At 33.0% G+C, this 139,815-nt stretch overlaps 10 protein-coding genes, 1 non-coding gene and 1 pseudogene across 21 annotated transcripts; 7 read left to right on the plus strand and 5 right to left on the minus strand.

Moving 5' to 3' along the window:
* Positions 1-4,022: 4,022 nt before the first annotated feature.
* LOC130804583 (GATA transcription factor 12-like) lies at positions 4,023-7,059 on the plus strand. Of its 4 annotated transcripts, none has more exons than XM_057669063.1 (3): positions 4,034-4,601; positions 4,990-5,097; positions 5,888-7,059. In XM_057669063.1, exons 1-3 carry the CDS (start codon positions 4,284-4,286, stop codon positions 6,656-6,658), a joined length of 1,197 nt encoding a protein of 398 aa, XP_057525046.1. In that variant the 5' UTR covers positions 4,034-4,283; the 3' UTR covers positions 6,659-7,059. The 4 variants fall into 4 exon arrangements, with proteins under 4 accessions (XP_057525048.1, XP_057525050.1, XP_057525046.1 ...); XM_057669064.1 differs by having other exon boundaries at positions 5,020-5,097; XM_057669065.1 differs by lacking the exon at positions 4,990-5,097 and having other exon boundaries at positions 4,023-4,601.
* A 20,794-nt stretch (positions 7,060-27,853) lies between these two features.
* On the plus strand, positions 27,854-36,430 carry LOC130804584 (probable phosphoribosylformylglycinamidine synthase, chloroplastic/mitochondrial). Its single transcript, XM_057669068.1, has 4 exons — positions 27,854-28,057; positions 29,781-29,835; positions 30,104-32,905; positions 34,221-36,430. The coding sequence occupies exons 2-4, from the start codon at positions 29,782-29,784 to the stop codon at positions 35,598-35,600; spliced, it is 4,236 nt and encodes a 1,411-aa protein (XP_057525051.1). The 5' UTR covers positions 27,854-28,057; position 29,781; the 3' UTR covers positions 35,601-36,430.
* A 2,237-nt stretch (positions 36,431-38,667) lies between these two features.
* LOC130804585 (3-dehydrosphinganine reductase TSC10A-like) lies at positions 38,668-42,676 on the minus strand. 2 transcript variants are annotated; one of them, XM_057669069.1, is made up of 4 exons: positions 42,426-42,676; positions 41,488-42,017; positions 40,407-40,554; positions 38,668-39,416 (listed from the first exon to the last, which is right to left on the minus strand). In XM_057669069.1, exons 2-4 carry the CDS (start codon positions 42,007-42,009, stop codon positions 39,124-39,126), a joined length of 963 nt encoding a protein of 320 aa, XP_057525052.1. In that variant the 5' UTR covers positions 42,010-42,017; positions 42,426-42,676; the 3' UTR covers positions 38,668-39,123. The 2 variants fall into 2 exon arrangements, with proteins under 2 accessions (XP_057525052.1, XP_057525053.1); XM_057669070.1 differs by having other exon boundaries at positions 41,488-42,055.
* Positions 42,677-43,344: 668 nt separating this feature from the next.
* TRNAE-CUC (transfer RNA glutamic acid (anticodon CUC)) lies at positions 43,345-43,417 on the plus strand. Its single transcript has one exon. It is a non-coding gene; the product is annotated as a tRNA-Glu (tRNA).
* Positions 43,418-43,747: 330 nt separating this feature from the next.
* LOC130804588 (uncharacterized) lies at positions 43,748-44,497 on the plus strand. Its single transcript, XM_057669077.1, has one exon. It carries the CDS (start codon positions 43,748-43,750, stop codon positions 44,495-44,497), a length of 750 nt encoding a protein of 249 aa, XP_057525060.1.
* Positions 44,498-44,543: 46 nt separating this feature from the next.
* On the minus strand, positions 44,544-50,686 carry LOC130804586 (pentatricopeptide repeat-containing protein At3g03580-like). 6 transcript variants are annotated; one of them, XM_057669075.1, is made up of 4 exons: positions 48,304-50,660; positions 48,104-48,212; positions 46,553-46,766; positions 44,544-45,255 (listed from the first exon to the last, which is right to left on the minus strand). In XM_057669075.1, the coding sequence occupies exon 1, from the start codon at positions 50,520-50,522 to the stop codon at positions 48,435-48,437; it is 2,088 nt and encodes a 695-aa protein (XP_057525058.1). In that variant the 5' UTR covers positions 50,523-50,660; the 3' UTR covers positions 44,544-45,255; positions 46,553-46,766; positions 48,104-48,212; positions 48,304-48,434. The 6 variants fall into 6 exon arrangements, with proteins under 6 accessions (XP_057525058.1, XP_057525057.1, XP_057525055.1 ...); XM_057669074.1 differs by having other exon boundaries at positions 48,280-50,660; XM_057669076.1 differs by having other exon boundaries at positions 44,676-45,255; positions 48,104-48,171; positions 48,280-50,686.
* Positions 50,687-57,805: 7,119 nt separating this feature from the next.
* On the plus strand, positions 57,806-67,637 carry LOC130804589 (nuclear pore complex protein NUP85). Its single transcript, XM_057669078.1, has 18 exons — positions 57,806-58,308; positions 59,662-59,764; positions 60,574-60,684; positions 60,804-60,887; positions 61,092-61,163; positions 61,242-61,298; positions 62,388-62,507; positions 62,614-62,814; positions 62,910-63,020; positions 63,426-63,463; positions 64,071-64,227; positions 64,973-65,071; positions 65,151-65,207; positions 65,372-65,518; positions 65,887-65,957; positions 66,071-66,158; positions 66,410-66,466; positions 66,882-67,637. Exons 1-18 carry the CDS (start codon positions 57,920-57,922, stop codon positions 67,077-67,079), a joined length of 2,160 nt encoding a protein of 719 aa, XP_057525061.1. The 5' UTR covers positions 57,806-57,919; the 3' UTR covers positions 67,080-67,637.
* A 753-nt stretch (positions 67,638-68,390) lies between these two features.
* LOC130804590 (protein unc-13 homolog) lies at positions 68,391-76,471 on the minus strand. The gene is made up of 5 exons (XM_057669080.1): positions 75,818-76,471; positions 72,538-73,404; positions 71,394-71,849; positions 69,914-70,103; positions 68,391-69,822 (listed from the first exon to the last, which is right to left on the minus strand). The coding sequence occupies exons 1-5, from the start codon at positions 76,337-76,339 to the stop codon at positions 68,894-68,896; spliced, it is 2,964 nt and encodes a 987-aa protein (XP_057525063.1). The 5' UTR covers positions 76,340-76,471; the 3' UTR covers positions 68,391-68,893.
* A 3,679-nt stretch (positions 76,472-80,150) lies between these two features.
* On the plus strand, positions 80,151-87,091 carry LOC130804591 (probable transcriptional regulatory protein At2g25830). Its single transcript, XM_057669081.1, has 7 exons — positions 80,151-80,652; positions 80,755-80,927; positions 82,841-82,902; positions 83,800-83,956; positions 84,103-84,377; positions 84,466-84,586; positions 86,678-87,091. The coding sequence occupies exons 1-7, from the start codon at positions 80,544-80,546 to the stop codon at positions 86,768-86,770; spliced, it is 990 nt and encodes a 329-aa protein (XP_057525064.1). The 5' UTR covers positions 80,151-80,543; the 3' UTR covers positions 86,771-87,091.
* A 1,020-nt stretch (positions 87,092-88,111) lies between these two features.
* On the plus strand, positions 88,112-95,899 carry LOC130804592 (uncharacterized). 2 transcript variants are annotated; one of them, XM_057669082.1, is made up of 4 exons: positions 88,112-88,767; positions 89,911-90,012; positions 90,109-90,179; positions 95,441-95,899. In XM_057669082.1, exons 1-4 carry the CDS (start codon positions 88,612-88,614, stop codon positions 95,679-95,681), a joined length of 570 nt encoding a protein of 189 aa, XP_057525065.1. In that variant the 5' UTR covers positions 88,112-88,611; the 3' UTR covers positions 95,682-95,899. The 2 variants fall into 2 exon arrangements, with proteins under 2 accessions (XP_057525065.1, XP_057525066.1); XM_057669083.1 differs by having other exon boundaries at positions 88,286-88,767; positions 89,914-90,012.
* An 18,238-nt stretch (positions 95,900-114,137) lies between these two features.
* On the minus strand, positions 114,138-115,311 carry LOC130804594 (ethylene-responsive transcription factor TINY-like). The gene has a single exon (XM_057669084.1). The coding sequence runs from the start codon at positions 115,069-115,071 to the stop codon at positions 114,334-114,336; it is 738 nt and encodes a 245-aa protein (XP_057525067.1). The 5' UTR covers positions 115,072-115,311; the 3' UTR covers positions 114,138-114,333.
* A 13,836-nt stretch (positions 115,312-129,147) lies between these two features.
* Positions 129,148-137,420, minus strand: LOC130803788 (protein JINGUBANG-like; annotated as a pseudogene).
* Between the last annotated feature and the right edge of the window lie 2,395 nt (positions 137,421-139,815).

The following is a 139,815-nucleotide window of genomic DNA, read 5'->3' on the forward strand; positions in this document are numbered from 1 at the left end:
ATATATTATTTTTGAGAAATTATATTTTAATTCATATTTTTACTTTTACAACATTTCTATTTTGGTAAATGTTTTCAATATCTTTTATTATTATTCACATATTTTCTTTAGTACTCTATCCACAATATTAAATTGTCTCCAACATCTTTCTAATAACGGTTCAGCAATATAGTGTTGCAAACTCTTGAGGACTGAAGGAGTATTGATAGGAGCAATAAATAATCACTTTATTAAATTTTAATACCTACCACCTCACCTATTTATGACGATTAAAATTTTTATATCCATGTCTCCCACTTAGGTTTGTGTTCAAGTTCATCTTCTTTTACTATGGCCAATTGGATATACCTATTATGAATATTCCCACCTTATACTCGTCTATCATTCACTCCATGTCTAAGTTATATGCGCTACATGGTCCATACAGTTGCAATTTCTAACAATTTTAATTGCATATCTAATTTTATTTATACCATACAATATAATAAAATAAAATTAATACCCTTTATTTTTTAATAATAATTTTAATAAAAATATACAAAATTGATTTAAAGTAACATCCCAAAACCCAGACCATAATCTTAAGTTATTTTCTGCGTTTATTATTTTCATACAAGCGCAAATTTATTAACATTTCATTCACTAACTAACCCACGATTTTTGTTTTTTTTTTCATTCTCATTTCTTCTCTCCCATTTGTACTCAATTCAATTTATGGCTGTTTACTTACTTTTTGTTTATGAAAATTAACTCCTTCAACTAATGATGATATTCAAAATTCATATTCAATTAATTAAAAAATTAAGTAATTATATTTAGTTGATTAATTACTCTAAAATAATACTTTTTTGATATAAAAAGGATTAAGTATTATTTTAATATGTTCGGTTTAAAATATTTAACTTAAATTGAAATTAGTATTTTAATCATATGCTTTTACATGTTAAATAAAATGAACTAATCACTAATTATATTATGACTACACGTTTATATTATTGTAGTAATTAAATTACATGTTAATTTAATTAATAAGAAAAATTGTGTTTGATGTAAGTCATTCCTAAATGTATAAAAATAGTTCTTCTGATTTTATGGATGTGTTATCGACTATTCCTACATTGTAGCTAGGGATAATAATTAGAAGATTTCAAAGTCTTGGTAATTAGAATAAATTGTTTTATAAAAACCGAAAAATAGGATGAATAGTGATTCATGATTTAAATCGCTTTTAATAAAATCAATAAACTTTGAAAGATAAATTAAATATATTTAGTTATTGCTATTTTTAGTACTACTGAATTCAAATATTGTACAAGGCCTTGAACCAGAAATACAACATATAACTAAGTCGAGAAAAATAAGGAGATGAAACTAATATTATGCAACGACCAGTAAGAGGCACTCTATATTAGGTGTTCATGGACGGGATTGGATGGGTTGTGGACCAGGCTTACCCCTAAAATCCTACCCGTGGGCCTAAAATTTCAAAAGTTCGCCCGCTTTACGGGGCTTACTATATTTGTCGCTACACGCCTTCTTTCTTAGAGGATGAGACCTGCGGGCAAATAAATTTTTGATTTTATGATTAAGTAAATAACTATAATTTTATATTCTTATTGCTATTTCATAACTTATGGCAAAAAATAAAATTGTCGTGTGATTTCACCACAAACATTACCATTATAAAAACTAAAAAAACATTAATCAACAATTATCATAATAATCAACATATAAACTTGACATAATAATCAACATATAAACTTGACATAGGATATGAGATGACATTGATACTTCCAAATTCACATCTCAAGTGACTTTACACTTGTTACATCATATTATGAAAAGATTTCATATTCATAACATCAGCAAATAAAAACAATCAAAACACAAAGGATGACAATCAAAACATGTAAACCTGATGAATAGAACATGGTTTGCAACAACATGAACAAGATTTTTGAAACAGATCAAATCATGCAATGAAGATGCAAAAGATCAAAAAAAAAAAAAAAAAATTTCAAAATTGATACTCCTTCATATTCTACCCATTAGTCTTATTTATTTTTTATCACTATTGTGATATCTCAGATTTAGCTTGAAAAAAAAGGATTGATAGACTACTCATCAACAACATGCATTTCCTTTTCATGGGAGCCCATTCGCTAAAAACTCCACAGTTAAGCGTGATTGATGGGGAGTAATCTTAAGATGGGTGATCTCTTGGAAAGTTTTCCCTGGTGCGCACAAGTGAGACCAAAGTGCGACTGAAAAAACTTGTGTTAGTCTATGGGGCCAGGCTACAATTTCTTTGAGTAATCACCAACGACTCGAGGGGCGGGGTGTTACAAATGGTATTAGAGCTACCTTGCGACGTGGCTGAATGTGTATTCAGTGCACCTAGCGAGGGAAAAGATCTTGAAACAACGGTCCTACGAGGACATTGTATTCCTAAGTGGGGGTGATCGTGATACCCCAGATTTAGCTTGAAAAAGAGGATTGATAGACTATTCATATCAACAAGATGCATCTTATTTTCATGGGAGCCCATTCGCTAAGAACTCCACAGTTAAGTGTGCTTAGTGGGGGAATAATCTTAAGATGTATGACCTCTTAGGAAGTTTTTTCGGGTGCACACGAGTGAGGCCAAAGGGCGCTGAAAACTGAAAAGACTTGTGTTGGTCTGTGGAGCCAGTCTACAGTTTCTATGAGTAGTCACTAGCGATCCGAGGAGCGGGTTGTTACAACTATTCACATAACACTCTTAATTTGTATTTTATTTTTAATCTATAAGTTAATACATAGTCAAGTCATGTGGGATCTTGTTTTATTTTTATTGATATCAAGTTTTTATAAATTTTAATTAAGAACAATTAAAGATATTAAAGGTTAAAATGTTGCCTCGACAAGTATTTAAAGTTTTAAAATAATAGAAAAATAAGCGGACGGACGGGTATATTCGCGGGTATTAATTTTGGTGTCGTTACCCACCCATTTATCTTAGCGGGGTGGTATTACCCGTCCAAATTTTAAACTTTTTTGAAAAAATTGTACAAGCCTGTCTGTTTTTCTTGTTGGATGGATCAAGCCTAGCGGATAGTCCACCTATAAACAACTCTACTCTATATATTTGAAGCTTCATTATCATTTGAAAAATAACATATTCCTATCTATTATTTCTCTTCTAAGCTTTAATATCAAGAATTAAATCAAAAGTTAGATTAGAATTTTAAATACACCTCAAACATAAAATACTTTTGAATGTATTCTATTAAATTAAGAGTTGTAATTTCATGAAAGTTTTTAATGAGAGTATTCTATTTGAAGCTTCATCAACATTTGAAGAATAATATTTTCTAGTCTATTATTTCTTTTCTAAGCTTTAACATCAAGAATTGAATTAAATCAAGAGTTGTATTTTGTTCTTTTTTTGTTTCTAACTCTCATTAATTGTAATAGGTCTTAAAGTCTCTGAAAGTTAGATTAGACTTTTAATTGCGCCTCAAACTTAGAATACTTTTAAAAGTATTCGATTGTTTTCTCTTTTTTGTGAGGGTAGGTTTTATCTTTTGCCGAGAGGAAGCTTGTAGATCATTCTTCAAGGAAAACAACGTGGTGATAGATGATAGAAAGATCTTTTTAGTGGTTTAGGTTCCAATTAGTCAAAGAGGTTTGAATCTTAAGGGCTGACAAACAACCCATAGGCGGAGGTAGGCTATTGATAATAACAAATAATGTGTTTTATCCTCAAATTTTAACCGCTCATCCTTTCTATTTATCTACCACTCTAAAAAATTACCAACCTTCTATCAACCTTTATTATATTTTCCTATTTCAATAATGTGTTCAAAATTCACTTCCATTCTTATCGGTATATTCATTTTGAAAAGTTTATTTTTCACCACCACTTAATTATTTTAAAGCTACTTTTTAGTCCCTTATTAGTAAAATTTTATAAAGTTTTTATTTTAAACAAAGTATATAATACAAGGAAATGTTGCATATGAAGAGTTGTCTTAAAGCCCCTTAGAATCTCCTTGTTTGTTTCTTCACTTCTCACACACACTACTCTCCTCTTGATTTTTATACCCAAAACTCTCTCTTTACCATTCTCTTATTCTTCCTTCTCTCTCTTTTCCCCTTTTTTCTCTCTCTAAATTCCATTCAACCACAACATCACTCCCTCTCCTCTTCCACTTATATTCCTTCACTTCTCACACATTATTTTTTCATACTCACTCAAAATCTTTCAAACACAAACCTTAAAGAGATTCCCGAGAAAAGAAATGGATGCTAAATTTGGAAATTTACAATTACAATGTCAACAACAATTTGATCATGAAACAAAACCTACTTTTGATCCTTTCACTGTTGAAGACCTTCTCAACTTACCACATGATGATGATATTATCATCAATCAAGATGTTGAGCCTCACTTTGATCATTTTGATGATCATCATAATCAGACAGCTGTAATTCAATCTAACTCTAATTCTGATTCATCCACTGTTAATCATATTGATAACTCTAATTCATTTGACTCTCTTTTTCCTCTTCCCGGTGGGTCCCACTTATTAGATGAACTTATTCATGCACCACTTCCGGTACGATAGTTTTTTAATGTCTAATTTTTAATTCAAAGTTTTAATTAATTATGTGTCGGAGTATATAATATAAGGAATTATAATCCTCAATTAAAATGTTTTAGGAATTGTCAACTCAGTATTCCACACAAAATTAATTAATTCGTACTAAAATTAAAATGTAAAAAAAAGTACTAAATAGCATTGTTTCAATTTTTATAATTATAACAATGGACAACCAATGCAATATTAATCACAATTTTTTTTATTTTAGTTTTACTTTTAATGATGATAATTTGATAAGAAAAGTTTTTCTTCAATATTTTTTGTTTTTTTAGTCCATCCCTTCAACTTTATAACATTTCTATTTTAATTTAAATAGTATTTTAATCATCATCGTCATACCCAGTGTATCCCGCTCATAGAAAATTATGGTCAGGGTCTGGGGAGGGAAGAACGACAGCAGCTCATACCCATAGAGGAGAGTGCGGTCAAAAAGTCCCTCGACTCGAGAAAGGTTTAGACAGTATTTTAACACTTTAATTCTTATTCATATACATTTTTTATTTTTAATCCTACCGCATAATTTAACTAATAATTAATAATTGTATTGATTGTTAATGTTGCAATCTTTTTTATACGAGATTAAAAAGATATTTTGTTTTTTTGTGCCTTTTTATTTTGAAATTTTGCATAGTGGTTGTGAGCTTTGATCTTCATTACGTCCCTATCTAGGAAAAGAGGTGGGGAAGAGAGTCACAGAATGCATTATGAAGGAAGTAATCGTAGTGGGCCCATCGGTTTTGTAACTCCATAAAGAAAGGGAGAAAAAAACAATTGATAATTAAATAATCACCCCAATATAATTTGCTTTTAGTGGAATATATTTAGCAATATTTATTTTAAATATCGCTATTTTTAATTTCTAATAGTATATGTAGAGAATTTAGTGACATTTATTAAACTCGTTAGCAGAATAATAAAAAAGCACACTAAAGCTTTTTGCGACATAAAATCTGGTGACATTTCTCACAAATATCACTATAGATTATAGTAGCATTATATATATCACTAAAGAACAAATAAAGTGTCGCTAAATCATTTTATAATGAAACTTAAAATAAAAATCAATAATTATTGTACTGAAAATATGAATCAATGGCAAAAAGTTAAATTTTAAATTTATGAAACCAAAATTTTTATTATTATGATGATCAATTATTTTTCTGTATTGTGGAATATTAATTTAACTTTTAATTAATTTAACTGTTTATTTACTCTTTGTTTTTTTTTGTTTGTTTGGACAGTATGCTGAATTAGCTCAACTACAATGGATTTCAGATTTTGTGGGAGAAGATTCCTGCTCAAGTGAAAATTTGAACAAACTTCTTGATACTACGATGTCGGCAATGAAGGCCCGACCCGATGAGTGTTCTGAGACCCAGTACTACCCACTTGAACCTGCTCGAGATGAGTCGGTTTCAACTAGTCCGATCTTTGACACGGAAAAATCTGCGCCTACAAAGAAGGCAGCCCGAAGCAAGCGCTCTCGGACTCCCTCGGACAATTGGGCGTCACGCCCGCTTGCCCTTGCTCACGGTGATAGTGAGCCTATTCAGGTTACAACGTCGACAAAGCCTGTCGGCTTAAAAAAAAAGGGCTCGGGTATGGGTAGGCATAGGTCGACAATTGACTCGACCCAAGGGGGCGAGGCGAGAAAGTGCCTGCATTGTGCAACGGACAAGACACCACAATGGCGGTCCGGGCCCATGGGCCCAAAGACGCTTTGTAATGCTTGTGGAGTTCGATACAAGTCGGGTCGATTAGTCCCCGAGTATCGACCTGCTGCAAGCCCGACTTTTGTAATAGCACAGCATTCGAACTCGCATCGAAAAGTTTTGGAGCTCCAAAGACAAAAAAATGCCATGAGATTGCAACAAATGCAACAACAACAACAATTTCAACATGATCATTACAATCATCATATTCCAAATAATAGTATGATGTTCCACCCATCTAACAATGATGATTATTTGATCCATCAACATTTTGGTTCAGATTTTAGGAACCTTATTTAGTTCATAACTAAGGTAATTGTGTTAGTTAGGAAGGTAAAAGTTACAAGTAACATCAAAGAACTTAAAATTTTGATCTTATTAGAAGTGTTTTGGTACTAGTAGTCACAATTTGTTAAGGCTTTTCTTTTTTTTTTTCCTAAATTTGATCTTTTGTTCATTTCAAAAATTTTGTTAGCATCATTTGGTCAAGGGATTAAAACCCTAGCATAAAACTTTAAGAATACAAAGCACATTGCATTTTGTAGATTAATTGTTCATGTAGTATTCTTTTGATTTTATTTCTAATTTTTAACTTAGTTTTTTGTTGTAATAGTTCTTTCAAATTATTCTTAGCATTGTATAGCGATTACTCTCATTTTGTATTTTATTTTAAAATTTTATATTCAAGCGAAATCTTATTTGATTTGTCTCAATCTAAATTTTATTAATAACATTTATAAAGATTTAATTTATACATTGAAAAAGTGTGTAGAACTAAATGGAACTCATCTACCGAATCGAAAAGAGTATTAAGTAATTAACTTATTTTTTTTGATGTATGACCCTTAATTTGTTTATTAGGAAAATTCTAAAATTAAAATTCCCAATATCTATTTAGCAATTTTTCCATGTCATTTTTTAATTCATGATTTAGATAGATGATATTGGATGTGGAGCAATGGCAAATGAAGTTTTCTTTTTTTTTTTTTGTTTTTGTTTTTTTTTTAATATTTTGGATTTGTGTCGTATTTTGCTATTAATTAAAAAATATGAGTAGTATGGTTCCACTAAGTATCACATGATCACTATTCCTTATAACTATTTTAAAAACCAATCTTGATGAAAAATATAACTTTATTTAGAAATTAATATCATAAAATTGCAACTAGGAGGCTATTGACCGCCAACTAAGAGACCTTGTGATCTTCTATATCTATATATTGTAAACTTTAACTAATCTTGTTAGTTGTACATTTGACTTATGGAAAAATTAATGTACTTTAGTTTCAATTATTAAAGTTACATATATGACATAAAAAAATTAAAATAATTTTTTAATGAATATGATTTTTAATGTAAATTTTGATGCGATGTTTTATGTCATTTTTTATGATGATAAAAGTTTCATCTGCAATTTAATATTTTCCTTAATAAATTAACTTTTAATATCATATTTTAAATGATAATGAATGAGAATGAATTTTGTCGTGAATAACAGTACTAAAAGAAAGACAAGTACTATCACGAGCCTTGTCAAGTATTTTCCTAGCAAATTTAGCCTTAAGTCTCGTCATTATTCCATTATCACATTTTTATACCATTAAGTGAAAGTGCCGTTTGAATTGTATTAATTGTTAATTGGTGTGCACTTTACTCATACGTCAACATGTAAAATACGTACATTTATTCATGAGGCAGTTTAAATTATTTGACAATTTATCATATGAAATTGTCTTGTGTATATGTGATTTGTGAAACAAATTACTATTGACATTTTCAAATTTCTCCTAATTTTATGATATTATTTTGAATTAATTAATTAATTATATATATATATATATATATATATATATATATATATATATATATATATATATATATATATATATATATATATATATATATATATATATATATATATATATATATATTCAAAACAAAACATCATAAATTAGTTGTTAGGTAATTAATTTGCTTAACACCTTACTTCCATATTGAGAGGTTTACATAACAAAATAATACTTCCTTTGTCTTAATAAAAATGTATTATATTTCTATTTTCGTGGTCAGTAATATTTTTTGGCAATGGTGTCTCATTTTTTTTAATATCATCCAAATTTATTCCGTCTTTATCTAAATAATCCATATCTCACGTTAATTTGTATTTTGTTTGATTTTCCAACTATAAATTAACTAGCATAACTAATATTAAAATACAAAATTATTATGATTTTTAAAAAGTGTTATCGCAATTAAATTGAAATTTTCACATTAAAAATTTTAATGATGTAATTATTATTATTATTATTATTATTATTGTTGTTGTTGTTGTTGTTGTTGTTGTTGTTGTTGTTGTTGTTAAAATTATTAGTTTTATTATTATTATTATTAAGAATGTATACTATCATCTTCTTTGAATTATCCGCAAACAGAAATTGAGTGTTTTTTTGAGTGTTTTGACTTTTTTAATGGAAATATAATAATTAATGTTAATAGAATAAAATCAATTTTATTTATTTTGTTTAATAAATATAACAATTAACCATTTTGATTATTCCATATGACACATCTTTGTAAAGAAATCCTTTTAGTTAATTGTATGATATATAGTTTAATAAATATAGCAATTAAACAATCACTTTGATTATTCCATATGACAAATTTTTGTAAGGATGCCACATTAAGTTTTCAGTTAATTGTATGATATTTACATCTCGAAAGATATACTTTCTTCATTCTAAAAGACTTGCACCAGACACATTTTTGCGCGACTCAATGCTTTTGTCGGAGTGTTTAAATATAGAGTTATACATAACTAAAAACTATAAATAAAATAAGATCCCACATGAATATGTTTTTTTATCGTATAATCATTGAAATATGTAAATTACCATAGAATAATAAATAGAGTAAAAATTGATTTGGTGCATGTAGTAGTATGAACGGAGGAGGTATATAAATTTTGAGAAATAGAATGAGTATTGCCGTCGGCAAACAAATTGATGTAAAAAAGGAAAAGATAAGAAAGGTGATGAATGAAATCCACATTCCGTTATGGTGACTTAAAGGAGGGTAGGCGAAGGTAAGATAGAAGGGAAGGAAAGGGCCCCTTACCCTTATTGCTAAGGGTGCATTGAAGCGACATCATGTGCTTTCTTATTTAATATTCAAGGAAGTGTCCCTAATGGAGTAAGTGCTAAGGGGACCTGCCCCTTGTCCCAATTTAGAATATAATTATTGAAATAAAAATTTAAAAGTTTTATGTTGTAGTATAATATGATATCAACGGTTCAACTTTTAATTGGAACTTTATGAGATTTTGATACTTAAATATATAATTTAAATAATAATTAGCAATAGAGGTAAACTATGTTCAATTATGACTACAACATAATAATGATTTTTTCTGATTATAAATTCGCTTGAACAAGGTTAAGTAATAATCGAATCAAGATTTTAACCGAAAAAAATAATATTTACTCCAATTGAAATAAAAATCGATTTTTAAAATAAATTATTATAAGTGAGTGACAAGCTAATTTTTAGATATGTTAAATTCATATTAATAAAATACAACCTTTATTGAAAAGAAGCTATTTTTATGCTTATATGTTACATCAAACATATATTATAAATGAAGATTTATATTTTTAGCATAAAAAACTAGTATAACATGGAAATGTCACCTCTATTTTACAATAAAAATTCTTCAAATTAGTAATATATGTAAAAATCATAATGAAAAGGTATTTAAATATATGATAAATAACATGAAATTTTGAATACTTCCTTCATTTTAATATTTCACCTTTTATTAATATTTTCGTGACGAAAGAAGTATAAAATTTTCAATATTATTTTTTTTAAGTAAAACTCTAAACTCAATTTTCGAATTTACCTGACTCTATCCTTATTTCAGTCTACACTGTATTAAAATTGAAAAGTTGCACCTAACAAACTAACTGTCATAAGTTGCTGGGGATTAATTAAGAATAAGAAGCAATAAATAGTTGGAAAATGAAAATGGAGAATGTAAAAGAATTAAGGTAAGTAGTTTACTTTCAGGAGGTTTAAGTTAATTAATATGAATGAAAGGAATGCTTAAACTCCTGCAATGATGACGGAAGTTTGTAATTAGAAAGCTATGCAATACCTGCCTTTATCAACCGACTTTATATCGTTTCGGGAATCAACAATATTAATACAATTACATTTTATCTCACCACAATGCAACTCTTTTGCCTTATTGTTTTTTTTTTTTATTGTTTATTACATTTTTCAATAATATTATTCTGATTTAAAATAAAAATAATAATCACAGAATGTAAATATGTAATAATTAATAAGAGATAAGGTTTAATTACAAGTAATTAATATTAATTAAAATTATTATTGCTTGAGAACATGAGATATGTAAAAAGGATTATTTGGGTAGGATAGTGATTTTTGTTCATTTTAAAGGGTGTTTGACAAATTAGCTTATTGGACAATTTTAGCTTATTGGGATATTTGATATAAATAGAGGATTGGATGGTCAAACCAACTAATACTAGTGTTTGGTGAATTAATTGGTTGAAACAACTTATTGATACGAATAAGCTGTTTTTGAACAAGTTGCTTATAGCAGTGGGTTCAAAATCAGTTAGTCAAAACAGTTAATAAAATCAACTGGTCAAATCAGTCACTATAATCAGCTATCAGCCATTTACCAAAAGCCCTCTTAATATGTTATAGATTTTTACAAGTTATTTATTATATAAAAACTAGTTAAACTATGAAAATTAAATCATATAGACTAAAATTAATTTGAATTATAGCAAAAATTATATTTGACAATTAGAGTTGAAGCTTCCCTATAATTACCCCTTTTAAAAAAAACTAAGTGTTTTTCACTTCATATATTTGCTTTCTAAGTCTCTAAAAAAATTACTATTAAAATTAAGTTAGCAAAAATATAAAGACACACTCTAAAAAAGATGAATGTGAATTATGAAAGATAGATAGTAATGACATTATAGTATAAATTAAATTAACCGGTCTTATATGAAATCGTCTCACCATGAAACTAGTTCATACAAGTAAGCCCATTTCTCTAAGTGATCACTTTGAAATTGTAAGTGATCACTTTAAGGTTATAAGTGTAACTTTAAGGCTATAAAAAGTCATCACTTTAAAAATAAATGTACATTGGGCCAAGGCAATTAAAATGGTCTCACCGTGAGCCCGCCTCATATGAGAATTTATGTATATTAAATTTATTAGTCTACTAAAAAATAATAGTCAAATTTGAGTTTGATCCATTATCTTAAATTACAAATATGCTATCTTAACTATTGACCTATAGTAATTTTTGTTATAATTATGTACTATTTTAATTATATAATATGTTAATAAGGGGCCAAAGCCAAAATTACAAAGGATCGCATTTTTGGCCACGGATCGGCCGGCCGGCCTGGTGTGGCTTCGCCCATGTATGTATCTACTATCTACCCACTATGCATACTTTATACTCGTATAGAATTCATAAGAGGATCAAAAGCTGCCTCCTTGAAAAATAAAATGAAATAAATACAAAATGGGTTAATAAATTAAGTACATGATTAACCTGACACATTACGGCATGTAGTACCTCCTTCCTAGAATATCTTCAATTTATGCTACTTAAAATATTTAACATTTCATTAACTATTTTTTTTATCAAAATGATTGATGAAGGAAAAAGAGAGTTAGAATTTAGCTGAATATATAAGTGGTATTTATAATTATTCAACTGAATCATATTATGAATTAAATACAAAATTATGTGAGTTATTTGTGAATATTATCGCACATTAATAAAAATGCTAATATGAATTTAATCGTGTAATAAATGATTTGGTTTGAATTTGTAGTTTTTAACGCATTTATGACGCTATTTTACGCTCTTAATCTTAAATATATAAAAAACTCTAAACATTTATCAAGAGTAATGTTAAATATTAGTCAGTATATCTTTTATGATTTTTGTACATAAAAGACATAATGTAACGTTAAAGCGTTTATTTGCTACTCACATTTAATTTTCTTTGTTATCGAAAAAAAGAGTATATAATACTTTATAAACTACATGAGTAACTAGCTCATACTATCAATTAGTTGTAGTATTCAACTTTTTTTGAGTTTGTATGTAGGGTCATCTATTATATCCAGCTTGTTCGGTTTGTCTAGACTAATTTTCTAAATTCTATTTAGTATCATTTGATAATTTTTGTATGTATACCTTATCATAATTGATTTAAAAAAACAATTTATCACGCACCATATTTACTCGTATAATAGTTTGGGTTGGTACGGTGTCATGTATCATAAAATTATTGTCCATTTAAATTTGCATCATTTTATTTTACCCAAAATTTCCGATCTACCATTTAGTTTTTTAGCCAAAAATTCATCATCATTACGCTAAGCAAACCCTTAAATTTTCCCTTAAGAAAAATTAAATTTTTCTATAATTTTATTTTTCCTATTTATGTTATGTATAAATAAATTTCTTGTTAAGAACATTATTATTATTATAATAAAAAAGATAAGTGTCGGCGATATTGATAAATGAATAATGCATGGGAAAACAAATCCAGTAATTTGTGCAGTAGAAGCAATTTTTAAAGTAACAGGAGTAACCAATAATCACCCTCATAATCAAATTCAGAGTTAACCAAACCCAGTTCAGAGAATGTTAGGAGTCTTTTTGGTTCATGAGTTTACTAAAAAATTTAGCTGGCCCAGTTAATTTCTTAGTAAGCTCATATTTACAGGTATTTCATCGAATCGAGGCGGAGTAAAAATTAATATAAATTTTTTAAAAATTCTGTGCTATTTTAAAAATTATGATATTTTTTTAAAAATTTTAGATCTTTAAGTACTTAACATATACTACGTAATTTAATACTGAAGCCTTTAATTTTTCAGAGTCATGTGTAGTCGAACATGTTAAATATGGTTTAAATGAACCTCTTCTGACACCAAAAATAATTTTAGAAAAGTTAAATTACTAAAGGTTATTAATATTCCTATTCTTATTTTTCACATTTTTCTTCGAATAGAAATTTCACAAAGTTCCTTTCATTGTGAATTTTTTCATTATGAAACACCATTTTGGAAATCATTTTAGTCGATTTGATTATTGACGGTAAATGTTGGCAATAAGAATGAATTGTAATGTAGATTTTCATAGATCATACCATGTCATTCCCACATCACAAAGTAATGAAGCTTTGATTATAGAAAATTTTTTTTTACACAATTTTTCTTTACCACTTAATATCATTTTTCCAAATGATTATGTTTTCATTTGCAAATTCTCTCGAGTTGGAAATCTATTTGGTCACAACTTCCTTATCACCTTCAATAAAGGAATTATTTTGTCATTTTATAAAATCCCTCTCCAAAACCTAATCATAGTTAATTAATGATATATTAGGTATATGATAATAAATTGATGATAATGATAACTCAAAATGATTATATTTTCGAATGAATTGTATGAGTACCAAATCAAATGATAGGGGTGGAACAAACATAAATATTAACCATAACTTGTTAAAATATTGGCCTATCAAAAATTACACTAATTATCCATCATTATTCATACCATGTAAAACTGGCAATCAAACAGTCATAGAATATCTATAAAAAAATAAGTACGTCACTATTTGTAAAATCATAAAGTAATTATACTTTAATTTTTCATTCATAAAATAAATATATAAAAAAATTTAATTTAATACTTATTTACAAAAATTCTTATCATTTTTATTCTTATATAAATAATCAAACTGCAGTTTACTATGATGAATTTCTTATATAAATAAAATGAAAATTGTTAAAAGGGAAATAAAAAAAAATAACGGCCAATGACAGTACAAAGTATATATGATTAATAAGTTAGGAAATGCATGAGAAAATGTGAGAGGGTAATATTATTCCACTCTGCAGGGCCTGTTAATTAATTGATTAATCATTAAAAAAAATTAATTATGCAATCGTTACAGGATCCAAGGCATCAACACTGATCCATATGCCAAATTTTTAATTTAGATCCCCATGATTTTGGACATAGCATTAGTCAAATTAATCATACCTAAGCTTACATTGTGTCGAGTATTTATATCATGACTTAAATATATCAACTATCTTAAACATTATAAGATGTAAATTTAAATAGACGAAGTAAATAATTAGTACATTTTTTAGGGTATAAAATATATTTGGTTTAAGACAAAATTTAAAATTTATGTTGTTGATATATTCCCTTAAATATTAATATAGAAAGCAACTAATGTGTAGTTAAAAAATTAGACAAATAAAATTAGTCAAATAAAGAAATATGCTGTTGATATGGAAAAAGGATAATTAATTTGAAAATGAAAATAAGATTTGTAAATCAATGGTGAACCTAGAAAAAAGACATGGGGTTTTCCATTGCCACAAAAAAATATTGATTTGAGTTTAAATAAATCTATTTATGAAAATAAATATAAGTATTATTTATTTGTTTATTTTTAATTGTTTGACTTATAAAAAAGTTTTAAAATAATTATAAATAATAAACAGATTTATTTTTACCAAATATACCTAATAAAAAAATTTTATCAAAAAATGAAAAAAAATAATAATTTCAACGAATAAAACAAAAGTTATTTACTATTTGATGGTTGTTAATGCGTATAATGTTAATGGGTGTTGCAATATTCGATAGTAATAATCAGTAATAAGTAATACTTTTAAGTAATTTAATTAGGGAAGTGTAGTTTAGGAAAACAATATTATTGGGTACTTAGCAGCAGACTTAGCGGAAGATCACATGGTAATCAGTGCATGATCCCATGTTCCAGTCACTAGTACACTTCTACCATGTCGCTACTCTATATTTTTTTTCCTTTTACCATCCACAACAAGACTCCAACCCAACTAGACCAAAAAAATATTCTATCATCATCCTACTTAATATATTCTGCTTTTAGGAGTTATAATTACAGTCAGAGAAAGAATAGAAAATGAAAATTCATACTTATAATGAGGATGCAGCAAAAAAATTTTTTGACTCAGAGAAATACTTTATGAGAAAAGCAAAGCAAGGCAAGACAAATAAGATAGGTTCATAGCATGTTTAATATCTTCGATAGCATAGCACCCTAAAAAATTGAGGCTACAATATTAAATTACATAGTACATACTAAGTGTATTAAGATATAGAGTTAGAAAAATATCATAACTTTTAAAATTACACGAAATCTTAAAGAATTTGTCAATTTTTACTCCTTTTGAAAACAGAAAACAGAACGAAGCACTGCCAACTAGACCAAAGAATATATCACCATATTTTATAACCACTTTTAAATCTTTTATTACTTTTAATCATATTTATATAATATCTTTGTAGATTTTGTTGGATTGATATGAATTTGGTTATTGCTTGCCTCTTGGGCTCTTACTCTCTCCGTCCAATGTACGTGAGTAGGTCCGTCCTTTGTAGAGTAATTTAAATTAAATTGTACTGCATTTTTTATTTGGATACGTTCTATATATATTAATTTCCACATATTTATTTTTGATTATCATGACTCAATTTTCATTTATATGTATTTTTCACTTTTCCTAGATCACACATTTAAACATTATTATCTCTTTTCACTGTTTGCTCCATTTTTATTCTTATAGAAAATGCTATCGGATAGAGGGAATACATTAATATTATTTCTTGGAATATATTTTAGCTAGGATCGTTTCTGAACCGGCCCAGAGATAGAAAGAGGCTCAATAATCAATTCAACAATATTATATAAGACGTAAAACATTGCTTGTAAAATTGTAATTTTACTTTTGTTAAATTATTAAAACTCAAAATCGACCATCATAAAAAAGGGTCCATAAAATATTGGAAATGTCACATGTTCTAGCTACTTTTATGTTTCTTCCTTCCGTAGGCATTTTGCCCATCCTAGCTAGGGCTAACGCCTTATGTGGTTGGAATTTTGAATAGAGCAATTGGAACTTGTGATAGTATTAGCTACTGGACGACGAAATGGGTTTTGGAATTTATTCACATTCTTTAAAAAAGAAACTGTTAGTAATTCCGCAGGTACTGAAACTATTAAAAAACGCCTAATAATTTATTTGGTACTGTACGAAGTATTTGAAATACAGGATGTTTGGCTACTCAATTAGTCATGCAAAAGCTCGACCGCTATCGTGTACGATTGAGATATTCGTATTATTTCCTTTAAATTTGCTGGACTCTTAGTTTTTATATTTTTTTATAATAGAAAAATTTACAAATATTAAGGAGGGGTGAATATATTGAAAGAGAGAAATAAGAGAGTAATTCATATGATATAATAATGCTTACACGAAAGCGTTGAAAAGGATAATCAATAAAGGAGTATAAATTTTAAGATTATGTTTATTTTCTTTCGTTAAAAAGCCAGTTCAATAAAAATATAGTTAATTAAATTAACTTTAAACCAAAATTAATGTAGTATTTAAGTCTCCTAGTTTTTTTTTTCTATTTGAAAGTCTCCTAGGTTTGAGGGGTATGTGAAACTGTTACAAACACTTTTGTTATCCTAATAATATATATCATCATCATCGTATAGTATTCAATGTATTCCACTTATATAAAACTATAATTTTATACTCCCTCCGATCTTTTATGTTTGTCCATCTTCTCATTTCACCACATTTTCCCATTTTTGAATAGTCTACCAACCTCCTAGTGAAGCATAAAAGCCTTTGAGACCTCAAGTACCGAGATGCGAAACTTTGACATATCTCCATTAGAGGCTCACATCCTTCTTCTTTGAGCCATAGGATGAGAGAATGAGTATAACTCCAGCAAATTATTGAGCGAATTATCTTTTTCATCCTTGGCTACATAACCAACAAAGTGAAGTTCATTTAACGTCCATTGTGATTGGTTTGTGAGTCTTAGACTCAGTATGGTAAGATCATTGCTTGACAACTTGTTTTGGAAATATTGTAGAACGGGAACGCACTTCAAACTTTTTAGAATTGATAATCATAGCTTGCTAATCTATCATACATCTTTTGACAAATTGTGGCTTGTGCGTTCATGAACATAGTTGTTGTTAGATCATTCATGTGCATCTATGTTGGTTCCCGATCTTTTCTCTTTATGATAATACAATGCTTGTTTGAGGACAAGCAAGGGTCTAGCTTGGGGGAGTTTGTTAGCTACATTTTATCTTTATTTTTACCCCTATAAGTGGCTCGTTCAGCGTAAGGAGATTATATGTTATTGCATTGTTTTATTGGATTTTACGCTTGTTTTGTTGCTTTGGTTTTTTATTTCATTTCAGGATTTGACCATCAAAACCAAGCACAAACTAGCCCCTTTTGTTGCATACATTGCTCACCTAAACGTTGAGGGCACAAAGAAGTAAAACATCATGAGTCAAGCCACAAGAACAAGCCAAAAGAAGCCAAAGTAGACCCATTCGACCAAAATTAGTCCGAACCAAGGTAGCTCGAGTAGTCCAGAAGCATGTACCTTAATTCCTGAAGGTCGCTCGACCAGTCCAGTGAGGTGGCTCGGGTCAAGCAAGTTGTAGTCAAACTTCCAGTAGCTTCTAATCATTAGCAGGATGCATTTCAGGGGTACTGGACATCCGCTCGATCAGGTCGAGCGAGATGGCTCGGGTCGAGCAGAGTTAATTTTCACATTTTGTCCAAATTTTGAAGTTTCTAATATTGTACCTGATGGTGGCTCGACTCGCAGAGCGGGCTCCGCTCGGGTCGAGCGAGATAGGCGGCAACAAATTTTGCGATCTTTTTAAATATCATTTGAGGTCCAATCGTATTTATTGCTTCTAATTGTTGTTGCTAAGACTGCTTAGCCACCCTACCCTATCAATTAGGGGTGACACCTCCCTCCTACTTCCTAGGGGTGGTGGAGCAATTATGAAACCACCACCCCCCACTTGTTTTGAAGGCTATAAATAGAGAAGAAGAAGATAGAGCTGGGCAACTCAGAATTCACCCTTCATTTTGAGTAACTCTTATGTATTCTTCATAGCTTAGCTTTCTTTTCAATTAAGAATTAGTGTTTAACATAATTTCTCTTTCAATTCAATTAAGCACTTTCATTTCCAATTACAATCTTAATTTCAAGTCTCTTTTGCAACATTTTACAATTTGGATTCTTCAACCATTGGTGTATTATTATTGAAGCTTTTGGAAGGTATTACTTTGAATCATCAACAATCATCTTGTTCATCCTTAGATTGAACTCAAAAGAGTAAATTCTATCCTTTGCTTATATTATTTTCAATTCATGTCACTTAGTTATCTTTGATTAATTGCTTTTAGTTTCATGTAATCATGCTTGTAGTTCTTCAACTTATATTGCATTCATCTTTTTAGAATCCTCTAGTTTAATTCATTCATCTATGGTTCTTGGCTAGTTTGTAATTTACAATCTCAATATGAGTATGAGTGAGTAGTTTTATTTTTGCTTAGGCTAGGCATTATCACCATGTATGTAGTCTAAATTGCTTTCTTACCTTTGGTTCGGTTGTGTTGTTTATGGTTTAAGATGGATTTTGCTATCATGTTGTAGTGTCGTTGAAATGAGGGCGAGAGTCGAGTTTCAACGATAATCTATGCTTAAAAATTAAGTCATCTCCATGAGAATAAGTAGATGCTTTGATTGGAAATGTTGAATGTGCACTTCATGTCTTAAATTGTGCTTAGCTCCATGAAAATAGGTGGTTGCGTATGTTTTAGGAAGCTTTTTGTTGCTCGAGAGAGAACATTAGTATTTACGATACGTTCTTCCCCAAAACAAGACATCCATGCATGACCTTAGGTTAATGTTTAGTAAATACTACTTTGGTGAGAAAGTCTAGTCTATACCTCTTTAGCTTATTGATCATTTTATCCTTACTTTAGTTCATTGCATTCTTATTTATTTTTATGCTTCATTTTTATTAAGTATTTTTAATTGCTTGCTTTAATTATTTCTACCACCAAACACCATATTATACGCTTTCGAACATACTAATCGATCAAGAAACTATTGATTTAACCCCTACTCCCTGTGGATTCGACCCGTACTTGCCATCGTATTAAGCTACGCCGTGCACTTGCGGTATTACTATTGAAGGACGTAAAGTCCCGATCAAGTTTTTGGCGCACTTAACCCCAATTTTTGAGATTAGTGTATGCAAACTAGGTCTTAAGGACAAGAAAACCTTCTACCTATAAATCCTAAAATTGGGAGAAGAAGAAGAAGGAGAAGAAGACAAAGAAAAATGGCGGAAGAGCACTCAAAATCCCTTCGGGAGTATGCTATGCCCGATGGAAGTCTAGGGTCGAGTATTGTTCAGTCAATCATCACAACCAACTTTCATTCAATTCATTGCTCAGAATCAATTTGCCGGCATTGAGATGGAGAATCCAAACGACCACCTAGATGAGTTCGTGAATAAGTGTGGCATTGTGAAATATCAAGGGATTTCCGATGAACAAATGAAGCTGATTTGTTTCCCCTACTCACTCCGTGGTGAGGCAAGATATTGGTTAAGATCTGAAGGGCCAAACAAGTATCGCACTTGGAAGGCATTATCCAAAGCATTCCTTGCTTGATTCTTTTCAACAGCCAAAACTGCTAAACCACGCAATGACATCACTTCATTCCGTCAAGAAGATTGTTGGATTTGTATTAAGCTACGCCGTGAACTTGCGATATTACTATTAAGGACGTAAAGTCCCGATCAGATTACACTAATTAAATGAAGCCACTAACAAACATGTACATTGACCATTGATTTTAGAATGTTTATGCAAAATTATTGCTCCTAAGATTCTTAAAGAAACATTTTTAATTATGATTAATCATAATACAACTGAGGGGCTTTGTTCACACAATGATTCATCCTTGTGTCTCCTCAATTTCTTGATCATAGGCTTCTTGCATTGCATCTATGCCACATCTTCATTCTCTGCCAATATTTGTGATGTTTGCTGATTTCTTTTTGGATTCTTAAAAGCAATGGCTTCCTTAACTAGTTGTGTCAGAATTCTTACTTGAATTCTGAGCCTCCCATTATCTTCTTTAACCTTTTTACCAAAATGTGGTTGGACGTAGTCATTAAATCCCTTAACCTTCAATATCTCATTCAAATGGTGCTACAATGAAATCCAAACATTTGTTAATGTCTTTGGATGAAGTTCCGCATATACATCTTCAACTGCACTTATCAACTCTATCATATTCTTTGGCATATTCTTATGCATCAATGATTGAATGCTTCTAAAGAATTCCAAGTCCAAGATGTTGCAATCTGGACTATTAGGGGGTTGTTGTGTAAGAATGAAGGTTAGCCCACCTTGCTTGTTGTGTGGTTGCTATATTGGATCATCATTTGTAATGTGCACTCTTGCATTGTCTTGTTGAATGAAAATGATTGAAGGCCCTTCACTTGGCCACTTTCTTAATATTTTTGGAATGAGATTTTGTATGAGCATGTTCTTATAAACATCTTGAGTGACTGATTCTGTTGGCTTAATTTCAATTGACCCCCTAGTTCTATTCTTTAAGTCCTCACGGCTGCCACCCTGTTAATGAAGGAAAAAATACCTATTTTCCCCTCAAAATTGCATGGGCCATGTGGATTCCATCTTGGCCTAGCAACTGCCCCTAGGAACATGGCCTTCGGTATGAACTTAAATGACTTTGCTGCCCTGTACGGGATCTTCTCTTTGTGTGCAAAGTAAACTCGTTGAGTTTTTTTGGTTAGGTAAAACCATTTCTCATCTATGTGAATGAAATCAAATATTTCCTGGTATATTAATGTCTGTGAATGCTATTTTCTTGGATAAGACTCAAAATCCATTCAACCCTTCTCACTTTATTAGCATCAGTTAAAGCCGGGTGAAGTGGATTTGAATGTGCTTTTATTTCTCCTCTTTTGATCAACCTCCAAACTGTCGATGTTGCCCAATCTAAACAACTTGCAACATCTCTTATACATGTACGGTCGCCCATTGGTTTGAACTCTAGAATGTTTGGAGGCACCACTACTCCCTTCCTTCCACAGTTTTTGTATTTTGAATCAACGATGTATGATTTGTTTGTTTCTTTTGATTGCATTGCCCTTTTCCATAAGTTTCTTATGGTCCTATGATGATAACCATATTTTTGAGCAATCCTTTTGAAAGTCCCATGAGGTAGTGAGTCACTTGTTCTCAATGAGAGCATCTCTTGAAAGATTAAATGGCTCATCTCACTGCTGAGCCTTGGCTTATGATGATTGTCTTGTTGTTCTACTTGCTGCTCTGCCATTTTTGCCTGTTCTAGCTCTGATTCTGAGCTTGATTGAGGATCATATTGGCTTGATCCAAAGTACCATGCCCCCTGGATTTCGTCTTCACTTCCTGAAGCCATGAATAAGGCAATGATGCAGTTTTTTTTGAAGCTACTGTGTTGAAACAACAATCCTGTTTTGAAGCTATTCAATGACTGATTTTTGAAGCTACTGTATTCAAGCACTCCTGTTTTTTTGAAGCTCATGAAATGTTGAGTTATGGAGGTACTATGATGAAGTTACTGTGTTTATATACATCATCAGCAGAATTTGTATAGTCTAGTTGGTTTCTGTTTTGGTAATCAATCATTAGCTTCCATTAAATTGTTAATCCATGTTTATTGTAATTACCTAATGAGTTACTAGGTTTTCTTTTTTTCAGATTTTATGTAGTTCCCTCCCTAATTTTGGAATTACCCTCCAAAACTTTTCAAAATAGGAAAGACCCCTTTGAAATCAAAACAGATTGTTGTTTTGTTAATGTTGTACGTTTCTCTCTCCAAATTTATGACAATGATTATTTTCTTTTTTTTTCTTTATTTTATCTTTAATTTAAATATTTTTTACCTTTTATAATACCAATACAATTATTACTACACACTACTATTTGATTAAAATAATACCTACTTACTACAAAGATTCTACTTTTCTTAATATGTGTGAAAAATCCATAGTGGACAATCTTTTAAGTACGGAGGGAATATTAATTATAAATAAATAAATAAATAAATAAATGTGACACCAGTGACTATCTTACTATATTTTTGTGCCTAAAATATAGCTAAATTTTTGTGCCTAAAGTAAAGCTAAATTTTTATGCCTTAAATTAAGCTAAATTGAAAAATTAATATAAGCTAAATTGAATTAATATAAGCCAAATTAATAGAACTAAATTTTTATTATCCTAATTATATATAAATAAATTTTTGTGCCTAAATTTCAGCTAAATTAAAGCAAACTATATTAATTAAAATTTTGAACATATTGAGAATTTTTGTACAATATACAGATTTTTAGCTTTAAAATGCTGAATGCATGCAATAATAGTTTATTTAGACAATAATTTTCTTTTTCTTTTCTCTGTTTATTTTAGGCTCCTTTTTTTCTAGGATGTCTCTGCTCAAAAACATGTCCTCCATCATGTTAAAGATCGCCCTTTAAATTGTCTAGTGAAAATTAATTAATGTTATCCTTATTTCTTAGCCAATAATTAATGTCCTTAAGTCAATTAATTTTTTTCCTATTTTTTTAATTTGTAATGTGCTCATATATGATATATTTTGGATAAATCTTATAGAATTATTTTGCACGTATGCTTGTTTTTAGAGTCAATTAAAAATGAGTTATCGCATAGTAAATTTGCAATAAATTAAAATTTTCACAATACTTTTATCAAAGAACTGTATAATAACATTCTTTTCTGTTTTACATAAAAATCTTACAATTCTTAAAAATATTAGGAAAACATTTAATTTATGGTGTGCTAGTACAATGAAAATAAACATTCTTATATGTGTATGGACCAGGCCATCTAGCATGGCCTAGTCCAATAATAAGTTCCCGAACCGATAAGTCCATGAAGGCATACTACTAGACGATTAGAGATGGGCCTTCGTTGAATCCACTCCGTACATAGGCAAAGATTTGAATAAAAGGTAGGGCAAAGCGACTCAGACGAATAGCAGTTACTACCCTGCAACCTTTCCCCCAGTAATCGTCACTTCTTGAATGTGGCATATGTGGGACAATGTCATAATTAAGAGAGTATAAATACCTTAATACCTTGAGACCTCTGAAAACTTTAAGTATTCATCAAAGCATTTATTATTCTTCATTTATTACGGCCTCAAGCCTTAAACAAACCCTAGCATAGTCGTTTCTCCAAGTTAAAGAACATTGTACACTTGTGATTGGGCAATCTAGGTATATAACCTCTTCGGGAATTCATACTGAAGCGGTTTTCAGAGGCGGTCCTCGGAGTCACACTCATGACCCTTTAACGTTTGTTAACAAGTGTAGACTGCAAATCAATAGAAAAGCACACTAATATTCAATAACAATCAAATTACCAGCATTTCTTAAATTTTTGTTCAGAACAAACTCACACTAATGTTATTTGTATCATGACCCAAATATGAATACTTGAAGGAAGGTCTATTATTCTTTCTAACAAGACCATAAAAAATTATGTTTTGATACCATCATAAGAAATAGTCTACATATATAATAAAAAGAACATTAGTTAGTTTAGCCAAGACTATAAAGCAAGTTTGTATTAGGATAGTGCATACAATGATAGAACTATAGTGTAAACACGTGGGATACGTATTATATCCGTACTAAGAAAGAGTAGATACATCGATCTTTACGTAACGAGTATAGATACAAAGGATATGTCGTACTCACTACTCACTCAATACATGTGGATGGATTGAAAGCAACTAGCAAGAAGAGAGTATAGGTAGGGTCCACATGGTATACAATAAGGAAAATACAAATGAAGGATACATGAAAACGATGTTATATTTATGGTTGGTTTTTGGAAAGATAAGGAGACATTTTCTATCCCTATTTCTAGTTTTACACTATCACACACTCTCACATCCACTTCTCCCTTTCATTACTTCTTGGAAAATATATTTGAAATATATTTTATATGTGATTCAATATCAAAGAATTAGAAAACGATTGATTAATATATATGCTTGATGAAAAACTCATTTTATAATTAATTGATTTTAAGATGAAATCTCATTAAGTTTGCAATCAGTCAATTCTCATGACTAATTTTTTATTATCAGATTTTCATAAAGTTGTACCTATCTAAACAAGATATAAAAAATTAAATATATACAATGTTTTCCTTATTATTGATAACAAAATGACGTTTTTGATTGACCCTTAATAAAAAGTGTTTTTTTACATAAATAGCAAATACGTACACGTGTGATTTTGACGTTTGACAATTATATATACAATTGTGTTTGGCCACATCCTCCTTTACGGGTATGGTTTGATGCCTTCCTTTATTCTCAAATCCTGATCATAATTTTGTATGAGCGGGATACACTAAATATTATGATAAATTAAATATACAATTTTCTTTTTTACCCATCATTTTTATGTATAAATGTTTTTTTTTTTTTTTTACCCATAACATATACTCCATCATTTTTGATGTACAAATTAAATGTCTTTTTTTACCCATCATTTTTTATATACAAACATATCTTTTTTAAAGTTTTAATTATAAAGTACTCCTATTATTTATTCCACCTTTTTGTATTTGTAATATTTTCCTGGTTTCAAAAAAAACAACTTCGAAAGTATAGATAGTAGTGTCTGTTCAAAAAATTGAAAATAATATATTATTTAAAAAAAAAAATCCTAAACTAAGCTTTTAGAAAATTTTAATTCTCAAAATAGCGTCTTCATGTTTGAGCTTAAAGTCAAGTATGTTCGCTGTTACCAACAGTGAACAAAGAAACTAGTAAAAAAAGTCAAAATTCTTTGTTTGTTGTTACTAACAGCGAACAAAAGAAACTAATGTCATAGTGTTGGAAGGGACAAAAAATAAACAAAGTTTGTTCGCTATTATCAAGGGTGGATCCAGCTGGATCCGGAGCCCACCCGTGAGAGCATTGAAATTTTGTAAAAAAAATTGTTAATTATAGGATTTGAACCGAAGACCTTCTATATTGAAGTGTTTATGGGATAGTCATGACCAATTAAGCTACACATTTTCTATGTAATTTTTATCTCTTACTATTCTTATTAATTCATAATTTGAAAAATTATTGTCCCGATATGAAAACTCGTCGAAATAGATTATAAAAAATTATTTTTTGAGTTGAATTCAAAACATTAATTTTTAACACATATATCTATGATTGTTTAAAATTTTTGATTGAATTTTTTATCATGATTGTGCTAGCATTGAGTTTGAGTTCTGGATCCGCCACTGGCTGTTATTAACCTCAGCTTTGGCATAAAGACGCTTATTTAGGAAATTATAATTTTCCGAACCTTGTTTTGAGATTTATTTGATAATAAGCTTATTTTTTCCATCTTTTGTGTTTGTTCACCAAGTTGGTACACTGACTTTATTCTAAAGAAAGTCCGGTATTTTTATCTTCTACTCCAACTCGAATTTTATGTATTATGATATTGATTTTCGAATCTCCTACAAAATTAGACAATGATATTTTTTTCGAGAATTATATTTATTTAACAATACGCAAAGTCATAGTAATATTGTTTTTCGAATTTGCTACAATTAGCCCAAATTCTCGTAAAAAGAAAAATAGTTCACCAAGTACAACTTAACAATGTGATCTAAAACTCCATATATATGTGTAGAATTAGGTAAAAACAGCTAAGGGGTACATATCTGATTTTATTCGTTAATAAACAGATCAAATCGAAGTGGACTGGCTTCTAACGCCATCAAAAACTAATTCTAAGACTATCCATTTTGGTTTCGACTAAGTTGAACTACTCGCTAACTAGCTTTTTCTAGTCCTATAAATAATAGAAAATTTGAAATAGATAAGATTAATTATAAAAAAAAACACAAAATAAGAGCAAAATCAACTTATTTTCAAATGTAAGCCCCTCCAGCTCCAGAACTCAGGTTCGGTATTATTAGCAGTTAGAAATTGCCAACAGAGGCAAACTGGTCAAAAAAGTCAACCAAGCTGTACTCACTTACTAAGTGCAAACAGAGGAAAACTTGGTCAAACAGGGTCAACTCTCTGTTTGCAGTTACTAACTGCGAACAGGAGGTTGACTCTATTTGACCAGCAGTTGTTCGCACTTAGAAAGAAGCTGTTGTATTTAAGGACATACCTGTTTGCATTTACTAACTGCGAACAGGTGATTTGGTAAAAAAAAAGTCAACAATCCTGTTCGCAGTTAGTAAGTGCGAACAACTTCTTTAGCTTTTTTTTAATCAAACCACTTGTTCGCAGTTTGTAAGTGTGAACAGACCCATACCTCAAGTTTGGAATTGTAGGTGCTTAAATTTGAAAATAAATTAATTTTACTCTTATTTAATGCTTTTTTTTATAATTAATCTTATTCCTTTCAAATTTTTTAAATAATACTACATGCCCAGTCCAAAATAAAGTTTCAAGCCCAAACTCAAAACCCCAAATCCATAATTTGTGCAGCCTTTAAAGATTTGAACTATCTTCCTTATCCAGAAAGTTATTAGGATAAAAATAAATTACCAAATAAGCATCGGAAATTTTAATCCACAACATAAGAGTTTTTGTGTCTGAGCATAAAATCATGGCTTATTCGCTAATAGTAACAAAGAACAAGAGAAGAACAAGTTAAAAGTCAAAAAATTTTTTACCACAAATTTGTTTGCTATGAGTCTATGACTAAAAGCGAACAAAAGAAAAACAATGCCATAACTTTTAAAAAGACAAAAATAAATCAATTATTATTTTGTTGTTCGTAACATCGAACTATCATTTGTTTTTTTTTTTTCCTTTTAAAGTTGAAACTCAAAATGAGATTATTAGGGTGAATAATTCTAATCATCATCATCATTATCCTACCCAATATATCCCGCACTTAGAAAAGTTAAGGTCAGAGTCTGGGGAGCAACTCATACCCATAAAAGAGAGCGCGGCCAAAGGAGTCCCCCGGCTCGAGGAAGATAAAGAGACGTGAAAAACACGTGCAAGAGAACTTTAAGGCCTATAGAAAGAGGAACCATTACAAAAGAAAACAAAAAACTAAAAAGAAAGGAAACAATAAGGGCAAGGAGTTAAGGGCACTAAAAGGCCCACTAGTCAGGCATCAATAATTTGAATAATTCTAATCAAATGTCTTATAATAATAATGCATTAATTCAAAAAAAGGTAAGAAAAAATGATAATTTAATAGTATAAATAAATAGTCGGAGTTTATAAAAGCATGCATAAGGAAAAACAAGAAAGTGAGATATTTTTATTAGAATCAGAAATCACAATGGATTCGAATCCGTATTAACGGGTCTGAATACTAATTTTTTTGGATCCATCACATCTGAGTCAAATCTAAATCCATTTAAATTTGAAGGATTCCCGAGTTTCCAAATAAAATCCAGGCCCGAATGCATGGATATTTAGGATCCGTTAAAAAAAAATTTCTAATCGTAATTGAGAACGTCCTAAACCCTCGTTTAAGTCCCCATTCTCTTGTCTCTCATTCAAACCCTAGTCCCTACGCAGGTTCTCCTTCACTTCCTCACTCTCACAGACTGTTCTCACCGTTCGTCTACCGCTGCTCTGTTTTCACCTGCGGCTGCTCCTCCTACTTCCTGCAAGCCTGTCGCCTGCCGGTACTATAGTTGTCTTTATTTTGTTTTCTAGAATGATTTGGGATAATATAGAGATTGATGTATTTTTTTAAAAAAAATTTTTGGAATAACTCATCAGGCCCTGCCGGTTAATTTTACCAATTTCTGTTTTTTTATCTTGATTGATACGATTCTATTTGTTCTTTTATTCTACCAATTTCATCTCTTTCTTAGCATTAGGTTGAAATTGTGGGTTAATTTCTGTTAAAGTTAAGGTTTGTTGGTTTTTTATCATTGTTTTGAATGGTTAGGGTTTAATGTGGACTTGGTTGTTAAAGTATTCAAATAAAATATCAATTATCTTTGTTAACACATGTTTATTGATTTTGTTGGTTGTACTGATAGTTTTATTTTTAATCAAATCACTGTTTAAAAAAAGGAAATTTCTCCCTAAAATTACAAAAAAAGTTGCATAACAACAAAATTGAAAACCCTAAAAACTCATAGGAGAATAAAAATAAAAACACACAAAAAGAATAAATTTGTTGCCTAATAATAAAATTAACACAACCCCAAAATTTTAAACTCTAAAACAAGCAAAATCAATAGTTGCCAAAAACTAGTAGGATCATTAAGACATAGAAAAGAACAAATTAGTTTCGTAGCAACAAAACCTATGTTATTTGGACTTGGGTACGGGTATTTGGATACGGCTGTGGATCCTATTGTTTATCAATACTTGTGTGTTTTGATGATCCTCTGTTTTTGTAAGCAATAGTTTCTCGTGCTTCAATTCAAGTGAATTCGGTTTTCTAATTTTATTTAATTTTAAAAAATACAAGCTTTTAAGTTAATTACCCAGTCCATTCAGGAGGCGCACAAGGCGCATGCCTCTTGTAGTGGGCTTCATGTTGCCTTGTTGAGGCATTTTCAGCCGAGCCTGAGCTCGAGGTGCACAAAGCGCAAAGTGAGGCGCACCTTCTAAAACTAAGATTCTAAGTGTTTTTGGCGGCTATTGATTCGATTTTTCTTATACTTGAGTTTTGTTGTTAGGGAACCAATTTGTTTTTTTTTCTATATTTTAATAGTCCTATGAGTTTTTGACAATTACTGATATGACTTGTTTTTGGGTTTGTAACTATAGGGTTGTGTTTGTCTTGTTGTTAGGAAACTAATTTGTTCTTTTTTTGTGTGCTTTGAACCCTATGAGTTTTTTGGCAGCAATTGATTTTGCTTGTTTTTGGGTTTATAATTTTGGGGTTGTGCGAGTGTTTTTATTAGGAAACAAATTTGGTCTTTTTTGTGTGTTTTGATGATCCTATGTGTTTTTGAAAATGATTGATTTTGGTTGTTTTTTGGGTTTATAATGTTGAGATGCATTAGTTTTGTCATTTGGAAACCAATTTGTTCTTTTCTATGTCTGAATGATCCTATGCGTTTTTTACAGCTATTGATTTTGCTTGTTTTTGGGTTTATGATTATACAGTTGTGTCAATTTTGTTGTTAGGAAACTAATTTGTTCTTTTTTTTTGTGTGTGTTTTGTTGATCCTATGAGTTTTTTGGCAGCTATTGATTTCACTTGTTTTTCGGTTTATGATTTTGGGGTTGTGGTAGTTTTGTTATTAGGAAACTAATTTATTCTTTTTTGTATGCTTTGATGATCCTATTTGTATTTGACAGCTATTGATCTCACTTGTCTTGGTTTATATCTTTGGGGTTGTGTTAGTTTTTTGCTTAGGAAACTAATTTGTTTTTTGTTTATAGGATGGCAACCCGCTCCAATTTTATGGGTTCCAAACTATTGAACCCAGAATTGAAGGTACTTATTCAAATGAATTCCTCATGCTTTTATCTTGATTATTTTTGGAAAAAAGAATGAAAAGTCATAAGTGTTATTAGAAAGTACTGTTTTTGCAATTTTTATGGATTTTTTAAACTTAGAATTGACATTTTGAAATTTTGACTATTAGATAAACTATAATTTGAGCTTAGACATGTTATATTTATGGCGGTTCTCTTCTAGAGTGTTATTGTAAGTTTTATCGGTATTTGATAGGTTTTGATTTGTGTTTTTATTTTCTTAACAGGGTTATGGACAACGTAAATTATTTCTGTCTCGAAATTCTATTAGCACGCGTAAAAATTTAGGCCATGGGCTGGTTCGTTGCTCTGGTCAATTACCAAATTTTCTTAACCATAGTGTTGGTTTGAAGAGTTCAAAGTTAGGGAAGCTGAAGGCTATTGTTTCAGGAGATGTCCCGGTTGCATTAAGTGAAGAATTACCACAGTCGGTGGATGAGGTAACTCATTTTTTCCGTGTTCCGCTGATTCAAGATAATGCTGCTGATGAGTTATTGAGGTCAATTCAGACAAAGATATCGAACGAAATAATTGATTTGAAAACTGAACAGTGTTTTAATGTTGGGTTGGAAACTGATCTTTCAAGTGAAAAACTTTTAGCTGTTAGGTGGCTGTTGGGTGAGACTTATGAACCTGAAAATTTAGGGACAAAGAGCTTTCTTGATAAGGAGACAATGGAAGGTTGCAATTCCATAGTTGTCGAGGTAGGACCTAGATTATCCTTTACAACAGCATGGTCCACTAATGCTGTATCAATTTTCCGATCATGTGGTTTAACTGAGGTAAATCGCCTTGAACGTTCTAGGAGGTACAAGTTGTTTTCTAAGAATTCTTTGTCAGAACAGCAGATACATGAATTCGCTTCCATGGTTCATGATCGAATGACTGAATGTGTGTATACTCAAAGGCTTACAAGCTTTAAGACAAATGTGGTGCCTGAGGAAGTTCAGTATGTGCAAGTGATGGAAAAAGGTAGAAAGGCGCTTGAAGAAATTAACGGAAAAATGGGTTTGGCATTTGATGAGCAAGATCTTCAGTATTATACTTGGCTTTTCAAGGAAGACATTAAGCGGAACCCTACTAATGTTGAATTATTTGATATTGCGCAGTCTAATAGTGAACACAGCAGGCATTGGTTTTTTACCGGTAAATTGGTGATAGATGGTATACCTGTGGAAAGGACCCTTATGCAGATTGTGAAGAGTACGCTGAAGGCAAACCCTAACAATTCAGTGATTGGGTTCAAGGATAATTCTAGTGCAATAAGAGGATTTATTGTGAATCAATTGCGCCCTCTTTTGCCAGGTTTAACCTGTCCTTTGGATGTGCAGAAACGTGATCTTGATATTCTCTTTACTGCTGAGACTCACAATTTCCCGTGTGCTGTTGCTCCTTACCCTGGTGCAGAAACTGGGGCGGGTGGTAGGATTAGGGATACACATGCTACAGGTAGAGGATCATTTGTAGTGGCTGCTACAGCAGGTTATTGTGTTGGAAACTTGAATATGGAAGGTTCTTATGCCCCTTGGGAAGATCCGTCATTTACTTATCCTTCGAACTTAGCTTCACCTTTGCAAATTCTCATTGATGCCAGCAATGGTGCTTCTGATTATGGGAACAAATTTGGGGAACCCTTGATTCAGGGTTACACTAGGACTTTTGGGATGAGGCTTCCAAATGGTGAGAGGCGGGAATGGTTGAAGCCGATAATGTTTAGTGCTGGAATAGGGCAAATTGAGCACGTCCATATAACCAAGGGCGAGCCTGAAATTGGCATGCTAGTTGTAAAGATTGGTGGCCCTGCTTATCGCATTGGGATGGGAGGAGGTGCTGCTTCGAGTATGGTGAGTGGTCAGAATGATGCTGAGCTTGATTTTAATGCTGTACAGCGTGGAGATGCAGAAATGGCACAGAAATTGTATCGTGTTGTTCGTGCATGTGTTGAAATGGGTGATAAAAATCCTATTATAAGCATCCATGATCAAGGTGCGGGTGGTAATTGTAATGTTGTAAAGGAGATAATTTATCCTAAGGGTGCTCAAATTGATATCAGGGCTGTAGTAGTTGGTGATCACACAATGTCAATATTGGAGATATGGGGTGCAGAGTATCAGGAGCAAGATGCCATATTGGTGAAGGCTGAGAGTCGTAGCATGTTACAATCAATTTGTGATAGAGAGAGGTTATCGATGGCTGTGATTGGAACTATCAATGGGGCAGGACGTGTTGTTTTGGTTGATGGTGCTGCTATTGAGAAAAGCCGTCTTGACGGAGTCCCCCCTCCCCCTCCCGCGGTAGATCTTGAGCTTGAAAAGGTGCTTGGTGACATGCCTCAGAAAACTTTTGAGTTCCAGCGTGTTGCCCATCCTCAAGAGCCACTTGATATTGCTCCTGGAACAACAGTGATGGATTCCTTGAAAAGGGTGTTAAGACTCCCATCTGTGTGCTCAAAGCGTTTCTTAACCACAAAGGTGGATAGGTGTGTCACTGGCCTTGTCGCGCAGCAGCAGACTGTGGGCCCCTTACAAATTACTCTTGCTGATGTAGCAGTTATTGCCCAGAGCTACACCAACTTCACTGGAGGTGCTTGTGCTATTGGCGAGCAGCCTATTAAGGGTTTGTTGAATCCTAAAGCAATGGCAAGATTAGCTGTTGGTGAAGCACTCACAAATCTCATATGGGCGAAAATTACATCTCTTTCAGATGTTAAAGCCAGTGGCAACTGGATGTATGCTGCCAAGCTTGATGGGGAAGGTGCAAACATGTATGATGCTGCCACAGCCCTTTCTGAAGCCATGATTGAACTTGGTATTGCTATAGATGGTGGAAAAGATAGTCTTTCCATGGCTGCCAATGCAGGTGGTGAGGTCGTCAAAGCCCCAGGAAATCTTGTAATCAGCGCCTACGTAACTACTCCTGACATAACAAAAACTGTTACTCCAGATCTAAAGCTAGAAGATAATGGAGTTTTGATTTATATTGATCTGGCTAAAGGAAAGCGCCGCCTAGGGGGTTCTGCACTTGCCCAGGTATCTTTCTTGCTTTTGAGAATCATTTTAATGTTTTCTTTAATATGCTAGTTTTAAGACTTGGCATATTGTTTTTCGTAGCCTCTATGAGAGCGGGATATGCTGCCTATGATGATGATGATAATCATGTTTATTGTCTTTCTGCTTGCATGAATATATACACCACTACCAGACTCATAACACAAAATACTTTTTTTTTTCCCCCATTTTTGGCCTTTTTTATATAGTATAATCGATCGATATCTCTCTTTCTTTTTTTTGCCTAGGGTGAGGCTGCTAATTTGTACCAATGTGCTCTTGTTAGATGTTGAACTGTGAAGGCCTTTTTGAATTAAATTTTACCTTGAAAGCATGAACTGAAGCTGTTGGAGCCATATAATGCCAGTGTGTGTACTCTTAAGGCTGCTAATTTGTAGCAATGTCTTTTAAAAATTCGGAAAAAATGGAATTAAATGCAAAAAGGTACAGCTAAGTTGGAGCTATATAATGCGAGGGTGTGTACTCTTAAACTCAGTGAGCGCCTGAGTTTAACATCAAATTAGCTCATTTCTTCTTGAAAAGAGATTTGGATAAGGTAAAATGACTTGGTCTTATTTGCTATAATGACGCTGCTGCTCGTAGTGTGTTTTGCCTCTGGATGGCGCTACATAACGAACTTCCTACTTTTCCCATCTCCTTAAATATGTGGGCTAAACTTCAATCCTCATCGTAAACTGTGCAAAAAAGAGTTGGAAAATTTGCAACATGTGTTCTTTCACTGTCCCTTTGTGAAGGATGTGAAAATGCAAGTGTTTATGGGCATCCACAGTGGCTCTGTTGGTTGCTCTTGGGATGATGAGGTCGATTTTTTCATTAAAATTAGCAAGGTGGGGTCATGGAAAGCTAAACTTAAAGTCATGGTGTGGACTGAAATGTTATGTTATGTTATTTGGTACTATGGAAATAAGGGCATTTTTGGTGATGAGAGGAAAAGTGAGACTTTTGTTTCTAGGGATATTCTTTTCAGAGTGTCGTGTAGAGCTAATGAAGAGTGCTTCAGCTTTTTGGTGAGGTTTGGTCTTGTAATGGTTCAGCTTCCCATAGCATATGAAGAGTGGCTTTTGCGCAACCCTTTGTTGGTACGGATGCTTCTTTTGAGGTGTCTTTTTGTTGGTTTGTCTTGGTACCTTTTTGTCTGTGGGCTCCTTTTGGCATTTTTCTTTGTACTTTGTTGCTATTTGTGTAGTTCAACTTTGTCTTGTTACAAAAAAACTGTTAGGCTGATTCATTTGTTTATTTGACTGATTCTCTTGCTTTTGTCGTTGCTTTCTTTTAGGCCTTTGATCAAATTGGCAGCCAGTCTCCTGATCTTGATGATGTCCCTTACTTTAAGAGATCATTCAATGCAGTTCAGGATCTAATCGCAGATGATCTCATTTCTGCTGGTCATGATGTTAGTGATGGTGGGTTACTTGTCAGCCTCCTGGAGATGGCTTTTGCAGGAAACTGTGGGCTTTCTCTGGAACTAAAATCTGAAGGGCATAGTCTTTTTGAAACTCTCTTTGCTGAGGAGCTAGGTTTGATTCTTGAGGTCGACACAATGTTAGTGGAATCAGTAAAGGGGAAATTAAGTAGTGCTGGCATCTCGTCGGAGATCATTGGCCGAGTCACTTCAGGGAAAACTATTGATTTGGCAGTTGACGGGATCATTCATTTGAACGAAGATGTGGCTTACTTGAGGGATATGTGGGAAGAAACCAGTTTCAATTTAGAAAAATTCCAAAGGTTGGCCTCATGTGTTGAATCAGAGAAAGAAGGTTTAAAGCATCGACAAGAACCTTCTTGGTCTTTGTCCTTCACCCCTGCTGTTACAGATGATAAATACATGCTTGCAACCACCAAACCAAAAGTGGCCATTCTCCGTGAGGAAGGTAGCAATGGTGATAGAGAAATGTCAGCTGCATTCTATGCTGCTGGTTTTGAGCCATGGGATGTTGCGATGTCAGACCTCCTTAGTGGAACTGTTTCTTTGAAAGAATTTCGTGGGATTGCATTTGTTGGAGGCTTTAGTTATGCCGATGTTCTTGATTCAGCTAAGGGTTGGTCAGCTTCGATAAGATTTAATCAACCTCTTCTAGATCAATTTCAAGAATTCTACCATCGACCTGATACTTTCAGTCTCGGGGTCTGCAACGGTTGTCAGCTTATGGCTTTACTTGGATGGATCCCGGGCCCGGAAGTTGGCGGTGTACATGGTAATGGTGGTGATACTGCACAACCTAGGTTCATCCACAACGAATCGGGACGATTTGAATGCCGTTTCACAAGTGTGTCAATTGGAGACTCTCCTGCTATTATGTTAAAAGGAATGAAAGGTAGTACCCTAGGTGTATGGGCTGCTCACGGTGAGGGAAGAGCCTATTTTCCAGATACTGATGTTCTAAACAGTGTTCTTGGTTCTGATTTAGCTCCCTTGAGATACTGTGACGACCTTGGGAAACCAACAGAAACGTACCCATTTAACCTTAATGGATCCCCTCTTGGGATTGCGGCTATCTGCTCTCCAGATGGCAGGCATCTGGCTATGATGCCTCACCCTGAGCGTTGCTTCTTAATGTGGCAATACCCCTGGTATCCAAAGCACTGGAATGTTGATAAGAAGGGGCCAAGTCCATGGTTGCGGTTGTTCCAAAATGCTCGTGAATGGTGTTCGTAATTTCTTTCGGCAGTCATTCTTATTCCTTGCATTTAGCGTAAGGATACTATCATATCTTGAACTACCACCTATATTTTCATCCTTTTGGCCTCTTGGTTCCCCCCTCTCCCTCAAAAAAATAAGTTATTTGTCTTCTAAAACACATTTTTTGCTCAGACCTTCCAAATTTGTTACAACAATTAGATTCACATTTTGTGCTCTTCAACTGCACCTGACAACTGTTAAAGCAAGTTCTTATGGAATAATTAACATTGATGGCATAAAAGAGGTTGTTTCATCATCCATTGCAACCTCGAGGGGCTATTACTGTCTTTAGTTACTACCGGGTCGTCTCCACAAAGATCCCCTCTTTTCTTGCTAAGTTACCTCTTGGTGAGTACCGGGCTTTCATCTTTTTCAAAGGCTCAAGCGCAACTACAACATTTCACTATCCCAATGCCGTTAAATGGCTTCCACCTAGGATGGGGTTTGAGAGAGTCAGATGTTATTATAGATGCTGACACTATTGATAAAGATTTCGAGATTTTAGAAGCAGTAGCAATCAAGTGTAACAATTATTTACATAAATCTGTATAAACTAAATTGCAATGTAAGCAGAAGTTTGCGAACCTTGATAGTAGCACTTGATATTTACTGTGAAATCCGAGTTGACGACATGTCTGCCATTGCTGAGCTTAATGAAGCTGCGGATGCTGCTTCCATTGATGATTGCTTTCTGAAATAATGAAGAGTAATGTACAAGTTGGTAATCCTAGTATAGTGGTCTTCATCTGAAAGTAATTTTAATGGACAAATTAGTTTAGTTGATATGATAAGTTTGTTTTTGATAGTATATTTGGCATACTCCCTTTGAACTAAAATTGTCTCGTAAATGGAGTAATCTCTTTGGAAAATTGAATTTTGTTTTAGTTGAAGCAAGTTTGTTTTTGATAGCATAGTTGACATACTTTTTTTCAGGTAAAGTGCTTTTAATGTAAATTTTATTTAATTTAATGTTTTATAATTTTTAATGAAACATAATTTGAGATATTTACAATTAAATATATGTATTGGCAAACGTGTTAAAATCAAATGAGTCAATAATAGTGAATAGGAGGGAGTATGAGTGAATTTTGAAAACATTAGGGTAAAATTACAAAAACAATTAAAAAAGATTGTGTCATAACTAAAAAGGAAAATTTGAATAAAATAAGATCTTTTAACAACTTAATTCCAAAAATAAGCTTCGTGAAAATTTAATTTCCAAAATAAGCGTCTGTACATCCAAACCTAGCTTTGGAGTAAGTCGCTGTTACTAACAGCGACTTAAAAAAAAATATTATTTTATTTATTAATTTTTTTAAGTCGCTGTTAGTAACAACAACTTAATGCGTATTAGTTTTCAGTTCTCAATTACTTCCTCATTCTAACCTACGAGATTAAGAAGTTGACCAGTTAATCTTAAAGTCGCTGTTACTAACAGCGACTTAAGGAGTTGACTGGTCAACTCCCTAAGTCGCTGTTAGTAACAGCGATTTATTCCAAGGCTAGGTTTGGATGTACGGACGCTTATTTTGGGAATTAAGTTTTCAAGAAGCTTATTTTTGAAATTAAGTTGTTAAATAATCTTATTTTATTCAAATTTCACTAAAAAGGTAAAATGTTGAAGGTAATGATTAGATAGTTTTTAGACATTTAAGAAAATTTGAAATTAAGAATTTTGAGGTGTAAAAATAATATTTCATATTATTTTATTAATCGATATGTTTTTCTTTTAATTTATTTTAAAAGTTAAAATTTATAACTAATAGAATAATAAAAAAATTAATATAAATAATTTAACATTTTATTAATCCGCTATAAATAATTTCAATTTTAAATTTTATTTTAATAATAATTTAATATTTCACTAGCCATTATACTTTTTGTACCTTTTCTTTCTCTATATAAGAGCCTGTCTTCCTCTTTAGAGCTTACCTCTGTGCCTTTCACTCATCCATCTTTATACTTCCACTATCCAATTCAATTTTCATTTTCATATATCCCAACATCATTTTCTTATTTTGAAAATATCTCATCACCTTCTTTTAATCGCATTTCACATTCATACATTTAAACTCTTTTATAGTATCATCTATAAATTTATTGTTTCTCTCTATATAATATCATATTTGCTACACTAAATAACAAAATATAACTTTCCCTACTTCCCTTAAATACCATTCTCTTTTACTTTGATTTCAATCTCACCGGGAAAAGAGAGAAGTTTTTTTAAATCGTCTTTAGCTACTAGTTCACCTCGATAATTAAAAATCATACAACTTTCGTATGCTAACTTGAACAAGTACAAGCTCTAAGTATGGAAAACACTCTTTCAATCCTTTTGAATTTGCACCATATGACTCAAATATATGAGAACTTTTTGAGTCATATGGTACAAACTCAAATGTATGGGGGAGTTTTGATTTAGTCAAATCTCAACTCATCGGCTTCAACACATCTCAAAGCAAATTATTGAAATAGATAAGATAAATTATTAAAAAAAAAGCACAGAATAAGATGAAAATCAACTTATTTCTAAAAGTAAGCGTCTAATTTCCAAACCTGAGGTTTGATTCTGTTCGCAGTTAGTAACTGCGAACAAGTGCTTAATTTTTTAAAAGGCAAAGAAGCTGTTCGCAGTTGGTAACTGCGAACAAGGCTGTTAGACTTTTTTGACCCTGTTCGCAGTTACTAACAAACCCATTATGCTCGATGGTGTTCGCAGTTAGTAACTGCGAACAGGGTCAAAAAAGTCAGCAGCCCTGTTCCCAGTTACTGCAAACAGCTTCTTTGTCTTTTTAAAAAATTAAGTAACTGCGAACAGAACCAAACCTCAGATTTGAAAATTAGACAATTATTTTTAGAAATAAATTGATTTTTCGTCTTATTTCGTGCTTTTTTTTAATAATTTATCTTATCTATTTCATTTTTTCATCTCAAAGCTCCTTACAAGAAACTTGGATCAAATACATCTGCATAAAACCCGCAGGGTGTTCGACGTAAGATTTATGATTAATCGGAGTCTAAAGACATCAGAAATGCAGTATTTAGCAGTTCATAAAACCTGAATGAACCATCCGATATGGAAGCAACAGCGAAATTCTCTGATACACAATGTACACTAAGAAAATACAAAATCAACATCATCTTGAACTTGATTGCATTCAGCTCTAGTGGAATCGCGACTTTTAGCAGCTTTATGTTCCTAAATCATGAATGCGTTGGATCAGAATACAGAATCAAATCAACATGTGGTTACGGTAATCAAATCGCCACATTGGAATATGGACCAACCGAACAATTCGAACAAGACGGTAGAGACATACTATCCCGATTCATTCATCGTTTTGGACAAGTATAAAAATCTAGATAAAACAGAAAATAAAATGTTGGCTTCAAATAATAATTTCTTGCAAGCGATTGGATTCAATAGCATTTCACGAAATGGTGGCTAAGTAATCGAATAGAAGTAGAACCGGCTAAACCAAGCCACCATGACTTACTATTTCTTCTTGGAGTGCCACTTTTCTATGCTTCCATACCAGTTCCACTGGAAAAACAGAGCTACAAGACGTACAATACCAACAAAAACCACTTCTACAAAAGCCATCAGATACGATCTCTGTGGAGACAGACCGGCAGTAACTATAGACAGTAATAGCCCCTCAAGGTTGCAAGGGATGATAAAAGAGCCTCTTTTTATACCATCAATACTTTTCTTTGCAACTTCATCAGCTTTCATCATTCCAGAAGAACCTGCTATAACAGTTGTCATCTCGGGTCGCCTCTTGTTTTCTGCAACAGGATTTAAAGTGCATAAAATATAAGCCCAATCAAAAATGTCTATTGAAGGCTGGGGGCTACAAAAACTGAATCTTGAAAGCACCCTAAAAACTGTACAGTCGAGAAAAGACAAATGAACCACCAAGTCCGACCATAGTTTTTGAAACCATACTCAAATTGATACAACCTTTATATCACAGGAAAAACCGAATCCAAAAATCCTGCTTTGGGTAGGCTATTGTCATATCTCATCTTTCTTTTATTTTTTATAAATCCATATCTAGTCAAATCCTCCCTGAAGTCTAATGACTTACGATCATTGTGCTAAAACCTTCAATTCAACTCAAATTGATCAATACCATGTGTGCTAGCTCTTGATCTTGCTCAAACGCACATTATAACAATTTGGGTCACTATAGCTGAACCTCTTAAACCTTTAAGTGAAGATATGGTCAAACGTGGGATATTCAAAAATTAAAAAATTGGACCACCCGACAATGGTTTTTTTTTTCCTAAATATTTGGGTTTATTCGACATTAAGGACCAAAACTCACCAAGTTTAAACTTTGAAGTTTCAACATTAATTACCAAAATGTGGGTCTAGTTATACTATGACATATAGATGCTGCACAGCTCAAAAGTCGTTATCATGATGTCAGAGCGGAAATAATGACTATATTATACAACGAAGTCAAAATCCAAAACTAGCCTGTTACATAGAAATACGATCACCTTCCAGCATTGACAGACAAAGCTCAAAATACTTGAGAAGATGGAAAGATGCAAAGAAACATGACCATGACACTATTTCTCTTAAAACGATTCTTCAGAAGAAAATTGTTGCATAGGATATTTTGACAGAACACTGTATTTACCATCAAAAAAATTAGTTTTCCAACCAATACTTTCAAGATAAGTTAACCACCCTCAATCCCTTACCAATGTCAAAATAAGTACCATAGCCTTAAGATCATGCACATAACAGAATTCTGGTAAACAAACCTTCTTCTAAACCAGGAGTGTCAGTATCTGGAGGAAATATCAGCGAGACATGGATATCATCTGCAATCACTTCCTGCTGCAGTGCTTCAGCCACACCGCGAAGTGCAAACTTACTAGCTGAGTAGGCTGTATAACCATAAATTCCCACCTATATGGCAACATAACAATAAACCTTAAGAAAGCACATGTACCATTTTGAATTTCATAGTCAAAACCACATTGCCATAAAAAATTTTATTAGATATAAGACAATAGTGACGAGACAACTAAAAGCCATCGAGTTTCAATGATGAAGTATTCCTATGGGTTCATCAACCACTTCTGATTTTTGAAGTAAAAGGAGACTTTAAAATTACTTCAAAGTCTTTGTCAGCTACTTAGGGAAATAGAAAGAACACTAAAAAAACATAAATATCTAGAAAATTATTATCTATTCTTCATATTAGGTAAACAATGAGATGAACAAAAGGCTAAATTTTAAATTGAGCAACAATAGGGGAGAAAATGAAAGAAACAATAAAGAGTCTTACTCCTCTTGCCTTGCAAAACGCTTACAACAATATATGTCAAATTATTAATACCAAAAACTTGAATGAGTAAAACATCGAAAATTGAATACTAAAAAGGATAAAAGCAACCTGTCAAATGTTAATTGTTAATTGGTTATTGAAAAACATTAATTCATTTCCCCAATGCCACAACATTGCATGTCTAAGCGAGTTTTTGGGGCTTCAGACGTATGCAACCTTATACAGTAAAAAGAAGTTTGATTCCAGTTGATCCTTAATTGCATACATCAACTTATTAAAAGTTTTGAATGCAACCACAATGCAACAGGTTATTTCTCATGCAAGACATTTCAAAAGCACAGTTATTCACAAAGTTAATCATTACACTTTCATAATCAATTTACCACAACAAGTTTAGTTCATAATCATCAAAAAAAGGTAGAATTTTAATCTAACTCAACATTAGGAGAACACCTTAAACACACAAAACTATGCCATTATCAATTACCAAACAGTGAATTTCATGTAACTAAATAGAAGGATATGACTAAAAAAACAATAATTTATCTAACCTGACCAGCTTGAGAAGACATGATGGCAATAGAAGCAGGACCACGAGATTTACGATCTTTCTTCATCATCGGCAAAGCAGCTTTAATCAGATGGAAAGTTCCCATCACATTGACATCAATCATGAACTTAATTTCATCCAACGGCTGAATTTCCATCTCTTGAGGAACAAAAACCCCTTGATTACACACCAATATATCAATAGGGCCAGCATCTTCAATTGCCTTCTTCACACTATTGAAATGCCTTACATCAGCACTGAAGATACTGACCTCGGCACCAGAAGCAAGCTGGATTGCTTCCTTCGCGTCTTCAAGTTTACGAAGGTCACGTGCTAATATGGAAACCCTTGCACCCTCTGAGGCGAAGCGGTGAGCCAGGGCTAGACCAATGCCGCTTGATCCGCCAGTAATGAAGACATGGCGATTTTTGATTGGAACTGTGACTGGGCGAGGGCGAACTATGACATAAAGGAGGAGGAGCAAAGAGAGTGGGAGGAGAACAAGGAGAGAAATGAAGACCATGTTTTGGACTGCAAATGTGATAGCTTTCAAAGATTCACTAAAAATGCTGGAAATAATTATTTCACTATTCAGATGTTTTCACAAAGAGGTAAAGTTAAAATCCCCAAAATCAATACTCTACAATACAGCAACAAAAAAAAAATATTTCCTCAAATTCTTCCGTTTCCAGGAAAAATTGGCAAAAATAGAATCAAATTCAACATAATCATGAATCATGATTCATGAAACAAGAAAGAAAGGTTAATGCTTAAAGAAGCTACGATTGAACAAATCTGAATTGCAATTCAAATAAAATGCAATGATAATAATAGATTAGCAAGTCATAAACATCAATAGAAAGAACAGATCTAACATAATTGAAATCGAGAATTAACGAATAAAAAAAAATGAAAAAAGAGTGAGTGTAGCAGTAACACCTGAAAAGCGATGTTGTAGAGCAGCAGCGAGGAAGAGGGAATGAGAAAATCGGAAACTCGAGAAATTAATGTTTTTTCTTTAATTAATTTAATTAATGAAGAAACTGTAATATAATTAAAACATATCATTCACCCATTATAATAATCTCATTTATCGAGTATTTTTCAATAATTTTATTTTTAATAATTATTTGTTTCCAAAATATCCGATGTGGGAGAGGGGTATAGAGATAGACTATAGTGTGGTGGACTAGTGGTTCAAGAGAACAAATACATAGCATAGGTTAGATTATTAAATAATAATCTAAAAAATAGCGGATAATTGAAATGTTAGATTATTTTCGATAATTTTTCATTCACTAATTAATTATCTTTATTGTATTTATGACCCGTTTGGTTTGTGATAATAAACGGTGGTAATGGGAATGAAAAACTTGTGTAATTTTGGTTGAAAAATCTCTTAGCTACTTTGATGGCCAAGCATGTCCAACTTCAATCATCTCTTTTTCTTCATAAAGTTCATTCCAATGCATTACCATTAGGAGAGGTGGCATTAGGTGTTAATGAAAATTTGTAAACAAAAAAACTTTTTTGTGATCAAAGTTTCATTACCATTTGAATAACATAAAACTTTTGATGAAATTTTACACTATAAATTATTTTCATTACCACTATTTAGTATCATTAACCAAACGGACTGTTAGTATATTTTATTCATAAAAAATTTAATTAGATTTTAGGAGGGATGAAGACAACAAATTAAATGGGCCAAAATGTCCTTTTGATTAAAAAGTAAGCAAGATAAGGCGAGACAGGACGAGATAAATATTGATTAATTAATTAATTAATTAATGTTAAATTATAGCTGAAATGTTAGTAGTAACATTTGTTAATAAAATACTACACAAGCTAACAACAATCCGTTGTAGTCTAGTTGGTTAGGATACTCGGCTCTCACCCGAGAGACCCGGGTTCAAGTCCCGGCAACGGAATGTTTTTTAATAAACTTTTGGATTTTGGGTAAAGATAACGTGCCGTATAGTAGTCAACTTAAAAAAACACATACAAGACAAGGTTTAGAATTTTTGAAGCTTGTTACTTATACGTTTGATTATAGTATTTACATTATTATGCACTTTTCCCCTTTTTCCCCTTTTCCTATTCATTACTAAAAGCAATCTCCAACCAAGCACATACCCCCTAAAATCATCCAAAGTATCTCTTCAAAATCTTCTCACAAAACCTCCTCTTAAGTCTCATTTCCATCTCCTCTTGCAATAACAATTAACAAGCCTACCTTGCCCTTACACCATCTACCTTCCATGGAGCCAACTTACGTCGTTGGGCAATCAACATCGGACCACACCCACGAAAGCCAACCCTCCACTCGATTTCATCCCACGCAAGCTTTCACAGATAGAATTATACGAGCTTTAAGCAATCGTTTACTTTTGCTTTATAGGTCAGACCCAAACTTTTATGTATTAGGTGCAACAAGTAATGTGTATGTTGTCAATGTATCAACCAGTCTTGTATGTACGTGCCCTGATCGCACAACCCCATGTAAGCACATTTTGTTTGTGCTTATCAAAGTCCTTGGGGTCCCCTTAGATGACACATGCTTAAGGAGGCGGACGCTAAGGCCTAGTCAAGTGACTCGACTCTTGGCCAATCCTAGCTCTATCGACGCCCTTGCAGGCCCTACGCTTCGTGAAAGGTTCCATCAAGCGTTTTTCCGCCAAAGAGAGCTTCATGGTCGCGAACACGCCCCTTGTAGTAACGTCGAGGAGGGTGCCACTTGCCCGATTTGCCTCGAGGAGATGGGGAAGCAAGGTGAGAAATTGGTTGCTTGTGGAACATGTAGGAATGCACTACATGAAGAATGCTTGATGACTTGGAAAAGGACTCAAAGAAGAAGATCTATTAGGTGTGTGATTTGTAGGTCAAGATGGAGAAATAGGGCAGATCAAGACAAGTATTTGAACTTGGCTGCTTATGTCAATGAAGATGATCATATGGCTATTGAAAGAACAAGTAATAGTAATAGTACTAGTTGTCATGAATTGCAATGAAAAATGAAAATAATTTGGAACATCATCAATTCTTTTCTTTTATTTGTACATAATTCCAAGTGATTGTACAAATTCATGTAATGTTGTCGTCTAATCTAGATCGCTCTTCAAAATAAAAGCAATGAAGCATTTTATACGAATTATTCGTGTTTTTTCGACTTACAACTAGTGTATAGACTCGCAAAAGTATAAATACAATCAGAAGTTGTATAAATACGATCCTTAGTCCTTACTATTCATTTCTCTAGATCGAAAAAAGTATCTACCACCTAATGTTCGAATTCAATATACGCTCACTTTTCGAATCAAGTCGCTGTTTATGCACATTGCGGAAAAAAGCGCAAGCAGACCCATCTGCCAGAAATCTAGACCACCACTGCTGTAGATTCATCAGGTACGGAGTTGAGAGTTCTGCCCTTATTTTGGTGTAATTATCAACTGAATAAACTGCAGATATCATATTCTGTAGTCTATCCAACTAAATGCCTTCGATTATCCACATTGTAGTCTACAAGAAAGCCGTTTTCCAACCACTCGTTGAATTTTTGTTGATCAAGAAGAAACCAGCATCAAGAAGATCATCACAGTATCGTAAACCCTGAACATTAACATGATCATTTGTTGTGGTGAGCAGTGACAGTCGAGGAAACATCGTCAAGTTCTGGTGATTGCCGTGAATCTTGTCTATGCACTACAATTGCTGCTCAACTTCATAGTCTTCCTCCCTTCTCGAGAATAAAGTTCCATTTTTTAACTCACTACAAAAAACAGGGTATAACATATCCTATTAGGGTTTTAAAGTGGTGAATCACTTATAAATCAGAGCTCATAAGAGTGTGAGGCTGATTATTTAGGACCACAAAAGAAAACAAAAAACATTCATAAGCTTATGCAACAGGCTGCGGAAATTGTTGGAAAATAACCCACATGTGATCCTATGTCAAAGAATTAGAGAGAGGTTGACTAACATATATACTTGATGGGCTACTCCTCCTAATACCAATTGGTTTTAGGGTGGAACCTTATCGGGTTTGTGTGCAGTCAACTCTCTTCTTATGTGGGTTTTGTTGTGTATAAGCCCAATAACATATTTATCATGGTATCAAAGCTGATGGTTTCCGATTAAGTGGAAACAAAATTAACGATTTCATGAAACATATTATGTTCAGATTTCAGAGTGAGCCATCTGATGTGAGGAGTTAGAAGACCTACAAAGATAGACAGCCGGGTCAGTGACGGAATTGACCTAATCGACCAAGGGTTATTATTATTATTATCCTTATCGGTTATCACTATAAAATATCTATAAAAAGCCACATTTATTTTTGAAACAAAAATTTAGTTGTAATAATAGTAAGCTAAAAGAGTTTTTCAAGTCTTAATGTGGAACAATAACCCCAAACCTGAAAATTGACAGAACAGAAGGTCCTAAAAAGAAACATGGACGTGAAACTCAAAGAAACAAATCAAAACAGATACGGTCAGGTTTTTGAGAAGAATCAAGAAATGACAGGTCTAAGAGTTAGCTAAAAATTGGAAGATGAATTTAAAAGAGGCATAGTCCTTGTTGTTCACCATACTTTTCTTTGAGCTTTAAGGGAAATTTTAATGGACAGTGCTACTGCTAGGATGAGATAAACGAAAACATTCAATCAACCTTAGCATTACTTCCTAAGAAATGGGGATGTGGCTTGTACAAAAGACCCACACCAGAGGAGAGTTGACTACACACAACCCGATGATGTTCCATTCTAAAACCAATTAACCAATTGGTTTTAGAACGGAACCTCATCTGGTTTGTGTGTAGTCAACTTTCCTCTTATACGGGCCTTGTTGTGTACAAGCTCAATAACAAATTAATCATGATATCAGAGCCGAAGTTTTCCAATCAACTGGAAACAAAAAAAAAAACTCAGTCTTCTATAAAAAAAACTAATGTGGAGTGTTGGAAAATCACCCACATATGATCCCACATCGAAGTGGGTCTTGTGTACAAGCCCAAATTTATCAGTTGGCAGATCAGAACAGAAACTAAGGAAACTGCAAAACATTTACCTGCACCAAGGCCTGTAATCCTTCATGCTCCAAATAGGAATTTAAACATTGACGCATGATCTCAACTATCCAGAATCAGAAGATGACCACCGACCAAAAGAGCAACAGCTGCAGCCCAGATTTCAGAAGGTACAAAGGGAAATTAAGCTGAAACAGCTCCCAGCTCAAGGCAACACTTTGTCAGTTGATAATTGCATAGTGTAAAGGAGATTATCTGTTGGTAAATACACCAGAGACAAAGGCACAAAATGAGCTCATAGATAAGCACATAAAATCGTTGTCACATGAACTAGGAGGTAGAAAGCAAGCTCCACAATCTTTCTTCAAACTCTTCAGTAAGGAAAGGTGATAGGTTAGATTTGATGTAGCAGAGACTAGCTTTGTCTACAAATATAGCATAAGATATGCTAAATTTATTAACAGGCTTGTACACAACAAAACCTGCATAATAAAAGAGTTGACTGCATATAAACCCAATGAGGTTCCATCCTAAAACCAATTGGTATTAGAAAGAGTAGCCCATTAAGTATACATGTTAGTCAACCTCTCTCTAATTCTTCAATGTAGGATCACATGTGGATTATTTTCCAACAAGATAATCTACAATTAAATTTTTGTCTAGGGGGTCATCAAAAGTGCTCTAAAAAATATGAGACTAATGACTATCAAGAAGAGTTTATGATGGCTTCCATGTCTTTTGGAGGTGAAAATGAGAAATTTTACGATAACATGAAAGTGATGGATCCATCACAAAGTAGAAAGGCATGCAACCTCAATCTTGGATTGTCCTTATTCAGGCCTGCTATTCACAAAACAGATCATTATTACTTATTTTCCAACTGAGTCGATGTTTCAAGATGAGACATGGAACAACACTCCGAGAAGTCATTAAATATCATTTGAGAATGTTTGACACGGCTAGTGGACCTAGTTATCAAGTTGTGACAAGTCCATAGGCCACAAAGAAGTTTCAGTAATAATTGCTGGCTCAACAATACAAATAGATCACGAACACACAATTCTAGATCATAATGTTCATGGTACTAGCCTCAGAAATTTGGGAGTCTTCGGGTGGTTCAAATTTTATGGAACTAAAGCAATCAAGGGAGGAATCAATACCGTGATGGTGGTGAAGTTCCAAGTTTGGCTGGCCAAATCAATTAACGGGATCAGGGGATAACTCCAAAGCTGGAAGCCCATTTAGTTACTTGACAAGAGTAATAAGACAATTAGATTGAATCCCCTCTCAGGAGTGTATAATATAATCTTGAAAAAACTCTGATGAAATACGTATGCGACAGTTTGGCATTTTTTTAATCACTCACAGGGGGGTAAGATGCACTAGGCTCTAACTATTCTCATCGTCATCATAATAGCAGTTACTGTTCTGTTTCTACATTTCCATTTTCCAGATTGTTGATTGCATAAAGCATATGCACTATTATGCATGCATCTCTTAGTCTTTCATCACATGTTTCAGCTGATAAGAGGAATTTTCAACAAGAGCAACTAAATCTTGTTACTTAATCACAAGCAAAATTTGAAATTTACCAGTTTCAGATACTGCAGAATTCATCTTGCCTCTCAGACTACATGACTCCAGAAAAATAATCAACCTCCTATGCAGATTCAGATAGCACATTCAATTGTAAACAATACCCTGAAATAAATATAAATTTTTCAACTGAAATGATAGTCTAAATTAAATGTGTAGATATAGTATATACCAGCTGTAGGAGCCATTTCCTCACTTTTTTTTCCAACTTCATAATGCCAGAAAATGCAATCAATTATCATAATTCTTTGATATCTTGAAAGTGGAATGAGACTCCAGAAGACAATAACGAAAGAATCCATTTGACATAACCCACAACATCAATCACTAAGCTTCAATCCAGCTGCACCCAGGTTCCTTCACAGCATCTGCCATCTTCATAGAATCCCTTGTTTTTTCAACTTCTGACCAACACTGTTTGGATGCATATATGTTGGAGAGAATGGTATAAGCGGAGGAATCATCGGGTTTTAGATTCAAACAATACTTTGCTACTCGAGAAGCAACATCAAAAACTCTGTGCGCTTCACAAGAAGTAAGGAGAGATTTCCATAACGCAAGCTCCTCTTTATAGGGTGAATTAAGAAGAAATACTTCTGCCTCGCCAATATAACCAGAATGACCGAGCAGATTCACCATACATGAGTAGTGCTCTGCAGAGGGCGAAATCCTATAGTAGCTTTTCATTAGTTGGTAATAGTGCTTGCCTTCTTGAACCATTCCTGCATGGTAACAAGCAAGGAGAACCCCAACAAAGGTTACTGAAGTAGGCATGACCCCACATAATATCATTTCATGGAATAGATTTAGTGCTTCGTCTGAGAAACCATTTCGAGCATAACCTGTTATCATAGAGTTCCAAGTGACATCATTTTTTTCTGGCATCTCATAAAACACTTTTTTTGCATCTTCTACAATGCCACATTTGGAGTACATGTCAATCAGTGCACTTCCAACAAATATATGGTTGTTCAATCCTACTTTGAACACATGTCCATGCAGGAGTCTGCCTTGAGAAACAGCTGCAAGGCTAGCTGCAGCCTTGATGACACTAGAAGAAGAAAATTCATCTGCTTTTTCTGACAGATTGTGCATTGTGCAGAAGACCTCGAGGGCTTTGGTATGTTCATTGTTTTGAACAAGTCCTGTCATAATCGCCGTCCAGGAGACAATATTACTCCCTTGTGCAGTCTCAAATGCTTTTATCGCTGATTTGGCAAGCCCAAACTTCGAATAGAAATTAACAATTGAGTTTCTCACTAAAACATCTCGATCCCACCCAAGCTTAATTAAAACTGAGTGAACTTGTTCCCCAACAACATAGACAGCAGATGCTACGGAAGATGTGATAAGACCAATAAAAGTGCACGCATCGGGTTTCATTTCTTCAAGACTCTGCAGTATTTTATAACTTCTAAGAGCATTTTCATGATCACCAGCTATACCATAGCCTGTAATTAGCGCATTATATGATATTACATTCTTTTTTCCCATCTCTGAGAAAGCTCTTTCAGCATCAGTCATGATCAGAAACTTGGAGTACATATCAACAACTGCCGTACCCAAATAAACATCTAATAGGAAGCCAAATTTCAAAGCTTTAGCATGAAGTTTTCTACCAAGTGTCTCATCAGGCATCACACATGAAGCATCTATAACAGCCGAAAAGGTGGTATAATTAGGACAAAGTCCTTGCTTTTCCATTTCAAAGAATAATTCAATTGCTTCTTCTTCATAACCATTTTGGGCATATCCAGTAATCATAGTATTCCACACTACAACATCCATAGTGCCCAACTGATCAAACACAGCGCGAGCACTACCCAACTCTTTATATTTCGAATACATACCAACTAGAGAGCTACCCACAAAAGCATCAGAATCGAAACCAAGTTTAATTGCATAACTATGCACAGATTTACCAAATCTAGAACAACCCAAATGAGCACAAGCATTAAGAACACTAACAACACTAAAATCACTAACAAAACCTCTGAAATGAATAAACCCATTTACCATTCCATAAAACAACCTACAAGCTTCCTTACTAAACCCAATTTGTGCATACTTAGCTATCATTAAATTACACACAACCTCATCTCGTTCAGGCATTTCATCAAACAGTTGGCGAGCATCACTAATTCGACAAAAACTAGAGTACATAGAAATTAACCCACCAGACAAAAAGAGCTGATTTAGATACCCTTTTTTGAGTATTAAACTATGCAAGCTTAAACCAACTGATTTGTTGAGTGATTGAGTGCAGACAGTTAAAGTGGTTGAGAAAGTGAATTCATTTGGTTCGATACCTGCGTTTCTCATCTTTAAAAACAAAGACAGTGCTCTTTGAAATGATCCTTTCCTTGAATAAGATTGGATTTTTGATGTCCAGTGTACCACATTTTCACAAAACATCCTTGGATTTTTCAATAGTAGTTACATTCCTTTGTCTTAACTTTTGCCCTGCTGCAAAAGGCTGTTTGTTCTTCGCATAAGGGTGACTCTTGTTCTTGCAGTTGCAGTCGTGCTGGTAGGGAAAATAAAGCAGATTATGACCCGACTCCAGAAATACAAGTCTGGTCTCCCGTGGAAAATTTGAAAAAAAGAATAAGATGTTTAACGACTTAATTCCAAAAATAAGCTTCGTAAAAAATTAATTTCCAAAATAAGCGTTCGTATATTTAAACCAAGGCTTGGTGTAAATCGGTGTTACTAACAGCGAAAGACAAAAAAAAATAAATAAATAAAAGCCATAAGTCGCTATTACTAACAGCGACTTAAGGAATTGACTAACAACGACTTTAAAGTTAACTGATCAACTCCTTAATCTCGTAAGCTGGAATGAAGAAGTAACTGAGAACTAAAAACTTAAAACGCATTAAGTCGCTGTTACTCACAGCGACTTAAAAAAATAAAAAATATTTTTTTTTTTTAAATCGTTGTTAGTAAGAGTGACTTACTCCAAAGCTAGGTTTGGATGTACGGACGCTTATTTTGGGAATTAAGTTTTCACGAAGCTTATTTTTGAAATTAAGTTGTTAAAACATCTTATTTTATTCAAATTTTCGTCTCCGGTGTTTAAGTTTACAATTGTTTTGATCCACCATGAAGAAATTAGGATCCTTTTTTTTTAGTGGAAAGAAATTAGGATCCTAATTGTCTATTAATAATGAGATTGGGTCTTTCAGAATATCCTTAACCACAACCACGATAAAAACTGCATAAAAACCATTGCAGTGCACGGATTTTTAAATACGTTAATATTTTATAAAATTTTATATTGCAAATCACACTTTACATTTTTTCTAATTTAAAATTGTAATTATGATAGTCTAACAATATAAATGACGTGATTTTAATGATCAATTAATTGAATATTATGTCATTTTAGTTTTAAATAACAATTGATGAAAAAAGGGGTTATTATGTACTTCAAGTAATTTATTATTAAACTGCTGTATAATTTTATACATAGTGGTAATTTTGCAGTATAATTTTCAAAATTGTGTAATTCCAATTATACCGGAATAAATATAATTTATTCTGTAGTATAATTTTCTACGCGGTGTAATTCCAGAATTTTATCAGACAATATATACAATGTTCTACAGAGTACATTATATATTTTCCATTATAATTTTTTAAACAGTGCATTTTATATACAACTGTGTAATTGGAATAATTGTGATTTATTTGCATCTATTAATGTAGGAGTTTTTCCGAAAATATAAATTTGTAAATATAGTAAGTGTAAAAAATGCAAATCAGTCAAATTCTATTAATACTAACCAATGAAAAAAGACAAATACCATGCTTACAATTAAATTTCCTTTTCACTATTATATAATAAAATTAATAAAATATATGATGTCTAATTATTTATTTCATTACATATATTTGATATTTATTTTATTTTTTCATAAAATCTTCAAAGAAACAGTCTTTTCGTGAGACCGTTCTTTTGGGTCAGCCAAAATAATTTTTAAAAAGAAAGTGACTGTTTTAAAAACAAACTGCGGAAAAAAAATTGAAAACTTTTGAAAACAAACACGCGCTTTACTACTCCTCTCGTCATTTATCAATATCATTTTTATCATTTGGGTGTGTTTAGATGAAAGAAAATGGAGGAAAATGAAAGGGGAAATCCAAATCATTGAAAATGAAGGAGGGATTATATATATAATTTTGGTTAAGGTCTCAATCTCTCCAAAGTTCGAAAGATTAAAAAAAAAAAAAAAACTCTTATTTTCTTTCCTTTATGTTCTCTTTTTTTCTTAAACAAAGTAGAATTATTTTCCTTTCATTTTTTTAGTCTTTCTTCTCCTTCCTGGCTTCCTCCTTCCCTTACCCTTCTGTTATGGTATTTGCAGTAGGTATTTATATTTATATTACGTTTTGTGTTGCACCGTTGATAAAAGCTATTTTTATAAACTGCAAACCAAGAAGAGGTTTAGTTAACTTCAACGTAAGATATGAGTTGATTAGAAAAGGCCTACGAAAGAGAAGAAAAACGCAACTAAAAAGAGCAATAAAATGTGTTTCAAAGAAGAAAAGTTGTTGCTCTATAAATATTATGATGAACTTTTTTGTTTAGAAAAGACCATAAGCATTAAAAGATATAAAATAAAATTAGTGAAAAAGCAATAAAATGTGTTTTGAAAAAGACAATTGGCGTAAAGTAGGTAAGATTATAAACATTAAAAATATTAAATTTAGTATGATTAAAAGAATCTTTTCCCATATTGCTAAAAAAAAATAATTTCCACTTTGCATTATGTGGGAAAGTATTTCCCACAATACCGTCCACGTGGAATTTTGTTTTTTTTTTATTTTTCAGACAAAACCGCCACTTGAGATGGCGATTTGCCTTATGCATTAAACCGCCACATGAAGTAGCGGTTTGGTCAAGGCAAACTGCCATCTCATGTGGCGCTTTGGTCCCTGGTAAACCGCCACTTCATGTGGCGGTTTGCTTGTGGCCTAAAACTTTTTTTTTCTTTCATTTCCCGTAAATAGTAAACGCAACCTTCATTAAACTATTTCAATACCATCTATTCCATAATAATCAATTACGAACCAGCTTGATTTGAAAAAATTAATTATGCAAATAATGCAAAGATATATTACAATTATGGAAAGTCATACAAGAAGTTCAAATCATATAAGAATATACAAAGTTTGTTAAACTACAACCCCCGACCCCTTCTGTTTTGCGCACCAGTGGATGATGATGGTGTGAACTCGTCAACCTCCACAATGACATTAAGAGCAGGAGCTCGTCGTTGACTAGCACGCTGATATGTGATGATTCTTTGCGGAGGCGATGGATGTGGAGGAGGAGTGGTGATGGAAGCTGGAGGAACGAATGGCGACATAGTAGCAGATGTCGATGGCGATCTGGAAGACCGACCTCGAGTAGATGAACGCTGGCGACCTCTTGTGGACCGAGAATTGGATCCTCCGGAAGAGCTACCTCGGTGGGCTGAACTCCATGTAGAAGGAGTGTGAAATGTGTCATCTACCTCGCCAATGATGGGTGGAGTCGGTATGAGGTACTCATAACCCGCCTGACTCAATGCATCGGTCAACGATGCGTTAATGGAGCCTAGGGTCTGAGAACATAGCCGATACCCCACATCAACTGGCGATGTAGCGGCCCCTTGAATCGTGTCATTGCATTGTATGATCACCGATCGGATGCGCTCAGCCTGTTTGTTATCATTATATTGTTAAAAGAGTCACATAAAACTATTACTATATGTTATGAGTGTTGAAAGAAGAAGTACCAGTGACGTAGATATCGGATGGTAATGTGATACTGGCTGCACAAATGTGGTGTTCGTTAGGCGTAATATGGAGATACGCCTGTACCAACTCATGTACATAGCAAAGCTATGACCTGTAAAGTTATCTCCTCGAACCAATGTAGATGCTCGGTCATTCCACGTATCTACATGCGATCTATGTCGTACGAGGTAGTTCTTGTCCCCAGTCCTCCGATCGATCGCATGTAGTTAAGGTTGGGTGTCATAGGCTTATGGAATAACCTTCTCCAAACTGAATTGACGCATCTACGCTCCTGTGTGTCGCCTGAAGCGTAAGCACTGATGGATCAACTGGGCCCGGCATCGCCATGATCGCTTTTACATACATTAGGGTTATAAAAATTACATAAATATTATCAGACTCAACATGATATTACAAAATATAAAAAAAAACATACTTTGTTGACCTGCGAGGCCATGTTTTCTTATTATGACCACTAAATCCACAAAAGCTACACGTGTTACGAGGACGCGTCAACGGTGCATCCATTTTGTTCCGTATACGAGTTGATTGCGGACGACCCTTTCCACGCTTCGTTGAGGGATCTGGAACAACTGTAAGACCGTTCCAAGGATCGCAGGTGAACATGTCTGGAACAGGCATGAAAGTCTTCTTATAATTCGATACGTATTTTGTAGTGCGAAAAGAAGGGTCCACAAAAGTATCATATGATATGTTACGAGCTCGACATACTGCAAGAACATGTGAGCACGGTAACTTGAAGATGGTTGGTTTCTAACAGGAGCATGATGTTGCTGTGAGGTCAACCATGTAGGATTTTCCACCTTTTCCTGCTATCCTGTTGCCACAACCAGTGGTGACCTCAAATATCCCACGCACTGTGTCATATATCCTAACATCATGAAAGCGTGCTTTTTCAGCATTCTTATCAATCGTATCAGTTGGTTTCTTGGCATACACATGTCCATTGTCTAATCTGTTTCTCCCTAAATCCCTCCTTGTGGCAAAGTATTCGTTAACCCGGAAGAATGTCATCCTAACCAATGAAGTGATTGGGAGTGACTTGGCCCCCTTCATTACGCCATTGAACGCTTCAGACATGTTTGTAGTTCTCACTCCATATCGATGCCTACCGTCTTGAATCAAAGTCCATTGGCGTTCAGGAATAGAACCATCCACTAAGTACTTATACGCGTCCTCATTAAACTCTTTAAGATGATTCATGTAGAAATTATATTTTCGAATCTTTGTCTGTTCAGAAGCTTTTCCAAATAAGTTTTTAACTGCTATGTTTTTAAACTTCTTATGCACATTCGATGCTAGATGATGTTTACAAAACCGATGGAATGCAAATGGCTCTTCCCAACCTTTTCCAACTATATTCATTGCATGCAAAATTCCCTTGTGACGATCAGATATAACACATAAGCCGTCGCTCTTAGTGACATAATGCCTTATACAATCCAAGAACCAACTCCATGTGTCGTTGCTCTCTCCCTCCACAACGGCAAAGGCAAGTGGGAACAACTGAGAATTTGCATCTATCGCCATAGCAATCATAAGTGTGCCTCTGTACTTTCCGTACAAATGTGTACTATCTATAAAAATAAGGAGACGACAGTGGGGAAAACCCTTAATGGATGGTCCGAAAGCCCAGAAAATTCGCTGAAACATCACTCTGGTAGGATGCATTGTCGGTTGGACTTCCCATTGCACCACTGTTCCTGGATTAGATTGCATTAATGCCTACAGGTACCTTGGAAGCTCCTCAAAGGACTTATCCTAATCCCCAAACACTTTTGTTATAGCCTTATTTTTGGCCAACCAAGCTCTCTTATATGTTATAACAAATCCGTATTTATTTTTTACAAAATTAACGATTGACTTCACCTTGAACGCTGGATCAACTCTGATTATATCCACGATAAGATTAGCAACAAATTCAGAAGTAAGGAGGGGATGATCGTCACTGTAATGTGCTGAGCAATCTTGATTATGACCCTTATATCGCACAATCTTAAATGATCCTGTTGCGGTCATAACAGCTCGCATCCTCCATTCACAACCTATATCCTCCGCATTAGTGCATTGGATAACGTACTTTGAAGGCTTCGACTCAATTACACGGAAGTTTCTATTGTTAGAAATCGCCCATGCTTTAACATTCTTCTTAAGGTGGTCTAAGGAGCTAAACTCTTACCCTATCCTAAAGTCTCCATTTTCATTCATGGAGTTGTCATCGTTCCAGGTCATCCATGCATCAATCAATCTTTGATCAATCTCATCAATTCTAAGCCAGTCTTGAGATGGAGCACCATCTCTAATCGCTGCATCTAGAGCTTCTCTTCTTTTATCATCCTCCTCTAAATCAGAATCAATATGCTCATCCTCCTGATCTAAAGAGTCAACCTCGTTCGCATTACGCCTACCCAAGTGACTCGTGGAAAAGGTGTTCATTACACCACCATCAATGCCACAAGAATGAGTTGGAGAGGTAAATTCATCCAAGTGCTCATTAACGTAATTTGGGTTACTTAACATTTCTGTGAATGTATCATGGTGTACACTAGGACCTGATTCTAGATGTTCCATGCTAGTCATGACTTCCCTTGCATTATCCAAATTTGCAACCAATTCAACATAAACCTCCATTGCCTTTCTAGGGGCTTGTGATGCCGCATAAGCAAGAGCATTTATGCTTTCATCATTCTTAATTGGAACTAACACATTTTTCCCAGTCATCGAATATTTCATCTCCTTTTTTAACATAAAACAGTTGCAATCACAACCAATTACATCACAGATTTTGCTATGAAACACCTCAAAATTAGTATTTTGACGATGGATAAACATGACTGTATTTAATCCTCCATGGCTCCATTATAGCCAACATCGGATTCAGTATAACTTACTTCCCCACCCCAATACACTATAACGGGATAATGATCCATATTCTGCAAACACAAACATGTTTTTCACGTGATTTCACATACACTTCATTGTTGATTGTGACTAAGGGAAATATTAATTTAAATACAGGAATTTGTGATATTAAGGTATTAGAACACTTATTAGAAAGGTTCATTTCAAATATAAAGCTAAAAATACCATGAATTTATATCCTAAAACCAATAACCTTACCCTACAAAGTAATAAACTTTCATTGAAGCATTTCATCAAACACTTTATATGCATACAAACCAAATCATAAAATTCAACCACAAACTTCTAAAATGTAAACTTAAATCATGAAATCAAGAGAATGTAACAAACAATCAATGTATTTATCACTTCAAATGACAACAATAATGAACAAAAAAACAATTTGCAAATTGAAAAAAAATTTGGGTTATATTCATACCTTAAATGAGGATTAAAATGAATAAGAAGACAAGGAGAAGATGGGAATGTGGTTGATTAGTTTACTTGAATGAGAGAAATTGTAAATATGAAGTAAATGAGAGTGAAGAAATTTTTTTTAAGAGAGCACGACAGCAAGAAGCAAAGAGGAAAAATGGAATGAAATGAACAACACACGAAAGACCTGCTGTTTTGTACTGCTACAAAACCGCCACTTGAAGTGGCGGTTTACTTACTATTTATTTTTTTTTAAAAAAATTAATATGACCTGCTGTTTTGTACTGCTACAAAACCGCCACTTCAAGTGGCGGTTTGCTTACTTTTTTAAAAAAAATAAAATAAAATTAATATACATAAAACCGCCATTTCATCTAACGGTTCTATTAAAAAAAAATAAAAAAAAAAATTCTCACACCGATCCTATGTGGACGGTAATATGGAAAATAATTTCCCATTTAATTTTTATTTTGCAACATTATGGGAAAACATTATGATCAAAACCAATTATGACAAAAAAAAAATAGTATGATATACAAATAAAACTCTTAACAATGGAAAATGGGAAGATAAAGTACGAGTTATAATGTCACTTTCTCGCCCTTTAAAAAATCACTCAAATTTAAAACCCTAACAAAACCCTAAAACATAAAAAAATTCCGGCGACGATGCTGGCACCGGCATCAAATTCCGACGAAGAATTTTCTGTACTACAACTAATTCCGTCTTCCGAAAAACAGCAGGCAGTGATTCATCCAATTCACCATTCTCTAACTTCCCCAATTTCTCGCATTGCTATTAGCTGGTCTCGTGGTAACTCTATTCGACTCTCTCTCCTACCTCAACCCTCTTCGAATGTCAGAGAATCAGATGATTCCGCTGACGGAACTGTTGTCGAGGTCAAGCTTGATGGCGGAAATGGCGGAATTAAAGATGATGCACAATGGAGGAGAATCGTTTATGGTTCTGTTGCTCCTTTTGCGATGTTTCAAAGTCGGAAGAATTCCGCTTTGGCTTTGTCGAAACTGTCCATTGGTGCTTTGGCTGATTCTGAGTGGTATGTCGGTTGTTGAGTTAGAGAATTGAGTTGATTGTTGTTTTGTGATAATGTTAAAATTGAAGTTGATTTTTTTTTTGTTGTTGATTGCTGTGATTTTCTTTATAGGAGTGTCAATCCTTTTGAGAATGAGTGTCCCAACCTCAGCATATTCTGTACTTCTTGGTTTAAGTTTATAAATTGGAATTCTGTTCTCTGTATGATTGTTTTGAATTTTGATCGTTTAAATGGAATTGGTAATTTAAATTTACACATTAGGAGATTTAAAACACGAGAAAAATCTAAGTTTTAATATTATGCATCAGTTAAAGGAGCTTATTTGTGTCTATTCTTGATGGAGCCACATATTTATAGATTTTTTTTTTCTTTTTTTGTTTTGTTTTGTTTTGTTTTGGAGCATAATGGACTATAGCAACATGGCTTTGAGCACTTCTTATTAAACGGAAATCAATGAATGATGTGGTTTTGTAGACTTGTAGCTGAGGGAAGTCAATGATTATTTATGAATTCAGCACTTAATTTTAAAATTTGAATTGATTCAAATATTTGTTTTTGTTTCCATCCCAAAAATTTATTTGAATTGTATTTCATCAATTAATTTGAAGAACTTGGGAAATGTTTGTATCCGAGGAGTGATATTCAGTGCCACAATGATCTTCTGGTAGAACTTTTGGAAGTATTGTGTCGGTCCTTCTAATCATTATTTACAATTATGGCATTTGCACTTGATGACTGACGAATAGGTGGGAAATGAAGAAAATAGATGGTGAAGTAGGTTAGGCAGTAACTTAGTATTTCTATTTTCTTTTCATTGTAAATGAAAACTAACAGCTGTAAGGCCTCAAAAGTGCTGCTGGATACTTATCAGTAATACTATATTATGTCCATGTCTAAGCACAGTACGAGGGCTGAAGGTTTTTTAAGTTTAATTCAGCTTTCAGAATGTGGACAAGTATTTAGATTTCTAGAGATCTCCACAGCTATTTTGCCTTCACGTGTAGTCACTAGTCATGGCTTAAAGCCTCAAGATTCATAATGATTCATGTCAACTTCTTACCTTGCAAGTTCAATGTATTAATGTTTCTAGACCATGGATCATGACAGCTGGTCCTTGAACAGAACCTTTATATGGCGCACCAATTTGTTTTACTATTTAAAATTTTCTTTTGTTTCAAGATTTAGATTACATGCTTGGTGTAACTGCTTGCTTTGGTTATTTTGGACACTAGTCTTTCCCGTCTTGCTCTTCTTTGATTGGTATTAGCTTTTTATGGACTTTATGAATATTTTATTTTTTCGTTGTTGCATGCAATCTGTTTTTTGAGTGTCATTCACAATGTTATACATGATCAGGTGGGAGTATGCCATGGAGTATAGTAAGGAGATAAATTCACTTCTTGGTACAACAAAGTCGACAGCTGATTTGGTTGTTGATGACCCCGAAAGTATTCTGATGGTAATTATTTATAAAGAAATCTACTTTTTAAGTATAAGATTATGTACCTCCATGTTTAAGAAAGTAACCAACAATAACAATAACAATAACAAGAAAGCATTACTCCCAACATTATAAGGTTTTCAACATGAACCAAAACAACTCAATGTGTGAGATAGTTGCCAACAACGGTAAAACTTTATATGAACCTATCTAATGCCTACTACAAATGCAATATTAATCCCAAAAGATTGGAACCTCTGATTTTTGGTTCATGATCATGGAATGTGACTAAGTTTTATTGAGTTGATTGTGTCCTATCTAATATCGACAAATATAAAACTTAATTTCAATGATCATCCACATATCTCCTTCTCAATTCATTTATTACATTTGTCATATGCTTTTTCGAATTTCAGATCTTCATGTCATTTTCACTCTTGTTATCTAGGTTATCATTGTCCTACTTCTAAATCCTCAAATTTCAACTTTCCATTTTTTATTTGGTGCATTTTTCGGTTTTCTTTGCACATTTATGTTAAAATTTGCCATTTCAAAAACAAATCTTCCATCCATTTTAAAAATTGGATGAAATGTTTGGTTTTGGTATGGCAGATAATGAATACAAATGTGCAAAGAAAACCGAAAAAGTACACCAAGTAAAAAGTGAAAGGTGCATTTTTCGATTTTGTTTACACATTTTTGTTCAATATCTGCCACTCCAAAACCAAATATGAAATATCCATTTAAAAACCTGGACTTTTTTCTATAATATAATACTTTCTTACTCCCGATGACTTTTTGTTTTCTAATGTCGTTGATTTGTTAAGGTTGATGAAGAGAAAAATAGTCTAAAGGCTGCATGGGAGCTACTGGAACTTTTTTATGCAGATAAGCAATCTCAAGCTTGGCTTCCCGAACGTCTGGTTGATTGGCTAGCTGTAAAGATCGTCCCTTACTTTCTGATGTATCATGAATTTTTAAATAATACTAGCATATTCACGTGGTGACAGGATGGTGGTGTGAATCCTGATAAACTATAATTTTTTTATTCTGCTAGGATTATGATAGCTTGCTTTCAGAAACTCAATCTACTGTGCATTCAAAACTTGTAGATTTTCAACATCATCTTTTGAACTTACAGGTAATTTTCATTTGGTGAAATGTTTCTCATCACTCTGACCTCAAATGAAATACGTCAATGAAAAAGTATTGATAAGCTTTCAATTTGGTATTTCCTAAACGTTTCAATTTGTCATGTGTTGTGCTATTTTCTTTTGAAACAATTTTAAACACTAAAACTTTCTTGGAGTTTGTTGTGTATCTAAGATCTAAAACCTCTTTGTAGGTGATTGAGGATGATCCAAAATACTGGGATTGTTTGATGTCTGCACTAGCTCTTGGCTGGCTGGATATTGTGGTATGTATTTGGGGAAGTGCTGTGATAGTGGCTTTGACAGGTGTGGACAGATTGTGAGCTCATATTTTCTGCTGGCAGGTCAAACTATTGCGTCTACATGGGTCTTATCAAATTGAGCAGCTAGGAAGACGTGAGGTAAGTCAGATTTTAGTATTTTACCTATTCTAAAGTTGACCGAGCTTATTAATAATTTCGTGTGCTGCTTCATTTGCGTCTGCACTTAATAGTTTTGTAGCCTTCAGTGTTTCTTTTCTTGGGGTTTTCTTAATTTGATATGAAATGGTTGAAAATAAAAATTACTATATTAACAAGGCCAAACCTGACAATTATTGTTAATTTCCTAGTCTAGTAGTCTTGGAGCTTTGTAATTTTGAGTTTTGACAATCGCGGCTCTCTGTTTGAGATTTCCCACGTGTTCAAGGGCTGTTGTGCAAACTTTTCTTTTTTGGGTGACAATTAAAACTCTAAAAGCCTTTATGAGGCAAATCATTCTCCCTTTTGACACAGTGTGCTACTGGACCCTATAAATAAATATCTCATGGGGTTTGTCGAACCATGAACCTGCCATCATTGTTGGTTATGACTAGTGCCAGAAAACCAGGGTATATGTTCTGTTTGTATCCTTTTTTAGCGGCTCATTTTATCAATTGATAAAAGTTCAAATTGCTTGCAACATCTCTATTTTTGCGTACTATATTTGCTTAAGTTGAGAATATTACTCCAATCTGCACTACCTTTCTCAAAAGAGGGACATTATTTACCTAGTTATCCAAAGGAAAACTTATGTTGAATTTCCTTACTTTCACGGTTTCTCCTTTCCTTATTTTGCACGCCTAAAAGAAATGGTGCATCTATTTAGGGAGTGAGGAATTATATCAGTCATTGAATGGTTGTGTGTCATCCTACCTCGCATTTCTTGACCTTTTGTTTCATTTCACGTGTTTTTGGAGGTGAAATAGGTATTGATGGCCCTTCTTGACAGTATCAGCGATCTCTGTATCCTAGATTGAATATCCATCCCGCTATGTGGTTTCTGTTGGTCTTTCTTTTCGTGATACATTCAAATGTTACTCTTCATAGGATCCTTTGCTAGATTATCGTCTTTTAAAAGGTTACTATTTCTTAAGAGTGTAGAATCACATTATGAATAACTCTGGCCCTCTTTTTTGGTGCTGATCAACAGATGAGCTTACAATTTTATGTCTGTTTTTGTATTCTGAATAGACAGAAAATGGGCTTGTTGAAGCAGTAGTTGTTCTTGTGTCAAAAATGCCGCGTCTACGGCCTGAATTACATGCTGGAAGGTTGGGGGAATGCTATAAAAGCCGGACTGACTTTGCAAAGGTATATTAATCTGAAATCCATGCATCCCTTGCTGCTGCTTGTTAATTAACTATAGAAGTACATTAAATGATTAAAATCTATTTGTTTTGTTCTATCAAACACCTAGGGTTGGGAAATATGGCATGCACGAGTTACTAAACTGGAGTGCAGTGCTTTCTGGGTTGAGTGTGGACACCAGAAAACCAAAGAGGGTTTGAGAAAACTTCTACAGATCATGCTAGGAAACTCAGAGCATATTTCTGCTTCAACATGTCATTGGATTGAACTTTACACTGCCCACTTTCTATACATCAGGCCATTCACAGTGGTGAGTATAAGTCACCTGCAAATACTGTATCTAGGAAAAACAATTCTTGATCCATTGAAATGAAATGCGTGTGGTTGAACTTTGTTTTGAATCAGGGGTTAGAAAGTATGTACAGCCTTGCTCAGAAATGCATTCAGTTGAAGCCTATGTCACGTCATCATAGCTTAATGGGAATTCTAGTTGGAATTCTTGGAGAAAATACTGAGGTAGGCCATGTTATCTTCTCATTTTCTGGTTGTTTTAATGATGTATACTTTATGCTGCTTTTTCTATATCCAAACAGTAAACCCTTTTGGCTACTTTCGTTAACTAAAGTGCAAGAATCCATTTGCATCATTCCACTGTGGGGGCTATCCAATATTTTGTATTCCATTGATTGTACTTAAAGTCCTATTATCCTCTATATATATTACAAATGGATTCTTATGTTTATTGGTATTGCAGATAGGCTTGTGCTTTTTTTTCTTTAGAATATGGTGAAACAAATTGTATTTTGGGCTAGGGGGAATAAGTAATTTACTGTCATGTTGTAAGTGTCTCATTGTATCTGAATAAAAAGGTCTCCTTTTCTGATTCTAACTCTTGATGAATTGTTTCTTCTACTTAATCAGGTTGTGCTAGCAGAATGCTCTAGAGCTTTTGGCCCATGGTGAGTGGTTAAGAACTTTTTTGTTGGTATGTGTTGACTATAAAGCTTCGTCCTATTTGACTTATTTGAATTTACCTGAACTTATATAAACTTGTTAGCCATTGTGTGAACTTATTGGAAATTAGACCTTATCTGAAATTCTGCACTTATCCTTATCTGAATTTATGTCTTGGAATAAGTGTAAGATGTGGCAAACTTTCACCTTATTGAACTTATTGGTCCTTATGCAAACTTATTGAACCTTACCGAAATTATCTGATCATTTTTTTTTTCGTAAAATTAGCCACATATAGAACAGAGTACAGACCCTAAGTGTAGGCAAAGTCTATTATAGAAAAACAAAGTATTGTAAAGTATAAAGGCCGGGTAGTTCCAAATTTGTTTTACAGTTGGATACAATAGGGGGTCACTGTTAAATCGAAGTAGATAAATGAGATATAAATATCGAGTATAAAGGAGGATGATTTATTTTTTGTATAGCCATTCTTTAAGTGACATCATTTTTACTCGTCTATTTTGATTTTGAGAAAGAGCAGCAATGCATTTTGTAAGCACCATTTTTTCTTCCAAATTGTAAGCAGTGACAAACTTATGTCCTTAATTGAAGGATGGTGACCCATGCCATAGAGTTGTTGACTTCTGGAAATGACCAGTCAGAGATTCTTTTGCGTGAAGTGCGCCCGAACTTAGGAGGAGTTAGTATTGAGGAGCTCCATCGACTTGTCTATGCTCAAGTTCTTGCCTCTCATCAATTAACTTGGCAGGTGAGGGGACACCTTTTGATGAATAGTGAGCTTAAATAAATTTTTTATCCATAATGCCTCTTGTTATTATATGTTATGTATTGACAAGAATGCAATTGCCTCACTTATGGGGCCAAAGATTTATAGTTCCTTGATTTTGGACTATTATAAACTATTGTAAAATGACTCATTAAATTACGTGTACTTCTTATTTATGTGCAGTTGTACATAATGTTTGCTATCAAAGGTTACTATTAACTAGGCTGAAGTTCTGTACATTCGAACCCCCCAATCCCCATCCTAGGTGGGAGCCATTTAATGGCATTGAGATGATGGTTTGTTGTTGTATTAACAAGAATGCAATTAAGATTATGTGTTATCTCTTCGATTAGGGAGTGATCAACAGCTTGTTAGTGGAACCAAGCAGCAAAAAGGGCCTTGTCGTTTTCTCATTAAAACCTATTGTTTCAGGAAATAATAGTCAAGGGCTAGGTTCTTTAGATAACTTCATATAAGGTCCATCCGAAGTTATTTCTGATTACCTCTAATTAGGGTTAGCCCTAATTAGCTCAACTGCTCAACATGTTTTAATAAGAAAAATTAGAGCTTTGAATGAAGCCTTAGTCCTTATACACTTGGTCCAAGATAATTAATTAATCACAAGTGCCAAGTGATCCGTTTGAAGATATAATACAAGACGGCTAAGAGTATGTTTCTATTTTTGGAGTTTGTTTAGCCATTCTTATTTTATCTGACTTGCTCCCAGATTGCACCTGTATACTTGACATCATGCAGACCTGGATTGGGCTTGCTGGATATTTTATTGTACAGACAACCTGTTCACTTTAAGCAAGGCTTGCTTAAGGTAAGAATTATGTTGACGATTCAATAAGCCTATGGCTTATATTATTGTTTGCTACTTTTTGATAAATTTATCTGAACAGAACTTGGAGATCTGCCGTTTGTACGAACTCGAGCCTATCAGTTCAAACATCATGAAGGTATGTCTTAGTCATTTTATGATTTGAATAAAGAAAATTTATGTCATCTAAAGTTCTCGAGATTTGCTTGCATAATGTTTCTTTCATTATAATATATTATGAGGCCCAGCTAACCTGTTTTTTTACGTACCCTATGCTAACACATAAGAATTGTCTTGTATCAGATTGCTGGAATACATCATTGGAAGCATGGTCGAAAAGGATCTGGTATTTTCTGGCTTCAACAAGCTCAAGATGAATGTCGTCTCAATAAAATTGCTCAGCAATTGTTTGATTTTGTGGGGAAATCAATATCCGAAGAGAGCTTTAAGGTCATGATGTTTTGATTTGGTTAATTAATTTTCTCAAATTCCATAATGTGTTTGGAACTGTGATTTCATTTGAAAATCTATAATTAGTTTAAATTAAAATTAGTTTAAATTTAGTGTTCGACAAATCAAAAAAAACAAATATAGTCTTGAGCTGATTCCATTCCACCCTTACTTTAAAAGGTAGTCAAAGTTGAGAACTTAAGACTACCCAAACGTCGTCACTTTCAAATTCTTCATTTATGATTTTATAATTGAATTCTATAATTTGAAATGAACTACTTGCTTCTAAACATAAGCTAATAGTATTTCTTCTTCAGTTAAGACCTGAATTATTAAAGGTACTTGTTTCTGTGGTTAATGTTCTGCAGCAATGGGAAGGATTGATTGAATTGTTAGGTTCTGACACAAGAACTGCTGGAGGCCTAGAGTTTCTGCACAAGTACATACCTTTAATAATAACGTTTCATTCTGTATATAAAGTTACAACATGGGAACATTTAAGTGATATGTGTGATCAAACTTTGATCTTATATATGCTCTCAATTTGTTCAGGTACAGAGATTTCAAGAAATCCCTGCAGCAAGTTGATGATTGGAAGACTACTGACGCTGCTAGGCAAGCTGTGGAATCTCTTATCCTGGTATCCCTTACCAAAACGTCTTGAGTGTTTTCATCTGGGAGCTAATTCTTTGTATTTTTTATATATATTCATTTTATTTGCTCCTTGGCTTTTACATGCTTGTCTACTTGTCACTTTGCTTGATTGAAGGCATTGCCTATCTTCTCTCTAAGTTATGTGTCATTTGCTATGTGCTAGTGTAATTATTTATTGATGTATGACCTGTCTTCAAGGATTGGTTTTCTCTTCATGAAAAATCTTCTTTATTGCAGCTCATGAAAAACCCATCTACACCTCAGCGGTTCTGGTTGCCTCTTCTTTATGACTCGGTATGATAGCTTCTAATCTTAATGGTTTTATAGTTTCTTTGCTATTGAACTAGAGTATCGCTATGTTGCCTTCTGCAATTTTGCTTTGGTTTTACTACGTTGCTCTCAAGGTAATCTTACTTATAGATTGGAGTGGCATGCCCTTTTGTTTGTTAGTCTTATTGCTTTAGTTCTACAACATTCCATTACCCTAACGCCATAAATTGAATATTGTCTAGGTGGGGTTTGGGGGGGCGGATGTAGTTAACAATTTTTTGTAATAACATAGGTTGTTTGCAATAGACCTCAATAGTAAACATCGTTTACAAAAGAAGTGCACAAATTAATGAGTCATGTTACTATATTCCATTTAACCTGAAACCAAAGAACTATATATCTGCTTTAGTTCATCAGGCATAATTTTTGTTATTGGCAGTTGAAGCTGCTCACGTGGCGGGAGGGTCCTATTCTTGATGTTCCACAGACCAATCTACTATTGAATAAGCTGCAAGAGCTGTCCATGGCTAAGCTGCGCCCTGATTATGTTGAAGCAGACTTGCCATCTCAAGCCTTGAGTAGTGTTCGGCTGGCTCTTGCTACAAATCTTGGGCGTGCTATTCTTGAAGAGCAATGACTTCTTGTGCAATTTTAAGTTCCATCCGTTCAGCACATACTTACATGAAGCCATTCTTGAAGACAGCCAAAGATCACTTAAAGAAGAGGTACTTCATAAAGTGCTGTTAAAATGTTACGGATACAAGAATGTCGATTTTCCAATGATTTGTCAAATTTTATTATACCCATTAGTCATTTAATGCCGCTACATGATCATAGTTTTGTAATGTGGGTTACATGATCATAGTTTTGTGGTGTGGGTTACATGATCATAGTTTGGTAAGAGATTTACCAATTTTATGTATAACTAATAGTGGCTGTAGTACAAATGTTTATTTTAATCGGTATGAAGTATGTAGATGCTGAAAGACAAAAAGGCTACGGTAACTGACTAACTGGTTAGTGAATTGTTCTGATAGCAAAGAAAAAGTAGCAGGAGCTTTCGAGGGAATGTATGTTTTATTGTTAGTGTAATCCTTTGGTCCTCTGGACTTTGGAGTTGCATCTTGACATCACGTTAATATATTTTTTTGCATATGCATTGTAAGGACTCGTGCTTTGCAGTATTCGTTCAGTATTCATATCTTTTGAAGTTGGAGTTGGTATGCAAATACGATACAGTTATTAGGAAGTCAATAAGCCAATACACGAGAAAAACGTGTATATAAGCTCAGTCTTAAATTTTGTTAAGGCTTTAGTAAACACGCCTTACGAAAACAACTTCGTGTTTGGCTTGTGTATACTTACAATTACGAACAACTTGTTTGTAATTATTTGTGAGCTTAATCTAAATTATTTAAAACCCTGGTAAAAATTCAATTTAATAGTAAATAATTATCTTAAAAATATGTTATTTTTTACATGTAGAATTAAAAAAGCTTATATGTTTATGCTAATGGTTGAAAATAGAAACAAACAATAGATTTTTAAAATCTTGTTTCGATTATAAATTTGAAAAACAGAAAGTTTTTTTTTGTTTGAAATCGACTTAGCTTGGGTTTAAACATGCTATTTAGTTTGGTCTTGACAAAATTACTAATAGATGGATATAATATAATTTAAGCTCTTATAACTTGAAGATCATCAAATTAAATATACAAAATTATCTAAGTTAAATTAGGTTTAAACTTTTATATTAATACAAAAACACCATATTATTGAAAATACTGTTCATTAGCACGAGTGTAACGCTAGTTCAGTAGTTTGTATAATAAATTATTTAAAATTTAAATACCTTTTCAATATATCTAGAACTTGATATCAATTCTTTATTTTGCATAAATGACTTCAAATGTCTCATCGCACCAAAAATCGGTAAACTACTTGGAAATCAATGCCAACAAATAATGTTGAGTATCTTTGATAAAAAGAATTATGATTTCAAATATATTATACAAAATGGGTATAATACATAAAAATAATTAATAGCACTATGAACAATGGTATATGACCATCAAACCTTCTGTGATTGCACTTGGGTACCTGAAGTGACCTAAAATCTCAACAGAGAAAAGCAAGAACACAATGCTACAAAAGCCAGCAAACTGATCAAAAGATGAACCAATAACACCACAAATTACCATATATAATAAGATAATGAATCTAAATATGCAGCTGTCATATACCAATGCTACCGATCTGTAGAAGCTTCAGAGGCTATTTGTCTTGTGCTCCGACTATACGAAGCTTACTGAATGTGCCAGCTTCAAATTGGTGCTCAACCATATTTTAGTAATCTGCAAAATTTGCCAAGTGATTACTGCTTCGCTCGAACAATCCGTGAACCAAAAGGGTAGTCTCATCCTTTAATAGCAGCACCGAAAACATCATAAGTTATAGTTTCTTGGGTAAATTATAAGTCTTTTTAAGGAATTTTGAAGCCGCATCATCATTCCTGTGACACAGGACACGTAGTAATGTGTTTGGTTCGGTGGGGTTCCATTGACCAGAAGTGGGAGGTAGTGGAAACCTAGACTTGGCGGAAGAACCATAAGTTTCCAATGTCACACGTCTAAAACGTTCAATGAGAGATTCTGTATCAGTGCGAAAGAGAGGAAGGACTTCCCTAGCTGTAGATGAATATTTGTTGATTAAATCAGTAGGCAACCCATCACCATTAGCCCAAAAAAGGTCCTTGAGGGCTTTGAAATCGTCCTCTATAATCTGAGAATCTTGGCGCGAAAAGGCACGGTAAGGTCCTCCGGCAAGCAAGACCAACAAGAATCCATCACATGAAGCTCTCATAATGTCGGTGATAATTCGTGTGCGTATTCTTTCACTCACAGAGTCTGATATGATCAATAAGTTCTGTTCTAGCTCCTGCAGGAAAGGCTCAATTCTAGATGATGATGCATCTCCTGCATATAAATTATCCCATAAGACGTGGCTTAAATCCTGGAAGACAAGTTTGTAAGCTAGTGCCTCAGAAAGTTGATGGATTGCCTCTATACATGCCGCTGGTGTCAACTCAAACTTCTTTCCCGTGCTATTGGAAAAGTCTTCTTCACGAGCAGACTCACAATTCCTCAAATGAGTGATTATTCTTTTCTCGACAACTTCCAACTCTAACCGAATCCTATGCAAGGTGTTTATTCGCACGCAAAGTTGCATCACTCCAGAAGCAGTATCCCCATTCACAGCCACTTGAGAACTCTTTCTCTGAGAACTTAAAGGTTTTTCTTTTTTCTTAAATACACCTAATTTTGATCCAATGGAACATCTTGTCAGAGCCGGCATAGTAGGTAGAAATGTATTTCGTGATCCTGCAATGTAGAAAAATTATAGTCTATAAAGACAAAAACAAATAGGAGTAACAGAAATTGAGAGGGTTAAGCACAAATTGCAAGTACATACCACAGCCAGACTTAGCTTTGCTTACATAGTATTGTAAGCATCGGTCAAGACCAACTACTAAGTCGGGAAGCAGTACTGGATGCATCGGAATGGGCAGCTGAAAGAATGCGTCTAAAATATCATCTGTGACCTGTAGAACCTCGACAGCAGAAGGGGCAAGTCCATCTTGAACCGCACGAGAATTCCATACCTAGCATTTTGGAATTTATTATTATATTATGCCAGTTGCCATGGCACAATTTCATGTTGCATTAGAAAAAAATCATTTGGTGCAGCAGGAGCATAATTACAGGAATAACTGCCCAATCACAGAGATGACATGCGTAGTATAGTACTTCCATAAGCAAGTAGTGCATATCTAGGTCCAAATTAGTCCAGATTCCTACCTTGGTAACACATGGCATAACTTTGGCATAAAATACCAGCAGCCAGGAGTTCAGGAAGAGCCTATTTACTGTAATAAATTTCTATTATGGTCTAATAAAGAGAAAACATACTCCCTCAGACAAACAAATATTGGCAAGAATAGTCTAGATCTGTGATTTTGTGACACATATTCGTGGCCAACAATTTGTGGAGCTAGGACGAAGGAAGTAGAAAACATAGCAACATAGCCACTGATGTCAACTCAAGAACATAGAAAATTGTATTCATATCTTCACAAGGATTGACTAAACAAGGATGAATTCTGAAATGCTTTTCAAAAAGGTACTTCAGATCACAGCAGAAGAAAAAGGAACGAAAACAAAAACCAGAACAATTCTATTCAACAGTTGAACACAGTATCCAGTTGGGTTGCTACAAAGAGGTTAGTGCTTTATTGATGCTTTTTGCATGTTATCAAAAATCATAGAACATATTGAGCCTTGCATGATGACATAAATCAATATGCATCAAAGGCCCCCAATAAGCTGTTCTCTACTTGTTGCTTGTGAACCAGAATGTAATTCAAAGACAATCAAAGCTATCAAGGCTCCAAAAGAAACACTCTTTGTGTTGACCTCAACCCACTATAGGTGAAGTCACCGACAACAAGGATTATTGAATGGTAGGCTACCGTGTACCTCAAATCTACAGCTTTCCGCTACTTCACCTTTTCATCACTCTAAATAATCATGTAACTTATAAATACTTGAGGTGATGGGACAAGGGATAAAAGCTGTGATAAAATGTCAGGCTTCAAACTGTAAATGAGCATCATATTCTAACTGAATTGATTTGAAGGGTTATTGCCAAGAGAGAAGAGAGAATGCAAAGCCATTCTGATTTCTAAACTAAACTCCCTTTCTGCTACTAAGCAGATTGCTAAGTCATCTTGAAGGGGTATGAAGCTACAACACACACATACGACAGCAACATCACTGCCAGTGGTTAATATGAACAGAATATTTAAGATAGCAATCCCCAACAGTGTACTATAGTGAGCAAAGATAATTTAAATTGATCAAACTCTAATAACAGAAAATTAGATGGGTCATACCTCTTCTTGAATGTTTCTATCAACTCGTTCTTTCATTCTATCTAGTCTCATTTTCATCCAAACTTTAACCAAATTGGCCATAGCAGCTTGCGCCTCGTATGGTGGCATCTCACGGATAACTGCCTTGCCACCATCTTCACTATCTACTGAATCCTCAACTGCTGTCTGAACAAGATCTTGCTCCAACTTGTCAGCTGCTCTCAATATCTGCACAGCATCGGGTGTCAACTCTGATATACTCGAAATAAACTGCTTCAATTCATTCCCATAGCAAGCATGGAGGGTAGCAACAGCAACACCAGCTGCCAAAGGATGCCACCTCTTCAATATCGGACTGAATACTTTCTTCTCATGTGCAGCAAGCTCACCAACATCCTTAGCAAGGATAGCAAGGACAGGAAGAGGGTTTGGTTGATTCTTTGATGCTCTCCGACTTGAATCTGCCTTCTCCATCCTCTGCAGTTAATAACCAAATATTTCTATTAGTGATAAGCCACATCTGTTCATACAAGCAGTGAAGCATGGAATAGGATAGTCAAGGCCTACTGTATAAATGTAATTTGGCATCTACAACCAGTAAAGGGTTTAAAATATTTTATGAGTGCAAATCACAAGGTCCAGACCTCTACATTTTTCACTATACTGCAAGTGGACTAAAGCAATTTGGCAAATTGCTAACAATTGAACCCAATGCACCCAAGCAGTGAATAAAGCTCCTCGAGGGAATTCTTCTGGTTGCCCCGACCAATCTTTTTCTTCATAGGACAGAAGGACGAATATACACAGCATAAACCAAGATAATTCCTCAGATTGTCTCATCAAAATTAAGCGAAAATCATTGTAGTTTGTTTTTATAAATGTGCACTTATTCATTCACTAACAAGTGTATAACAAGGGTAAAATTTGCGTACATCCGACCTCCAAACCCTACCCTAAGTGGGAGCCACTTAATGACATTGGAGCAATGAAATGTTGATTTTCGTTCTTTTTTCCATGTTACATCACCAGGAACATGTTGCAAACGCCCCAATTAACAAAACAAATTTTGTATATAAATTGGGTAAAACTTCTAGTAGGGTTGTAACTAGAAAATCAAACATCAAGATTATATATACAAACACAATTAAGGCACAGAAAAACTTACCTGTGCAAATGCAGTGCGAAGTGATGACCGGATGTATGTATCAATTCTGCTGCGTGCAACATCAACTTCACCTTTCCTCTTCCTACGATACTCATGAGATATATCTTCAACTAATATCTTTGCAGCAGATATCCCAATGGAAAGAACATTAGGCATGGTGTTGATATTTACATTATCAAACGTGTCATGATATGCAAGCAACCTTCTTTCCACCCAACCCAAAATAGAAGTTAATGTAGCACTGAGAAACTTGGAATACACTGAATCCTTTGTCGTCTTTGCATCCTTTGCTACTTCTTCCAGCTGACCATCAACTGCAGATAGGAGATCATTTTCAACTTGACCAGTAGCAACAAAACGATTGAAGAGAACCCAAGTAAAACAGAGATTATGCAACAACTGGTTAATGCCAAGAATTGGCCAAGTTTTCTTAATAAGCTCCATAAGTTCATCAACTTCTTCGATAATTGTAGATTCATCATTAACATCAAAGCATACTTCTAACAACATCTCATAGAGACAGAGATTGAGAGGGAACCCATCAGCCCAATGACAAGAATCTGACAATCCATCAGCTGCTCTGCAAGCTAAAGCCACTACAGCACTACGAAGAACTTGCATTGATTCATTATTTTTCCCTGTCTCTATTGGCCTATCTAGAGCTCCACGAATTATCTTTTGCAATCGTTGCACACTCGCATCGGCTTTACCAATTGGCTGATAAGGATGTAAGATAAGACCAGCTTCAAGCACTCTCAAATTTCGTTTTTGCCAAGCATCATATTCTTGTTGATCGGTAAAGTCTGACAACTTAAGCTGTTGTAAAAGTTCCAGTGGAAGAACCAGGTTATCAATACGTTTTCCAAGCTGTAACAAGAACAATAAAACTGTCACTGGTTAAATTTCTTAAAGTATTATGAAACAAATCAAATGTATTAATCTTGTGTCAAGCTCCAAACTCGCGTTAAAACCTAATGGATTGATAATAATTTTTAAAAAAGGAAAGGAACAAACTACAAAGACTTCAAATACAAAAATAAATAATTTATATTTCCAAATAGATTTAGTACAATAATAATAGATAAATAAAATTTGATCATTGCTAATACAAACATCATAGTTTATTATAGTTCTAATCTATTCAAGCAATTCAAAAGAACGTATTTGCTATGACTGTTCAAAATCTTGCATGACTCAAAGTCCCATATCCAACCATACAACCTACTATATTTACACCAATTGTAGATCTCAGGAGTATTGTTTCTTAATATTCCTAATTGTTATTGTTGAATCTCCAGTCATTGTTTCCCTAAAAAAACTCTCCAAGGATTAAACATGAGCTCTGATATCAATTATTGTGCGACAACGAAAGCAATAATCGAATAACGATGAAAATAATAAAGAAATTCAATGCAAACAATAAAAAAACACACCAAGAATTTATGTGGTTCACTATCGATGTGATAGCTAAGTCCACGGGCACTGGGATCAACATATTTCACTATAAACCGCAATGATTACAAAAATAATCAAAGATTTCTCACTTGATGGCCCACTTTTCTCTCTTGTGCTTGTTTATATAATAAGCCCGCCCCCTACAAGAAGAGATTAGAGCTAAAAAACAAGAAAGAACTGTCCAGAAATCACGTGAAAACTAACTCCCGGACACCCCGCAAGGCAAGCCGAGTCGGCTTCCATTGGTCCCCACTGAACCGCTGAGTGGCTTCACAATCAGGAACCCCAAACTTGAAAGTAGCAGAATTCGCGAGTAGGCACAAACCTCGCAAGTCAATAGGTTGCGATACGGCAGAGATCTCGCAAGTCGTGAGCTACATTTTCCCCAAATCAGAACCTACAACCGATTCGGCTATCATCTTCATCACCCTCGACGTCGACGTTTCCTCTTTGGAAAAAGTCCAACATTCAGTCAATGGCCTCCTCTCGATTCATCTTCTTCCCATGACCAAGACTCGATCAAGTCACCACCATCAACACTAACATACAATCATACTTACAATCATACTTACAGCCATACAGATACCCTGGAGTTTGTTTAATAGAGTGTTGGTTACTTTAAGGTGAATGCACATCCTTAATAAAGAGATTCCATAAAACCTTCGCATCAGACAAACTTTACAAGCCTTTTCTCTTCATCCGTTCAAGGAACAAAATTTACTATTTTTCACTAATAAGCTGAAATACCGAAGTTCAACACAATTGTGTAACTCAATATGCAACTCTTGTGCCACTATAGGATCAAAAATAATTACAACTCAAATCTACAAAAAAATCCGTTTATTCAAATTATAAGAATCCTATAATGTATTGTATGAACATCTGAGTCAATAAACACTTCAGACCCTTGAGTATATCAAATCGACGGATTATTACCTGAAACGACATTCAGAAAGGAACGTTGAACAGAAATAAGGAACGCAACCTAAATTGATTTGGGAACGATTGGGTACGAGATACATTATGTATAAAAATATTTGATAATAAAATTAAATTTAAATGATTTTTTGCTTTACGAAATTGTTTTTAAATGGATTTTTTTGGTTTTCTAGGTTTCATCTCGTTTTTCCTCCTTTATTCTTTAATTTGTAAATAAGGCCAGAACACCTTTTACACACCACCTCGAGAAATTTGAGCCGCGTTTCATGGTAATTAGGAATAGACATTCCCGGATCGTAGAATGTGATTACGTTCCACGTTCAATGTAACTATTCGACCCCTACCTCCAATTGTCCAGCCATAAAAACAATAAAGACTTTCAGTTCCTCGCATCAACAAACCTAATTGAATTGAATTAAAAACACAGACAAGCAGCTCCTTTTTATAGCTTTCGTGTGAACTGGGATGCAATCCACCGACACATGCCAGTGAGAATCTCAAATTACTTTTTTCTAAAAAATCCTAATCCACCAATACATTAAACCATCAATTAAATTAATCAATAAACTAAGAAAAGATTCACGCACCGAAAATATAAACTTCACACCAACAATAATTGTTTGATTTCCAGCAAATTCTCATAATGTAATTTAATAATTATTCTATATAAGATGGCAAAATTCAAACTTTCAACCTAAATCAACCACATTTTGACCTTCAAACATCCAAAACTCAAAATTAACTTAATTTAATTCAAAGCAAACGAAATTTCAATCCTAAATCATCTACATTTTGATCTTCAAACTACGGAAACACAAAATACACAAAATTCAAACAAACCGAACTAAAATTAACCAAAAAAATCCGACAAGATCTAAAATCTGACCTGAGAAGCAGCGATCCTTAAAAAAGCTCTTCGAATTCTAGAATCAACGGTTTCAGAAACTCTCATTTGAACTCTCATAAGTTCACCAACCGTTAATGGTTTACTTTTAGGGCTATTTTCACCAACTGACACAGGACTACCATTGCTACTTTTCTTCAACCCTAAACTCGCAGAAGCCGATGATCTCAGCCCAAACGCCTTCTTGACTCTACTCGCCGCCGTAGAAGTTAACGAACGTTGCAATCCTCCGGAATTCGAGCTTACATTGGCGATTGTGGCGGAGGTTGGAGAAGAGTTAGCAGCGGAAGAGAGAGTTTTACCCGAAGAAGTTCGACAAGCGGCGACGAAGATTTCGTAGGCAGTGGAGCGAATGTCGAGGGTAGATAGAGTAGGAGTGAGGTCGGTGGAAAATGGTGAAGGGAGAGAAGATGAAGGTGGTTGAGATGGTGAAGAAGATGGTGGAGGTGTGGTTTCTCTTCTTGAATCTCCAATTGAGCTCCTGTCTCTGAAAAGGAGCGCCATTGGAGAGGAGGAGAGAGAAAGTGAGTGGAGAGAGAAGGAATGGGTGTGAAGCGTGAACTGTAAATGAGAAGGAAGAGGAAGTGGAGAAAATGGGAGGATTTTCTGGGAGAGAATTTAATTGAATTCTGAACAGTCAAAGAACTTTTTTGTTTTTATTTTCTTTTTCTGTTTTTTCTGCTTTTTGTCTTTCTTTTGTAATTTAGAATATAATATTTTTTTCAAAATTTTTTTAAAAAAACTATTTTTACACTAGTTGACCAAAGAATTATTTAGCAATTATCAAAGTTTTATAATCAGTAAAAATTATCAAGAATAAACAATTTTTTGCTTATTTTCCTATAATAATACTAATTTTGATTAATTATGAATAATACCAACTTATGAGATGTTTTTCTAGAATATCCTTAACATGTTAAAAATCAAATATAGGAGATTATATGATAAAAAAAATCGGTAAAATTTAGTTAATAAGCTGAAGTTGGTATTATTCTAGGAGAAAAAACTCTCTAAGTGTTATTCGTGATTAATTAAAAGTTATATTATTATAAGAAAGTTAACGAAATGTTGTATTATTCACAGAAAGTTTTCCTTATAAATTATATGATAAATTGTAATTAATAAACCAACATTTATTTGATACGCTGAAAATAAATTCACGCATACTTTATTTTTGAATAAATCCACGTATTAAGTATATTTGCAATAATAAACTCATTATTTATAATCATATTCAAAGCATCACAATAGTTGGGTTTCTTTGAGTAATTATATCGAATATGTGAGTTTATTTAAAAATAGATAATAGTTGGTTTATTTTCAGCGCATTAAGTAAAAATTAATTCATTTTTTACGATTTTTCCCTAAATTATATTCGCGAAGGTCATTATTTATGAGTTATAGCCACTATAAATCAAAAGTAGAAACATTAACCCGTATTGTTGGATTTTCCCAAAATGATCCGTTAGACTTTGACATTATTTTTGATTTACATGTGGTTGTTGGCTGATTTGATAAGATAAAAGTATCAGTTCAACATTGAATACGTGCATACTTTAGGACAAGTGTTTGTATTCACATTTAAAGGTTTTACAATAGTATTCTAGAATTTAGAAATATGAAAGTGTAACGGCCCAGTTTAAGTGACTCGGAAATTCATATGAAAATACGAATTTCGGTCCACTCTTCGGACTCGAGAGAAAAGTCACCTCTAGGATCGTCAACGTTCCGTCGATAAAGAAATATAATTAAAACAGAAAACAGTACCAACGTGAAAGAAATAAGTCAGCGGAAGTTCTTAAGTACAACTCGAGAGCCTACTAGCCTCTAGATCAACTAAAGAAAATTGACGAAAGCGAAAAGAAACCAACACTATCTCTTGTTACATAATTCGGAGTTATATCTAATCATAATCTTATTACAAAAAGGAAACATAGTCTTGATGATTACAGATTCTAAGTCGAGCCCTCACTCCAGTCCCCACCTGCAATCAACCTACTAGTCGTCATGCGACAACACGTAGCAGGTTCCAAATATCAATCCAATACACGTCAGAGACTTCATACAAATGTCAAACAGGTTGAATACAAGCAATGTGTTTATCTAGCATGCATAGGCTCTAATACATTCCAACTTGTAACGTAGCCCGTCCTGTTCGGGTCATTCAAGTATAAATCAAAATCCTTTTTGGAGGAATACGCTTGGGAGAGCTAATCCCAAGGCAACCACCGACCTAAGACGTTGCCCGTCCTGTGCGGGTCGTCAGAGGTAAAGTATGCATACCCCCATGGTGACCGTAATGATCCAAAACTGCCATGGGAACAATAATTGTAATAATTCAAACCAAAACGTTAACCCCTTTGGGTAAAATAATATAAACGAAAACGTTAACCCTTTTGTGATGTCTAATCCTTATGTGATTTACAATGCCTCGATTAGAAATGAATCAACACTACTTGCACAACCACATAAACAGTATGGTCTAAGCGTGTACCTTTAAGCGTTGCAACCAAGCAACCGATGTTTAAGCACGACAGAAATTTCACCCTCTTATGAATCGAGGTCCTAAATAACACACACATAAAACGATCACGTATTAGAACGTGTTTACACATTTAATCCACTCCATATTACTAAGATCTTACTAAGACTTGATAATTCTAAATGTTTTCATCCAATTCCAATTAGTTCCAAACTTTAAATTTTAACCAGAAACTTAAATGGTCAATTCGGACAGTTTTAGGAAATTCAAATGGAAAATCCGACTTCGCCACTGCGTTTGGAACGCGTCAATTACCTTGGGTACCAAATTTCATAATTTCTAATATCCAATTACTATTTTTAATTTATTTTAAACGTTTAACGAGTTTTTAACGCATCGGGTACATAAAACAACAACGGAACATGACTAACGTTTCCGGATCGGCGCCAATACCGAGGCAGAAACTGCTGCTGCCCGAAAAAAAAAATCCTGTTATTTTATTATTAATATTATTATTTTATATATATACATTATTCAAATTATTAACCCTTTTAATCTCATGACTGAAATAAATCTAACAAGACCAATTTCACAACTACTAAGATAAAACAAACAAGACCAATTTTTCTATCACTCAACCACTTGGTATTTCCACACATATATTAATACACAAAACCCCATCAACAAAGCATAAAAGCCATGAAGTAAAAAGAAACATGTCGATCCACAAGATCATTCAAGAAACTTAAAATTTCATAAATTATGATAATTAAATTAAATACTTAATTCTCTTAAGAAATTAAAATTTTGTAGAGAATCATAAAACCAAATCACCCTTTTAAATCAAAACATATATATAAACACAATCCTTCAAGCAAATCAAATTTTGCTAAAGGATTTATAAATTCTTGGATGACTACATTAATTGATTCGTACCATTTAAATTTCTTCTAACAAATTGAAATTTTGTTAGAGAAATGTAAATCATAAAAGAAATTTATTTAAATATCAATATAAACTTAATTCTTATAACAAATTTAAACTTTGTTAAAGGATATAAGTCAAGAAACGGTTTTTTTTTTTTTTTTTTAAAAGAAACATAACTTAATCCTTTTAACAAATTAAAGTTTATTAAAGGATTATTAGAGAAAATTACATATATATAAAAAATACTCAATCCTCCTAAAAGTCATAGGATATCATCATACATAAAATATAATTCATCTTAGAAATCTTGTATATAAAATCTATAATTAACAATTCAACTAAACTTACCCCTTTGATCAAAAGATTGGATGTAACAACAATTTTTTTTTCTTTGAGGTGTGCTGAAACAAGAGAGCAAAAGGGGAGAATTTTCTTAATTTTTTGTTCACTTGAAAGTTTAGAATGGTGAGGAATTCAAATGATGCTTATAGCATTAATAGACAATTAAAATAATGAACTTAATGTGCCATAATACACACTTATGAGAGGAGTTACAAGATTCCTCCCCTACTCCAAGACAACCGGCCAACCCTTTCCCTTGCCCTGATTTTTATTTTTTTAATTAATTAATTAAGTAATTGTCTTTTTTTTTTTGTTAAAACAAAAAAGAAATGCTACGCAATAACAACGTACGCGATAAAACGCGTTACCGTTAAAATTTAACTTACTTTATTTCTTCTAATTATCTATGTAAATAATATAATTTAATAAAACTTAATTATTTTATTTTATTATATTTTCTTTTTAAACCCGATAAATTAGGGGATGTTACAGAAAGAAAATACATAGAAAGAAAAAAAATCCTGTAAGAAAGCAAGCACAAATGAAGAATGGATTAAGTTACATAAACAAAACTATATCCAATATACTTCATGCAAACGAAAAGAGGCAACTCTAAGAAAAAAGGAGCAAAAACTTGAAAGGGAAAATAACATAAACATGTTCATTTGAGTTCTCCTATTGATTGTTCAAGCAGACTCAAGCCAAAAGTGAATTTTTTTGTTTACTTGATCGAGCTGTAGCTTTGTAGGGCTGGTCATTCAACGGATGCAACTTTGTTTTTAGTTAATACCCAACAATAAAGCCTAAGATGAGTAGTTTGTTGTCCCTTTAAAAATGGTATAAAGTCAAATATAATTAGATATTTTTATTTAATTAAGCAAAATCAAATTGAAATAGGACTACCACATTGTATAAGCTGGGAGAAAACGAGTAAAACTGAAGCCATTGAAAATTGAAATGAGTTGTTTATCTTGTTCAGTTCCACCATTGGGTTGCACTGATTTTCAAAGATTCTCATATACAACTCCATTAACATCCCATTCTTCCTCTTCTCCTTCTCTTCGTTGTATGTCGTTTCTTATCTTGAAGAAGAACAAATTCATTTTTATCATTTTATCATTTTATCATTTTTTCTTCTGTTTTGATTTCTGATTTTGTCTCAATTTAGGGAATGGTAAGGTACGGAGAAGGATTTCAAGATCATCATCATATTCATCAAATTTGTGGGGTTCACAATTACCTTCTTTTAATGGAAGTTATGAACCATGTTTTTCCATAGTAAGGATTTGGATTTCTCCTCTTTGTATGGGTAGGCGCTCCAGCAAAATTGCCACCAGAAAGGTGATTTACTTTGCTATACTTTTCAATACTTTTTCAATTACCCATTTCAAACTTTTATGCTTGCTATACTCACTTCTGCATGTGTGCTGAAACAAATGGGCTGCCATTCTTTTGTATTATATGTTCCATAATTCGATGTTGATAGGGTTTAATCAAATTACCAAGGCTATAGCTTATGTACATCTGGGCCTAGATTCCACCCGGTGTAATGCACATCACTTGTTTGATAAAATGCTTGTTAGAGATTGGGGTTTGAGTTTTAACGGTTTTTAGTTGTTGCCTATAGTAGCTAGGAAGTTGAATTAATTTTTGATTGTGATATTCTTCACATAATCTTTCGAAGTGTAATGCATAATGTTTATGTAATAATTGAATAATTGTTGTGTGCAATTGGGTGGATGAGGTGGAAACTTGATTTTCTTTTAATGAGATTCAAAGTGTAGTTAATGAAATGGATGAAATTGCATTGTTTTCTAAATAATAACTTGAGATCTTGTATTGTTGTCTTGTAAATGTGTGAAGCGTGATTGGTATGGCCCATCAAGAGACGACTCATTGTGTTGTGAATAGGAGATATGAGAAGGATATGTGGGCTTATGAAGAGTTAGGATGATGTTGTGAAATTTGTACGATTTCAAGACAAGAACGCAAACTTCAGCTGAATTAGAGCTTATAAAAAAAAGGTATATGGCCCTTGCGGTGTTTGTTTTCTTGGATAACACGTTTTCATACAACTTTTTTCTTTAATGAAAAATGCAATATATTTAGGCTTCTGTTTGGTTTGATGGAAAGTTCAAGGAAAATGGAGATGTCGAGGGAAGAGTAAAGAAATCTACCTTACAATTTTGGAGAAAAATGTTTGCAAAATTACATTTTCCCCCTCCATGTTAAATACCTTGACATATCAATTACCATTCGCAAAAACATAGGGAAAATGCTTTTTAGGAAAATGTTCTCCTCCAACCTGAACAACACCCCTAATTACAAAATAGTGACATAGTAGGATTTGTTTGTCTGGCCACTACTATGTCTCAATTTATTTAAAGATATATGTAGAGTATAGACTGGTAATATTTTCTTTCTTGTCATCCCCTTACAGCCTTACTTATTTTTGGCATCTTTATTTTTGTGTTTAGGAACGATAATGAATCAATGTTATTGTATGTGTCTTTGGAAAGAACATGGCAAGAAAATTGAAGTAGTTGAATTAATTGTGTTGCGATAGATGTGTGGGTAACTGGGTATATATTGAGGGATAGTTCTAAAATTATGATTCACGGTGGAAGCTTGGAAGTGATAGCTATTGAGGATAAAAATGTAGGACAATTGGTAACTCCAATTTAGTGATGTGTGGTGTCGATCCATCGACAATAGAAGTGTTGAGTTGGAACATTTTGAAATAGTCGAGAAAGAAAAAAATGCACATCACTTCATATGCACAACATCTATCTATAATTACAAAAACAAAAATCACTCCCCCGGAACCCAGTTATGTGTAGTCATTGCTGTTTCGTTCCGTGGGTTCACAGAGCAAAATGTTTCCATTTCTGTAATTAGGATATTACATTCTACAGTAAGTATTAATTCATGTTTCATGTTTTCTATCATATTCTTTACTTTACTTCGATATTATTCAGTGTACTTTCTTTAAATGACTACTCTCTTCAGTTCTCAAAAAGAATGATATGCTAAATATCATTTCCAGGTGTTTTTTCATTGTAGCATTTTATTTAGGGGATATTTGATATTTTTGATACATGATGTGCAACCTTTTATCAAACAAATAAAGGTGAATTTATGTTACACTTTGAAGGAAACTCTGTTTCGAGCTGGCCTATAGTGTGCTTGGAGCTTAAAAAATATTTTTCTGTCATCTTCTGTTCTTCTCAAGTGTAGAAGGTGAACTTTTGCAGGGGGCTCAAGATCTAAAGAAGGGAAAGCTGTATTCAAAGATTGGAAAGGAAGTTGTATCTGCGTAAGTGATCCAAAATCCTCACCTATCTTATTTGAGTTTGAAAATATGATGAAATTATGAAGTTATGGTATTAATGGTGTTGAATTGAAATTAGGAAATGGTAAGGTAGTCGATGATTTTAGCAAGGCTAGAATCTCTCTATCTAATGCTTTCTCTAACTTCTCTATGAGTTTATTCCATCTCGCCTTTTATTTATCTTCAAATGTGAGTGTTTCTATAACATTCAATGAATTTCTAAGTCACTGGCTTTGATACCATTTATTATGGATCGATATGGTTAAGAAACAAGAAATGATGGGATTTTGAAGTTATAAATTATGATAATAATGATAACTGACTAGGTTTTAGGGGTCTCAAAAGCTTTACACAAAACTCTTAACTAATATTGTTTCTTTCTAAGTAACTCTTTAGGATCTTCATTCTGATGTAAGCTAATACTCATCCCATAGTGCCCTTCACATTGCTAGTGTATTACATTCATCTTTGTTTTTCTTGGTGTATAGTCACAAAGGGTAGCGATTCTGATGAAATTTGATCTTAGGTCTTGGGTATTATTAATCCCCATAAACTCTACTAAATAAGTTAGCTAACATACATTAGAAGCTTCCCCTTCGTGCTTTTATCATTTGAGGTTCTTTTCTTGCACAAAATTCAGATGGTGTCATGATCACTTGTTGTTAGGCTAAGTAGACATCACCTAGTAGTTGGTAGGAAATAAGGTAGCTAGGTGGGTATGAGAAGCAATTTTTCCGCACTTGATGCATTCTGTTTTAACCCATCCTTTTCCCGGCTTGCTTGTGAAGGTCCTTTAGTCCTTTTTTATTGTACTATTTATTTCTTTAGCATATAGCAGATAGTGAGTGATTGTACATTTGTACTGGTTGGAAAATTTTGTAGTGTGAAGAAAGGAGGTCCAAATCCTTTATCCAATACCGCTTTGGCTGTTCTTATTGAGAAGGCCAAGGAGCTTGATGTCCCAAAGGATATTGTTGAGCGCAATATCAAGAAAGCATCTGAGAAGGGACAAGAGGCTTTCATCGAGAAAGTATATGAGGTGACTGTTCTCACTTCTCACTATATTTCAAAAATGTGATTTTATTATCTAGTTTCCCCTCTGTTTTTTTCAAAAATATTTTCTTTTCTCATATTGGCTAACAGTGAACCTGTACTGTATTTTACTTGTTTGTTACGTTGTATTAGGTATATGGTTTTGGTGGCGTTGGCTTTGTTGTTGAGGTATCAACAGACAATGTAAACAGATCAGTGTCCGCTATTAAGAGGATGGTCAAGGACTGTGGGGGAAAGATGGCAGATTCTGGTTCTGTTATATTTAGGTTTAAACGTGCTCGCATTGTGAATGTGAAAGTCAGCGATGCTGAAAAAGACCAGCTTCTTGAAATTGCCTTGGATGCTGGTGCTGAGGATGTTATTGATCCTCCAGACAATGAAGACGCCTCTGAAGATCAATCAGATAGGTAATGTTATCAATTCATCTTTATCGCTTGTTCCTTATCACGAATTTTCCACTTCACGAATTTCCTGTCCTATTTTCTCTCTGAATAGATACTATAAAATTGTAAGTTCACCAGAAGGTTATTCTGTTATACTATCCAAGCTTCGCGATGAAGGAATCAGTTTTGAGCCCGATAATGGATATGAGCTACTTCCAGTTAACCCTGTCGAGGTTTGATATTTATTTGCGTTAACATGCCGTCATTTTATTAGCAGTAACCTGATATTTGATTCCCAAGTTGCATGATGAACTGTGTTTTACAAATGTCTCTTCTATTTTTTTTTTGGTTTTAATATGGATATTTCATATTTTTAAATCATAAGCGCATAATATATTATTATGATGTTGCTGTGGAAGATGCTTTGTTCATTTTCTATGCATCGCTCTAGTAAATCATTTTTACTAAAATGCCAACTCATGATTTCCAATTTGAAGCTTCAATAATCTGGAATCTGGATCTATATCTATATTGCATGCATTTAGCATGATACAATTTTTTACCCTTCGATCTGTTTGGATATATTGTGGCGTTAATAGGCGTAGAAAGTAAGTTCACAGTCCAATGTTTCGTCGATTTTTTAAAAAGGAGATTGGTTCTTATTGTGTGTCATGCGTGACTTCCGCTCCCTATAGGGGTGCGCATGGTCCGGTTTGCTTTGGTCTGACACTAAAATCAGACCAAACCAAAAATGTCGCTTAAATCACCAGACCGGAGCAGACCAAACTGTTCTACAACAATCTGGTCTCCGTTTTTTTTATATTTTTTTTCAAATTAATATATGTGTTTATGCAAATATTTCGTACCTTCAATCACCAAATATAATAATTTGTATTTAGTTTATTGCATCGACATCATTGAAGTATATATTACTATAAAATAACTACATCTTCAAATATCTAGGTAGCGACCTTTTTTTTATTTCTTAAAGACTACGGTTTTCGGTCATAGTATGGTCTGAAAAATAAAAAACTGGGACCATATCGAAAATCATTTTTTTTTGAAAAAAAATAGACCGGACCGTTAGACTATAGACCAGACTAAATACTAAAAGTACGGATTCGGTTTGATTTGCGGTTTAGATCAAACTTTGTTTATCCCTAGCTCCCTAACATCTCACTTCGTAGGCACAAATTAAGAAATTGAATTGACCTGAATGACAGCAGTTGAAAAATCTTTCGTTTCAGCCGTGCCTTGAGTCTTGACCCATTTCTTTATAATTAATTGCCAATGTTAGATTGATTTACCGCATCAGTGACAACTCATTTTTATAGTGATTATAAACGGAAGGTGTAAATGCTCTCGTGTTTTTAGATTTGCACATACAAGGATTCTAATCTCTTGGAAAAGTGAGCTGCTCAAAGAGAAGGCAAGAATGAAATTCTGTCAGCCAATTGGCATCTGAGTGAAGTTGAGTGTTGTCGGCATATGGTTGGCCATGGTAAACTAAGGTAGCCAAAAGGTAGGTGGGTGGGTGGGTGTTGATATTCTGTTCTGTTAGAAAGGAAGTTTCCTGGTGATTAACAAGATTTAATCCTGGCTTCCATACGGGCATAGAATAGGTTGTTAGAAGCAGACTATCTGATTTTCGTGTTTTGTTTCTTCCAACGCTGAGAACCAAGGGATGAGGCTCCCTATGAGTGTTTAAATATCGTCTTCGTTCTATTTCATCTTTTATGGCGAGCACATATATGTGGTAGGATCCAATTTCTTTTCTCTATTAACTTGAAAATGAAGACTTTTCTTTTCTTAATTGCTTACGAAGTAGAGGATGTCCCATTGTTCTCCTTTATCCTAAATAATTGAAGGGCAACTCTTAAATCGAATAGGGGATCTGCTTGTTTTGTTCATCTTTTATGTCCACCATACCAATGTCAGCTTTCCTGTGTCTGTTGGAATCCTTAAGTGAGAGGCCTACTGGTATCATCATTCGTCATTGATTCCTGATACTCTGTAAAAGTTCCAATTTTAACTTAATCTAAAACGGGGCTCACCTTTTTTTATGGCACAACTAGGATTGTGGGACATAATACAGGAGCCGAGGCAGTAGCACGAAGAAAAGTTCCAATTATTCGTTATATAAATGTACCCCCTTAAATATTTACGCTCAATCTAAGCGGGCCCTAAGCAATTGACTGACTGAGCAAGAGTTTCCCCTTTCGGCTTTCAACATTTCATTTATTATCTAATGGAATGAATTTACAGTGTTAAGCATGGGAGTTCACTAGTTTTTAATGTGATTCATATCTATGTTTGTGTGACAGGTTGATGATGAAGCCATGGAATTAAACAAGGAGTTGTTTTCCGAATTGCTCGAACTTGATGACGTTGATGCTGTTTATACTGATCAGATTTAAGAAACTCAGTTGCATTTTACCATCAATGGACGAGTCCCAAGGATTGGATTGAACTTTGCATTTTTCTTTAGCAATATGTATTTAGATCACATTTTTGTACTTACAGTTACTACAATTCTACAAATGACATTGTATAGCAGGCTAGACACAACACAACAGACAAGTAGTACAATTGTTTGAATTAATCCAAAATTTAATTGGTGTTTTATTATTGCCAATATAGAAAAATGGGAGAGTAATACTTTTGAAGTCTCCAAGAAATTCATACAGTTGTATATTGCACGAAGATTAAGAAATTATAAGATTATTAAATTGTGTGGATGATATTAAAAGAGAGTTTAAATGTGGAAATTAAAAAAAAGTGGTGGAGATATTTTCATAGAAGAAAATTGTAACAAACTAAAAGGGACGGATTAAAAAATTGTCAGTCTCATGGAAACAAAGGGAAGAGATTAGAAGTGTTTAAACCTGATCCGCCTCAATGGACCCACTCAAATCAAACTGTATTCAACCCATATTTGAATCGAGAAAGTATATCTGAAAATTAGATTTGTTTCAAATCGGAGGCTAACTAAAGTTGAAAACAAATCGATTTATTTTCAAAATATCTTAAATTTGACAACCGAAACGTAATTGTCTAAAGTGATTCGTAAGTGAAGTTAATTAGAACCGAATATGGACCCAGCCAATCAATTACCCTAAAATTACCGATTAAGATTCGATATTTGGGTAATCAAACTTGATCATCAACCGTTCGGGATGAAATCAAACATATATGTTGAATTTAGCCTGAAGTCGAGATTTAATTGTATTAAAATTGATCCAAATCAATATTTTTGTCAATTATAATCATTTCATCAAAATTGTAGTTAACCGAAATAAAATTTTATCCGAATTGTAATTAACCTACTATCGAAAATCTATCGAACCGAAACAAATCTAACCCATTATATACCCGGTTCAATCCAACATCAACCTGCTCGTAATCTGTTTTTTAGCCGATGTCTACTTAATCAACCCCTAAACCAATATCAACACAATTTGATTTGTAACTTAATAATATCCGAATCGAACATGACTCAAATTGAATCGAAAGTAAACCGTAAGAATATTTATCGATTTGAAATCAACTCAAATTTCACTTAAACTCATTTCATCTGTTCGAAATCAATCCAAACACCCGCTACAGAGGGAGTAAAAGTAGTCAGTAGTCACTATGTACATAAATCAATTTTAAATGCTTGGGATCAAATCAAAGTAAAAACAAGACCGTCGTAGTAAAAATATGACAAACTTAGGCGTCGATATAAAATAACCCAACGCTTTTATTACCGTTAAAGTAGGTGAAAGGCAGTCTTCATTGGCAAGCGACACCAAATTCTATGAGGGAGTAAGATTTAAGAAAATGGCAGATAATCTGAAAACAGTTAAAACTACAATTTACCAGAAACTTAAAATTTCTTGCACGCTATTTTTTTTTTGTTTTTTTTTTTACCTGGAAAAAAAAAGAAAAATCGACGCTTTTCATTTTCACCTTTCACCCTCTTCTTTTTCTGTTTTATTTTTATACATGATTTTGTGTTTTGATTCTGCACCAATTTCTAGTTATCCATAACCAAACATAGAAGATGAAATAAGAAAGAGGAAGTGAGTAAGGTTTTGGGATTTTGTCATTTTGATTTACTATAAATGAGAGGATTATGAGGATAGATAAATCTCACTTTTTGATCAGATCTATCCATTTCAATTAAATTGTGTATTTTATTGTTGGGATCTAGACAAATTTAAGTTTTGTTTAAGAAAATAATTATATAAAGAATAGTTCTTGGAGAAGAATTTCAATGGCAAGTGCAGCTGTGAAGGTGAAACCAATCAACAAGAATCCAGCTGGGCCTTCTTCAAGTAAACCAACTAAGAAGATTGAAACTTCAACCAAACATTCATCTGTTTCTGATACCAAGAATAAGTCAATTCCAGGAAAAAATGCAAAATCTGAGGTACCCATTTTCAGAATGTATGAATTCTAGCTGATTTTGTCATATTTTTGTTTCATTTTGGATGGTTGATTGAAGGGTTTATATAAAATTGGATTTTTTTTGTGTGGGTATGTTGAATTTAGGTTTATTCATTGATTTTAAGAAAATTTAAGTGAGCTGATTGGTTGCATGTGCTGGGTTTCATTTTTTTGGGGGTTACATTGCTTGTGCTTATTTGTTGTAAATGGTTTGAGATCACTGTCACACGATTCACTGATCTGCAAGCGAATCGCGAATAAAAAAGTGAATTTTGGTCGATTTTTGGCTATTTTTGGGTCATTTTGAGCGAATCGTGAATTCAAAAGGCGAATTACGTAACGAATTATGTTACATTGTTTGAGATGCTTGAGCTATAAAGATGAATTGAATTTTTGAGTTGGTAGGTGTGCAAGTGCCTATTGGTTTCTATTTATTTCATTGTTTGTGAAATTTAATCAATTTTATGGTTCCTAGATTATTACTGTTTGGAAAGTTCAGAAGTTTTACCTGATCATGTCAAAATTTGTTTGTGTACTACTAATGATTTATATGCTCAGGATGGATTTGAACAAAACAAAATTTACAGCCAACAAATGAATTTGTGATTGATGAGAAATTGTAGGTTACTCCTATGCATTTCTTAATTGACTACATAATATAACATATCCTGGGACCTCAACCAAAAGCTTAATCTGATAAGCTTTTGGTTGAGGTCCTAGAATACGTTATATACTCTAACACGCCCCCTCACACGAGAGTCCATTGAGCTAGAAATGTGGGTGCACATAGGCGCTGAATATTCCTCTTTAAATGATGGGTGGTTGAGATTTGAACCCGTGACCACTTTTCACGTTGACTACTGATACTATGTCATTGAGTTGGTTCCCTGACAATCCCACGCCGCCACCAGACTAGTGATAAAGGGGATCAATTGTTGGTTCTTTAAGGAGTAAATCATTATTTAGCTTCGGTGATTTAGATCGATCAAATTTGTGTATGAATTAAATAACAGGTATGCTTGATGAACTAATTTACAAGGTTTCTTTGATTTATTATTTCTGTTAGAACTCATTCGAAGCATGAACATATGCACTAAGTTTAAGATGTCATTGTTTGAATGTGAAGGAGAAAGGGAAACCTATTGCACCGGCAACACCTGTTAAGAAGGCTAAAAGGGAGAAGAAGGTTTACAGTTTACCGGGACAGAAATTTGATCCCCCCGAGGAGGTATGTTTGCCTGATTGACCTTCATTTTATTTTGTTATGTCGATTTATGATAGTTTCAATGATGTTTCTGCATAAATTTGTAATCGTTGTTGGCAGAGAGAACCCTTGAGGATATTCTATGAATCATTGTCTGTACAAATACCAACTAGTGAAATGGCTGAATTCTGGTGAGCACCACAATGCTGTGTTATTTATGTACTTGTATTAATTAAGGCCGTAATTCTTGATAAGCTTGGCTATTGCTAAATCTCCCATGTTAACGTAGAGTATAGTGCATGCTTAGAGAAGAGAAACCGCAACACGCCATCTTTATAATCGATTCAGAATATTTTCAAGAAAAACTAGAATTAGGAATGAATAGAATCATAGTGCATATCCTTTACTCCGTCCAGAAATAAATACAGTTATCGCCAATGATCTTGATCATAAATGACTAAATGTTTTGACTATCCATTGCCCGAATACTTTGGAATTTGTTTTACAAAATTGTTGCAGTTAAATAATTACAAAAGCCAATGAATTTTGTGATGCATATGCCTTATAAGATATTTATGCACTTCATGGTTGAGTAGAGTATACAAGGCCTTATAAGATATTTTTATAGCCTTATAGGAGACGTCCCTAAAGATCACAAAGTTGGGGGGGGGGGGGGGGGGGGGGGAGTAAAGATTTGAAGAGCTCTATTTTGAGTCCCTACTCCGTTCTTGAAGATGAGGTTGTTGATTATGTTTTATTGATGATTTGGATTGGCTCCCTATTTCTGAGGACTTTGACATAGACCTATGTGCTTCTAGATTGTTCGTTATGGTTTCTTGTAACTTAAGTTTGGTTTTACCTTTACAATCTCTCTTAAGATAAGTGCATTAGTGGAGGGTTGGTACTTGGTATAGTTTTAATGCTGTTGTGGTGATCTTTTTAATAGATGCAAATGTTCAGGTCTTAGCTTTAATCTCAATATTAGAGGTGCTTATGATGAGATTTGTAAGAAACTTCATTAAAAACAGATGAAATATGACGTAAGTGTTTTGCTTTTGGTCCTTAGAAGATTATATCTTCCTCTGCATCCTTTCTTTTTCGACAATGGTTAATGGGTTGTGTTATTATAGTGTAAAAATGCGGTGACGGTCGCGATCGCGGTAACGGAACGATGATGCGGTAACGGGAGTCATGCGGTTATCATAAATCGGTTGTATCATAAGATATCCCTTGATACGGCCCAAAACACGGTTGTTTTACACCTTTACAACGGGGAAATATTGGTTCGTTTGTTTTTAAAACCTTTACAATGCGGCCAATGCGATGTGATGCGGCCTTGTTTTTACACTATGGTTGTGTACGAGTTTGTTTGGAGCTTCTTGTGGTTTTCATTTAGGTGACCCGACTTTCATGTTCAAGTTAGTGGTGCCTGTCTTCAATTAAAAGTTATGAACTATTTTTGTTTTGTAGATAATGTCCGTCTCGTCAGTGGTAAAAATCTAGGAGGGTGTTAAATTTTCATTTTCCTTTCATGCTTTCAACTTGATCTGGGGTCTTAGAATCGATCTTTCATGTCCAGTATAATTAGGATTAGTGTCCCACCCTCAATATATAGTTTGAGGTTTGGAATGTGCTTTCCTTGTGTACCCTTGTAAAGTTCGTAATTTTCCGTCCATATTCCTTTGTACTTAAAACCCGTTTGATGCTTCCAATGGATTTAGGTAGGATACAGGATTTTGAGAATTTCTAGATTTTCTAGACAAATGTGTGCATTTGGTCGAGTTCTTAAGCTTTTTTGCTACTCGTTCTTTTTCTAACCCCCATTACAGTATTTTACATCAACAGTTCCTTTTCTTTTTCTACCTTATTTGGAATACTACGGTTTCGAAGCTGGCAAAAATTTTTATGCGGGTTACCAAATTGGGAAAACTGTATGCTTATGAGAATCACAGATTTGGAGACCGAAACCGAACGTAAATTTTCTGTTCATGTTTGTGTTTTTTGACTACCCTGTGAGTAGACAGGGCATAAATCTTTTTGCATTGTTAGGTGAGTTTTCTTTGAAAGATGCTTTTAGTATGGTCAGGATTTAATGGGCGACCCTCGCTATCATGGGTCAGTTACAGATATTGTATATGAGGTCTGGAAGTTGAACGGGACACTAAAATTTTATGGCACACTGCTTTTTCTCCCTCTATTATATGGTTGCTATGGTTTGAGAAGGATGATTCAATTTTTGTGATTGGGAGTCTTAGTTGACTTCAGGACAAGGGTGTATATCTAATGTCAGAATATACGCCCGACTACTGTGAAAGTGATTTTTTTGGGTTCAATATGTGAAACAACACGAATTACATTTCCTTGCAATGATCAGAACCAATTAGGTAGGTTATAAACTGGTATGATTTGGCTGAGTCGTCATGGTCATTAGGTTGTTTGCTTTGGTTGGTTTAAGACGTCATTTGTCATCTGGTGCCTACATCTTCGTAATGTGGTAATTCCCGATGAATTTATGTGTCTTGGTCGTTCTTGTTGGTTGTGTGTGAAGGTGCTTCTTTTTGGTTGGTTACTGATAATATGGATGGACTTATATGGTTAAGAGCTTTCTCCATTTGAAAGGAAATCTATATAATGAAATATCCTTCGCCTTCTATAATGCCGATTGTTTTTTGTCTAGCACCGATTGTTTTGGGATGAAACTGTGTACTTGTAGGTCGTAGTGGTTTAGAACATTGTACAAAAACAAGGCCACACGTCACCGTATGGTGAGTATGCAGTGTCGTGACTATTGAGGATTCAGACTCGAGACAATTGAATCCATTAGTGTAGAGATTGCCTTAGGACTTTGTGCAACTCTACCATCTGGCTATAGTCTTAAGATTCCTTTGCTAGTTTTTGGAACCAAGAGAATTTAACTCCCCGGTCCCATTAGATCGCCAGTGACTACTCATGGAGGCTGTAATATGGCCTTACAAACTAAAAAGTCTTTTCAGCGCACTTTGACCTCATTTGAAAGCACCCGAGAAAACTTCTTAGAAGGTCGTCCATTCTGAGATTGCTCCCTACTAAGCATATTTAACTGGAGAGTTCTTAGCAAATGGGTTCCCTTAAAAACAAGATGAACCTTATTGATATGAGTAGTCTATCAATCCTTTTTAAAGCTCAATCCTGGGTATCACATGGAACACAATATTAAGCTCTCTGCATAAAAACCTATGTTTACGGTTCAATGACTTGATTTTGATTAACTTATCAACTACCACAAGCACTCTCCGCACCCACTTGATTAATGACCCGACCCCTTATGTGAGATTCAATGAGCAACCTCTTAAAACGAATAGGTTTTTGACTGCGCTTGCACAACTGTATTATACGGAGCAGCTCCACATATTAAACTAAGAGGAGCTGTTGTTAGTACCTAACATGTTTACTACTTATTTGTTTGCTCTTTATTTACTTAGCTTGGAATTGAATGACATCTATAAAGTAGTTGGTAATATCCCTTGCCTGAATTATTGACAAGGATATTTCTTTATTCAAATGCACAATCTAATTTGAGGCTTGGAACTTCCACTATCACATCTTCTAGCTTTATTCATAAGTAGTTGAACTTTCTCTGGTGATGATTATTGCTTCTTGATGTTGAAGTTTCAGGGCTATAAGAATCTTAAATTTTTTTAAGTCCTAGGAAATATTGCTATGGTCGAGCCCGATGTTAGATATGTGAGCTGGTCGGGCATATTTGCTAGCATCTCATGGCACATTACACATCATTATGCTTTCATGCGGAGATTTACACTTTATTTGGATAAAGATTAACATTATGTTTAGATTGAGGGAATTGCAGGAAAAAGAAAAAGAGGGATTTGGAGGGACCCATTTTCCTTGGGTTGGATAACGAATTTTAGAGAGAAGAAAGAATTTATAATTTTCCATTAGAATTTATTTCGTGTGTCAACCAAACGAGCTTTAGATCACTATTGAAACATTTTATGCAGTTGAAACTACCCACCTATAGCACATCACATCTTTGAGTTAGTTTGCTACTTGCATTATAGAATGGCTTGTTCTTGTTAGGTTATTAATGAAAAAAACAAAGGCTCCACCACCCTTTTCTTAGTCTTTTCATAAGTAGAAAGTGTCCCTTATCTCGGTGGGGCCAAAGATTTATAGTTATCTGATTTCGGATTATAAAAGAGTATAGTGTAATGACTTATTAAATCATGTGTACTGCTTAGTTAAGTGAAGCTGCAAATGATGTTTACTACTAAGGTTTAATTAGAACAACCTTTTTTCTTTCACTAACAAGATTAAGGCTGCATACGTATGACCCCAAAAAAGTCCACCCTAGTTGAAAGCTACTTAATAACATTGAGATAATGAAATGTCGTTGTTGCTCTCAGAAGTTAATACTAAAACTTCGTAAAACAATAATAATTGAACCATGTATTGATATTCTCTGCATTTATACATATTGATACAATTGAGTATTCAAGTCTACTCTTAGCCTCTTGATTGGATTGACTGTACATTAAATTGTGTTGTTGGATGTCGGATGTATACCATAAAGAGACAAAGGCTACATAAGTACACTCTTTTCTGAAGAATGATTACTCATGCTGAAAATTGGATGGTCTTCTTCATCTATCTTCTTAAAATGTCAAGTCTAGATGTCAATAATCACTCGTATACGTACTCTGGCCCTCTAGAATAGTAGCAAAAAGAAAATCGATTTTTAAAATAGAAAGACGGATATATGGTAATAAATGAACGAAAGCTAATGAACTATGTAGATAAAATTAATTGAGGGTTAAAATTTACCATTGTCTAAAAATAAAAACGACACAAAATGAATAGAATAATCCAAAATGAAAAATGATGCTAAATAAAAGCTATTCATAGTGGGCTTCATCAATTTCTGATATGACTAAAGTGGACCAAGATTTTGAAGTAAACAAACAACAATACTATTTCTTTCTGCTGTATAGAAACAAGTACAAAGCTTCAATAATATTCTCTGACAGCTTTCTCAGGCTCCACTGTTATGATTTTTGGAGCTTTTTTTCTATTACTTTCGTTCTGAAATACTTGTACCTAATTGTGACATATTGTCTGGAAAAATGACACTATCAGTTGCAAGTATAATTGAACGAGTGAACTATTACTGAAGATAGTTGTAGCTTTTCAAGGTTCAACATGTTCTTGTTTTAGTATTACATTTGTGCTAGCCATGTCTTTCTTGAGCCGAGGTTCTCATTGGCTGTTACCTCTTGTCACCTTTGACGAGAGTATAGTTAGTCATCTTCTAACCCTTCCTATACCCTGATTATAGCTTCTATGAGCTTTTCTAGAAGACTTCGAAGAAATGTGTTGTGTTTGATAATGTGATAAGTTATTGCTTCTCTATATACTCAGTTACATGATGAAGGTAAAAACTATAACGGTTTTGTAGGTTGATGGAACACGGCTTGCTATCCCCTGAACGAGCCAAAAAAGCATTTGAAAAGAAGCAACGGAAGCAGAAACAAATCAAGACGGGAACTCCAGTAAAATTGCCCTCATCATCTAGCAGACCGGAGAGTTCAAATAAGGCAAAGTTAGCGACAAAGAATGGCGATATAAAGCCCAAGAAACGGGTTATTGAAGATAGTGATGACGAAGTCATTGGAGCCCCAAAAAGAAGGAAGGCGTAAGACATGGACATAATATAACACCCTGTTTCTCTTCATAACAAAAAGTGTATTTGTACAACAGCCAATAAGGTTAGTTTCTCTCATTTTAAATACCAAAACAGAAAATAGCAAGAGCAAAACTGCACTGTTACAATCTTATAGCAGATAAATTACCTTTTACCTTGTTTTACATTGTTAGATTACAGAATAAATTAAAAGTTACAAAAATTGACTTTAAATAGTTGTGGCTAGTCTTGGTTCCTACTTTCTCGAAATCAGGGGCGAACTCATGATTATAGTATAAGATCGGTCGAATATTGATCTCTGCATGTGTGTTAAACCAGCTCGGCTGCCATTCTTCTATGTTATATATTGTAACATAATTCAATATCTCGGACTATACCTTAGGCTCGAGCCTAGATTCCCAATCTTGATCTTTTGGGGTTTTCGTTTGCTCGATCAAGTTTATTTATCGAAAGTTCTATCCATCAAATCGGTATATGTTTGAGATTTTTACATGTGGTTTGTTATTGAATGGTTATGGGCTATATTACTTGGACTCGGGTAGTGATGTCGGATACCGGTATGTGTTCAAGTGTCGGATACGTTTAAATATTTAATTTTACACCTAAAATGAAGTGTCTAAGTGTCATACTAATGTCTGAGCATCAAGGATCGTACATAGGTACATGACGCAAAATGAAGAATCCAAGTGACATAGGGTATGGGCCATCGGCATTGCATTATTCATTAATTCTCCATACCCAACAAAAGGAGGAAGAAGGAAAAATGTAGCAATATAATTCCATGTGCAAATACATTTATATTAAGGTCAGGAAAATGTTTCTCCGTGATAGTAATGTATCTGTATGGTCCTCTTGTTAGCCTAAAATATACTCTTGTGCCCTACCATGCTCTTATTATGGCCTTATATATATTACTCCTAGGAGGGTAATTCTATGATCAGAATTCAGAATTGCAGAGATCATTTAAAAAATTCAGATATTTTTTTCAATTTATTTTAAATACATGTAATCTGTACTCCCTCTGTAGTCTGTCCCACAAATTCTGCCCTAAAAGGTAATTAGTGGGAAAATTTGGAAAAGTTAGTAAAATGATATTTTTATGGAAAAATAAGTGAAATGCATAGATGAGATAAAAATGTTAGTTAAATCGATGGATGGGAATAAGAGAAAGAATCATGGCCAAAAATTGAAAATTGGGCTAATTTAGTTGGACGAGTCCTGATGGAAAATAATGCAAATTTGGTGGGATCGAGAGGAATTCCTAAATTATTATGTGGTTTCAGGCACGATCTTTTACTAGAGTAGTTAGTGACTAGTTTGCTCTATGAAATGCAATTGAATGCAAGTTAGAATGGCTTAGAAAAGTGTAACACTCCTAAATTTCCGACCCCTAAACCAAAATCGTAAAGGACGGGAGGAAATTGGGGTGTTACATAAAAGAAAAGGAAAAGAATTAGATAAATGTTAAACATTAACTTTAAAAGGGTGAGTGGAAATTTCGGCAGCATCTCTTCTAAAAAATCGCACATGTGGTAGAGCAATCAGCACAATAAAAAACATTAAACTATCTATGGCATCATTGCCTTTAAAATCTCACACCACGGCGGAATGATTCGTCGCCGGCTTCTTAAATCAACATTACAAGCATGGATCGTGGTTCCAGTGTCGACGTTTGCGTTTAAAAAGACTTAACTCCTTAAAACCATACAGAGTTATAAACTACGCAGCGGAAATACAAATATACAAGGGTAGACACCAGGCCTCATAACAAAACACATACTACCAAAGTTTACAAAAGATAACAAGAGCTACAAAATTGAAAGATAGCGGTATGACACAGGTTATGCTTCGCCCTCATCATTCTCCCTCAATGCGATGCAATGCAAAAGAAGCTCCAATACCTGCTACGCCTGTCTATGATCCTCCTGCTGCTCGACATTGGACCAAAGGCTAATGTGTCATAGCAGAACAATCATAGAAAGTCATCAACAATCAAACATAAACACAAACACGTACACGTCAGTAACTAGCATCAAATATAATAAGGTCAACAACTAGATAACATTATATTATAAAACTACATAAGATGATTTCATAAAACGCAAGCACATCTAGTAACCGTTTATCGGCCACTTATACTTCTTAATTTCATTACGTGCTTTCCAACCCGAACCATGTGTTCTTGGGTAGAATGCAGGTCTTCACGCTCCTCTTTTCAAACATAAAATCTTGCAAAACACGTATAGTATCAACTCGACCAAGGCATTAACAGAATACCTAACACATGACCTTATAGAGCTTGTCTATCTTAAGGTAAATGTGATCATCGTCTGTAATACCCTTGAGGTAACTTAACTTAGGCACACTTCTCACTATCATAAACTATTCTATCAATAAGTAGATATTCTATCAATGAGTAAATATTCTATCAAAGAGTAAACGTTCTATCAATGTGTAAGCTTTCTATCAAAGAATGAACCTTCTATCATTAAATAACTTTCGATCAATAAATAAACTTTCTATCCCTGAATAACTTTCTATCAGTGGATCTTTCTCTACTTCCTGGCATAGTGACACGGCCGAGGGCGTTATCGGCCATCCGACGCCTATGGCAAAGTATGAGCTCATGCCCCCTCTAGCTGACCCTCTCGGGTTCTACCTTCGGGAAAAACTAACACACTGGGGTACTAAACCAGTGAAGAGGCCACCATATTGGGGTTTGCAAGGCCCGCATTGTAACACCTCGATCAAGGGGCGGTATCGGCCATTCGGCGCCCAGTAACCCATGCTATACATTATCTAAGTATTTACCAAAGAAATTATTAAAATGTAAAATTATCTAAGTATATACTATACATTAATTATTGCTCATTTTCTTGACTTTATTGTAATTTTTTTGGACAAGATACATTAATAAACATTGTAAAGAGACTTTATTGTAACTAATTAATCATGTAACTAGCTAACATTGTAAACAAAGAAAAAGCAATAATAGGAAATAGGGAGAAATCTTATATCATATCACATTAAAATAAACATTAAATACTTTTGACAATAATCCTATACACTATAATTTTTATATCTAATAGTACAAAAATTTATAATAATTGCTGTATTAGCCTGTACCATTAAGTTAAGTTTAGAAAATAGATGTTTTCAAACTAAAATTTATAATAATTGACCATTTTAATTATCATAAGTGTTGTCTTCTTCAGAAAAAAATTATACATGTTTAAAAGATCACAAATTGTTGCATGAGACGGTCTCACATAGAGATGTGCTTCATATATTGGATAAATAATCCATCGAAAATCTACTATGAGAATATGAAGTCGTTCTTGTATCACCGAGAGACGGTTTCTCCTAAGAGACACTCTTAACTCCTTTTTCAAGTATTTGAACTTGAGATTTGAGGCTATGTTATGTTTGGAATGCTTAATTTATTTGGAATTTTGTATTAGATTTTTCCTCACCTATATAAGTGTAGCTATTGGTATACTTTGCCACATTTATAATTGTGACGATAGTCTAAAATTGGCCACACTTGTTAAGCATAGAAAATAGGAAAAATTACCCTGAATAATACGAACTTTCATTGATTTTCCTACAATAATACGAACTTTCAATTAACCATGAATAATACGAACTTTAATACATATTTCCCGCTAGCATACCTGACCGGTTCTTTACCTGGAGAAACGGTAAATTCCCCATTTCTTCATTATGCTAGCGGGAAATATGTATTGAAGTTCGTATTTTATTTATAGTTAATTGAAAGTTCGTATTATTGTAGGAAAATCATTGAAAGTTCGTATTATTCAGGGTAATTTTTCTTACTTAGTTTTATTAGCCAAAAAAAATTTTTTGAAGGAATGAGTAAGTTTACCGGTAACAGGTAAAATGGTATGCCAGCGGGAAATATGTATCAAAGTTCGTATTATTCATGGTTAATTGAAAGTTCGTATTATTGTAGGAAAATCAGTGAAAGTTCGTATTATTCAGGGTAATTTTTCCTAGAAAATATTACAACACTTAACTATTCTATACTTATGTATGCGTACGAGAATGTTTCAGCCTCATATACAAGCATTTTAAATTGTATGAATATACAATTTGTTTATTGTATATCGTATTGTATAATTTATTTTTTTTATTTAAGTCAAGTTATCAAACATCCAAGAGCACCTAGTTGATGCAAGGAAGAATAACAATTGAGCTATACGTATAATAATATTCTTGGACTTGATATTTACATCATTGTTCACCAAATATGGCTTTAGGCACAAATAAGTTGCCTAACCACGTGAGCAATACGACTAATTATGGTTGGTAGGCTCAACAATTTGTGTCACTAATCAAAGGTTAACCGGAAAATACGTGAGCAATGGAGTAACACCGTGGATGATATATATATTGGATTGCTAGAGCACATGTGTAGGCGGATTTTCAATATCACCTTATGAAGAAGAGAATTTGGTCTTTATGATTTGTATCGAGAGTCTTCTTGACGTGGTGATCAAGGAAATAAATTTCGTGGTGAAGTGGCGGTGCAAGAAGACAGAATGTGTCATTGAAGGAGAGGACACGACCGATATGGTCTTTAGTCCGAGGGAGGGATTTGATAAAATTTAAAACTAGCCTGAACAACTCAAAGAAGGAGGAGAAAAGACAAATCACGTATAAGCCTAAAAAAAGATTCATTACTAAAACTAATCATATTGCTGGTAATAGAAGTTACTCTTCAAGTTTATAAAGTGATATATAATCTTCTTTTTCTCCATAGATCAACTTACATGTAGGTAACAAAAGACATTTTTAACAAAATCGTTAAGTGTATATCTAAAGTCCTACATAAAAAAAGGAAAAAGAGTTAACAACAGTATAAATAATCCAATTTCAAATTAATATATAGGCGTAATATCTCACCCGTCACGTAAGTCTAATGCTATAAAGTATAAACTAATTAAACAAACTAATTGAACCAGCCAACCGTAAACATCCTGAATTCAATATACAATTTTATAATATATATTGTTTTAATTATTAGTATACATACACTAGTCAAGTCATCATAAAATATTTATATTATCGACATTTATTTACAAATCTTGTCATACCAATCATTAATGTCGCTTTCCCTCTTATTTCTTTCTTTACCTACAAGTGAATTGCACTGTGATTCATTGTTTTAAAGATTAATTTTGTTTTTCTCTTGCTTAGTGGCTTTTTAGATGACTAATAATGCAAATTGGCTTCCATCACAAATACATTTGTACGGTAAATAATTATTTCACTTAAACCATAAAAATCAAATTGTAAGTAAAAAAACAAAAAAAAACTCTATCTCAAAAAAAAAAATAAAAAAAATACTCTTCATTCCTATTTGATGTCGCATATTTTCTTAGTTATCCTGATTCAAATATTTTTTAATATTTATGGTCCCTACATATTTTCTACTAATTTTATTTTAATAGTCAAGTTGTATCTTATAAAATTTTTTGAATGCATATTTTCATAATATTAACATTTTAGAAGTTTTGATCATATGTAATCAAAAATATTAAAAATTTAATTTATACATTAAATAGCGTAAAAAACATAAATGTAACAGCTAATAAAAACCCAAAAAAATACATTTTAATCATTTTTACTCAATTTTCTTGATTTTCACGAAGTTTTTGTTTTGAGCCGGGGACTTTTTGACCACATCCTCCTTAATGGGTATGGGCTGCCGTCTTCTTTCCCTACCCAGACCTTGCTCATAAGTTCTTATGAGCGGGATACACTGGGTATGACACTACAAAAAAACACAATTTTTCGACTAAAACCCACCGACTAACCCCAAACAGTCGAAATTTACCGACTGACTTTCCGACTGACAGGCATTAGTCGAAATTTCCGACTAAATTGTTAATGAATCAGTTTTTAGTCGGAATATTAAGTTTTAAAAAAAAAAATTTACCACTCATTATTTTCCAACAGAATTTTAGTCGGAAAAATTACCGACCATTTTCCGACTAAAATTCGATCATAGTTGTTCAACTAATTATAATTTTGTTTAACTTACTTTTAGTACTTTTGTTCAACTAATTGATAATAATAATAATAATAATAATAATAATAATAATAATAATAATAATAATAATAATAATAATAATAATAGAATAATACGAGTAATAATATACTAATATACTATTTATCATATGCTAATACAACTAATAATACACTAATACGAGTAATAATATACAAATGAACTAACAATATACTAATACAACTAATATTATACTAGTGATATACTGATACGATTAATACACTAATTCGACTAATAATAACTAATACGACCAAATAACTATGCTAAAGTACTAATAATGCACTAATACGAGTAGTAATATGCTCATACAACTAATAATATAATAATAATACACTAATACAATTAATACGAGTTATAATATATTAATACAACTAGTAATAATACTAATAATACACTAATACGACTAATACTACACTAATACGATGAATACGACTAAATAATTAATAAAGTACTAATAATGCTCTAATACACTAATACAACTAATACAAGTAATAATATATTAATACAACTAATAATATACTAATACAACTAATAATAATACTAATACTACACTAATACGACTAATAATACACTAATACAACTAATACTACACTAATACGACTAATAGTATACTAATACGACTAATAATATATTTATAGCGTTAATACGACTAATAATACATTAATACGACTAATTATATACTAATAAACTAATAATACACTAATACAACTAGTTATATACTAATACAATTAATAATATATTAATATTATTACGAGTAATATTATTCTAATACAACTAATATTATATTAATGATACACTAAAATGGTTATACTAATGATAGACTAATACAAATAATATTATACAAATAATTATAATTATAATTACAATAATGATAATAATAATAATAATAATAATAATAATAATAATAATAATAATAATAATAATAATAATAATGATGATGATGGACTGATACAAGTAATAATATACTTATACGACTATTAATATACTAATACTACACTAATAATAACACTAATACGAGTAATAATACGCTGATACGACTAATAATACACTAATATAACTAATATTATACTAATGATACACTAATACAACTAATAATAATAACAATAATAATAAATTAGACGACTAATACGAGTATAATAATAAAATATACAATACAACTAATATTATACTAATGATACACTAAAACGAATAATAATAATAATAATAATAATAATAATAATAATAATAATAATAATAATGGTAATAATACTAACATTAATAATAATAATAATAATAATAATAATAAATAATGTTTTCCGACCAACAAGGTGGTCGGAATTTGGTAGGAATTTGGTCGGAAAATTTTTAAAAAACTTTTTCTTGTCATTTTAGGATAAATTCTGAAATACTATTTTCCGACTAATTTCAGACTAAGATGATAGTCGAAAATTCCGACTAGCTTTGTGACTAACCAAAGTTAGTCGGAAATTTCGACAGTTTTCCTACTAAAACGAATTTTCGACCATTTTGAGCCGACTGGATGGAGTTAGTTGGAATTTAGTCGGTATAGCTCTATACCGACTAAATTCCGACCGTTTTGGTTAGTCGGAAGATTGCGTTTTTTTTGTAGTGTGAGAATAAATTTGAAGTTATATTTTCACCATTTTTTTTATTCACACAATTAATTTTTTTTATTTTATGTGATCTACCATTTTATCAAATTTATAGGGACACTAAAAGTAGATAAAAGTAGTCACTTTCATGTAAACTGGATAATTGAGTGATTGTAAGAATTAGAAGGTTTAAATTATTTTTTGTCAATGGTGATATGATGAAGATTCTTGGGCATAATTTGATTAGTGAACAAAATAATGATGTTTGGCCGGATTTGTTAAAGAGATTATCTACTACACGTGATTGCACATTTCACATCAAGTCAGGATGAATAACAGGAGTATTATCCCTTGGACATCACTAATCAAGAAATATTAAACAGAACTCTATTTATGTTTTCTTGTTTAAAAAATTAAGGTTTTTATTAATTGTAAAATAGGAATTAAAATTTAAATATATAGGTAGGTTTTTAATTCCTAATTAACAATATCACAGGAAGACACATTATCAACTGAACTATGCTTGTTAATATATGGTCAGATCTTGAACCGCCCCATCACATAGACTAAGAAATTGATATATATATATATATATATATATATATATATATATATATATATATATATATATATATATATATATATATATATATATATATATATATATATATATATATATATATATATATTATAGTAGTGTATTATAGATGGGGTCATATTGTTCAATGAGATTATTCTAGATTTTAGTGTAAGTAGGAGACATAAATTGTATGTTTTAGGGGTGTATTATAAATGTCGCCATTAAGTTTTTACTAAATGCTAATTTTTTTGCTTTTTGACGATCAAACATATATTAAACAAAAGTCAATCAATAAGTCATTTACAAAACACGCTTTATACAATTAAAACTTTATGTAACACCCCAGAATTTCCAATCCCTTAACGAAATCAAAACCGTAAAGAACGGAAGAAAATTCGGGTGTTACATAAAAGAAAAAGGAAGAGAATTTAGATAAACGTTAAATATTAACTTTAAAAAGGTGAGTGGAAATTTCGGCAGCATCTACCTTAAAATTGTGCGTCTTTGTAGAAAAACAAAAGTTATTTAGAAGCTAATAAAGTAAAGACACCAACGGTCTATCAAAACTATGTCACGGCGGAATGATTCGTCACCGACTTCTCAAATCAACATGCCAAGCATGGATCGTGGTTTCAGTGTCGACGTTTGCGTTTTAAAAAGACTTAACTCCTTAAAACCATACAGAGTTATAAACTACGCAGCGAAAATACAAATATATGAGGGAGGACACAAGCCCTCATAACAAAACATATACAACCAAAGTTTATAAAAGATAACAAAAGCTACAAAATCGAAAGATAGCGGTATGACACAGGTTATGCTTCGCCCCCATCACTCTCCCCAAATGCAATGCAATGCAGAAGAAGCTCCAGTACCTTCTACACCTGTCTATGATCCTGCTGCTGCTCGACATTAGACCAAAGGCCAATGTGTCATAGCAGAACAATCATAGAAAGTCATCAACAATCAAACATAAACACAAATACGTACACGTCAGTAACTAACATCAAATATAATAAGGCCAACTACTAGATAACATTATATCATAAAACAACATAAGATGATTTCATAAAACGCAAGCACAGATACTAACCGTTTATCTGCCACTTATACTTCTTAAATTCGTTACATGCTTTCTAACCCGAACCATGTGTTCTTGGGTAGAATGCAGGTCTTCACGCTCCTCTTTTCAAACATAAACTCTTGCAAAACACGTATAGTATCAACTCGATCAAGGCATTAACAGAATACCTAACACATGACCTTATAAATCTTGTCTATCTTAAGGTAAGGGTGATCATAGTCTTTAATACCCTTGAGGTAACTTACCTTAGGCACACTTCTCACTAACATAAATTATTCTATTAATAAGTAGACGTTCTATCAATGAGTAAATATTCTATAAAAAAGTAAACTTTCTATCAATGTGTAAGCTTTCTATGAAAGAATGAACCTTCTCTTATTAAATAACTTTCGATCAATGAATAAATTTTCTATCACTGAATAACTTTCTATCAGTGAATCTTTCTCTATTTCCTGGCATAGTGACACGGGCAAGGGCGTTATCTGCCATCCGGCGCCCATGGCAAAGTACGAGCTCATGCCCTCTCCAGCTGACCCTCTCGGGTCCTACCTTCGGGAAAAACTAACACACTGGGGTTCTAAACCAGTGAAGAGGCCACCATATTGGGGTTTACAAGGCCCGCATGGTAACACCTCGGTCAAGGGGCGGTATCGGTCATCCTGTGCCCAGTGACCCAAGCATGCTCATACGGTGGTCCCGTCGAACCTCACCTAGGGGAATACTAAATCAACCGGACATAATCCAGTTCAGTCACGCCAGCTAAATATCAGATGGGAATAACTTTCACTTTCGACTATTAATGAGCGCCCTGGGATAGCAGCATGCCAAAACCCACTGAGCCACTCATCAAAATATGAAATTCACCTCTAAAGGAGTCATTCTAACTCCAAGTAAGGCATAATCCAATTCTTAAATAGATAAGGGGGTAGTTCTCATCTTCTATCAACACTCTCATTCTCTAAACTATTCTAAGCGCTAGGATTCCATAGTCGATAGCTCTTCATATAAAGTATATTCACTAGTACCTCATAGTTTTGATACAATGCATACTATCACAATAAACAATAATGTCTTAAAGCAAATTGCATATAAGGGTTAGTTACTGCGTGTACGTACCTGTAAGCGTCACTGCACGATCAAAAGTCACAAAATCACACGACTAAGGCTTTACTTTCCTCTTACAAAATGGGCACTAAGATGAAACAAGAGAAGGGTGAAGAAGGAAGGAGTTGGTATGGTGGTGTTGGGCTGCTGCTGCCGGGAACACCACCACGAAGGTGGCTGTCGCTGCTTGGAGACTCACGTCGTTGCAGGGGGGAGGAAGAGAACAAAGCAGCCACTGCTGCTAGGTGCACGCTGCTGGGTGCCGTGAGGGAGGAAGGCGAGGTTGCTGCTACGGTGGCTGCTCACCGGTGGAGGAAGAATATGTGGCTGGTGGTGGTGGCGTGCCGCAGCTGCTGGTGTGGGGAAGGGAATGGACTGAACCGTGAGTGAGAGGGAAAGGAAGGTGGGCGGCGTGATTCTTTGTGAGTGAGGGAAGGAGTACTTACAACCCTAACCCATCCTTTTATATTATTTATACACTTATTTATTTATTTTTTTACCTAGGTTCATTTTCTTGCGAGGCCAAACTAAAAAACTCACCTTTGTATGCTCACACATTTTAAATAAAATAATTATTTTGATTCGAACCCCTTTATATAGAATCGTAATTGTATTTTTAATATAAATATATGTTAATATTTAAATTCATATATGAAAGAAATTTATTAAAAACTACTTCAAAATTAATTTAATATAATTATAAAATACCTAAAAGTTATTAAAATATTAATTAATGATGTCAAGAAATCCCAGGGTGTTACACTTTATAATTTGTGTATCAAAACTAAAGAATCTACAACTATTTTAATTTTTATAGTTTGAAATAATTCTTTTAAATTTTTATTTGAATAGACTTTTTTCTCCTTGAACATTCACAAAATTCTTATTAACCTTTTTACAGCCTTTTAGAATTGTAACTTTTAAATTAAAAAATTTTAAAAATTAATTAATTTTAATATAATTATTTACTGGTATTTTAATAATTAAATCCTTCTAATATAATAATTTTCGAAACTCGACCTTAATTTTATTCATAGCTTAGCCTACTCTACTTAAGTGATGACGTAGTTAGCAATCTAAGTTCATATATGATCATGTCTTGTGACATCATAAAATCCCTCCAAACTATGCACATCTTTTCTATAATTTGTAATATTTTTTTTTTAACATAATTATTATATTTTATAATATTTCTATTTTAGCTAATATTCTCAACACCTTTATTAATTTGTCTCTATATTCTTTTGTTTTCTTAACTTTTTTTTTCAGGCTTTTTACGCAATTTTATATGCTATTTTGATTATTTATATATTGAATTATACACATCTAAAATTATAAAAAATTAATATTATGAAAATATACGATTAGATGAATAACAGTAATATACCAAATATTTCAGAACAGAGAAAGTATCTACTAAAAAAATTAATATTATGAAAATATACGATTAGATGAATAACCGTAATATACCAAATATTTCAGAACAGAGAAAGTATCTATTTAAAAAATTAAATTTGTTTCTCTAGCTTTGATGATTGAATTATGAATGAATGTGAGTTTGCTATCATATAGTGTAGCCCATTGTTTCCATTATTCCACTACAGAACCAAAAATCTTCTTTCACTGATTGAAGTAATGATTTAATTAATCAAAATCATTATCTGATGTTAGCAAAATAATTGCACGGTTATCATTGTCTCTTTTATCTTTGCACCAACAACATTCTCCATTGTCTTTTTTTCTATCCACCCTTCCTATTTTAGCTTGGCTCCAGGTTATACCTACCGTATAAATTTGAATATAATTTTCACAAATTTTTAAATCCGCTGACTCATGTATGTTTAATATGTTAAAAGGGAATACTTACAATGATAATATTGAGTTGATATCAATTTTCTAACAAATAGGATCACTTTTGTTTTATTTGGTTGATTCATATATTTTTATTTGGCTGACTTAATAGAAAAAATTTGTCCTAAAAATCCCTAAAAATCCAACATACGAAGCGACTGATACCTCTTGATGAAACAAATAAATGGTGAGCACCATTACTAACAAATAGAATTGATTATGTTGAATTAGAAGAACAAATTAGAATAAAAAAACCGAAGGTTACCTGATTCTGTAGAATGAGAGTGATTAGATCTTCAAAATTAATTCATACTGCCCAAAGTAACGACCCTTAATGTTCACACTTTTTATTCTCTTTAATAATGAGATGGCAAGAAAAAAAAGAAATAGGTACTAAGGACCATGACTGATATAGATAATGACTTGTGAGACTATTATTAAATCCATCATCAAATATGGTCATAGAATGAGTCTCTACATATTTAAGGCCCACTACCTATTGATACATTTATTCTAAACCCTTTAATTTTAGTCACATATAAATATTTACGTATAAGCCCAATGTTGGAGTTAGATCCAACATTAGAGAAATAAACTAATTATATGGATCCGTGTCATAGTAAGACGGTCTTATAAAAGATGACTTGTAAAGTTTTTAAAATTCACATGTAATCCTTTAACACAAATTGTTATGAAAGACGGTTTCTCTGAGAGACTCATTAGATATATAGGCAAAATAGGCCAATTAATATAAATTAAAGAGAAAATAAAAATGTAAGCCTTTTATTTTAAGTCTTCACTTTAAAAGACTGTTTGTCTTCCACAAAAGTAACTAATCTTTTAAATACAACTATGTTTAAGTCGTGACCGAAATAATAAACAAGGTTGAGTTGATATCAATTTTTTAATTTTGTTTTATTATTGGCTGATTCTGATGTAATTTTGAACTAATGTTGATTTTATTTAAACTCCTTCATATAAGAACATAAAAATGTTAGAAAAAATAGGTATTACTCTTATATGAATTTTATACGAATACTATTAAGTTTTAACTAATAAAACAGAAAAATTACCATCACTTTGGAAAAATATGGATTTAGATTGATAAAAATTTAATAATGATCTACCAACCAAAGAGACAAATATCCTTTCAAAATCATAAGCAAAAAATATTAAGAATTAGGAGTACAATCTAACAAACGCGGCAAGAAATAAAAAATCAAAATCATTTAAACAAAATTATATTTAGGAAAATTTATCGAGAATAATTCAATATTTTCATGATTTACATCAATAATTCTACCTATTGCTTAACCATGAATAATTCCAACTTTAAGGGGTATTTTCCTATATTAAACTTTAGTAACTCAATGACCTGCTATAGTAGGTAATTCGCTAAAAAAATAAATTGAAAATTAATTTAAAATTAGACAAAAATTTTGAAAATTTACATAAAAGATTCTGAACAATAAAAAAATCATAATTTTTTTATAACATTTTTTTCGACATTTTATTTTAATTTATTTTTTTTAAAAAACTTATTATATTAAGTCATCCAGTTACCGGGTTTACTTTAGGAAAATACTCCTCAAAATTGGGATTATTCATGGTTAATTAATAGGTAGGATTGTTGTAAGAAAATTATGAGAAAGTTGAATTATTCTAGCTAGGTTATTTTTCGGTATATTTAAAGTTGAAATTGCAATATATATATATATATATATATATATATATATATATATATATATATATATATATATATATATATAGGAAGAAGTTCAAGTGAGAACCATCCTTATATGAAAATCGTGAGAACCATAAAAAGGTGTTACTTTTTATATAAAAAGGTGTTACTTTTCCAGAAAAACATATTACTTTGCATTTATATTTTTTTTTCTGAAAGTAACACTTTTTTGGTAAAAAGTACCAAATTTTTTTAAAAACAAAAGTAACACACTTTTTGCGCAAAAGTAACACCTTTTCTGTAGAAAGGTAACACATTTTTTGGTTCTCACGTATCTCATATAAACTTGGTTTTCACTGAAACTTGACCCTATATATATATATATATATATATATATATATATATATATATATATATATATATATATATATATATATATAGGGGAGGGATTGATCCAAACACGCAATGAAAACGTATGGGAATGGATTGAACACGGAGATATATTGAGGATATTCCAAGACTAAACACAGTGCCTTGACTAGAGGTGGACTGCCAAGCCTCTTTTCAACACAACAATGATGAATTCCTTTGATTAATCAATGGAATGATCAATGCTCTTGGATAGAATGACGTGCAATCTTGAAGACTGATCAAGGAGTTGCACAATCACGAAGGGTAGACTGACCCTTGGTAACCCAATTGCAAGCAATTGAAGAGAAAATTCAAACACTTGAAATTTTCTGAAATTTGGAATTTTATTCAACAATCAACGTCTCATACATTGATTTCCTCTACTATTTATAAGGTTGAGAAATCAGAACTAAGATGATTACATGAAGGGATAGCTGTTACTAACGGTCATAAACTACACGTGGCTATACACAAATTAAATCAAAACAAACAACCAGAAACTTTAAGTAATGCCTGATATGCAAGCTGCTGACTGGACGACCTTGTGCTCCGTTTTCAGTCCACCTCCGATGATTTCCAGGAGGACTCTTGGGCCATGGCAGCTAGGCCCATGTGTGGAGATTCCAGGTCTACCCTCCACGTCATCCCTTGGGCTCGGGTCACGTCTGGGCGGGCTTGCCAAGGTGGCCTGGTCAGTGTCAGACCTTGCTGCTGGTCTGATCTTGTTTGTTTTGTTCTTGTTGTTGGCTCTACTTGTACGTTCCTTGTTGTTTGGCTTTCCATAATTAATTCATTGTCCCTTGGCTTGTCTTGGTCTGAATTATGATCATCAATATTCAATGATGATGTCCTTAAAACAAAACCAAGTGCAGCATGATCAAAATCCTCAACAGAAACATTAGTGTGTTCTTTGTTGTTTTTGCTGATGTTGTTCCTTTTGTTGTTGTTGCTTGCTAGTTCCCTTGAATCCTCACTTGAGCCTTGTTGATTTGGCTCAGGGATCCATTGAGAACGGGTTGAAAATGAGAAGGGTAAGAAGGACTCTACACCCTTGATTTCACTAAAATAAAAAAATCTATGGTCACGCCCCTAATTTTTGAACCATCTAATATAATACACTATTCATTCTTTTTAGTTTAATAAATAGATTTTGCTACATTTTTTTTACAATCAACTATAATTATTTTTAAATTTTTATTTACACATTTAACTTATTTATCTCATCCATATTTATAGCAAAAGTTATTAGTCACGATTATATTTAACGTTAACTGTCTTTACATGTTCATAAATAATATTACACTGTACATTAAGATCGAGGAAACAAACAAGATGCCAATTCAATATATTTTTCTTTAGTCATGCGAGAAAAAACACAATACTTAATTGATACATAGCGTTTATAAATTATAATTTATAAGTATAGCTCATAATTAAGGAGGGTAGTATTTAATAAATAATTAAAATTTTAAAATTTCACTTTTATCTTCTAAGATGATAATTTAATTTTTTTCGTTAATATATAAAAATTTCACCTTTTACATTATTTGTTCGTCTAAAGTACTTTTCGATCGCTTTTTATTGCATCTTTAAACTTGTATAATTACACCCAAATTCTATATTATTGCATGATGTATATGCATCAATGGAGGTCACATACAAGATCCAATATCAACAAGTAAAATAATTGAAAAATACTTTAAATGAATAAATGATACAAAAGTGAAATTTACGAAATTTTAATATCTAATGGGATAAAAGGTGAAATTTTTTTAATATAGATTTTTTTACGGCTTTTCAACAAAAATTAAATAATATTTAAAATATTTTTAAAAAAACTATTTTTTCAGAAAAAATATGCTCAATTGTCATGTCTTAATTTGTTACTCCTATTATGAAGTATGGACATGTTACAGAAAGTTTGAATTTTATTTAGTGGGACAATATATTGGATGGACTACAAGTTTCTTAGGAGTATTATTGAGGTTAGGTAATGCGACCTAGTGCCTTTAATTTCCTCTATATTTTCTTGCATACTTTTCCAATAAAAATAATAAACAATTTCCATTTTTGTCCATGGAAATTGCAATAATTAAGAAAGCAACTCGTCACTTCTTTATTGGTTCGAATTGTTTGCCACCAGACAAGGTCTTTTTTTTTTTTTTTGGATGGTATAAACAATTTATTATTAAAGACATTCAAAACTAATACAAACAAAAAAATTAAAAAATTAAATAAAAAAAGTGCTAATTTTACATTTAGAGTAAAAATATATAGTAATCTAGTTGCTAAGTACATATACAGATATACTAGGTACCCTTAGTTAGAGTTTGCCAAACATTTAAGTACAACAATTATAAAGGGATTGAAAGATTACATTACAAATACTCCATCTATTTTCAAATGTTTTTTTCATTTTTTTTTAAATCTTAATGCTAATTTTATAATTAAATAATTTTAATTGTGAGTTTTTTAAAATTCTAAAAAATTAGTATTTAGAAAGCATGAGACAAATCTAATAAAATCCCACATGAATATGTTTTTTCCTATAAATCAATAAGAAATCATAGTCAAAGCTTGACATGATAATTCGTAAATTTTATTTGAGCAGAACATCTGAAAATAAAGGGAGTATTAATTTCAATATACTCTTTTTGTAATACATTTTATAAACCATTAGAAAATTAAATGTCAGCCCTTAAAAAAGATTGATAAATAAAATAATATTAGTGACCAAAAAATAATTACACGTCACACATAATCTTTAATACTTCTACATCATTGTTCACTATGAATAATGAAGTTAACAATTATTTATTTTTTTTATTTTTTTTGAAATGATGAATGAAGTTAACAATTGGATAAAGTTAGCATGCATTTTTGGTCACTTATTAATTTATTATTATGTCACAGACATATTTGGGAGTTTTTGGTAATTTAATTTAGTTGTTTGATGGAAATTTTGTTATCAACAATAAAGGTGTCAAAAATGTCACTGATCAAATATTTCAACATATTGTCATATTAATATTTTTTGATGGGATTTTATTATCTTAGATATTTGATATTATTTCAAAAATTTTAAAATAAAATATTAGACAATAGTTACTACGTGAGAATCGAAACAGAACGAGCCTCGCCAATGAAAGTCTATTAAATCTCATATATTATTAACCTATAGATTTAGTTTTATGACACATAATATTTTGTTTAATTATAAGGTAAGCTGATAGAAGAGAGAGTTAAGTGAAAATCGAACCAAAACCTTATATAAAAAGGATATTAGCTCCAACTGATATTGTGTATGATTCAAGTTAGTTTTTATGATATATTATTTGTTGGTTTGGACATGTGCAGAGAAAGACTTTTCGTCGCCCCGGTGAGGAGGGTAAAAAGCATTATAGTAGAGGGTAAAAGGGTCGAGGAAGATCCAGGAGAATTTGGGATGAGCAAATAAGAGTTGACTTACATGAGTTAAACCTCTCTGAGGGTCTGATTTGGGATAGGGGTAGTTGGAGGCGCCATATCCATGTTTTAGACTACTGATGTCCTCTTAGGTTACCTTTGGGTGTTCTTGCCATCTTGCTTCTCTCGTTTCTTTTATTATTAGTTTTGTATTCTGTTTTGTTTTCTTCTGTAGTTGGTTCCACTTATTTATTTTAGTATATGCTTTTAATTTATCTTTTCTAGGTAGCTACGTCTGATTATCTTTCTCGAGCTGGGGGACTCTTTTGTTCGCGCTCTCATTTATGGGTATGAGTTGTCGCCATCCTTCCCTCCCCAGACCCTGTCCATAGTTTTTCTATGAGCGGGATACACTGGGTAGGATGATGATGATATTAGCTCCAACCGATAAAAAACTCAATTTTATTAACACATAATATTTTGTTTAATTATGTTAATTATTTAATTGTCTATTTTCATAAAATATCAAATTATTATTATATTTAATCATGCATAACTCAAAATATTAAGAACCAAAATAACACATTGAATTGCGTGATAATGTAAAAATGTATACGGATGAAGTATAACATAGTGATTGACTAAATAATACCAAATATTGTAAATGATTGGCTTAAACAAAAACTTTTATTAGGAATTGGAGTGAAGAAAAAAAAGGGAAAATAAAGGTAAAAATAGAAAAAGAAAATACACAAATTTGTACATAAAAAATAATACACACAAATTGTATAAAAAAACACCATACAAAAGAAAAAGTAAAGAAACTAGGCGTAGTAATAATTAAATTAATAATCCCATAACAAACCTTCAAAACCATTAGTAACCACATTTTGGGGCACCAAACCAAAATCTTGCATACATTGCATCCATGGTGGGCTATCATAAACCCACCCATCCATACCCGACCCAATTTCAACATTATAAACAAACTCGGTCCCCAAATCATCAACTGGTCCTAAACTCGGTAACTCAACGATTTCACTCAACTCGTCTGAGTTCCCTAACTCCATTGCAGATACCATTGAAGACAGAGAAGAACAAGAGGAAGACAAATATGGTGATGATGAAGATAACCCAGATGATGAAACAACAATATCATCAAAATTAATCTCCATTGAAGCAGCTTTAGTTGCAGCAGCTTGAACATCACGCGGACTGAGTGAAATCGGCCGAGGTAACAACCCAGCGAGTTCAGGGAAGTTTAGGATTGCTGACTCGCCCTTTATACTTAAGGCAGCTACATCATGGGCTCGGGCTGCCATTTCCGGGTTTGGGTAAGTTCCAAGCCAAATACGTGATTTTTTTCTTGGTTCACGGATTTCGGATACCCATTTGCCCCAATTTCGCATTCGGACACCGTGGTAAACCGGGTGCTTACTACCCGAGTTTCTGGCCCGTTTTGTTGGGGTTTTTACCGGGTCTGAATTCGAGTTGGGTGAGTTTAACCGAGTTGACTCTGACTCGGTTGAAGGACTAGAAGCAGGACTACTGTCTATGTTATTAGCTGGAATTTGTATTTCCATAATTTTTTTTTGTTTTGCTTGATATATCACAGAAAATAAGCATACCACAGTTATATTGCAATATTTAGAAGTTATATGAAGAGAATGATGATTTTGTATGTTGATTTTATAGTATAGTTTTGCTATACATAGTAGTCAGATGGAAGATGGAGTATGCTTTGGAGTGTATAGAAATGGCAAACAGAAAAGGCCGAGACTTGAGAGATCAGAATGGTCTTTTGTGATTTATCTTAATTTGTCTTTCACTTGACCAAGACTTATTTTATAGGGGAAGAGCGAGGGCGGGCCCTCAGAGTTGATAGCCACGCCTATAATTACTAAAAATAATACTTCTTTTGTTTTTAAATACTATCGTTAAATCTTATTTTATATATTGCGGCTAATGTGTAAAATAAAATATAGTCAAGTGGGATTTTATTTGAATTATCTAGTCGCATACTTTCATAATATTAAGTTTTTATAATTTTTAGATGTATATAGTTCAATAAATAAATGATTAAAATAACACATTAATTAGCATGAAAAAGTTGAATATAACAAGTATAATTAAACCAAAAAGTATATTAGACTCTTAATTATTAGATATTAGAATGTTATTTTTTGATTTTTTGGACGAACACTGGACTCAAGCTCCTTTTACCTACTTTTAGGTTCAGCCCAGAAACGAGGAGAGAAAGAATGTGGGACTCATGGAAAAAAGGGGATGGGACTCAGTGTATCCTGCCTATAAAAAAACTATTGGTAGGGTTTAGAGATGAAGGGAAGGCGATAACTCATACTCATACAGGAGAGTGTTGCTAAAGAATCTCTCAACTCGAGAAAGATCAAGAGAAGTTCCTGCAACAAATTGGAGTAAGTGAAGCTTCAGCTAACTCTGCAAGCGTACATCTTATTACACAAACGTGACCCTTAAATATAAAATAAAGATAAATAAAATACATTAAAAAAATAAGTTAAAACTAAAGAACAAAAACACCAACAAGTATGCAACACGGAATTAGTAGTCAATTAGTAGTCATTTATATTAGAGGAATGTTGCAAAGTAATTTACCAATGGTTATTAGAGAAAATGATTTTTTGCGTCTCGGTTGAAGATTATTGACCTGAAATAAATTATAGTCCAATTAAGGCGCTAAACTGCTAATTATCACTGATCTGTTCATGTAAGAGTACAAGACTCCTACAGTTTTATTGTCGTTTTAAAAAAATTGGAGTAATATAAATTTAAATTACATAAAGTTAATTACGAGTAAAAACATATTAATTAGTTCATTTAGATATTCATAAATTTTTAGAGTACAAACGTGGCAATATTTAATTTGTTAAGGGAACATTAATATTAATAATTCAAATTTTCATCCATTTATGAATAATCTTATCTTTTCATTATTTTTTATTAATTTCATTTTGCTATGAAACATATCTAACCTCTTATAATAAGGTTATTTTGTAAAAAAACAAATATCCTTTCTGCATTAGAAAATTTAAACAAAATAAGATTTTAATATAAAAAGTTTCTAAAAATGAGCTCAAGAAAATCATTTTCCAAAATAAGTATTATTACGATATGGTAATGAATGATGTTAGCAACAGGCTAACAGCAAACGATTACTTGAATTATGTTAAAAAATAAGCTCAGTAATTGCCCCCTATTACTAACAACGATGAGCGATTGTTAGACTGATTTTTTTGACATAATTTAAGTAATTGCCCCTTGTTACTAACAACGGGCATATGCGATCAACCGCTTAGATTTAAGGTATATGGGAAAACAATTGGTCACTTCTACTAACAGCGGGCCATTACATCCAAAGTCAACAAAATAAAAAATCAGCCTAACAATCACCCACTGTTACTAACATTGAGTCATTAAATCTAAAATCAACGACAGTCAACTGAGTAAAAAAAAAAAAATCAAACCAATAATCTCCTGATGTTTATAATAGACTTGCTAGGCTGACTTTTTAAAATTAGTTATAGTAATTGCTCAATTTTAACAACAATGAATATTACATACTAAGACTTGCATTGGAAGAAGCTTATTTTGGTAAAAAAAAAATTCCAAGCTAAAGAAATAAAGGTTATTTTGTTCAAATTTTCTTCTCCATTCGTCACCCAAGCCCACCTCAACCCAGCCCAGCCCCCACGGCCCCACCCCACCCGTTCCCCAATCCGTCCTCCCCCATCCGTAATCCATACGTACACAGTAGGAGTGAGTGGTTCTTCTAACTTCTAAGTAGTAACTGTTGTTTTATCCCTCTCTGCTCTTCCATATCCTCTCGTGCACGGTACACTTCTAGTAGACAGTAATAGTCTAGAAGACTAGAACTATGTATTAAAGCAATTATTATTAAGGTAAAAAATATAAATCAGGAAAGACAATTATTTTTTAAAAAATTATATGTTGAAAATAATTTAATCTTCTGATCATTTGTTATCTGAATCACAACAGTTTTACCTTTTAAACCACCACAACTCTACCTTTTCCGCCCACACTGAGGGCGACTATGCTGAAAGCATATACATATATACTTCTATTAAGGACGCAATAATTAGAAAATAAACAATAAGATAGTACAAGGTCTCATACAATTATTCACAACGAACGAGTAAAAATTTTAATTTCCACAATTTTTCTTTATTTTTTCTGTGTGTTCTAGCTGCTGCTGCTTCAGGTTGGAGATCGGGTTGTTCAGAAGAAAACAGGCAAGGAATATGTAGTAAATACAAGGTCTCATAAGAGATTGGGAGGGTTAAAAATGGCCACTATATTTTCTCTATTTTACTTAACAGCTAGTCTCTTGAGAGACCGTCTTTTTGAGAGACGTATCTAAAACTAAGTCCATTAAAGATTAATGTTTACTTACCGTATTCTTAATGCCTACTTATATTATCCTTAATGCCTACTTATCGTATCCTTTATGCCTACTTTCAATATCTTAAATGTCTACTTACATCATTTTTAATGCCTACTTACAATATTTTAAAAAATATATAATAGGCCACCCAATTATAAATGGTCTCTCAAAGACACCGTCTCTCACAAAATTTGTATTTATTTAATTAATATTGTATTCGTTTTGAAATACTTGCAAGTAATGTAATATACTTAATCCTTAATATTTCTAATTATGTATAATAATTATAAAAATTTGATATTAATAATTTTTGTTTCAAGACAAATCAAATAAGATCTCACTTAACTATGTTAGATTACGAATTAATTATAAATTAAGAATGATGAGTGAATAGTGCAAATATTACTAATGTTGAGACTAATTTGGAACGTGGGAAATATTCAATAGAAAAATATCACATTTATTTCTACGGAGGGTTCTCACCTTTTTAAGGTAAAATTGCTTGCTTTCCTCTAATATTCCCTTTCAAAGAAGTACGGGTATGGATATTGAGTTGATGATGATGATGGTCAAAAGTAATAATTATTTGTCAATCAACATTATTATACTCCTAAAAGTTATGAATCTGTAAGAACTAAGAAGATACATTGTCAAATCTTGTTTGATTCATGTTAATCCATATATTCAATGAATTAAGTGTTTATAATTTTTATGCATATTTAATTTAAAGATATTTAGTACTAAAATATTGTATTAAATAGCGTGAAAACTTAAAATATAGTCATTAAAAAAAATAGATGAAGTATGTAAGACTATAGATGTTCTTTTTCATTTTATTTTATTTTTATTTTGTAGTCATTTAATTTTTTTTATTAGTTAGACTATTCGAGCTAGTAAAAGCTCATCCAAACTAGCAAGTTTAGTATGAAAACATTTTTATTCAATGAGATACATTTATATAAATAGCCTTTTTATTTAATTGATTACTTTAAGATTATGAATGATTAATTTAAAATCGTAAGTAATCACTTTAAAGTTATAAATAAACACTGTTAAACAGTAAAAAGTGATAACTTTAAAACTGTAAGTAATTATTTATCATTTTAAAATTATAAATAATCATTTTAAGACGGTTAATATACATTAAGCCAACCTTATAAAGATCGTCTATACAGTTTTATTTGAGAATTTGTGATTTTCCATACCTTCACTAATTTGTAGAATAGGATGTAGCTCAAACAAAAAAGTACTTAGTAGTTAGTGGGTTTGAATGTCGCCGCGTCTCATGATAGGAGGAATTGATAATCCAATTATCAAATAAGCCAAGGCAGATATAGAGATTTAATCTAGGGATGGCAATTCAGTCCGAAGTCTACCCTAATCTGACTTGATTCGAGGAAAATAATCCGATTCGAGTCCGAGGAAAAGGTTATACGACTCCAACTCCGACTTTACGATCCGAATCCGACCCTAGTCTGACTCGATCCGAGGAAAATAATCCGATTCGAGTCCGAGGAAAAGGTTATACGACTCCAAATCCAACTTCACAATCCAAATCCGAGTTAGAGACGGACCGGAGTTGGACCTTATTAAAAATCCGACACTTCGACCCTGAAAGAAATCCGATTTTGAATTTGACTTTTAACCCAATATTTTGTTTCCTTTAAAACTCTAGACGTGACTAATTCAAGCTCTCTCTCATACTAATTGTAATTTTCGATTTTGAAAAACTACTTGGTATTTTTATTTAGATCAATCAATCAAAAAAGACAAATCAGATCAAGAGAAATAAAATACGCCAAATCAAAATGCGAGAAAATTTTGTTAAATTGTAGTATTAGGAATATTTCTCAAGTTAAACTTGAATTCAAAGTACATATTTTTTTGTTAAATTGTATTTGAAAAATATATTTTGTTAACTTCGTATGCTTTAAATCATTAGTACAATATAACAACGATAAAGTTTGATAATAATCCGACTCCGTTGGAGGTCCGAGAGTCCGAGTCGGGGCAAATTTGAAGTATGCATAATCCGACTTTGAGTGGAGGTGGACTAAAAAAAAGTTCGACTAAAATCCGGAGCAAAATCGAAGTATATATAATCCGTGCCGAGTCCGACCCATTGCCATCCCTAATTTAATCAAAAGCTAGTAAAGCCATATGTAAATAGGGACCATTTTCCCCTCGTGCAAACACGTTCAATTATGTTACTTTACGGAACTTGCTACTTCCTTGTTCCTTGGTTACATAATTCTTTCTACTTATGGATATTCTTTTTAATTTATAATATTTCTTCGGTTATTTTTTAATCATAAGTTTTTAAATAAGAGAATTTTATGACGAAATTATCACTCTTGAATTGTGCTATGTACATTTAAATCTTAAAGTGATTCACTAATAAAATAAATTAATTATATAGATTTGTCTTCGAATGAGACAATTTTAGAATGAGACAATCTCATATAAGGTGATCTGCTTTTTAATTATCTCCAATTTTTTTAAGTGTGTACCATGTGACTCAATTATATGATAATCATATAATGTTAATTAAAAAGAAAAATAAAGTATAAGATAGAGATGTTATTGAATGATACTTGATCAAAAAAATTTTCTACTAATTAATTAATAAATCATTATTATAACTAGGTATATACCTTTATAATTTAAATTAAAGATATATAAACCGGTAATTAGATTACACTTCATGAATTTATGGATGCCCGTCTCATAAAATTTGGGGCGGTTTGTGTCAAATTTATATTATAGACCCTTACAATATAATCTAAAGAAAAAATAAATCAAAATACTAGTACTTCTTTATGATAAAGCCACCCTATTGATTACACTAATAATATTTGTCTCTTTATTACTTGGTGACTCTCGTGTGAAATAGTATATATGTGTTTTTGGTAATTAAAATAATAAATCAAATAAGTATAAAAATGAATTTTTAGGGTCCCTATGCGGTAAACCACTTTGCACATGCTAATAGACGGCCACATTAGATAGCATCTTCTAATAACTATTTTTTGGAACAACTTTTATATATACTTATATTGATATTGAATATGTATATGTAAAATATTAGTCAGAAGCAATTATGATAGAATTATTTGGAAGGATTAATTTAATACTAATCTGGGAAGAATTAGTAAATTTAGAGGGTAATATGATAACATTCATCTGGGAGGATTGAAGAAGCATTGAACGTATATCAGTAATATTAGTGCATGGGAAGGTCACGTGCGGTTGGAAGACACTTGTCAATTATAGAAGATCATTATAAGCTAGTGGGACATGTGTTAATAGGAGAAGCAAAGAGCGCCATGAAAAATAAAGGAAAAATCACCAAAGTAAAAAGGAACTTAACACGTCAAAAGACAACTACAGTGGTATGCAAGGGAATTTTGAGGATTGTTGAAATGATAGAGGAATGTTCTATATGCACGAGGATAGACTATAAATACACATCAAGGAGGTCATAAATGAGGTAATTTATCAGATTTTTTATTACTTCAGTTAATTGCGGTGTATATAACATTTAATTAACTTAATCATTTATTTGCAAAAATTAAATCTATGCGAGATTGGCTTTGAAGTCATTTTTGACTTTCACTTTCACTTTCTTGACTCTACTTAATTAAAATTTTAGATGGTTACTAACTTTGCGAATGTTGAATTTTGTTAATAATATTATTCATACTTATTTCAAAAAAGTATATAGTCTATACTTCATAGTTCATACCTATCAAGTATCAATTATAGTAGTCTTTTACTCCTAAGGGCATGCTTGGATTGCGTATAAATATTTAAGGGGTAAAAAAGATCAAAGTAAGAAAACAAAGTTGATAAATGAGAAATTAATGAAATTTGATTGTTATAGAGATAGAAAAATAGTTGCAAAGTAATGAAAAATGAAAAGAGCTCTCAATTTTATGGGGTAATAAATATTTATCCTAAGCGAGGGTGGGGGAATATACTGCCTTCATAATAGGGGAAATCATCTTTTTTTTCCTTTATAGTTTTTATTTTATGCTCATTTTATCTTTTTCACAACTATCTTAATTACTTCTCTATTTGCTTTCAATTCATTAGCTTGATTTTATTTCCTCCTTAAATATCTACACTTAATCGAAACATGCCCCTTGAGTATCAATGAATTTTTTTTAGTTCAGTATATTTTTTTTATTTTTTAGTCTGACAAATAAATTTGACCGAGTTTCATTTTTTGACATGACTTAACCATTTTTACCTTCTATACTCTTACTCTTAAATCAAGATATTCCTCGATTTTAACGAATTATACGTAACTTTTTAATTTTTGTAAAATCCAAATTGGGCTATCATTGGAATGGAGAAGTTCCTTCTGTTTATTACATTTCTTTTTGAACGTATTTAATAAATATTTTGATATTAATTATTTTTATTTTGATTGAACGAAAATTTTGAAAATTACATAGTAAAAAGGAAAAAATTAAGATTTTTAAAAGAATAAAATAAAATCTTATATGATTATATTACTTTTTACGCATTAGTCGAAATTACCGAAATAAAATTAAAAATACTAATATTATTTTTAAAATATAGCAGAAAACAAATAATAATATTATGGACTGTTAAAACGGAGAAAACACGAGTTTAATGAAACCAAATTTGTAGTACTAAGCATAGTTTGACGTGTTGATTTGGGGATTAATGGGGCCATTAAATGAGTGATATGGACTGAACTAGCTAAGCTAGTTGGGGTCTAAATCGTAGCGTGGCCACCATATATATACTCAGTTGTCCTTTATAGTTTAAATTAAAGAGAATAATAATTTATATTGAAAAAATTGAGTAATATTAAAAAATAAAAAAAGATAATAAATTGTGTATGTGAAATTAAAAGAAAATATATATATATATATATATATATATATATATATATTATATATATATATGAGATTAAAAGAAAATAATAACTCATTGTTAAAAATAAAAATTAAGAAAATGGCCAAAATAACAAAGGTTGCAAATTAATGGCAAGGAAAGAGTAAAGATTTAATGACTAGTGTACGTTAAGTCGGTTATGCATTGCCTTATCACCACGTTTTCACAAGAACATACTCCTAGAATCTTTCCATCTCTATGAATTTATCCCAATTTTATTTAGAAAAAAACTAATCAATCATGAAATCACCATAAAAGATAAAAAATATATTAATAAAATAAATAAAATACAAAAAGATAAATTATAATATAAAAATTTATTTGTTAAGGTGGCAAATAACTGTTATTGACCTAGAGTTACTGAATTTTATTATCATTTATTTTAAAATTTATAATATTTTTATTTATTTATTTACTTGAGGGTAGGAAGAAGGATTAGCAATAAAAAGGATTAGATTAGGATTGAACTTAAAATTTTTCTTAAAAGTGTTATTTGATTTCTAACTGATATAAGATCTGATTTTTTTATCTTTATTTAAGGTATTGTTTTTACTTGTTACTTAATTTTTTATTTATATTTTATCTATAAAATTTTGTTGTATCTGTCGTGTTTTAAAGCTTGTGCCATTGACTCCTTTTGTCTCATGAAAATTGACACACTTTTTTTTTTGTCTGTTCCGTTAAATTTAACTCATTTTTAATTTTTGCTATGAGTCTATGACTCACATCCTTTCTTAAATTTTCATCCACTTGTTTTATATAGTTTTTCATGTCATCCACACATTTTTAAAATTTTTCCACAAATATTATTTATTTATTTATTTTTTTGGGTTTCTCCACCAATTGCCAATGAGGAATAATTGATGGGATCCCTTCGTCTTACGCATTTAGTATTATTTGTTACTTTGGTATATCTCGTTTATTTATATCATATTTATTTTTAGATAATGAACTACACAAACTTTTAATTAAATGCATTTAAATATTTTTAATTTGATCCGTACAATTAAATTTCTTCTTCTTTAATACCATATATTTTTTCTTTGATCAAAATGAATGTGACGGTGTAGTAGGTGTTGGGAAAAGAGTATATGAAATCAACTAGACGACTGCTAATTGACTAATCGGCTACATGAAGGCTGATCTTATTCGTTAAATTAGTTTCTTTGACAAGCAGTTACAAAATTTATTGATCTTTTTAAAATCATTAAAATAATAAATTTAAAGAGCTTTATTATTGTTTTTATTTTGGCTTATTGCCAACCACAATCAATAACTAATTTTATATATATGTCAATTAACTATATTAGCTTATATTATTAGCTTAATAACCAATAAAAAAACTAATTATATATAGGTAATAAAATAATTAATAAAATAAATTGATCCAATAAATAAAAATCTAGTTAAACAAATACAATATATAAACCTAATTTATTTTGATCAAATAAATCTTATTTTACGATACTAAACTTGGTTTTCGGTAACGGGTATGTTTGGGAGGCTATTTTTAAATTAGCTTTATGTTATGTTATGTATTTTTAGTTGGAAATAGCTAAAATAAATATTTTATAAATTACTTTTAAGTTAGTTGAATATTTGGGTTTTAAGCCAATATCACAAAGTTACTATGAGAGTTTATATTGGTTTTTGCTTTTTTCATCAACTTTTTCTCTAATGAAAATTCAATAGATATTTTATATTTTTAGTGTAATAATTGTTGATTTTTATTTTAAGTTTCATTATAAAGTTATTTAATGACACTTTATTTGGCCTTTAGTGGTATATGTAATTGTTACTATAGTCTATAGTGACATTTATGAGAAATGTCACTAAATCCTATGTCGCGAAAAGCTTTAGTATGATTTTGTATTACGCTGCTAAAGAGGCTAATAAATACCATTAAATCCACTATATAAACCATTAGAAAATTAAAGTAGTGCCATTTAAATTAAATGTTGCTAAATATATCCCACTAAAAGCAAATTATGTTGTAGTGACGTGACAAGAGTTATCCGTTTGAATCCCATTTGCCTTTCATTTTAAGTGGAATATTTAACATCATGAATAAAGAGAGTTTGTGCTACATTTACACTTCCAACTCAAAAGATCTCAAGTAGGGGGATGTGTTATAGATATAATAGCAATATATAATAATATATCCTAAAGCTTTAATCATCAATTTATTTTAATGATTGAATTGTGATTGAATTGACTCCTTAATACTTACGGTCCGTTTGATTATCAGTATTACTTAGCAGTAGTAGAAATGATTTATAGTGTAAATTTTCGTGATATATATTATGTTATTCCCTAGTGATAAAAGTTTGATGATAAAAATATTTTTTGTTCACAATTTTCCATTACCACCTAGTACGAAATTTTCAAATGGTGATGTATTAAAAAAAATTTATGAAGAAAATGAGATTGTTGAAGAAGAATAAGAATGAGCATTAAATTTGTCAAGAGATATAGTCTTATCAAAATTACACTAACTTTTCATAACAATTTACACCATTTAATACTGATCATCAAACGGATCATTGATAAATTAATTAATTTCACTCTCGCATCATATCATATGTTAAGTAGTTTATCATGTGATTTAATTCAATTATATACGACCACTTGGAAACGAAAAGATATGTCAAGTGATATTCAATATTACTAAGACCAAGGTGTAAATTGTACGTGGACTTCGTTAGGAAGAAACCGGATAAATGACGTAAAAAATGACAACAACTAATTAAATAACACGGTCTTCTATTTAGTTTAAGTTTTCCATTTGATCGTGCATATTTGTTAATGTATTATTTTTATTATTAATATTTCTAATTATGTATGATTAATTATTATAAAAATTTGATATTAATAATTTTTGTATTAAGACAAATCAAATGATATTTAGCATGATTATGGTATAGTTTATAAATTAAGTTATTAAGAAATAGTGTCAAAAATTAAAAGCGACACTTATAGTTAATAAGAGGTAGTATTTAGTAAGCAAAACTTTATACTCCTATCAGTTCTATGTCTTATTTATTTTTCATTTTTTTTAATTATTAATTTACGATGTAAGTGTCTTTTTATATAAATATTGCAAAAGGAAAAAAATAATTGATGACGACTTGAGACCAAAATATGGATCACCCGACATTTAATCTTAATACTACATATAGCCCACTTTGTTGTGGTTATAGGTGATTCAATTTTTATTTTCCAAAATTATTTTGTTTTCAAGTTTTTGTCACCGAATATTAAGTTTCCTTTGTTCAAAATGTACTTCAATTACGTGTTTAATAATAAGAATAAGACACGGGTATTACCGTATTAGAATATGTCATATCTGTTCGTGTCATGTATAAATATACTAGTATAAAAATTTGATTTATGTAATGTACGAAGTTGTGAGTATGAAGATATATAAATAAAAATTTTAAAGATTTGTAATATTCAAATTAATTTAACCATTTTGTTTTTATTAGATTGTATAATACAAAAAGTTTAATTTTAGCATTCAAATTAATTTATCCATTTGTTTTCTATGTTAGGTAAATTTTAATAAAGTATAACTAATGTTATTTTTAACCTTATTTATATCATTTTATGCAAGAAAATTTTCTAGTTGATTAGCATTATAAAAATACTAGTATAAAACCCCATGCAATGCACGTAAATCTTAATATAAAGATAACGGTATGTAATAAATTTAAACCAATATTTTATCTAATATAATTCAATCTAAACCAGAATCATTTAGTTTCTTCTCTTCTTAAAAGTGGTAAGTTACTCATTTGAGATGGCTAAAAATAAAAGGTTGGTTAATTTTATTGGACACATAAGCCAACATGCATAATCAATAAAATCTTTCCATCTAACGGAGCTCCATGAGCATACCACATGAAATTTTTAGTCTTTTTATTAAATTTTATCCATGAGCATACCACATGAAATTTTTAGTCTTTTTATTAAAGATGGTAAATTTACGGTATATAACAAATTCAAATCAATAATTTATCTAATGTATCTCAATCTAAACCATAATCATTCAGGTTATTTTGTTTTAAAAAATTGTATAAACTCAATTTAATTGATTTTGAAATAGCTAAAAATGTTAGGATGATTAATTTTAATGCCATGTAAGTCAACATTAATCAATAGAATCATTCCATCTTGTTGAGCCCCGTGAGGATGACACGTGGAATTTTCAAGTCTATTTTTAATAGATTGTATGCTATTATTCAAGTTATTATTTGGTTTATAAAGATGGTAAATTTACGTTTATAATAAATTCAAATTAATAATTTATCTAATATATATAGCTCAATCTACGCCATAATGATTTAGTTTATTCAGTTTTTAAAATGGTAAAAAAACTTAATTTAATTAATTTTTGGAATTACCAAAAATTTCAGGTTGATTAATTAATTACTTGACAGCCAACATTATCCAATATTCAATGTCACTTTTTAGATTTGTCGCCCTTATTTTGGGCGTCATAAATTGAAGATTGGGCGACATATTTAGGTGTCGCCCAAAATGTTTTTTCTTGTAGTGTGTACAACAACCTTAAAGCTTTGAAATTAACGTTTGCTAACATTTTTATGTGCAAAAAGGTCACGGTGGAACAATTATATAAAATTCAGGGTTACCGCGTAGATTTTTTAAAAGTTTTAATTACCACGTGAAAAACCCAAAACCTCAAGGTTACCACGTGAAATTTCCCATTAAAATATAATTTTATCTAGATAATTTTTTTTTCTCACAATTTGTTCCTCTCCAAGCAAAATAAAACTCAATCATTATCATATTAATTTATACAAGATCCTAATTAATATCACCGTAGGATTATACTAGGTGTGATAAGTAGAAATCCATATAATAATTTATCTATCACCTAATATCTAGATAGCCAGCGTAATATAATTGTAGAATATAATCCGATACGTAGATCTCTTCATATTTCATACTTCATTATACATAGTAATATTAGGATCAAATTAAAGCATTTGATGCATGACTTGACATGTTGAAAAGGAGATCATACTTCAGATTATAATCTGATATGTCGATCTCTTCATTTATCACAAATTATGACTTCAAATAAATCTCTTTAATCACTTTAAAAGACACATACATTCAATAAATCTCACATATGCTATAGTATATACGAAAAATATAAATAATTATACATATAGAAAATACCAAATATGGAGTAATATATAAAAGATTCACCATATAATATTTCATCTTTAGAAAGGAAAATACACTTAATACAATTATACAACTATAAACTATTATGCTAGTTCTATTCGATTGTAAGTATTCAGTAATTGTTGAAAATATCTTAGTATATAATTTTCTTCATTACATCGTATTTTATCTTTTTTAGCCGTACTACAATTCCTTTTGAAATTAATCAAAACATATCTTTTAAAATATTATATAGATCTACTTTGAAATATTTAACGATAAACGGATCCTTGGATCCACATATATAAATCCAAATGTTCGTTTTTTGAAAACACGACCTATATTCATTTTTAATAAACAGATATGAATCATACCAGGATTTATTAGATTCTAAATTTGTACTTCAAAACACTAAAATTTTATAGCATTTACGGACTCATATACCATTCCTAATGCTTAATTGCTTAGTTATCAAATATTTACAAAGAACATGCCCAACAACTATATTTACACATTCAAATTATAATTTAGTAATTTAACTAATCTTAAATATATAATAACACGAAATTAAATTGTGTTATCAAACAGCCAATATAAATCAACTTATATTACAAATCAAAATAATAGGCGGATAGTTAAACATTATTTTAAGATCACAATTCACACATCAAACACACACATATATATATATATATATATATATATATATATATATATATATATATATATATATATATATATATATATATATATATATATATATATATATTTCTCACTCAATCATAATTAAACGCAAAACAATACATTCTAATAATTAAATAAAATTTAATAAACTAATTTCTACTACTCGCTCCTTTTTACTTTCATCCACACACTCTAAATCTCCGATCTTTCATTATTATCCATTACGCAACTCAAATGATTTTAGAATTTCTTAATCTTTATGTCATATACAACTGTAGTAATTTTTTGGGTACAGATTGCAAAGTGAATTATTAATAGTGAAGGCTGCGACATTAAAGTTTAATTTTGATCCAGAATGCTGTCCATAATCTTTCATGTTAATATGATCATTTCTAGAAGATAATTTCTTTGTTTAAGGCAGAATCTTAACCCTCCATACCTTAAATGTAAAGTCCAAACTACCACTATACACCAAAAAGTTCATCATCTCATCCATACTTTCCTCTTTAGGAAACTTACTATTATTGTAAACACCCAAACATCTAATTGGTGCTCTATGCTCTTCTAAAACACCTAAACATTCATGACTTACCTCTTTTCCTTCCTTTCTCTTCCAAATCCTTATTGTAGAATCTTCTGACCCACTTATCACCATATTCTCAACCACCACAAGACAAAGTACGGAAAATCTATGCCCTTTTAAGACCCCACCATGATTATATTGTAAGGAATTTTCTTGAACCCAAAAATTTATACACCCATCTGAAGATCCTGCATATAATAAGTTTTTTGTGATAAAGACATAGTACTTAAGGCTAAAGCATGAAAAGGGTATGTTTTAAAACAAAAGACCTTATTTAGCGCATGAGAGTTTTCCCCGTAAATCTTTAATCACATATTTACAGTTCCATCTCAGAAACATGTAAAAATGTAACAATTTTGTGGGTTTACTATTAGATCATTTATATTTTCTTGATGGGCTACAAAGGATTCTATACATTTCATTTCACTTAATTTCCAAACTTTAATGGTTTTGTCATAAGACCCGGTGTATAATAACCCTTCAATTTGGTTATATGATAGGGTCACAGAAATTAGGACAGTGGAGTTAGACTTAATTAAGATAAAATAAAAATATGATTTTTATTGCCTACCCCTCAAATCAAGATATCACTCTATATATAGAGTGTTACAATAAAATAACTAATTAATTAGCCAACTAACTATATCCCACTACTCCCTAATAATTAGCAAACATAATGCTGAAAAATACAATAATTAACTAAAATAATTAACCACAATAAAGTGAGGTAGTTACTTATGCTAAATAAAGATAGTGGTAGTTACTAATGCTAAAGATAGTGGAGGCATTTCTCATGCATGATCATATTTCTCATGCATGATCTTACTTGAACCACTACTCCTTTAACTGCTTCCCCTTTCCCTTAACTGCTTCCCCTTTGACTGGAACTCAAGCCACGTAATCCTCTAACCAACGTGGACGCCTCCTGCTGCGGGATGGACTATGCTCAGCCATGGACGTATCAACTCCCTCCTCCTTCGAAAAAGAAACCTTGTCCTCAAGGTTCTGTTGTGTGTTATCTTGCACATCTGGAAATAGTGATGGCGTAACTTGGGTTGGGTCTCCATAGAAAGGCTTCAATAGGGATACGTGAAAAACCGGATGAACCTTAGAGTCTAGGGGCAACTCCAAGGCATAGGCAACTGACCCTACCTTAGCGAGTACTCGATATGGACCATAATAACGCCATGCTAACTTATTGGACAAACGATTGGCTAAGGATTGTTGCCGATATGGACGTAGCTTTACTAGAACCCAATCATGGACATTATACTGTTTGTTTACCCTCTTACGGTTAGCCTGGATCATCATCCTATTTTGAGCCTGTGCTAAATTTCTCTTGAGCTGGGAAAGAAGTTGATCTCGGGTACGCAACTCGCGGTCCACAGCTCTATTCTTAGCTTCGCCGGGTGCATAGTTAGGAATAGCAGGTGGGGTTCTACCATAAAGTGCTTCGAAAGGGCTCATCCCCGCTGATGAGTGATACGAAGTGTTATATCAATACTCGGCCCAATGGAGATACTTGTGCCATGCGTTGGGGAGGTCCATATAGAAGCTTCGTAGATACTGCTCAAGGCACCGATTAACAACTTCCGTCTGTCCATCTGTCTGGGGGTGGTATGCGGTGCTGACCTTTAGCTTGGTGCCGGAGAGAGAAAAGAGCTCACGCCAGAATGAGGAGAGGAACACACTATCGCGATCCGTTATGATGCTCTTGGGTATCCCGTGCAATTTAGCTACATTGACGGCAAAGCTACTAGTGATGTGTGTATTTTATATATTATTTTCTACCATGCCCCCATTGTATTTTCATAGCATTTCTCGCGTATTTTGCTCAATTTTCTATTGGTTTTTATGCTTGGTTGGAGTGTTTATTTCTTATCTATTTTGTAGGTACAAAGCTCTAATTATACTAGGAATCGACTTTTGGAGCGAGATTTGCAAGTTGGAAGGTCATAAGCTACTCAAAGGTCATTTTTGTGCTGACCAGGTCTCATACCCGGCCGGGTAAGCCTCTCATACCGGGTGGGTTTCCACATACCCGGCCGGGTTTGCACTTGATACTTAGAAGAATTTGAAGACGCTATTTGGAGGAAAAAGTTGCCACACGCACCCGGCCGGGTTTCCACATACCCGGCCGGGTGAGACTCTTATACCCGGGCGGGTTTCCACATACCCGGCCGGGTGAGACTCTCATACCCGGATGGGTTTCCACATACCCGGCCAGGCTTCCATTGAAGATTAAAATGCTTTGCTGCGTACCCGGGCGGGTTTCCACATACCCGACCCGGTCAAGCAGTTATTTTTTTTTGTAACTTCCCATATCCTCCGATCTCTTTTAAGGGGGATATAAATAGCTTTTGAGAGGATTTTTGGAAAAGTTTTTTTTCTGTGTTTTTGAGGGCTTGATATTGAAGGGATTTCTCATATTACTTGCTTTGAGGGATTGTTAATCAACATTTCGATATTGTAATCTTAATTATATTGAAGGTATTAGTTTCAATTCTAATTTCTTGTTCTTGTTTATCGTTGTTATCTTTGAATGTTTGTTTCTACATTTAATTTGAATTTGATTTTCTCCATGGATTTCATTGTTGAATCTCTTGTTAGTTTTAATATGCTTAGTGAGTAGTTTTATTTCTAGGGCTTGGTGAAACTATGCAAAAGGTCATGATTCTTGTTTGATTTTAGGATTTAAATTTGGTTTGTCTAGGCGATTCAATTGATGGGTTTTAGATTGATTGCATGTTTGGCCAATTTGCAAGTTTTATTCGCTCAATTCTATAAACGAGAGTTGCGAGTTTGAGTGAACGATTTCCTTCTTTGAACAATTAAGCTTTAATCGCGATAGCTTGTTTTATTGTTTGATTGTCGAATTTGTTTGCGAGAGCAACATCTTCCTTCGCCTATATTCATTCCTATCCCAATTGTTGTTCATGAATCATGATCGATGCATAGTGAATCCTTTTAGCCCTAGGTTTTTAATTATTGAATTTTATTCATCTCGTGTTTTTTGCGTTCTACTCAGATAAACAAAAATCCAACATTTGATCGTTAGCAATAGTGAACTTGGTTCAAATTGTGACTTTATTTGTCCTTCCACAGTGGTTCGACCCTACTTTCCCAACTATACTAGTTAGGTGAATTTGGAATTATTTTTGGTAGTAAAACGACCTATATCAACTAGCAACTGACTTCGCCGTGAAAGAAGTGCCCAATGGCGTGAAATGGGCATATTTGCTTAGCCGGTCTACCACCACATAAATTGTGGTTTTTCCATTCGAAGGGGGAAGGCCGACGATAAAGTCCATCGTGATATCGTCCCATACACGGTCTGGTACGGGAAGCGGCTGAAGTAGGCCTGCTGGACTCGTGGTAGTGTACTTGGTTTGTTGACAAATCATGCACTCTCGAACCCATGTCTTGATGTCCTTATGAAGTGTTCGCCAAAAGAAGGACTGGATGACTCGATACCACGTCTTACGGAACCCCGCATGTCCTCCCTATGGTGTGGAATGTAACTCTTCGAACATCTCACGACAAAGCGGCGATTCCGCAGGAAGATAGAAACGAGACTTGAAATATAAAACATCGTTAGTAATAGTGAAGTCTGGGTAGTGGCTGGGCGTGGCTTGGATGTTTGTTATGAGGGTTCGAGTGGAGGCGTCATCGCGTTGGGCTTCACGGATGCGAGTCACTAAAGGGATGGTTGGGGTAGATAGGATGTTCACCGCTGGTTCGGTGCTTCGAGACAGGGCATCCGCAACAAGATTGTTTGTTCCCGGTTTATAGACGATACGGTATTGGTAACCCATCAATTTGCAAAGCCATTTTTCTTGCTCGGGGGTATGTATGGGTTGTAGCAGGAGGTTTTGTAGGCTTTTGTGGTCGGTTCGGATAACGAACTCTTGACCCGGCAAGTAATGGCGCCACTTTCGCGTAGCCTCTGTGATAGCGCATAGCTCTCGAACGTAAGTAGAGGCACTCCTCATTCGCAGTGGGAAAGTTTTGCTAAAATAAGAGAGGGGATGTCCACTTTGCATTAAAACGGCTCCCATAGCAACCCCGGAGGCGTCCGTATCAATATAAAAAGTTGAGTGGAAGTCGGGAAGGGCTAGGAATGGGGCAGTAGAGAGTGCGAGCTTTAAGTGTGCGAAGGCGTGGTGAGCTTGCTCTCCCCATTGAAAAGCACCCTTGCACAGGAGTGAAGTCAGGGGGGGAGGCAATATGCGCGTAGCCGCGAATGAAACGCCGATAATATCCGGTGAACCCTAGGAATCCTCGTAGTTGACGAACTGTGGTCGGGGTAGGCCAAGAGGATATGGCCAAAATTTTTTCAGGATCCACCGACACTCCTTTGACTGTAACATAGTGGCCAAGATACTGGATAGAGGTAACGCCAAATGTACACTTGGATAGCTTCACACGCAAGTGGTTATTTTGCAGTTCCTTGAGTACGAGGTCGAGGTGATGTAAATGGGTTTCCCACGTTGGACTGTAGATTAGTATGTCATCAAAGAAAATCAACACATGATTTCGCAAGAACTTGTGCAGAACCGAATTCATGGTTGCCTGAAATGTCGAGGGTGTGTTACAAAGGCTGAATGGCATTACTAGGAATTCGTAATGTCCCTCGTGGGTTCTGAAGGCAGTTGCAGCAACTGATTGTGGGTGCATCAGAATTTGATGGAACCCCGAGCGTAGGTCCAACTTAGAGAAATACCGTGTCCCACGCAACTCATCAAACAGCTCATCAATGGTGGGTATGGGAAACCGGTCTCGTACAGTTACCGCGTTCAGGGCTCTATAGTCGACGCAAAAACGCCATGTTCCATCCTTCTTTTTCACCAACAGAACAGGGGAGCTAAATGGGCTTGTACTTTGCCAGATCACCCCATCGGACAACATATCTCTAACTTGTCGTTCTATCTCTTGTTTCTGAAAGTAGGGGTAACGATATGGTTTAACATTTACGGGTTTAGCTCCGGGTAATAGGTGGATTTGATGGTCTTGGGCCCTGCTCGGAGGCCGTCCTTGCGGAAGTTCAAATAAGGCTGGGTACTTTGTGAGGACTTCGGGTACGTCGGCACAATGGGAGGGGTTCACGGAGAGCTCGGTCTGCTACCTGAGATGGTCGATGAGCATGTCTTGGGTTGGAGAGGGGGCCTGGATGGCTTGTGGCTGTGATGATTGGGCCCAAAGCGCGTAGAAGGTGGTGGCGGTTGTAGTGGTTAGGTGTTTTTGGTAGGAAGATGACGAGAGTTGTTGGGCTTTAGTAGGGGTGATTCCTTGGAGGACGTTAGGGGTGGATTTGTGGGTGAAAGCGAGGGTGTGGTCTTGATAGTTGAGAGTAATAGGACCGAGATTTTAGAGCCATTGAACTCCAAGAACTATTTGTGCTCCATGTAGGGGAAGTGCGAAGAGGTTTGTAGAGAAGGTATGTTTAGCGAGGACTATCGGGACTTGGGCGCAGAGTCCAGTGCAGTTAATGGAGTCCCCATTTCCCACAGTGACAGGAATAGAATGACTTATGTCTAATTGAAGCCCAAGGCTATGTACTAAGTCATGTTGTATGAAGTTGAGGGTGGACCCTGTGTCAATGAGGACTTGCACCGAGAAATCATTGATCTTCCCATTGATTTTCATCGTGCGAGGGGACTCAAACCCGGCTTGAGCATGTAAGGATATCTCGGGATGTTCAAGTATTTGGGAAATTTGGGCATGCGTGAACTGATCCTCTATGGGCTCTTCGTCGGGTTCATGCTCGATAGGGTCGTCCCCTATGATGAGCAACGAAGTCGGGGTGGAGCATTTATGGCCAGGGAAGAATTTTTCTGGGCAGTTAAAGCACAGCCCCTGCTCACGCTTTGCTTGCATCTCGGCGTCAGTCAAGTGCTTGGCCCCTGGGGGAATTCGTCGCACCGGTCGAGGGGGGTTTTGGGTAGGGGGTTTTGGCGATATTATGGAGTAAGGGGCGGCTCGATTAGGGAGAAGGAGTGGGCGTGTGTGATAAGCATTTTGTGGGCTTAATAGGTGTTTCAAGTCCTCCAATTTTTCTTCTTGAAGTTTGGCAAGTCATTGGGCTTGGAGTATGTTGGTTGGTTGGTTGGAGGGCTTGGACTTCTTGTCTTAGGTGTGGTTTGAGCCCCGAAATGAAGTTTTGAAGCAGGAAGTCTGGTGGAAGGTAGGTGGTTTTATTAGCAAGTGCTTCATAATTGGAGATGTATTCGGCAACGGAAGAGGTTTGGAGCAATTTGGCCAATGCCCCCGAGTTGGACTTATAAGGGGAATCACCAAATCGTTCTTCAAGTGCTTGGACAAAAGCATCCCAAGAGGGGAAAGGGTAATTATTATGCATCCATTGATACCATGCGGAGGTTTCACCGTCCATGTGGAACGATGCTATTTGTAACCACTGGAAGAGGGGTGTTTGATGGAAGTCAAAAAATTGATTGGCCTTAAACAACCACCCCTTAGGGTCCCGGCCATCAAAGCGGGGTAATTTGAGCTTAAATGTCCGCGGTATGGGGGGAGACATTTGTGTGATTCGTTGGTTAGGGGGTTGGTGTGGGGTTAAGAAGTGTGGGGCTCGGTTGTGGAGTGGAGGGTGGTGATCGTTATGGGTTGCGGTGGACTGGTCGTTTACTCGAGGGGCATGTTGTTCCAGATTGGGGGGGGGGAGAACCCCGAGGGAAACTGGGAATTTTGTGATGGCGAGGGGGCTTGGAGTAGCTGGGAGAGTTGGGCAGCGATGGTGTTGACAGTGTTGGTGAGCTCGGTAAGTTGAGCGGATGTCTGGACATCATTTTCTTGGAGCTGGTTGGTGGCTGCTGTGAGTTGGGCTATCTCGGATTTGGCTTGGGCATTACTTTCGGCCAATGTGGTGAGTTGATTGGCGAGCGCCTCTTCAATTTTCTTGTTGCGAGTGCTTTCGGCCATTGGGGATTGTCTCAGGCTGAGGTGATTTGGTGTAGGGGCTTGGTGGATGCGGGGTGGTCTATAGTGTAGAGCAATGGTTCGGTGAGCAGGGAGAGTTACTCTCAACAAGAGCACCAAATTGATAGGGTCACAAAAATTAGGACAGTGGAGCTAGACTTAATTAAGATAAAATAAAAATATGATTTTTATTGCCTACCCCTCAAATCAAGATATCACTCTATATATAGAGTGTTACAATAAATAACTAATTAATTAGCCAACTAACTATATCCCACTACTCCCTAATAATTAGCAAACATAATGCTGAAAAATACAATAATTAACTAAAATAATTAACCACAATAAAATGAGGTAGTTACTAATGCTAAATAAAGGTAGTGATAGTTACTAATGCTAAAGATAGTGGAGGCATTTCTCATGCATGATCTTACGTGAACCACTACTCCTTTAACTGCTCCCCTTTGACTGGAACTCAAGCCACGTAATCCTCTAACCAACGTGGACGCCTCCTGCTGCGGGATGGACTATGCTCAGCCATGGACGTATCATTATAAGCCATGCAAGAAATAATGTCCTTATGTTGGTAGGTGTTAGTATTATTTCTATTTTGTGGGGTACCCTTACTATTATAAGTACTACAAACAAAGTGCTTGAAATGGGTGAAAATATTTGGTAAGCTAATCACTTTTCTAGACTTAAAGTAATTATTATTGCTAGAAGTAGTTTTTATTTTCCATATCCTAATTTTGAGGTCTTTATGGGAAGTGATGAGATGTCATCATGAGTTATCATAGCTCGAATTTCACCTAAACTAGTTTCAATGTAGCCTTTTGCATGGCAGTCGATGGATTGCCATGCATGGAGTCGACGACTACTAGATCCCGTCAAGACTAGGTTTCCGGCGACGGAAATAGAGCGAATTCCTCCCTCACGGCGGAGAGAGGAAATGCAACAATAGAGAAGAGAGGAATTGGAGGATGTTAGTGATGATGGCGGGAAAAAGACCAGCCGGAATCTGGACTTTGAGAATTTAATGGTGAGTTTTCAGGGTTAAAACGAAGAGGAGAAGCAATTTGATTTGATAAGGATTGATCAAATGTTTGTGATTGATTATGATTTGAAGTTTCTTGATTGAAAAATGTAGAAAGTGTTTTTCTAGCCATTGAGAAAGGAGGGAATTTGAGAGATTTATGTGTTGGATTTGGCTTGAATTGTAATAACACAACGGAGGGCAGGGTTCAAATAGAGTTTGAAAAAGTTGCACAAGTTCAAAACGGTTTTATGGTCAGATCATTTTTATTTAGAAAAAATTGTCTTAAATAATCTAATTTGTTGTCCATTATAAGTGAGTAATCCCACCTTTCGAAAATTTTAAATAATTCAACTTTTGCCTGCATTTTGTTGCAAATGGACCTCGAAAAACAAACCGGTTATTCTGGGTTACTCTAGTCATTACATTCAATTGGTCATCCTCCTTCTTTATAAGCTTGCTTCCATGGATCCCGTAACACTATATTCAACCTCATAATTTTGGAGAGAGAAAAAAAAATCACATCTTTAATTTAGTAAAAATCTTGATAATTGTAAAAGGCATTTCCTCTTCTTCTCGAAGTGTTGGATTAATTTTTAGAAATTATATGAAATGTGAGCATAGTTTCGAAGCAATGTTGCATAGGGCGAAGAAAGGCTTCTAGGCTTGTGAGAATTTTTATTCGTGTCCAAAATGAAGAGGAAGAGGTAGATGGAGATTATAATGAAGGTCAAAGAGATTTTTTAATTAGAAAAATAAAATGTACCGTTTGAATAAGTTAAAAGGAAAAGAGATTTACCGGTTGTAACTAATTCTTTGCAACAAAGGTCCATTTACAACAAAAGTTATGCAAAGGTTGGATTATTTTAAAATTTTTAAAACGTGGAATTATTATCAAAGAATGAGCAATAAATTGAAAAGCAAAAGTAAAATTATTTGAAGTGGATTAATTATATAAGCTCGTTTTGTAAAATAGTCTCATACAAAACGAGCCAAAAAGGTTATAATATGATATGACCATACCTCCTAAACTTTATACTTCTATTTACAAATTAATACTCCTCTATGTTCCACCATTTTTGTCTCAATGACAATTGGTCGAGAAATTAAAAAAATAAATAAAGTGATGTTTTATTAAAGAGCGAGAGAAATGTATGGATGCAATGAAATGATATGTTTAATCATGACTAAAAATGAGAATAAATGGGAAATAATAAAAAGATAATAGAATAAATTAAGTGGGACAAAGAAAGTAGGTTGGACTGAATTAGGTTGATATTAAAATTTTCTTAAAGTAAAAATGTTTGTCCATTTGGAAAAGACGAGATGGAAGAGAAAATCTTGTGTTGTAATTAGAATTTTAATTATAGAAAGTAAAAATGTAGTAAGAATAAATTTCTATTTTTTTTTCATCCGTCATTTTCAATCAATAATGACTTTATAAAACCGTAAATTGGATCTTAAAAAAAGACTCTCTCTTCCAATAAAGTAAGAATAATATGAATGAGAATGATTTGTAGCGTAAATTTTTATGATATGTATTATATTATTCCCATGGTAATGAAAGTGTGATCATAAAAAAAAAATTCTTCACAATTTCCATTACCACCTAATACCATATGTTCAAATGGTAATATATTAGAAAGAATTTCTTGAAGAAAATGAGATTATTGAAGGAGTTTAATCATGACTATTAAACTTGTCAGGGGATATTTGTACTAAAATTACACCAATTTTTCATTATCATTTTCATCAATTAATAGTGATTACCAAATGAGCCATTAAGAACTATTCTAAAAAAAACAAAATAAAAAATTGATAATATAAATATCAAACTTATATTTTTGATTTTTATTTTTTGGTCAGAGCAGCAGCATTAACCCATTTGTTTAAAGTATTTCGGCTGTTTCTAACCATACTATAAATAAATTGTCTATTGGGAGACATGCATCTAATATTTCAAATAAGTTGGTTTAAATTTGAAATATTTCTAACATGTTTAAGATCAACTTTTGTATGAAGTATGAACTCAACCTACTTGAATTTCCAACCAATTTGTTTAAAGGTTTTAACATCGTGCATTTATTGTGGACAAAATGTTAGTTTATCTTTATTATTTTTTTTGAAAACTATTTTACCAACCAGGTGCCTCTCACATAAATGTATTTGGATTCTTTTCATTATTTTATTTTACCTATGTTAAGATTTTAATCCATATATTAAGATAAAAATAAAATACTAAAATTATATGGCGATTTATGTATAAATTCAACGGGTTTATATGAATTCATTTCGAAACTATTGAACTTAAAAAAAAAAAACATATAGAAAGTACAATACTTATCTTTTCATTGTATGCATAAACCTTACGGCCTAGTGGTAGAGTACCTACTATTTTACGTTGGAGGATAGAGTTCAAATTCCATCCATCCATTATAATTCTTTTTAATACTTTCACTACTATATATACAAATATCGTATAATCCAACCATATGTCACTTCCACCACCCCACGTCCACTGTCGTCAT

Source organism: Amaranthus tricolor, chromosome 17 (genome assembly GCF_026212465.1).
Source record: "Amaranthus tricolor cultivar Red isolate AtriRed21 chromosome 17, ASM2621246v1, whole genome shotgun sequence".
Taxonomy (NCBI): domain Eukaryota; kingdom Viridiplantae; phylum Streptophyta; class Magnoliopsida; order Caryophyllales; family Amaranthaceae; genus Amaranthus; species Amaranthus tricolor.

Coding starts and splice junctions, on each gene's coding strand:
- LOC130804583 (XM_057669063.1), top strand. CDS start 4,284: ATGGATGCTAAATTTGGAAATTTACAATTACAATGTCAACAACAATTT. Junction 4,602..4,989: donor TTATTCATGCACCACTTCCG/GTACGATAGTTT, acceptor CGTCATACCCAG/TGTATCCCGCTCATAGAAAA. Junction 5,098..5,887: donor AGTCCCTCGACTCGAGAAAG/GTTTAGACAGTA, acceptor TTGTTTGGACAG/TATGCTGAATTAGCTCAACT.
- LOC130804584 (XM_057669068.1), top strand. CDS start 29,782: ATGGCAACCCGCTCCAATTTTATGGGTTCCAAACTATTGAACCCAGAA. Junction 29,836..30,103: donor TATTGAACCCAGAATTGAAG/GTACTTATTCAA, acceptor TTTTCTTAACAG/GGTTATGGACAACGTAAATT. Junction 32,906..34,220: donor GGGGTTCTGCACTTGCCCAG/GTATCTTTCTTG, acceptor GCTTTCTTTTAG/GCCTTTGATCAAATTGGCAG.
- LOC130804585 (XM_057669069.1), bottom strand. CDS start 42,009: ATGGTCTTCATTTCTCTCCTTGTTCTCCTCCCACTCTCTTTGCTCCTC. Junction 40,555..41,487: donor TGTCTTCTCAAGCTGGTCAG/GTTAGATAAATT, acceptor GTTGCCATATAG/GTGGGAATTTATGGTTATAC. Junction 39,417..40,406: donor CACTCCTGGTTTAGAAGAAG/GTTTGTTTACCA, acceptor ATCCTGTTGCAG/AAAACAAGAGGCGACCCGAG.
- LOC130804588 (XM_057669077.1), top strand. CDS start 43,748: ATGGAGCCAACTTACGTCGTTGGGCAATCAACATCGGACCACACCCAC.
- LOC130804586 (XM_057669075.1), bottom strand. CDS start 50,522: ATGTTTTGTGAAAATGTGGTACACTGGACATCAAAAATCCAATCTTAT.
- LOC130804589 (XM_057669078.1), top strand. CDS start 57,920: ATGCTGGCACCGGCATCAAATTCCGACGAAGAATTTTCTGTACTACAA. Junction 61,164..61,241: donor TTGGCTGGCTGGATATTGTG/GTATGTATTTGG, acceptor TTCTGCTGGCAG/GTCAAACTATTGCGTCTACA. Junction 63,021..63,425: donor TTCTTGGAGAAAATACTGAG/GTAGGCCATGTT, acceptor CTACTTAATCAG/GTTGTGCTAGCAGAATGCTC.
- LOC130804590 (XM_057669080.1), bottom strand. CDS start 76,339: ATGGCGCTCCTTTTCAGAGACAGGAGCTCAATTGGAGATTCAAGAAGA. Junction 73,405..75,817: donor TAAGGATCGCTGCTTCTCAG/GTCAGATTTTAG, acceptor TTCTTGTTACAG/CTTGGAAAACGTATTGATAA. Junction 71,850..72,537: donor TTCGCACTGCATTTGCACAG/GTAAGTTTTTCT, acceptor TATTAACTGCAG/AGGATGGAGAAGGCAGATTC.
- LOC130804591 (XM_057669081.1), top strand. CDS start 80,544: ATGAGTTGTTTATCTTGTTCAGTTCCACCATTGGGTTGCACTGATTTT. Junction 80,653..80,754: donor CTCTTCTCCTTCTCTTCGTT/GTATGTCGTTTC, acceptor GTCTCAATTTAG/GGAATGGTAAGGTACGGAGA. Junction 83,957..84,102: donor TCATCGAGAAAGTATATGAG/GTGACTGTTCTC, acceptor ACGTTGTATTAG/GTATATGGTTTTGGTGGCGT.
- LOC130804592 (XM_057669082.1), top strand. CDS start 88,612: ATGGCAAGTGCAGCTGTGAAGGTGAAACCAATCAACAAGAATCCAGCT. Junction 90,013..90,108: donor AATTTGATCCCCCCGAGGAG/GTATGTTTGCCT, acceptor CGTTGTTGGCAG/AGAGAACCCTTGAGGATATT. Junction 90,180..95,440: donor AGTGAAATGGCTGAATTCTG/GTGAGCACCACA, acceptor ACGGTTTTGTAG/GTTGATGGAACACGGCTTGC.
- LOC130804594 (XM_057669084.1), bottom strand. CDS start 115,071: ATGGAAATACAAATTCCAGCTAATAACATAGACAGTAGTCCTGCTTCT.